This window comes from Panthera pardus, unplaced genomic scaffold, assembly GCF_024362965.1.
Source record: "Panthera pardus isolate Hobbes unplaced genomic scaffold, ASM2436296v1 HiC_scaffold_1, whole genome shotgun sequence".
In the NCBI taxonomy this organism is placed as follows: domain Eukaryota; kingdom Metazoa; phylum Chordata; class Mammalia; order Carnivora; family Felidae; genus Panthera; species Panthera pardus.
Genome location: NW_026526654.1, coordinates 72,813,568 through 72,957,746, shown reverse-complemented (window position 1 = coordinate 72,957,746; position 144,179 = coordinate 72,813,568). Strand labels below are relative to the sequence as shown.

The 144,179-nt window shown below is 45.2% G+C and overlaps 2 long non-coding RNA genes across 4 annotated transcripts; one reads left to right on the top strand and one right to left on the bottom strand.

The window, feature by feature from the left end:
• Positions 1 to 30,749: 30,749 nt before the first annotated feature.
• On the bottom strand, positions 30,750 to 127,228 carry LOC109266010 (uncharacterized). 3 transcript variants are annotated; one of them, XR_008421206.1, is made up of 5 exons: positions 126,278 to 127,228; positions 117,518 to 117,734; positions 54,575 to 54,683; positions 43,504 to 50,712; positions 30,750 to 32,065 (listed from the first exon to the last, which is right to left on the bottom strand). It is a non-coding gene; the product is annotated as an uncharacterized LOC109266010 (long non-coding RNA). The 3 variants fall into 3 exon arrangements; XR_008421205.1 differs by lacking the exon at positions 30,750 to 32,065 and adding an exon at positions 39,953 to 41,531; XR_002079476.2 differs by lacking the exon at positions 30,750 to 32,065 and having other exon boundaries at positions 43,855 to 44,052; positions 49,115 to 50,712; positions 126,278 to 127,223.
• Positions 108,478 to 109,609, top strand: LOC109266011 (uncharacterized). The gene is made up of 2 exons (XR_002079477.2): positions 108,478 to 108,592; positions 109,308 to 109,609. It is a non-coding gene; the product is annotated as an uncharacterized LOC109266011 (long non-coding RNA).
• Positions 127,229 to 144,179: the final 16,951 nt, after the last annotated feature.

Genomic DNA, 144,179 nt, shown 5'->3' with positions numbered 1-144,179 from the left:
GTTGGAGGATGGAACCTAGCTGTGTTCACGAAGAAGAGGAATCACAGGTGAGCCCTAGACGTGTCTGCTCCAGAGCCTGATTGCTGACGACTGCTCTCATCCATGGAGGGATTACTTTGTGCCCATTACACTCCGTTTAAAATCGAATGCCACGCAGGAAGGCCATGATCTCTTTGAGGAATGACCATCTGCGTCAGAGACCAAGTTGAACAAACACGTTTGGTCTTTCAATGCAACTGATCATAAAGGGAGAAAGTTTACTTTGGAGCTGCTGAGTAAGCCAGGAGGAAAAGAATAATAACCTCCTGATGGGCGATGACAATCAATAATTGTGATGTCATTCACACGGCCTGGTCACTTGCTTCCTTTCTTGTTAAGTCAGGATCGACGAGGGTGCCACTGTGCTTCAGTGAGAGGCCCCCGCTAAAATTACTCGCAACCTAAGGTTTGCTGTTTCTTGCTTGTGCTTCACGCCCAACACACTTGGCAGAGGTCTCTGCTGATTACAGTCGCTCACAGACCCAGGATCCCCCTCCACACATGCTGCCATAATTACTAGGACAGCAAGGGTCACAGCTGATATCTGGAAGGAGCAGACATCACTTCTGCTCACGGCCCATTGGCCAAAAAGTTCACGTGGGTGGGTGTCCTAACTTCAAAGGAGGCGGAACGTGGTCCAGTAAGAGAAAAGAATTGATACATGGGTCAATGCGTCTCCCTCACACGCTTTCTCCTTATTCCTTGTGGGGAGAAAAAGCAAGTGAATGAGGACAGGGCAAATGGAGAAGAAGAGCAGAAAGCTGTTGTCCAGCGATTTGGAGGTACTTCAAACTTTGTGGGTAGAAAAAATAATCTGTATCGTCAAACGAAGCTTACAAGTACTGTTCATGTCATATGGACCTTGAATGCCAGAGCCAAAGCTGTATACAGCCCGAAAGCTATTTTAAACAGCAGCGTGGATGAATCTCAAAAGATTTATGTTAACTGAAAGAAGCCAGAAACAAAAGACTACATACTGCGTGATGCCATTTAAAGGACGTTCTAGAAAAGGCAAAAGTATAGCGTCGGGAAGAAGCTGAATGGCTGCCAAGGACCAGTGTGTGGGTGGAGAAGATGGGCTACAAAGAGACGTGAGGACCCTTTTTAAGGTGATGGGAACACGATTGCGGTGGTGGTTAGCTCACTGTCGTCCGCCCTCATCTGAGGTTTTGCCTTCTGGGGTCTCAGGTATCCTCGGTCAACAGCGGTGTGGAAGCAGAGTATCCTCCCTGATGTACCCTCACAAGGTCATTAGTAGCCTAAGGCTACGTCACAATGTCTACGTCCTACACCTCATTTCATCCCATCACGCGGGCATTTGATCATCTCACGTCGACACGAGAAGGGTGAATACTGGGGCGCCTGGGTGGCTCAATTGGTTAAGCGTCTGACTTCGGCTCGGGTCATGATCTCACGGTCTGTGAGTTGAGGCCCTGCATCAGGCTCTGTGCTGACAGCTCGGAGCCTGGAGCCTGCTTCAGTTTCTGTGTCTCCCCCTCTCTCGCTCCGCCCCTCCCCTGCTCATGCTCTGTCTCTCTCTGTCTCAAAAATAAGTAAACATTAAAAAAGATACAACAGGTATCTTGTATTGTACAAAAAGTATTGTATTGGGGTGCCTGGATGGCTCAGCCGCTCGGGTCATGATCTCACGGTTTGTGGGTTGGAGCCCCGCATCGGGCTCTGTGCTGACAGCTCAGAACCTGGAGCCTGCTTGAGATTCTGAGTCTCCCTCTCTCTCTGCCCCTCCCCCTCTTGTACTCTGTCTCTCTCTCCCTCAAAAATAAACATTTAAAACAAAAATTTTAAGTGTTGTACAAAAAGTACAATAAGATATTTTGAGCAAGAGACCACATTCACATAACTTGTATATACACAAAATATATTGCTGTAATTGTTCCATTTTATTGATGATGTTCCTAATCTCTTACTGTGCCTAAGTTATAAATTAAATTTTATCATTGATCTGTATGTATAGGAAAAAGCATAGAATATATAGGGTTTGGTACTCTACACAGTTTCAGGCATCTACTGGGGGTCTTGGGACCATATCTCCAGTAGATTAAGAGGGAACTACCATATGCATTCATGAAACTCATCGGATTGTACTCTTAACATTGGTGAATAATTTTCTTGTACATATATTTTATTCCAATAAAAAGCCAGTGCTTTAGAGCCTTCAGTACGCATATTTTTGTAGACATTGTTTTAAACTTCGGTTTGTATTTGAACTGTTTTCTTGAAAACTTAACACTTAGCGTTTTAAAATGGAAAAGCTTCATCGGAGAGAAACATATTATTCTGTTTGTTTCAATTAACTGTGAGTACGAGGAATCTAGTTGTATCTGAAAGGCCCATGAAACTCTAATTGAACGCTCTACCTAGTGTTTCCTTCTACAACAAAATGATCAAAGGACTCGTTGATGTTGTTTTTGTTCACAGGCTGTCCTACTCGAAGGAGGGTGATTGCAATCCCAGCCGCGGTTGATATGCAAGAGCTCAGTCTCTGTCGTGGCCAGAGGTTTGCAGGTTCGGCCCGTGGCCCACGAGGTAGGATCTGACCAAAAGCTCTTCCCAAATACACCGCTCTAGGTTAGAGAACAAAACAAACCCGCGAGATCCCTTCCTGGGAGAGCAGAAAATACATAGAGCCCAAGTCCAAAGGGAGAGAGCAGGCCCCCTAAGTTCACTCCCCGAAAAGATGCACCTCTTCAACTTTTCATCAAGGCTATCAAGAGCATGACCGGAAAGACAAGAGGGAGCCATGGGCAAGAGAAAGAAGCAAGAGGAAAGGAGTCAAAGTTCAATCTCTTCTCTAGGCTTGCCCGCCCCCAGGGGGCAGCACAGGCCCTGCCCTCCCTCACCCAAACCCGACCCTCGTGTGGGCTCCCCCCTTCCCCCACAACACCATGGCTTCCGCTCAGCTCTGAGGAGCCCCCAGCAGGAGAGGGGAGGCAGCAGGCACCTGCCGGGCGCCAGCCGAAGCCCTGTGGGTGCCGGGGTTTCTTGGTCATCCTCCACAACACCGGTCTTTGGGGGCCCCGCGTGCGGGCGCTCAGACACCCCGTGCACTCCACGTGCAGCCACCACGGTGGGCGTCCTCTCTTCGTTCCTCCAGCTCTTGCCCACCGGCATTCGTTCTTGTTCTTCCAGCTTTTGTCTTGTTTCTTCTCGAGCTCAGGCCTCCCTGTCTGTGGCTTGCCTTCCACGCCTAACACAGCAAGCCAAGAGCCCTGGAGCTGTATCTTCTGTGCCAACCAGCTCACTGGCGACCCGATGGCAGCATCCTGCAACTTTGCTGCCCCGGCCCATCACGGTCAGCACCGACTGGACACATCCCGCTTGCCAGTCCCTTCCGTCTCTCTCGTGCATCTCCGGAACTCTATTTGCGGCAGAGTTCTCTGCTCTTCTTACCTCTTTTATACCCAGATGGCCCTGCACGCGTGACACCGTAGGCGTGAAATACAGAATTGTGGCTTTCACTTAATGTTTCTTGAAGTGACAGAGATTTGGAATTCTCTGTCAAGTCAGTCTGTCTAGAAACCAATGGTATCTCTAGGTTCCCCTAGAGGCCATCACTACAAGTAAGTTATTTTTTATGTTGATATTCAGTATTTCAACAAATTCCCACCGACTTGCCTGATAGACACCCCAAGGTCCCTTCCAGCACCTCAAAGGAGGTTCCAGCATTAAAAAAAAAAAAAAGGATTAGTTTTAATTGATTGAATGTTAGAGCAAGATGGAATGTTAAGGATAAGCGTGTTCAACTCTTCAGTATTACAATTTTTTTAATGTTTTATATATTTTTGAGAAAGAGACAGAGTGCGAGTAGGGGAGAGGCAGAGAGAGAGGGAGACACAGAATCTGAAGCAGGCTCCAGGCTCCAGGTTCCGAGCTGTCAGCACAGAGCCTAATGTGGGGCTTGAACTCAGGAACTGAGAGATCATGACCTGAGCCAAAGTTGGACACATAGCCACCGACTGAGCCACCCTGGCGCCCCATCTTTAATATTATAAAGGAGGAAACTGGTCCAAAGGATCTTAATGATTTTGCCTAAAGCCCTAACAGCCAGCTAGTGGCAGAAGTGAGTCTAAAACCAAGATCTACTGATGTTTAGGCTTACCTGTTTATACAGGGGCCCCTTCTGTATTAATTTTTTTAATGTTTATTTTACTTATTTTGAGAGAGAGAGAGAAAGAGAGAGAGAGAACAAGCAGGGGCAGGGGAGGGGCAGAGAGAGAAGGATAGAGGGAATCCCAAGCAATCCCCAATCCGATGTGAGGCTTGAACTCACAAACTGTGAGATCATGACCCGAGCCCAAATCAAGATTTGGACACTTATCCGACTAAGCCACCCAGGCGCCCCTGTATTAAATTTTATAATAAAAGAAATGCATAGACATTTTAAGAGGGGGGTGGTCTTGTTGAGAAACCAATGACGACTTGGCACAGTGGTTCTCAGGTAGGATTTTCCTGAGCATCACTGGTGGGATCTGTAAAGAAACTAATGCCCAAGTCCTCCTTTACTCTACAGAAGAAAAGTAGCCAAGGTAGGCCCCAAAATGTGTGATTTTTAAAAATTGCTACCCTTGATTCTGATGCACCTTCTAGTGAAGAATCACTGAAAGTAGAAAAAAAACTGGGCTTTAATTCCATGGCTCTAGAATGGAATCAAAGATCTTCCATGTACTGTGTGATCTTGAGCCAGTTGCTTAACCTCTCTGGGCTTCAAATCCATCATCTGGGGAAAAAAAGGAGATAATAATAGTAATTCTGCAGAAACAACGATAGGAAGCACCTAACATGGTTGCTGGCACAAAATGCACACTCAATAAATGATTTTTTTTATTTTGCATCCTTGAAAAGACTTAAAATTCTCATATTGTTCTCTAAGAGAACATATTTGTTCCCAGTAGTTGAAGCCAGGGGCTCCATAAGGAGAGAAACCCAAGTTCCAAGTTCAACTCTACCATTTGTTGCTTACATATCTTTGGCAAAATTACTCAAGGTTTTTGTTGTTGTTGTTGTTTTATGTCTGTTTTCTTCAATAGCGATAGCAATAGCATAGTACTTAGCATACAGTCAATATAAAACAATACCTATTGTGATTATAGATCCTGACTCTAATGTGCAGATTTTACCAGTTGGATCCTCCTCACTTTGGAACTAACTTCACTAAACAAACTAGTTACTCTTCAGGTGCTGGATAAGAATAAGATGTCATCATAAGAAACTGCTTTACTGGGCACCTGACTTTATTGACATCATTTACATACAATCGAATGCCTAGATGTTAACCGTACAGATAAATTAGTTCTGAAACATGCATACACTCATTTAATCCAATTCTCTGTCAAGATGGGGAACATTTCCATCACCGCAGAAAGTTCCCACCTGGCCTTTCCCAGTCAATCCCATTTTTCCGTGCCTGAAGGGACACTCACCATCCTGATTTCCATCATGATGGATTAGTCTGCCTCTTCTGGAATTTCAGGTAAGTGGAATCATACTCTTCTGCAGATGATTTTTTTCACGTAACATGATGCCTTTGAAATAGACCCAAGTTGTTGCATGTATTGGTAGTTTATTTCTTAATACACCTTTAATTGTTTAGTCAAAAGATTACTGACTGCACATTTTCCATAAGTCATAGGCCAAAGAAATAGCTTACACTAATAACTGTTTAAAAAGAAATAATAGGGGTGCCTGGGTGGCTTGGTTGAGCGTCCGACTTCGGCTCAGTTCGTGAACTCACGGTTCATGGGTTTGAGCCTTGCGTCAGGCTCTGTGCCGTCAGCTCGGAGCCTGGAGCCTGCTTCGGATTCTGTGTCTCCCTCTCTCTCTGCCCTTCCCCACTCGCGCCCTGTCTCGCTCTGTCTCGAAAATACATAAACATTAAAAAATTTTTTTTTCAATAAATAAAAAAATAAAAAGAAATAATAGTGATTATAGACACAGCAATGCTGAGGAAGAACTATTATTAGCTGGTGACAGGGATAAGAATAAAACATGAGGGGGCGCCTGGGTGGCTCAGTCGGTTGAACGTCCGACTTCGGCTCAGGTCATGATCTCACAGTCTGTGAGTTCAAGCCCCGCATCGGGCTCTGTGCTGATGGCTCAGAGCCTGGAGCCTGCTTCTGATTCTGTGTCTCCCTCTCTCTCTGCCCCTTCCCTGCTCATGCTCTGTCTCTCTCTGTCTCAAAAATAAATAAAAACATTAAGAAAAAAAAACTAAAAAAAAAAAAAGAATAAAACATGAGGACAGTAAAATGTGGCATTTGGCTACACTGTCACCTCAGTAGAGAAAAGCAAGACTGGTCCTGACTTGGTAGCTTTATCCTAGTCTGATACTTTGACGCAGATGTCTGAAAATTAAAATCTCACGTTACCAGCGTCATTAAGTGTGTTTTCAAAATCAAGAGGAACTCCTATTTGAAAAATTCCTAGAGCGGTGGTGCCCAATGTGCATGCCTCACACAAATGATTATAAAGCCATATAGTAGATCTTTTCTCTTTATCCCCCCCGCAATTAAGAAAGATCCTGAGCTTTATTACCGTTCATGATACGGATTGGCATAGCTCCTTGAGTCAATAAGCAGAAGGCAGGTGAGGGAGGAGGTCTGCAACCCAGAAACACAGCCGCTTCCATGTTTCTGTCACTTTCAATATTACAGCATATGGCATTTACGTGTGCCTTTATTGAAAAAGTGTATGGATTATATGATCTAGTGTTCATTAAATCAGCCATCACGGAACACTGGCTTGAAAGTAACCCCTCAAAGAGCCCCCGATGAAAGATAACCCAGTGATGTAAGCCGGAGGAAGGAAGACAGCAGAGCTGACCCTTCTCCTTCTCTTAGTACAGGCTCTTTGCCCACCTCACCGTGAGCAAGATGCTGAGGGGCTCATCACACCTGAGAAGATCTGGGCAGAAAGCATTTGGCATTATCCACAGGACTATTTGAAATACGGATTTCTTTCATTATCGTTAAAGGTGAACCTTGGCCAAAGCTTAGGTTGAGCCTTGAGCTGTTAGCTAATGAGAAAACGAAGCCATCATGGTTAGCAAGGCATTCAGAAATATTGCCAATTTTAGGGGCGCCTGAGATGGCCAGTTAAGCATCCGACATCAGCTCGGGTCATAATCTCACTCTCAGCTCGTGAGTTCGAGACGTGCATCAGGCTCTGTGCGGACAACTCAGAGCCCGGAGACTGCTTCAGATTCTGTGTCTCTCTCTCTCTCTCTCTCTCTCCCTCCCCTACTCATTCTCTGTTTCTCTCTCTCTCTCTCTCTCTCTCTCTCACTCTCTCTCTCTCAAAAATAAAAAAGACTAAAAATGTATTTATAGAAAATATTGCCTATTTTATCCTTAAGCCGTTCTTTAAAATGATCTATTTTGGGGCGCCTGGGTGGCGCAGTCGGTTAAGCGTCCGACTTCAGCCAGGTCACGATCTCGCGGTCCATGAGTTCGAGCCCCGTGTCAGGCTCTGGGCTGATGGCTCGGAGCCTGGAGCCTGTTTCCGATTCTGTGTCTCCCTCTCTCTCTGCCCCTCCCCCATTCATGCTCTGTCTCTCTCTGTCCCAAAAATAAATAAAAAAGCGTTGAAAAAAAAATAAAAAAAAAATAATAAAATGCTCTATTTTTAGAAATTTCTGTTTTATTTCTGTATGTTTTAATTTGCATGCTATTTCATATGTCAAGTAATTTATAAATTATTCAAGGAACAAAGTATTTGCAGAGAAATATATTTTGTGTGCTCATATCACAGACAGGACATTCCCAATACACATGCTTGCGACCTTCTCATTAATGTTCTTGAAATGTACTTATTCTGTATATCTGTTGGAGGTCCTCAACCATTTCACCACAGGGGCGAACAGTCTAGCATCATGCAACACTAAGGTATTTCTGTGTGTAGTCTCCACCATGAAGTACTTCTCCTTTTTTAATTTTTAATTTTGTTTTTAATTTTTGAAAGAGAGAGACAGAATGCCAGCAGGGGAGGGGCAGAAAGAGGGAGACACAGAATCCGAAGCAGGCTCCAGGCTCCGAGCTGGCAGCACAGAGTCCGATGTGGGGATCAAACCCACAAACCGTGAGATCATGACCTGAACCAATGTTGGATGCTTAACTGACTGAGCCGCTTAGGCCCCCCTAAGTACTTCTTATTTCTGACTTGCAAAGTGAAGAGCAATGGGCTTAGGAGACATTTCTACCATGAGATCAAGGTCACTGGGTCCTAATACATGTGTAGTTTGGTCTCAAGAAGCAGCCGTGTCTTGTGACTATGCTTCTGGAACTTGGCCACATGTCACGTGCATTGCATTTAAACGAATATACAGTATAATATAATGAAAACACCTTTTTGGAATATTCTTCTAGACTTTTGCACATTCCCTTACTATCTCAGTATGTTGGACACTTCATAAAAGTTTCTCTAATGTCCACAACTGTGTAGATGCACATCAATATGGTTTTTTCTTGTGAATCTTGACTTGAACCCCCATGGACTTGTTCATCACTTTACTGGAAGGTTCAATGAGTAGGGAGAGGAAGAAAGAGAAAGAATAGAAGCTTTAGACATCAAAAGTGAAAGTGGGGTTATTTTTAGACGAATAATAGTAGTACCTGCTCCATAATATCTCCTGCTTTGTGCAGTGCATTTCTTCCAAAGGATTTATAGACAACTTAAGACCACGTGGTGAGTCAGCATGGAAACAGAAGTTACCTCCCGTTAGTTAAGTGGTTAGTTTTTTATTGATAATTGCCTTTAGGACTTCTACCTGAGGTTAAGGTTTAATTACTCATGCAAGAAATGAGAGGGAAAGCTTTAATGGGAAAAGGAAAAAAATAAAAAGGAGAGAAATATACAGAACAGCAGAAAGATTAGAAGCAACCATCGCAGGTCTTTTCCAGTTAACTTTACTTCCTTTATCACTTGCCACCTCTACAAAATTTAATTGGTTTTTATCAGGTGGTGTCCAGATTCCAGTTTGGTGATTACCTTCTGCCTGTTCAGAGTGTTCCTAGGAGTTTCTGTTGTCTCTATTTTTTTTTTTAAGTTGCTGTTTTAAGTTGCCCCTTGGTGGAACTGTGTTTATGCAAGGAACAAAGTATTTGCTGAGAAATATATTTTGCATGCTCACATTACAGACTAAATAGTCCCACTACGTGTGCTTGAGACCTTCTCATAAGTATTCTCCAAAGGTACTTATTCTATAAGGTGTGTATGTGCATACCCTTTTCTGAGACTATGTAAAAATGCTTTCTAGTGTTCAGGTATGTACTGATTTCCTCCTGTATAACAAACATTTTTTTTAAAGTTTATTTATTTATTTGGGAAGGTGGGGGGAAGGAACAGAGAGAGAAGGAGAGAGAGACAGAGACAGAGACAGAGAGACAGAGAGAATCCCAAGCAGGTTCACACTGTCAGTGCAGAGCCCAATGTGGGGCTGGAACTCACAAACCATGAGATCGTGACCTGAGCCAAAACCAAGTCAGGTTCGTAACCGACTGAGCCATCCAGGCGTCCCATGACAAACACTTTCTGATAAAGCTCCTTGACTTACCACTTTTTGAAACCAGCCTTTGCTGGATTTAACGGTTGATGTTGACATATTATTCTGTGGATCTAGTCTATTTTTTTTTCATGTATTATATGTTTAGTCTCCCCAGTTAGTTTGCAATCTCTCAAGGGCAGAGAGTCCTTGTTGTTTTCTTTGGTGGTATTCACTTGGGGGAAACACTTCTTAACTCTTGTGATTACAGGCCAAAGTCCCCACCCCTTTCCAGAAGGCAAGCCGAGCCTCCCATACACAGCACGTTCAGATGGCAGTGTAGACCTGATGCTCATGATTCATTCACTTAATATTTTTGATCCCCTACGACTTGCCAGAAGCTATTTTAAACTCAACAGTAAACAGACAAAAATTCCTGTCCTCGTGTGGCTTGGATTTGAGTGAAGGCAGAACAGATTAGAAACACAATAAATGAGGAAAATACTGACTGAGTTAGCTGGTGCTAAGTACCAAAGGGAACAAAGCACCTGAAGATAGCCTCTGAATAAAGACCAAGAAAATGAGCGAGCGAACCGTGGAACGATCGGGAAGGAAACGTTCCTTACAATAGTTGCTCAAAATTATATATGCCACATATCTGTGTATAAACTTACGTGTTATGGCTATTCTATGCACTTACACACAAACCTTTGGAGTTGCACGGCTCCATAGAAGGTGAGGTATGATGCATCTTTGTGGGTACAGCTGTTTGTTGGTGGAAGGAGAAGCAGTGATGGCAAACGAAGATCGGAGACTCGCTAGCTGTTTGTCCTGGGGCCTGCGATTTAATCCACGTACGTCTCAGCTCCTGGCCTCTGAGATGGATATTAAAATCTCTGCCTTAAAGGCCTAAAATAAGGAAGTGAAAGGGTTATCAGACTTCTGCCATGTGGTAGAACCTCGGTGCCCTTCTTCTGAGTGATAGAAGTCAAGCCCCCACATCCATCTATTCATTTGTCAGTTTCAAAGTTGCCAGTCAATGCATTCCAAAGGTGCTTTTCTGAACCTATGTAATTGAAAAGGTTTCAAAATAGCCACAATTTAAAGAAGCTGTGCCCTTCATCATGTGATCAAAACGTGGGGCCTGATCTTGGTAGTCTGAGCATCGTAGCTATACAATAATCTAGCACGGTCCCACTACTGATAAAATAAGCAGATCAGCCTCTTACTACTGCTGTGAGTAATATAATCTTCGGTCTCTGATTCAGGTGTCTCATGTCCTTTACCAGCATCCATGAGACTGTTACAGACTGGCTTCTTAGTTTGCAAGGGGGGTAAAACCTCAGACCTTTCAGTTTTGACACTGATAATGTATCGGAAGGGTAGTGTGTGTATGTGTGTGTGCGTGACTTTCCACGTAAATGATGTGAGGTGGTTTGAAACTTCTGATAAACTAGCAAAATTACTAAAATGTTTACAAAGGCTGTCTCCATAACTTACATTTCAAAGCTGGTGATTATCCACCAGATTATAGATTCTTAACCGGAAAGAACTATGCCTTCATTTCTGAAGTCATGGCACCTTGTTCTGTGCCTGACACATAGTAGGTGTTCAAACGATATTTGTGGAGCCAAAGTTGAATGAAACGTACCCCAATAGAGTGGCTTTTTATTGAACAGTCTCTTCTAATAATTTCATTTGAGGCTTATTAGGCCTTAATATTATATAGTGATACTAGTAATATTTTGAGTACCAATAAAATTGTGCATTTTACTATAATTTTATCAAAAGCTATAGTTTTTCCTCAAAGGCTGATTATCAAGCTGTGCTACATCTCCAAATGTGTTTTGATTACATCCAACCTCATGGAATAGAGCAGAGTTGGCAAGTTAAGATATTTTTCTTCTCTGTTAGGTTTCTTTGCCTCTAAAATAAAAGCAATTAGACAAAAAGGAGGTTTAAAATCATTTCAACTTAAAGACTCTGTGATTCTGTGGTTCTGATTTCCTATTTATTTTTCTCCTGTGAATTTTTTTTTTTTTTAAGTTGATTTAGAGAGAGAGAGAGAACAAGCGGGGCCAGAGAGAGAGAGAGAGAGAATCTCACTCAGGGATTTCCCTCCCCTATGAATCTAAAGAGCACTGATATTCACCTAAAAGTAATTCTCTTTAACTCACATGTTCTGGGATTCACTTTGTCTCTTCAGGAAGGCACACCTGTTTTTGCTGGGAATGGAAAAATAGAAACCAAAAGTAATCCACCGCGAGGGAGAAGTTGTGCCAATCCCACGTTTTATGGTTCTTTGTACATTCGAGGCTGGCATTCTCTGTCACAGTGCATTCCAGACATTTTATCTGGGCCCGGAAATGTCAGCTGCTCTGTGGGTCTGGGCCGGATGGAGGTCAGAGCTGGAGCTGAAGTCTGAGAATGGTCCTTCCGGAGTTCCCATCGATGTTCTGCTTCACCCGGATATCTTTGGAATAGAGGACTGAAGAAATAAATACTCAAAATAACTATATTTTGAGGCCCCTGGGGGCCTCAGTCGGTTAAGCCTCTGACTCTTGGTTTCTGCGTAGGTCATGATCTCACGGCTCGTGGGTTCGAGCCCCTTGTTGGGCTCTCCACTGCCAGTGCGAAGCCTGCTTGGGATTTTCTGTGTGTGTGTGTGTGTGTGTGTGTGTGTGTCTACCCCTCCCCTGCTCATGCGCGCGCTCTCTCTCTCTCCAAATAAATAAATAAACTTAAAATATTGTTGTGAATGAAAATTTCAGTTTAATGGTTGAAAGCATGCGTCTTAAAGGCAGGCAGATCTTACGTCCTAGCCTGGGAATTAAACCTATGTCCCGGGGCTAAGCAAGGAGTAATGGCATCTGCTGTGGCCCCAGCACTGTGACTGTCCTATAGAAAAGGTTCAGGGATCTTAATTGTCGCTATTGCTATCTCGTGTATTATTTGTGTGCCAGAGAGGCATGGCCAGAAAGAAACGCATTTGCCCTCTCAGTGGCTTGAGGTAGGGTGGGAATGAGGTTGGGTGTGGGGTCCAGAAAGGGGCTGGGGCAAAAGAAAAAATAACAGCTGTGAGCGGTAGATAGACTGTTAGAAATAAGACTGTTAGAGAAGGTTCTGACTCAAGTAACGTCTCCACATCTGGAGGGCCTGGGGTGGGGGGGGGGGGCGGGGAGGGTTCGGTGTTTTCATTCTTGTTACATGTGCTTGGGAGACGAGAGTCTCATAAAGATTAACCACTCCGCAGGTGTTTTGAATAAAAAAAATGATGAAGCCTGGGACCTGTATTCTGGCCTCAGAATTCCTTTCCGCCTGTCCGAGGGTCGTTCGTAAACTATATTGTGAAGTAAGGGATCGTTGCACTAATTCCCTTAGAACTTAATGCCTCTTTTCTAAGAAAAGCGTATGTACCTTTTCTGGCTGAAATCTCCCTGAATGGGCTGCCAAACCTTTTCCACAACAAACCGGCACGTAGCAATCGGTCGGTAGTACTGAAATTCCACAGAGGAGGAGAGAGGTACACAGTGTAGGGAAGGACTGGCTCGTCCCTACCTCGACTTGTTAACCTCCGACGTGAAGATGGTCAGCTTCAGAGATGTTTCAGTCCACAAACGCTGTGTGCACTACTCCTTGCAACTTGGGACGTGCAGGAGGGAAAAGGCATGTGCATATCTGTCGTTGTACACGCACACGCGTTCACGCTCGCGCGTATGCGTGTGTGCGCACCTTTGGGTAAAAGATTGTGAAGGGGACATCAAAGAGGAAACCCGAAAGGGGAGGGAATCGTTACCGAAGCTTGATGTTAAAAGGAATACTGAGTCAATGTTATTCTGGGCAGCACACACAGATTTCAACTTAGAAACTGGCAAGTTGGTTATGTGTTTCAGATGAGCAAAGTGCATACTTTCAGAATGATGGAAGAATATTTCAACATGAATTTTAACAAGTTTTTTTTTTTTTTTTTACCAATGAAAAGTGCCAGGCTCAACCAGACTGAGCTGAGCCACCACCATTTGACCTGGGGCCACACTTTCTCAAGGTAGCAGGATACTCCCTGGTGAGCCAGGCCGTGCTTTGGGGAAGAGCTGTGTGTGTGTGTGTGTGTGTGTGTGTGTGTGTAAGAAATGATATAGCATGAGCCATGGGCCTACTTCATTTTCTGCCTGGATTCGCTGCAGATTATCTGGACAAGCTTCCCCACCCCTCTCTGAAAGTCAAGGAGCCTCCACAGCTAGCCAGCCCTTGCTGTGCAAGAGACAAATATTTAACATTGCAAAGCCTGAGTCAGGAGCCAGCGACTCAGGTTTCAAATTGACATAAGCAATTTACTGACAACCCTTTGCCTTCATTTTCCTATCTGTAAAACAGTTGTGCTCACCGTGCTAAATTTAAGAAGATGTTGAGGGAACGAATATGACAGCTATAACATCTATGAGTCACTCTGAGCTCCTTCCTAGAATGACAACTCTTGGGAGCTGCTTGAAGGGCAATTGCCTAGCTCAAATCACCCTCCTCACAGAATCACCTCTCCCACCCCTGGACCTGGCCCCAGCAGATCGATCGTTCGACATGCCATTGAGCTCCTGGCCAGGGTTCGTTAAACCAAAGGTGAAAAGGGAGAGCCAATCTCTAGGTAAGCTGAAACTGTTAGTGTTTCTTTCTCCGAAATCTGGAAGGTGGACCTATAACCTGGATCGGTCAGTTGAGAGCCCTGAGACTGGGAAGTGATGTGGAACAAGGGTCCAGAAACGCAGGAAGAGCCAGTCTATAAAGGCAGACATGATACCGATCCACAGAGAGAAGCAGATGGCCCACAGAGGCTCCTCAGGGAAGATGCTTGTTCCCGATTCTGCTCCAATTCCTTGTTCCAGGCCTTCATGCACCCTGGATCCTCTTTCTGCCCCGATCTCCAAGTGATAATCTCATCTCCTTCCAACAAATTTCACATTCCAGCTTACGCAAGTTGGAGTGAGTCTGTAACCTGGAACCGAATGATTCCTACTCTGAATTTCTTATCTCAGAGCAGCTAGCAATGTCATTGACATATAAGGATCCTCAACAAGATTTTTATAAGACAAGCAGATTCCTTCAAAACCCTTCAGAAGAAAATACTAGCTCCCTGTTTGTTCCTGGGCGTTCTCGTCTGTCAAGGCAACTGAGTACAACTCTAAACCAAGTCTAGAACGCAGCCATTTGTGGAGTTTTTATTTTTATTAGAGCACTGAAAGATGACCAGTCTTAAGCCACTCCACAGCCAAGCTGAGTTTTGACTCCTATACGACACACAGTGAATTTATCCACACACAGGTAGAACTCTGGCTTTACCAGGCAGCCATGGCTGCCCCATGTCAACTGGTGAGATGTGGATGCTGTTCACAGCACATATGGTCAATCTGAAATATGCTCTCAAGAATATCAAATGGGCCAGAAAAATTTGGAACTGAGACCAGAAGCCATCTACCATTTACTGTCCAGCCTTCACCGGAGGTGTGAGAAGTCAAGTTGTTTCTGTTCACAGGGAATTTGGGTGAATCATGACCATTTCTGTCAGCCTGAGGTTGAAAGTGAAACCCTATTCAACCATCAAGATTTGCTCAACTGGAGGCTGGTTATGGTGGGAAGCAAAGCACAGCATTTACTCATAAGTAGTCCCAGACCTGTAGGTGGAGAGCTCTCCTTTCTGATACCCGGCTCATCACATCATCAAAGAGTTCGTCTCCCCCCAACCCTACCCCCTTTCATAGAAAGGCCAATGCATTGTTTTTAAAAGATCATAGATAAAGAGCTGAATACTAGTTCTAACACCTGCTATGTGTCCTGGAGCAAATTAGTGGCTTCCTCGAGCCTCAATTTCCCTGTATTTAAAGCGTGAGGGTTAGACCACATCACCTTTAAGGTTTCTTTAAGGTCTAAAAATGAACGGCCCTTTTCCTTATGCTAGGAACTCTTTGGAGCAGAGACTGTATTTTCAACTTCCATCATCCCCTCCACAGTGACTGACTTTCCTACACATGGGTGAACGCCCCATGAAAATTGAAGAGCCAATCAAACTTTCTCTAAAAGGCATACTCTTAGGTGTCATAAACCCTGGTACTTAAACCACGAATTGGACCAACAACAAAGCTCCCCTTTCCCTCCAGTGACTCCGTCACAATGAGAGATTATTATCAAGAATGATGTTCCATCTTGCAATTTCTCCAGAGAGATGAAACTTCCAAATTGATACCTATAAGCCCCATTTTTCTGTAGATGCCAACAGCTACTCATATTTACCGACAGAAGAAGGGGGGTTCCTAGGAAAATAAAAATGTAACTTAACTCCCCTTCGGTGGAACTTATGGGTAAACCTAGGAGATTCGCATTGCCCGTTCTCCCAATGGCTCTAGCTGAGAATATCGTGACATCAGGGCACACCCATCACCCAAAAGCAGCCACATAGAGGGCAGTGCATTTCCCTGGCCTCCCAGACTGTTCTCCCGCTGCCTCCTGCTTCGTTAATCAGATGGGAGGTGTTCCCTCATCGAGCTAGCAGAGGGCACTCTCGTGAGAAAAATGCCAAGAACCGTGCCTCCTCTAGAAATGTCACCAACACCCCCTTGTGAAACAATAAGGAGACATTCATGTAACACCCCGGCGTTTGATTGGTGCCGGACGGTGTTCACTTACTCTAGTGGTGCCAGAGACCCTGATCACCTTCTCAGCCATTATGAGCAAGACATCGTGAACAGGAACTTCCTGTTTGATGCAGAAACGTTTGACCCAAAATGCATCCATCTTGGAGGATCAGCGAACGTGCACCATGAACAACTCACTCTTGGAAATCTAGTAAGACAGTTCTCTCGAAAATGAGTGTGTAAAGGGCCGAATGTAACAGAAATTCTAGCGCCTTCTGCAGGCTGCTCAGTGTCTGTTCCTTCCATTCATGGACGAATGAATATTATTTTGAGCTGAAGTGACTTTGCATACACATGAATATGTCCTTTTTTCTTCAATTTTATTAAAAAGGAAGAAAGGAAATATACTAGCAGCAAATGAATGAATACTTTGCTAACTTTTAAAAAATTATCCATAGCATGACGCATTGAACACTTACATGATGTATAACTTCATAAGATATTTTAGCATGGGCCTTTGGATCATTTCTTTTATAATCATCGCCACAGTGATTTTTATGGACAAATCACATTTTCATGGTAGTCCCTGAGATCTCTGTTCCCCACACAGTACAGGCTCATTTGTCCCCTCTCTTGTCCCCTCTCCTCCTTTAAAGAGGCAGGTATTATCCTGTATTGTCATCCCTGGCTTGTGAATGTATCTCCCTCGACAGGCCAGGGATCCCTTGAAACAAAGGAGTCTCATTCCTTTCTGTCTGAATTACTGGTACTTAGCAATTGGTATATGTTAGATACATAATAAAGAATTTTTGTCAAAGAAACAAGTAAATTTGCCAATGCCCAACCATATTATAGAATGTAAAAAAAAAAAAAAATGAAGTCTAAAGTTTAATGGGCAAAAAGCAAAACAAAACAAAACTTAATTTGTAGTACTTTCCTGTTTGACTGCCATCACTTTTTCTCCAATAAGCAATTGGTACGTTAAAGGTAAATGTTAAACCCTCACTAATAACAGTGCATCATACAGAAGGAATATCAAGCAAGAAAAAAAAATGCGTTTTTGGTCAACTTGAGTTTTCTCCCAAATATTTAAAAGTTGAGATTGTTCAACAGAAGGAATTTAATTCATATCCAGAGTAGTTCAGTGAGTCTTTTTTGGAAGAGATCTCTGTCAAGATGGAATGACACAGTCTGTTTGAGCTCAGTCCAAGCATTTTAGAACATGTTGCCTTCACTTTTGAAAGTCCAAAATAGTGGATCTAAAAAAAAAAAATCCATGAAGATTTTTTTCCTGAATGGAACATTCCATTTTGGTGCAGTTTGTTGCTTTTCTTCCATCTTGTTCTTATTACTGTTTTTACCAAGTCCTTGCCGTTATTATTTCTCTCCAAGCCCATACATCCATACCCGGTAACCCAAGGTTATTTTGATGGAGCATGTTGGCCATGGTCAAGGTCAAAGGAAATAAGCACCTGGGCTTCATCACAAAGTTTAAAAATTTGTTGTTTGTGGAACCATATCAGATTATTTTTCTCATTCAAAATCTTACTGAAAGAAAAAACTTAACACACTCTGGGGTAGCTTCGTGTTGGGGACACTCTGCATAATGGACTCTATTGTTTCTTCACTCTTCATGGGGCAAAGCAGGCACTGAGCCCCCAACAAGGTCACATGATTACGATTACCCCATTTTTGTTTTCTGCTTCAAGGTCTCTGGACTAGGAGAAATCTGGTGACCTGCAAAGCTGGGTAGAAAATGGCAATTTGATAATATTCCTTATCTAGGAAAGAGCTTCAGGGAACATGACATTCTGGATTTAGCTCTGGATTACGCTTTGTGGAAGCCTCTCTCACCAAAAATAAAACACTAGTGGCACTATTGGAGACTTACCTTGAACTTTTGTTACTGATACGACTTTTTTCTCAAAGGAAGAGGGAATAGATTGAGGAGGGGGCGGCGGTGGTTAGATGTTTCTTCCTTCCATGTCTGACTTGAACATCATCCATTTATACGTACTTGGTCCCAGCATCTGTTAATGGAGTGGAATATGGGAATGTAAGGTGAGAATAGAAAGCAATCACACAAAAGAACCTCAGCCTAAGAAAGGACTTTGAAGTATTTCTATTCTACCCAGTTATCTGCAGTTGAAATTACTCTATAATGTCTCTGCCAAGCTGTTACCTGGTGTCTAGTTATAATAAAAAGTGAGTAAGACAGCACACTCTGAGTGTGGTTATCACTGCCCTCAGAAGGATGCAATTTACTCAGAGCCACCTTTTGGAAACCTAAATGTTTTGGCAATAGGTGATGACTTTCTGACCTCAGGCATTTTGGGTCGATGATCTGATTAGATCATTGGTCAGAATGCTGAGTTACACCTTCCCTCTTTAGGTCTAGGAAGACTTATTGACTTGCCAGGTTATCTGGCAAGAAGGAGAGCTCCAGATGAGGTGGGAAAAAAGCCCAATGTTCTGCAAGTCCCTTGGCTGTCCAAACATCTGTGGCCACCCCTTAGCTGGCCCTGTTGAAAGGGCCTAGAAGGGTCTCTTTCCCTCCACCATATGTCACCTTATCTCGCCATCCAAGGGCAGGCTGCTTTGTGCTCTGATCTGTGGCCTGACCTCTCCCAAGGAATTGTTTGTCCCACCAGATGTCTCAAGAGTCTGGTTCAGGCCACAGATTCAGACTCCAGGATTTCCCTTCTTTATACCAATTCTGTCATTGCCACTCATGGACATCACTACTCACCGAAGCTCCATTTCTTCCTCTTCCTTTTAACTCATAAAGCTTGCCAGTATGAGAGTGAAAAATGGACATATTCGTGTATTCTTTGTTTTTAAACAATTAGCCGAAAATTAAGCAAATCATTGCTTTCTTTTAAGGAGCTGAGAACCTTCACTCAATACCTATTTACTGAGCACTTGCTATGTACCAGGCATTGTTTCCCCTTAGAAGTCCAGCTGGTAGGTTTTTTTCAAATCCCTCCATTGTTCTGAAATACATATTTTAAAATTAACTCTGAAATGGACAGATCTTTTTTTGTTTGTTTTTAAACATCATTTTAATGGCTTGTTTACAGGACTCTCCAGCTCCCCCCAAGCACCATCATCTTTCTGGAATTTTCTACTCCAAGAGATGGAGGGGTGGAGTTCTGTTCTACACCAAGGAGATAGCTGGCACTCAGCTAATAAGTGATATGGTACATGAGGGGAACTGTCAGAAAATATAATTATTAAATCAGAGATGAGTGGTAGGGCTTTCTGCAACAGAACTGCTTGAAGCTCCTTCTTAAAAAAAGAGCTAGAGTTTCTTGTCTTCCTTTCCCTTTAGCAACCAGACTTCCCCTTGTGGCTCTTAAAACCAACCAAAGCTCCTTTTGGCTCCATAGCTTGCCAATGACTAAACACAGTCTCAGTGTACCTTTTCAGCTCTAAGTAACACTGGAGATGCCAAAATTCAGCAAGGTAGTAAATCACATGGAATATTAGTATTGGAGCCAATAGTCTTCTACCTGTTAGTACTACCTGCTATAATAACAGAGTCCAAGGGATCAACCTGAAAATAGACCCCCAAAAGACTCCTTTATCATTTGCTGACAAAGAATTCTGGACAGAGGCTCAATGTATTTTCTACCACTCCTTTTTTTCTCCTCCCCCGTGATGCAGGACCGCTGTAACCTGAAGGAAATATTACTTCAACCCTGAAGTTAGAGTGGCAGATGGTCAGTTCCCTTCCTTCAGGGATCACGATGCCTGAGTTCTCATGTGATGTGAGACCCACTGAGATGACTGTAGCTACTGTCCCATGAGGCCAATGGCTGCTTCTCAGAAGATCCAGAAAAAGGAGGGACAGTGGGATATCAAAGGAACAGCTGTGGAAGTGGTCCTTCTGAATGCAGGTAATAAAGGGGTACGGGATTTGTAGAGAATTTACAAGCAGCGATAAAATCAGGTACAAGTCTCTGTTTTTTATTATCTCCATGTGCTGGCACTTCTAAAAATGTCAGTGATAAAACATGCCTTCCTAAAAAAAATCTTTTTTCATCTCTAATGTTTAGAATAATGGCTGAAGATTTTATTGATTTTACACATAAAAGTATTATATCAAATTAGCATGCTTTGATTATGCGTTCTTTACTAAGCACGGTGTTTTACTTAGAACTTAATGAAGAGAATCCCCCTTTCCCCACCGGCCCCCACCCATGCCAACTGAGCAGCACATTTTCTTTCAAGAGTCTGTGGCTAGCGATTTGAAATTGTTCAAGCTTGTTTCAGTGACAGTGTACTTTTCATTTTCTATGGTACTACACATTCCTGCAATTACATAATAGATACAAAATAAACAATAAAAAACAATCATGGGATATTAGTCAGCTTGGGCTGCATAACAAAATAGCACAGACTAGGGAGCTTAAACATAATTTTCTCGCAGTTCTGAAGGCTAGATGTACAAGATCAAAGTGCTAGCAAAACTGATTTCTCTTGAGGCCTCTCTCTTCCACTTGTAGATGGCCATCTTCTCACGAAGTCCTCAAATGGCCTCTCTTCTGTGCACACCCAGAGACAGATTTCCAGTGTCTTTCTCTTCTTATTACGTCAGCAATCCTACAAGGTCAGGGCCTACCTTCATGACTTTGCTTATCCTTAATTACCTCCATAAAGGCCCCATCTCCAAATACAATCACATTGGGGATTAGAACTTCAACATATGGATTTGGTGGGAGGGGATATAATTCCGTCCATAACACATAGTGAGTGGAAAGAATAAGAAACAGATTTCAGTCATTTCAATTCTGTCATTCATTGTAACTATGCAGCACTTTCATTCGTGTTTAAAATTTAAAACAGAGAAATAAGGTGCAAATTGCAAACCATACTATTTTTGTTTGGTAAACACCAATCTTAGTTTATACGTGAAATATTTGACTTTTAGTGTCAAAATTTTTAAATTATTACTCATGTAATTTTGATGTACTTGCTATTAGACTGAAAGGTATGCTCATGATTGCAACAAATATGTAGATATGCTTCCCCTCTTTTTCAAAAACTACTTTATTTATAAAGTTTTCACCCATTACTTGCATAATTGCTCATACTGTAAAACTTTATTTTAATTTTCAACTGGCTTGATTATATGTATACGATGACCAGGAAAAAAAAATCTTCACTATGTTTCTTTACTAGGCATTTTTATATTTCATTTTGTTTCATTACTACAGTTGAAAATAAGTTTGTCATTGAATGTCAGATAACCACGGAAGGCCACCAAGGAGAGCTTCTTGGTCATGACTAGAAAGGAGATTGGAAAGGAGCTAAATACATCGTCCTGTTGAGATCCTGAGGCCTCAGATTAACCTACATAAGGTTTTCTCAGCAGAAATGTGGCCAGGTCCTTTCCTAATGATGTGGGGCTGGGGAAAGTGAATAAATAGATCCACCTGCCTCCACCCGGGGCTCACTCCCAGTTCTCTCCTGCTTATATTCCATCTACCTCACCAAAGACATAGAGCACATACTTATGGCTACCCCAACCCAAGATCTGAGTCATAGCCACTCCAACAATCAGCCTTTGGCCACCACCTTGGGCCTAGAGTATGTACCCCAGCAATAAACTCTGCCCTCAGGAGGATGGACCTCAGAAAAAGACAGCAAGGACCTTGGAAATGACTTCCAGTTGTTTGAGGTGAGGGTGTGTGTACTGGGGACCCCATACCCCAACCTTCGTGACAGGGATTCTGATGGGCTCTTCCCCCTGGCCCTATGGACTCTTCACCCCACAGGGAGAGGCACAGCAAAAAGAGGGTTCTAGGCTGGCCACCCTGGCTCTCTAGGTCTAAGGGAGGCACTATTGTGGGCAATCATGTCCACTGGTGGGTGAGACTTACCTTTGAATGTAGGCTACAGTTGTGCATTTTACAAACGTTTCTGCTCACTAGCTCCTTGGTTGCTCCATAGTCCATAGATTTTAGGTCTCAGGTCCCTTAGTCAGGATCCCCAGGCTGCTGTAAGAGAGCCATGGAAAGTCTTCCTGCCTTGTGATTCTCCGTCTAAAAGCAACACTTTGATAGGTTGTTTCTGGGTTCTAAGACAGCTAGTTGGGAACCCTAGAGACCAAAAAGTTGAACTTTTATATAGTTTCCTGATATTTAAATGTAGCATTCTTTCCCCCTTCTTATGGCATTTAAACCAAGGTTACTTGATGATCAGCAAAGACTATTCTTTAAGTACCTTTTTTTTTAAAAAAAATTATCTGCATCTATACTCGCATGGATACTCATCGGTGAATGAATGTGCGTATGTGCGTATGTGTGCATTTATGCATGTGTGTGTGCGCACCTGTGTTTGTGTCTTTGGCTCCCAGAAGTCCCATTGAGAGCGATTTGTTTTGAATACTGACGCCCATTCGGGATGAGATTTTTTTTTTTTTTTTTTTTTTTTGCTCTTAAAGGTGTCAGCAGAAGCTGTGAAAAGGTACAGATCAGAGAATATAACATCCCCTAAGGGACTTCTCGGAGGCTCACACTTCATGTGCCAGACTCCCTTGTTTCAGGATAAGTATTTGACATGCTTTGTTACCTGATTAAACCTGCATGTGTTTCGTTCTGGCTTATTACTGTCTGAGGCACTGTGTTGTGAAATGAAAATTACTGGCATTTGCCTGCCAAATGCAGTGATTCAGAGAATTGTGAATTAGGATTCTTTAATTACAAAGATCTGCACCTGATAGGGTAATTTCAAAAGCAAAGTTAACCACACGTGCTCTACTTATTTTCAAACTAATTCTATTGAATTACATTTCATTTAAAAGGCTTTATTGGTCCCCTATTAATAAACAGGGAACAATAAACAGAATGCTTTGTTAAGACCCAATCTCATTTCACCTGGGTTGAAGAAGGGGGGGTGGTAATTACATTTTCATGAAATAGAATACAAATACCATGATTTTATGGGGCATTTCTTTAAGAGTGCTATCACTGGGAATTATCTGTACTTTGCTTATATTACATTTAAGTTGAAAAGTTTCATGCATTAGATGAATTTGAGGACACATGAAAACAAGGTGACTTGTGGGGGAAAAGATAAGCCCCATTATTTTCTCTCTTTCGTTGGTTTTTAGATTTTAAGGAAATTGCTATAAGTATCTCATTTTTATTTTATAGAGCATTTTGGTACAGTTAATAGATGTTTAATGGAAACAACAGCAACAATTTAGTGCTACACAGACTACGAAGGCAGCGTCTTTAAAAGATTCAACACATTGAGTCATAGCCTGAGGACCTGAAATCCAAGCTGCTTATTTTTAAAGGGTGTACCCATTAGAGTTACTTTAAGGTTTTCTTCCTTGACTAAAAGCAAGGCATGCATATAATAGTATTTTTTAAAAGCTCCAGACATAGAGCCCAAAATAAAAAGTTTAAGTCTCCCTCTGTCTTCATTACCCAGAGGCACAGACTGTTAACAACGTCAGAATTTTTTTCCTCTAGGACTGGTCTTCTATTTTGTGTGTGATGCCTCTATAGTTTTCAAGAACTGTGATGTTCTGTTTCGTTTAGTATATGCCCCTGTGTTATGTCAACCTTCAATTTCCTGGGATCTTCCCCAGGAGAAACCCATCCTGGGTGCCTCTCCTGCACGTTCCCATCTCTATCTTACTTATCTAGGCTCTTGTTTAAATGACTTTCAAGTGGAAGAAAGCTCAAAAATACTAACAGCGTCCGCATTTAACCAAAATGTAAATGTAAGCATGGAAATAACGTAAGTCAAGTGCAAGCTGCTTTCCCTTTAGAAACTCATTTTCTGGAATCCTGAAGGATGACATTCCCTTGGAAAACCCTTCAGGACTGGTGTTGTTCCCCTGGCCGCCTCTGTCCGTGGGCCTTACTGTCCTTTATACACAATGCATGCAGTCCTTGTCCCCAGAATTACTTACACACACAGGGAGCTATGGCTGCCCCAGCATGGGTGGGACAACCACAGGGACCCCCTGTGGTTCTCTGCCCTGACAGCCTCTGCAGGTAAACTCACCTTACACCAAGATCCGGTAGGATTAAATTCACTTACTTCATTTCTTAGTGTGCCTTCCAAGATAAATTCTCCTTATACCAAACCCTGACTATCAAAATAAAATTCAAGAGTTTGGAAGGTACTTTTCAAACTGTTTCACTTCTTGCGTAAAATGGCCACCACATGAAGTTTTCTGGGCTTTCACGCACCGTGAATTTTGGTGGCCCTTCCCAAGAACTCAGTGAGAAAAAATTATTAAAAGCCACTCCAAGGAATATATTAGTTTATATTTACTTTTGAAACATTCACTGTGTGTTCCTATTGATGACTTATAACCATTTGGTTTTTTTTAAATATGAAGTTTATTGTCAAATTGGTTTCCATACAACACCCAGTGCTCATCCCAACAGGTGCCCTCCTCAGTGCCCATCACCCACCCTCCCCACCCTCCCACCCCCCATCAACCCTCAGTTTGTTCTCAGTTTTTAAGAGTCTCTTATGAAATGACTTGTAACCATTTGATAACAACCTCCATCTTTATATTGAGGTCCCATTGTACCGAGCCTTCTAATAAGGGGATGTGTGGGGACCTATTCTGGGTTTCACATAAATTCTAAGATTCTCTGCTCTTCCCATGAATACTTCAGTAAACCAAGGTGAATAAGAGATACTTCTGAAGAAGATAATATGATGCTGCGACTTTTGTGTTCCTTCTTTTGGTGTTCATTTTAAAAACAGGATATAATGAAAAGCAACAGATTCTTCAAAAATTGTTTTGTGACAAATTTGTTTTGTGACTTTACCCCCATTTTAATAACCAGGTCAGGTGGATTGCACAGACGACTTCATTATAAAGGTGGATATTGGCTCATTAATGCTGTTTAAAAATATTTAGCTGCAGGGGCGCCTCGGGGCTCAGTCTGTTAAGCGTCCGACTCTTGATTTCAGCCCAGGTCATGATCTCAGGGTTGTGAGACTGAGTCCTGCGTCCAGCTCTGTGCTGATGGTGTGGAGCCTGCTTGGGATTCTCTCTGTCCCTCTCTCTGCCCCTTCCCTGCTCACTCTGTCTCAAAATAAATAAATAAACTTTAAAACAATTATTTCTCTTGGCATATATGCTCTCAATATATCCTAAGTATATCCAATATATCCAATATATCCTCAGCAGCAAATTCCTGAGTTTGGTGGCTTCAAACATTCAACCCATTCGTGTGAAAATAAATTGAAACTGGAAAGCTGTGCCTTTTGTGTGTCAGACTCTGCTCTCACTACCGAGAAGCCAGACACACAGAGACTCAATCATCACCGTGAAGAGGTTCACAGCGTCCTGGGGGAGGCAATGCGGGGACATCCAACCTGAGGTTGAGACCGGTATGAGGACGAGAGTGAGGAGAAGGTAACTCTGCCTGGACTCTTGGAGAAGGCTCCACAGAGAACATGATGTTTTACAGAAAGAGGGAGACTTTGAAAGTGAGGAAGGACATTTCAAGCTCAGGGGGCTGAGAGCACAGAGTCCTGACAGCACTTTGAGAACGAGTGGCGAGGCGAGGCTGGGCCAGAGAGGGAGAGGGCAGTTCATTTACTTAATTCCAGACTAAGGAATTACGCCGTGTGGGCTCTAAGGACTCAGTGAAGATTTTGCAACAGGAGAGCACAGGGGGGACGCTGTCCCTGCCAAGGCAAGAATCATAAAAGCAGCCTGTTACTACCCTGTGCACCCACCCGAGGGCATGCGGCACCCCAGGAGTCGCCCGGGCAGGAGAGCCACAGTGTTTCTCAAAGCAATGGGATATATTGATAGTATATATGCCAAGAGAAGACTTTCCACCTTGCCTGCTGCTCCCACCCCTCACTCCCACAGATCCCAGTCTCCAGCTTAGACTCATCCCCAGAGCTGTCCGCCCTCCTGGAGCTGGAAGACGAGGTGTTTCTAGAATCTCCCCGGGAGTCTTCTGGATCTCTCCCCATGAAACTATCCAAAGCGGGTCTCTGAATGAGGAGACTGCCACCCAGCCCTGGAGGCAGCAGGCCAGTCAGACACTGGCCCACAGGGCCTAAGGGAGGCAGAGCCGACCTCCTAGAAAGCGACGCTTCTTCTCCACCGCCATGTTTCTCATTTTCCCTTCATGTGCGTTTGTTCCTGCCCAGAGTTAATGGCAGGAGATCGAATGGATCCGTATACAGATCATTGTCATATTATGTATTGGGACAAGACCTCAAAAACAAGCCTCAACTTCTTAGAACAAGGAATTTGTTCAATAAACCATGGTACATCCATACAACGTTCTACTGTGTGGCCGCAATAAATGTCGGAGGAAAGAATATGTGAGATGATACAATGGTCTTCATTGCTGAGCGCTAAATTCTGCATGATTTCTTCTTCTTTTTCTTTTATGGAGCTCCCAAATTTCCCATAACGCATGTACATGTTTTAATAAAAACAGAACATTATTTTAAAATCAGCATAGTTTTTTTTCTCTACTTTGAGGCCAAACACTTTGGGATTCTATACCATTTAAAGCAACTATAAATTTAGCAAACGCTTAAAGCGTAGCTTCATGTATAATTTACCTAAGGAATCAAGTGTACATTTCTGAGCATTTCAAAGCTGTAATTCAGCCGTGGTCCTGGAGACCTGGTAAAGCCTTGAGAGCAAAATGTAAGATGTTTCATCATCCATCAAAACTCCCTGGCACACACAGATTTTATTCTTGCAAAATTTGGGCAGATACCATAGTTTTTATTACTGAACCTGAGGTTTTCTCTCTCTCAAGTCTGGGATTTAATAATTACAAATATAACGGCATAAGAAGGTAGATGTGTTTTACTTCCCACACAATTATTACTCATTGTTTATCATTTATGGTCTCTGACCCCAGCAATCCCTCTCCCAACACACACACACACACACACACACAGTATAGCAGTCCTGTTCAGGTTACCATTCTGAAAATAAACTTGATTTAAACGTCGTGTGGATCAACAACATGGAATGTATTTTGTACAAATGCAGTTGGAAAAGGCCTTTATAGAATTTCCTTTTTTCTTGCTCTGATAAGCTTGAGCAAAATCATGTTTTGCTCAGTTTTGTAATGAATGTTTCTCTTATGGTTTTTGATAGAGAGTCTTACTTGCTCCTCTGATGAGAGGTTCCCAAGTAAGTTTAAGTGTTCGTGGTGACTGAGTGGTTTCTCTGGAAATGGGGGGAATACACCTCTGGTACTTTTACCCACTTTTTTATTTACCCCCTTTTGTTTGCCTTCTTTTTCCACATGTTACGTTTTCTTTTTTCCCCTGGGCTTGTGGTATTTGTCGCCAAAAGACACGGGTTTCTGCTTAGTATTTGGGGGTAATCCAAGACTGCAAATTGCTATGATTTTCACAGACACTCACTCTACAAAAATCTCTGTAAAACTGCCTGAAGCTAGGGCTTGAGCTAGGGCACGAGCCTTGAACTTGAGGTAATATTTCTACCTAAAGAAGAAAACAAGGAATGGTAAAGCCAACTGAAGGACAGAGGACAGTTCTCTTCTGAGACCTCAACACGGAGGGGTCTTAACATAGGCGTGCACAGACACTTTCACTGTGTTCTCTTCACTGCCGAAAGGCAGGCTTAAAGAATGTTAGAGTGAGCTTCACAAAAACACTCTTTCTTATTGGAAAGGTAACATTCGTTTCCGATTGGCAACTGGAACCATTTTTTTTATTGTTTTCATGTTGGAGATGTCACACCCAGCTTCCTAAGTATTCTTTCTTGCTGGGAAGGGGCATTCCTATAAAACGGAAACTCTGGGGTGGCCTCACTGGAGATGCCCTATAAAAAAAATACAGAAAATCTTAAAACGATGAGCAGATCTCACCTTCCAAGTACCTTAGTTAATCCTTGGGACCCAGGGAGGCAGTTTTGAGGAAGTTGTGTTAACACTTAAAAGCCACCTGGGTACCATATAATACAAGGAAGTCGCAATTCACCAGAGCTAATGGTACTTTTGAAAAGCGTTTTACATCCTCCTGGGGCAGGGAGCTCGGGCACAAGGAAAATCTGGCTCAGGTATTTGTGGTTTTTATAGCTGCCGTATCCAAGAAAGTCAAAGTCAAGGGCCTTCTAGAAGAATCCGTTTTACATGCCAATATGCTTTATAGAGTCCTCACTGCAGATGGGGAAACCGAGCTCCCTGAGAACAGATTCATACTTGCCCAAAGACAGCACGATCGGCCATGAAGAACAACACTTCTACGTCAGAGAAAGACAAGGATTGTATGATATTACTTTTGTGTAGAATCTAAGCAAGTTTAAACACTAAAATACAAAGTAAAATAGTGGTTATCCGGGGATGGGAGGAGGATAAAAATGAACGGTGTTTAAGGCTATAAACTTGTGACTAGTAGTAAATAAGCTATACAGATCAAATGCCCAATATTACAAATACAGACAGTAATATTGTACTGTAATTATGTAACAGGATAAATATGGCCACATTGGCAATCATATTACAATACATAAATGTATCCAAGTAACAGCTGTCCACCTTAAATGTACACATTGCTACATGTCAAATTTATTCAATAAGAAACAAGACTTCACACAAATACATTAAAAAAAAAAAAAAAACCTTTGAAGTGTTTCTAGTTGTGTTTACATGTTCCAAATGCTGATTAATTCATTAACTCCAGATATTTGGACAACTTGACTTTTTGTGAACAGCACTTTGAAATTTAATGCAGAGCTCCCTTCTCAGAATTTTACAGTTTTGGCTCCTGAAATGACTAGTCTTTACAATCCCCTCCCATGTACTCCCTCACTGAAGTGTGAGGAACATCTTTTTCTCCGGCTCCTGGCCCGGATTCAGGTAGTAAAGATTTTCCAAACACCTGCATGAATATTAGCAAGATCCAAATCTGCTTAAGGGGCCTGTATGTTTTCATCTTGAAAGAAGTCATGTTTCCTCCACCAAGCGCTACCGAGTTCTGCTTCAGATATCATACACTCCTTCCGAAAAGGTCTTTTCCTTCTCCTCAGGAATGATTAGGAAAAGCTTGTGATGCTGAAAAGAAAGAAGGTATTGGCTAGCCCAGTTTTGTGGGAGAGGAGAGGAAAGGAAATCTTCGGAATCTTTCGCAAGAGTGGAGTGATCTAACTTAACCTGCGTGGGAATGACTGGGGATAGGGTTCAACCCTTCGGACTTTCTCGTGGAGCTAAAACACCAAAGAGAATGGAGTTAGGGGTCCGAAGGTTAGCTAGAGACATCTGAAAAGCCCCGAATCTTTTCTCTTAGAGCGGTGCGATATTCAAATCACTCATAAGTACTCTTGGACGTGCTTACAGTTCCATGAATATCTAATGTCACTTTGAATCTTCTGTTAAACCACATCCTTTTAAATATCGTAATGAACTTACTGTCGTTTTTTTTTCAGGACTCAGGGCTATTATTAGCTGGCCTGCACTCCACATGGCTTCTCCCACACGGCAAATCCTTTGCTCTCTCTCGTTTCACCCACTTATAACTGCCAATGGCCTGTCATTGCAAGGGAGAGCTGAGCACTTTGAAGGCAGACCTTACAGAGTGTGTGACCTTCAACAAAGTTACTTAACTGTCCCAAATTTCAGCCTCATGTATGACATAAGAGTAATTAATTACAGCGCCTACCTCATGGGTTTCTTGTAAATCTTACACAACATAATGCAGTAATAACGCATTTAGCCCAGTTCTGGCATGCAGTAAGGGTTTCGTTTTTTAAAATAAACTAGTAAGTAGCATTTATTAAGTGCTTATTATTTATGAGACAACGTCTTTATCACTTCATTCACATCAACCCATTTAATACTATTATTACCTCACTTTACAGATGAGGAAATGGAGCCACTTAATTGTTGAAAATTTAAAAGATCAATAAATAATATGACTTTCTTCCTTTCCCAGGTTGGAAAAGAATTGAGAGATAAACACAGGGCGAAGGCAGAGGAAGCTCTAAACGTTACTTTTATTACTGATGCAGTTAGAGAAGACGTCTCCAGACGTGCAACCTTGCTAATCTTTTTTCCCAGAAGACAATTTGCCCTCCCACTTACAGGCATCACTGGACAATCGCGAGTCTCCTGGGGAAGAGAAGCAGGTTACCACCTGCAGAGCAGAGAGCCTCTCATCAGGAAGCCAGATCTGAACTGAGGGAAGGAGAGACTGAACTGAGCATGCCTAGAACCTTCCCTCAACCCCGCTCTGAGGTTAAATAAATAACCTGTCAAGAGGAATAAATAAGAGGTAAGGTGGGAATCCAGACATTAGCCTAATAAAAACCCCACAATAGGAAAAATGGGAGCTAGGGTCTACAAAGCACTCCAAATACCATCACCATCATCATTAGATCCTTTATTTGGACTCATTTTTTTACATCTATTTTGGACTGTTTAGAGTTTTGTTTTTTGGGTTTTGGCTTTGCTTTTTTTTTTTTTTTAAGTCAGCTTTGGCAAGTAGTGGTTTTCTAGGAATTCATCTATTTCATATGTATTTTCAAGTTGGCTGACATAAAGATGTTTATTTATTTTTTTTTAAATGTCTGTAAGATATTAACAAAATTTTGTTTACTGCTGAGATGGATACTTAGACCATTGATTTTTTTTTCAGCCCTTCTTTTTTTTAACTGTATGCATTGATTTAAAAGTATAAAATGTCTCCCTACGAATGACTTCAGGGACACCTGAGTGGCTCATTCAGTTAAATATCTGACTTTGGCTCAGGTCATGATCTCATGGTCCATGGGTTTGGGCCCCCTGTCAGGTTCTGTGCTGACAGCTCAGAGCCTGGAGCCTGCTTCAGATTCTGTGTCTCCCTCTCTCTCTGCCCCTCCCCTGCTCATGCTCTCTCTCTCTCTCTCTCTCAAAAATAAATAAATATTAAAAAAAATAATGACTTCAGTTGCATATACAAGTTTTGACGAGTCTTCTCATTATCATTCAGTTCAAAATATTTTCTTTTCTTTTCTTTTTAATTTTAGAGGAGGGGAAGGGGTAGACAGCGAGAGAGAGACTATCAAGCAGGCTCCATGGCCAGTGCCAAAAATTAATCAATTCAAGGAAAATCAAGAGTGTCCATGTAAGTCAGACAAGGGAGGAGGCAGACATGATCTATGTAAAAATGAACCAAGATACATTCCCTGACTTCAAGTTTTCAGTCTATTGAGAAAGACATATTGATTTTGTTACCATCGGACAAAGGCTCTGGTAGGGGTGGTCACAGGGCCTTTGGGGAGCACATACATATTAGGTGCACTTGACCCATTTCTGGGGTAGGGTGGGGTTGCCGGGAAAGATTTCATGGAAGAACTGACATCTAAGGCTGAGACCTGGAGATGAGCAGGAGTTAAGTAGACCAGAGTGAACCGCCAGATGCTTGAAGATGCAGCAAGAGACAGTTGGAAGCCACAAACCAGGGCCACAGATGGAGAAAGGCATGCAGGCAAGGGGACTGCATGTACAAAGGTCCAGGGGCAGGACAGACCAGGCCCCATTTTGGTTATGTGTCACAGCAAGAGTTGCATTTCTAAAACACAGATCTTATCATGTCATTCTTCTGCTGAAAAGCCTCTAACAGTTCCCTGCTCCCTACAGAGAAATGTCCCAAGTCCTTAGCAGACATGCAGGGCCCCTCGCGACTCGGCCAGCTTACTTGTTCAATCTATTTCTACTACTCTGCCCACCTGAATAAACCAGCTGCCCCAGCCACATCCTTGCTCACGCTCTTCCCTCTGCTTCGATATACCTTCTCCCTCCTCTGTTCAATGACTTTCTACCTGTTTTTCAAAGCCCACTTACATGTCACTTCTTCCCTGGGCATCCAGATGAAATCAAATGTTTCCTTCTTCACCATCATTCTTCATTTCCATGGTATCTTTCTCTGTGCCTTAATGCTTAAAACACTGTATGATTAGTTTTTGTTTATCTGTTTCTTTTGTCTGATGGATGTTGAGCTCTTTGACATCTCATACATTTCTTTTGTGATCGAATTGACTTGACCTCTAGTTTTGCCAATCACTGGTTCGATATTTCTAATTTCATCCTTTCCCCTTAAATTATAGCTAAATTTATCACTATGTACGATTTCATTTTCAGGTCAAGAAATATAGCTCATATAATTTCTTTACAGATAAACATTTATAGAAATATTAAATTAAAGTAGGGTCAAGGTACAGCTGTAAGCTTTTCTAGAGTGTAATAACTACGGTAAAAATCCCAAGAAAAGCTTTGAAGGATAATAATTCGGCAGATATCCTACCCGTAGCTTTGATTCCTGGGCACCGCCACAAGAAGTGAAAGATCCCCACTGAGTTCCCTCTTTAGATTAAGGATTATTTGTGACCAATCTGCCACTTGGAGTCACAGGGAGTGAGGCCCAGGAATCTGCATTTATAACAATCCTAACCTTCAAAAGTACACTCCCTCACTCCCTGCTTTCTCCCAGGCAATCCTTAGGCACCCAAAGTTCCAGAACTACTGCCAATGACCTCCCCTGGTAAAACAATAAGTCACTTCTTTTCTGGCTAAGTTGCATTTTCCTAGGAGGTACAACCCAAACCACGTATTATTGAACACTATGAGCAATTCGCTCCTTGGTGTCTAGGTGAACTCAAACGCGATAAATACATAACAAGTGTCTGCACTAACTTCAACATGGCGATAATTATAAAGAGTTTGAACTTCTAGTCATTCCAAAGGTGAACAACTGTAGTTATGAGCCAGGGAATTTGAAAAGACATTTCCTACTAATTAGTTACGCAGTTCTGGGTAGGTAGATTTGTAGACGGTACTGTTTGAAAGTCATGATCCTGCTTTCCTCACCCATCCTTTTTTGCATGAACGTGAAACTTAGTAGTTAATAATAATCACCAGAAGTAATATAACACTAACGTTAAACATCTGCCTTCTCTAGGAAGATGGCGAATGTCACCATATGTTACACATGGTTATTATTATTCCAGATCCTATTAGTATTGCAAACTCATGTACCACGAGGTAAATCATGCTCACAAAATTGAAAATCAGCGTGCAGGAAAATACAAACATTTAAGGCGCATATATCACAGTCTCATTGTGTGGGCAGAGACAGTGAGAGTAATATTAAAGTGGTCTCCATTTGGCATATATTTAATAATACTAGTTTGTGGCAAGATGTTCAGATGGTAGTGTTTGGTGAATGTAATAACAATAATTATATACTGTGTGCCCCACCTGTGCCAGAGCTTTCTATGCATTGTCTCTAGTCTTTATAATAACCATCCGAGGAAAGTGTCACCCCAACCTTTTCAGCTGAATGAACTGCATAGGCAATTGTCTAAAATCACACAACTAGTTAGTGACAACACTCGTTTATTTTTTTTTAATTTTTTAAATGTTTTTATTCATTTCTGAGATAGAGAGACAGAGTGCGAGCGGAGGGGGTGCAGAGAGAGAGGGAGACACAGAATCCGAAGCAGGCTCCAGGCTCTGAGCTGTCAGCACAGAGCCCGAAGCGGGACTTGAACTCACGAGCTGTGAGATCATGACCTGAGCCGAAGTCGGACGCTCAACCAACTGAGCCACCCAGGTGCCCCAACAACCCTAGTTTCTGAACCCAGGATTGCCTGACCTCAGAGTCCGTGCTCTTTTTGTTGAGATTATAAACTGCATGAGGGCAGTTTTTATTATTTTTATTCCCTGCTTGATTCTCCGAGCTTTGAAGAGGCCGTGTTATAGCGTAGGTGCTCAATAAATAAAAGAATAATACCTTGCTGCCAGATCAAGAATTTCATCCTTGCCAGTGTCCCTCAAACAAATCCTTAATCCACAATTTGATAGTATCCTCACCCAAATAAAAGTAATACTCATCATGATAATAGGCAAAATTAGAATAATTAAAAAAATACTTGATTAATCCAAAAGAGAGCAAGAAACAAGTGGGAGAAAAAAGAGGTGGGGGGAACAGAAAAAGGTGGGACAAACAAAACAAATACTGAGACGGAAAATTTAAACTCAGTATGCCAGCGATTGAATTTAGGGTTTAGTAAACGAACTACTGCAATGAAAAGATAAAGATTATTAGACTTTAGTTCTACAATCATATCCATAATATTCACTTAGTTCTTTTATTATTTCTTCCTTTTTCATGTCTGTCTCGTAGATGAAAGATGAAGCCTTAAGGGAGTGAAGAAACTCGCCATGATGACTCAGCCCATAAGTAACAGAGTCAGGATATGGACCCCAATGGTCCAGCCCAGAACCCTCACTCATGGCCATTTAATACACCCTCGGCAAAGAGGAGGTGCTGTCCAGCTTGGCAAGAATGGTGTCCAGGCAAGGCTACAGGCAGAGCCAGACTGCAGCTGGCAATGGGGAATGGTCAAGTTCAGCCCCACCACAACGAGGAATATAAGCTCTTGGGGAATGAACAGGATTTCTGGAACAACTGATATTAGAGAACACAAATCTGTGGTAGAGCCAATATAGGGAAACGTATAAAGAGTAGAGAAAATGGATGGTTGATCGATCCTAGGTTGGGGTTTTGCTGGAAAGTGGCTGAAGACAAGATGGTCTGGGGAGAGACTGGTTTAAAAATTCCATCTTGGAATCTAGGCAGAATTGGGGGGGGGGGGTGCTGTGAGTCAGGGGGAAGGTGTAGCTAAAGACAGCAAGGGGTTGGGGGTCACGGGGACCAGGCATTTGCTTGAGGCTGAAGAGCAGAAAGCAAGAGAAGAGGCCTAGAAGAATATTAGCTTGCTGTCAGAGAGAGTAGGATGGGTGTCCAGACAACGTCTTACAAGGCATCCTAGAGGTAAATCAGAAACAAAGATAAAGTCAGTAAAATAGATTTATTCTTGAGATGCCCGGGTGGCTCAGTCGGCTAAGCGTCTGACTTTGGTTCAGCTCATGGTCTTATGGTCTGTGGGTTCAAGACCTGCATCCGGCCCTGCCCTGACAGCTCGGAGCCCGGAGCCTGCTTCAGATTCTGTGTCTCCCTCTCTCTCTGCCCCTCCCCTGCTTGCACTCGGTCTCTCTTTCTCTCTCTCAAAAAATAAACATTGAAAAAAAAGTTTAAAAAATAGCTTTATTCTCAATCGTTAAATTTCAAGGATAAAGACACAAGCTGGAAGCTACAAGTCACTTCTTGTTACCTGAACCACCATTTTCATGAGATTATTAAAAACTCTGATCACAGATCATTAAAAAATTCTAAATTGCTGCAGGTAACAGATTGCTTTCTCTGAATCACTCAATTTTTTTTTCTGAAATAAGGAGAAGAAAAATAGTTAAAATTAGCCACCTTTTTATAATGCACTTGCTGGAACTAATTAGTAATTATTTTTTAACATAAGCAGTTGGTATGAGAGTGGTGATAATATATTTACAATATAAACTTAGCATCATTAATGAGATTGTCATTTGTGGAGACAAGACTGTCAGAAGCTGTCCCCTTTATGACGGAGAGCCGCTCTTTCAGTTCCAGGGTGGAAGGTGGCAGTCAGAACACTCTTAAGAAAAAAATTCTGCAAGAATAATGTATGCCATGATATATATTTGAAGAGCTGTAATACGCACAGTTTTTGAAGGCTTTCTAAAAAACAAATGAACGGTTTTTAGCCTAACAGCTAAAGCTTGAGCGTCTTAAAGATTTATCAACATAAAAACGTGGCTTCTTTACAGCAAAGTATTCTCATGGATGGAAACTCTTTGATTCTCTGATAACAAATGTGTCTTTTTGTATTAATTCTTAAGTAGCCTAACATTAGCCTTTTCCCTTCTAAACTCCCATATTTGGATTCAGAGTGAGACTTTCTTTTCCCTTCTCATTTAATCAATGTTGGCACGAAGCTCCCCTCTGTCAGCTTGATATTCTGCTCTGGTCTGACCTAATTCTGCTCAGGCAATGAATTCACTTACTCCCCCTGGCTGGGCAAAAGGAAGAAGACATGGGAGAGAAGTGAGATACCAAAGTCTTTCTTGTGTTAGGCTGTTTTAGGGCATCGGCCTAATTCAAGTACTTGGATAACATTCCCCAGACAGTGTGAAGGGTTTTCTTAGTTCACATTGGGCCGTGCTTGAGCCTAACTTGACCTCACTCATCCCCATTCCAGCTATGCGGAGAGACCTCTTCTGGCAGAGAAGGATCGAGAATGCTTTTTCCACCCCCTCGAGTCGGTGATACCTAACCCCCGTGTGTAATTTCGGAGCGCCCTTCCAAGCGCTGGAGTGTCCGGTGGTGTTTGTGAGCCCTGCTTGCTGTTGTAGACACTTCCGTCATCATCATTTATGCTGTGGCAAAGCTCTTGTGTGTTTCAGTAAAAAGAAGATTGTGCTTGGGTTTTGTCTTCGCTTGACATGGCTTCTTCCCTCTGCTTGCTGATGTGGTATTTTCCAACGAACCACTGTCACCACAACAGCAGGAATCCTTAGTTGTAGCAAAAACTCATAACAGAGCTGAAATTTCCATAAGACAACTCAGACTGGGGAAAACATAGTTTAGCCTTTTTTTTTTTTTTTAACATTTATTTATTTTTGAGAGACACAGAGAGACAGCATGAGCAGGGAGGGGCAGAGAGAGAGAGGGAGACACAGAATCTGAAGCAGGTTCCAGGCCCCCAGCTGTCAGCACAGAGCTTGATGTGGGGCTCGGACTCACAAACCGCGAGATCATGACCTGAGCCGAAGTCGGACGCTTAACCGACTGAGCCACCCAGGCACCCCGAGTTTAGCCTTTTTTCTGTAACTGATTGTATTTTGTTCTAGGACTCCATTTCCAGTGATGGCCCCCAAAGCATAACTTGGATCTGCTGGACACAGTGAATGGCCTGTCTAAAGCCCATTCTCCCCTTCTCTACTAAAAATACTCCAATTTTATCCCAGTCACAAAACATCCAACCAAAATTTATGCTTCCCAGATTCCCTTGCAGCAAGGACGGACCTGTAGCTAGGTTCTGACAAATAGAGTCTAAACTGAACTACTGAGTGTAACTTCCAGAATAGCCCTTTAACGTAGGATAACTCAACCTAGAGTATACACTTCACGCTCCCCCACCTTTCTCCATTGCTGCCTAAAATGTTGGAGCTCTCCCATCACTTACTCACTGTCTTACTTGATTCTAATATATCATTTTGAATTGTGGTCTTTTTCTTTTGCCACTATATCTTGTTTCTTCAATAAGAAAACAGCAAAATCAACTTCAAGTCATGGGCTGCCTTTTCAAGCTGTGTCATGTGTGTGTGTATGTATGTGTGTGCATGTGTGTGTGCTTGCATGCATGCACACACTTTGGTGGTAGACGTAGAGTTATAAAAATAATAGAAGAAACAATCCCTGACATGAAGAAGTGTATCAGAAGGATGAGACTTACTCGGTGGGAATAATGGCAGAACATAAACAAGGTAGATACAGATAGACTGATACACAGAAAAATGGAGATCTGATATAGACATATTTCAATCTAGTTTCAAATAAGTATCTTACACGGGACTGTAAATTATCATTTTCCTCCCCTATACACCCAGAGTTTCTGCTATTCATGTGTTCAGAAATGAAATGCTCAGAAAGGATGAGATGGGGAAAGTCCCCTCACCTTTTGGAACTGTAAAGATTTGGTAATGCCCTGCTCCCACTATCTGCTTACAGAGGACCCCTCATGACCACATATGAACACATTCCAGGCGGACAGAAGATAGCCCCCTCTATTCTATGTCTGAGGACTTCTGCTACTGCTGCTGCTTAACAAGAACTACGGGGCAAATGATCAGGATGACAGCTCAAGACACAAAGGAAATCATTTAAAGATTCATTAAATGCAAACCCCTTTTTAATTTGAAGTGTCTTAAAAACACAGACACCACATTGATACGGATATGGGTCTTACTGTCTTTGTCACGTCTCTACAATATATATCAACCAAAGGAAGTGTCCATGATACCGTAATAAAGCATCCTGACAAACTTCAATTTACCATTAAAAAAATGCTAATTCTGAAAGTGATTAATACAGTAACATTTCCAGGCACCTAGGATCTAACAGAAAATGTTTCAAAATTAGAGCACCATAAAAAGAGTGGTATTCACAAGAAACATAATTTAGGTCACAAATTACAGTAAACTCACAGGTTCCCTTCTCAGTGGTTTGACCCTCGATGCCATGTGAGTGCTTCCTTGAAATGAGTGACTGATTGGAGAGTGGGACTCTCTCAAACAGTCTTTTGAAGTTCATTCGTTGTATCGTAATACGCGTGCAGGTGTGGCGAAGACAGCGGCTACCCGCGGAAGATTCAGGCTTCCCTTCTCCAGCGTAGAGTCATGGCTCGGAAGTGGCTGTCCTGGTATCTGCGTGGGTCCACGCTGGCTCGGTTCCAGGTCAGGAATGTAGGCGACAGTGATGTGTGACACTCGGGCCTGGCCCATGAACACCCGTGATCTTGCAAGTTCTCTGTCACCCTCCATCATCTGGCTGGCTCCGTGAAATACTGTGTTAGCGAAGGATTCCCTGAGACTGGTCTTTAAGCAAACAATGAATGTGGTGCTAAACCAGTGCAATTTGGGGACTTGCCTATTCTCACAGCACTGCTGTCACTGACGTGGCAGGTTGTGGTGTATCAGCCACAGCCAACCCCTCCCCTCTCAGGGCCGTCATTTTCCTTTCACTAACGATAAGTCTCTTTTCATGACTCCTTCCCCATTTTTTTGGTTCTTCACATTTCTGGTTGACATATTCCATGTAATACCTTTTTTTTTTTTTTGGCTTATAAACCACAGAAATCTATTTTTCACAGTTCTGGAGGCTGGAAGTCCAAGATCAAGGTGCCAGCATGGTTGGGTGAGGGTCCTCTTCTGATTGAAGACTTCTATTCTCACATAATGAAAGGAGTAGGACACCTCTTTTGAATCACCTGTCAGTCCATTCATTAGAGCTTGAGTCTTGGTTTTCTCCTTACAAAGGCTACTGCTGCCCACGGCTGAGGTCAGGAATCCGAGAAATGGTAGGAGAAGGAGGTGGTGGACACAGTCGCCTGATGGTGTGTTCTCCTTGTTTTCCCTTCCACACTGAGTCCTCTTTTCCATCCCAGGACTATGAGAATCACACTCCGAGCCCTGGCTGTCCGTGCCCTGCTGAGGTCAGGGGGGAGACTACATTGCAAGAGTGGCTTTTGGACTTTTTCTGGGAAGGACAGAGCCAGGGGCTTGTTGCATAATGAGCCCTGAGAACACCCAGGAAACCCAATCTCATTGTGTTTATGACAAGGTGGTGCCTGATAAAAAGCCTCAAGGGCTCTAACTTACAATTTTTTTTTTTATTCCCCTCATCGTCCCCGGGGCTATGCCAATGAATAATGACCATTTGAAATTCTTCCAAGGAGGACCAATCACTATACAAAATAGTAGCTGGCTCCTTCATGTAATATCCCTGGAACTTACATCATGGCAACGTTCTCGTTCCATTTCACAATAGGGAATTGCTTGAGAAACCACCACATTTTACCGCCTTTGCATCGTGTTCTTCAGTAGGTATAAGTTCAGGCCTCAGAAAGGGGGTAAGTCCACTCCAAAGTGGGCCTGGGAGCATACGTGTGCGTGCGTGTGTGAATGTGAGTGTAAGTACGTTCCTAGTTGCTTCAATGCCAAGTGGTCTAGACTGGTACCAGAAAACTGTTTCTCAGGGGTTGAAACCAAGTGGGTTATGGGTCCCAAGACGGATTTGACCTGAAAAGTCAGAAGTCTTTGTTCTTGTTACTGCTATTTATTCACAACCAGGACAACGTTGTGTTTACATGGTCATGATATGGTTGTGTCTACACGGTGACAGGGTGAATCCTAGCTCCAGCACTCACCAGCTGTGTAATCTGAGTATAGTCCTTAAACTCTCTACTCTTCTGTTTCCTCTTCTGAAATATGGGGATTATGATGACTCCTACTCCATAGGGGTCTGTGAGGATAACATGAGATAAATATAAAATTCTTAACATGGAGCTGTAATAGAAATCCTCCGTTTAAATTAGCTAATACCACTAATAATTTTAAAAAGAAGATTGCATCATCTACTGAGAAGATTACCGTGTTCACCACAATAGACTTTCCCACCCCGACTTCCGCCTTCCCTGGGTCCTCACAGGCTTTTCTACATGTTCCCATTACAGCACTTGTGACCCTTCATTGCACTGCTGTTTACGAATCCATTCTTGTTTCTTATTCTTCTATCCCCATTCCTAACACAGTACCTAGCACGGTGCATGTGGAACCATGTGAGATGTCTATTTTCAAAGATTAAAAGCTCAAATGTTGGAAGGTTTATGTGGTTCAATCTAGAGTGGGTGTTTAGTAATATCTGCTGATGAGGGAATGAATGAATGGGTATCCTCCCCCCCACTGGCCTACAACTAGTTGACAAGTATCATAAATGACACCATGATTTTCACAAACGCTGATTTGTCTCCTGGATACATGTTAATACCTTTCTCACTTTCTAGTAGAGTTTTGTTAAAGACATGTTGTATCTGTGAGTTATGTTTTTACATGAAATGATGCAGTTCATAATATTGTTCTCAAGAAAATAGAAGATTTAAGAATTATCTATGATGAGGGGCACCTGGGTGGCTCAGTTGGTTGAACATCTGACTCTTGATTTCAGCTCAGGTCATGGTCTCACGGTCATGGGATCGAGCCCCATGTCGAGCTCCACATTGACAGCTCAGAGCCTGCTTGGGATTGTCTCTCTCTCCCTCTCTCTCTGTCCCTCTCTGCTCATGCTCTCTCTTCCTCTCCCTCAAAATAAATAAATAAAAAAAAAGATGATCACACACACATGTTCACATATATACTCACATAAACACTTTGGAATGAACTTAGACCATTCTAAATTCTAAACTTGGGCATGCTCATCCCTGTTTCTCCCCTACTGAACCAGCTCAAAAACACTATAAGAAGTCCCATAATTAACCAGTGTATTATCTGGAAGCCCAACAATTTCCTACCCCCCAGTCCTACCCCCAGACCCAGCCATCTATTCTTCTAAAAAAGATTCTTGTGGTTACAAAACTGGCTGCATGAACAGTAGAACAAACAAGGCATATGAGATGTTTGTGTCTTGCATTTTATATCATCGAGGAATGACCAAAATCATCTGTTGATGAGTCCCTCTTTGGGGATCTTCTCTGATCAAAGAAGCAAAGCTGGAACATATGATAAACATTGGAGTTCCCAATCTCTCAGGGAATGTCACGTTTTGACCAACGCTGTGCTGAGGGCCAGCCCTCTGAGGTGGGACGTGAGTTGACAGGAGTCAAGAAACTCTATCCTTTCTGTGATGGTGCACAGACAGGAGCCTTAACCACCGGTATGTGTGACTGAATCAGCAAGCACAGATTTAAATGCCTGGAGAGGCAGGTAGATCATATAGGTAGGAAAAGGAGGTTAAATGTGAAGCAATAGAGAGTAGTGAGGAGTGTGACAAAGTATTCTGTAAAAAGGCAGCAACCATTTAGTTTCATGCGGGTCTATGAAGTCAGTGTTGCCAGATTTGATGATTTTTAAAAAGAAGTTCGAAATTTGGATGCTCATGAGAAGTTCCCCAGTTTTTGAGATACCGCATGGCTGAAGAGAAATCTGACCTGCGGTCACCACTTACAACCCCTACCTGAAACCATAACCCATGGCACCTTACACACACACGGCCTTCAGAAATTGAAAGAGAATTCTGTGGTCACGATGTTCAAAGAAAACTCTTAATTTCAAATACTTTCACTTATCATTCCTGAGAATATTCTGACACATGTCTCAATTTTCGATTTGGAAAATACAGCTTGAGTGTCTCTAGTTAGCCTTTTGGACCTCCTTAAGAGTGCATAGTGATCCCACCAGGCTCAGAAAGGGAGAAGAAACAGGCCTACATGCTAGAGGGTGAAAAGTGCCAGACAATGCGTTTATCTTAGGGAATGAAGAACAGTACACACGGCCTCAGTTTCCCAGCACTGGATGCACTTCTCCTCCCCTTTCACTTGCTCATGTCTCTCGACGTGCAAATGTTTTGGCTCTGTTATTAAGAAATTATATTTGAGGAGCCCCTCGGTGGCTCGGCTGGTTGAGCGCCTGACTCTTAATTTCGGCTCAGGTCGTGATCCCAGGGTTGTGGGATCAAGCCCCACGTCAGGCTCTGCGCTGAGCGAGGAGCTTGCTTAAGGTTCTCTCTCTTTCCCTCTGCCCCTTTCCTTCTCTCTCCCTCTCTAAAAAAAAATTATATATGAGTTATTCTCAGAAGCCCAGTCCATGATGAGAGTACCACATCCACTGACAATTACCACTCTTTTCTAAGTGTTTTGGTCCAACATCAGCAAAGCTTGCCTTCCAGCTTGAAATTCTTCCAGTCCACTAACCAACAGATGGCATTACTAACTTTCCTGAGATACGCACGCACACACACACACACACACACACCCCTTCCCCGTGACAGAACACGCAGTTTGGCTGTGGTGTTAGAAGCACAGTGAACTTATCAAGCAGCAAAGTGGGTGGCGGGGAGACAGAGGAATCGGAGGGAAAGCTTCATCCCCTCTTTGGCTCCCACCCCCAATTAAGGAGTCCAGGGCATTTAAGGTCTACCACATTTCCGTGTGGGGACAGAAGCATAATTCAACAAAATGTAGCCTTTGGACAGGAAATGGGAGGGTCGTCACTTTGGGCTGGCGCATATGCAGGATAATCATGACACTGTCTTTGCTGGTGTCAAACCTATATTTGTTAAATAGCTCCCAGAACAGTAACCGGGCACTGTCTTCAGACACTGCCTGCTATTGAGGAGAGGGAACAACAACATCAAAAATACCCTGTCGAGCCACCCAAGTCAGATAATTACACCGGCTGCAAAACATCCAGGCACGGAGCACTGGAGACCTTTTAGGGGGTCCTTTATCATGCCCTGCCTTTTCCAGAATGAGGCTAATTTGCTCCTCTTTCAGCCAGCTCCAGCACAGAGAGCAGCCGAAGGAGAGAGCGGAGAATGAACTGTCAGCGTTATTGAAAAGATTCATGATTAGTCACACTCGCTCACAGGCCAGGCCCTTGCCAGACACCACACCACTCATTAGCAGACCTGAGAACTGGAGTGCTTCCCACAGCTGAGCAACAGCTCTGGGCCTGGCAGGCCCCCAGGGACCCACAAAGCCCTGTGTTCTCCCACACCCTGCAATGAGAAAGGCCAGTTTGGGCAAGCCTGGGTGCCATTGGCTCCCCAGATGCTAAGTGAGTCTATCTGTCTGATGCTCCGTATTGCTTAAAATATTATTATTCAGGAACTCAGCTGGCGTGGATATCAAGGTCACATCTCTTCGTGTTACGCTGAAACAGTTACCTGACGGGGGCCGCCATTTTCTGCCCAGGTTCCCCTCGGAGCACCCAAGAGCTGGGCACGTCTGTGGTTTGTCATCCTCCCCCGTCTCGTGTTCAGCTACAGCTGTTAGCCCTGCTCTTCCCAGAACTGGAAATATTTCTTTTCCTCGTCTGAGTAATACCGGCAATTACAACTGAAATTTACAATGCTGGATATTGGAGGGCTCAGGGTGGTGAACGCTAATCCAGCTCATTTGCAGGAGACAGTGTGGGCCGTAGGATTGATTTCAGTTCCCATAGCAATGGGGAAATTGAGGCTGGGAGGGACCAGAACTCACTCAGAAGTGCAGAATAAGGAAGAAGAGCCAGGTGCCTGCTTTTCTGTTCGTCTTCACTCCATTTATTCCAGCTGCAATCCCATACAAGAAGACACCATTTCCAGTTTGGACAGTAAACCATTCTCCTCTTAATGAAAATACCACTGTCAGAGTTATAACTCCATGAAGCTCAATCAAAACTAACCAAAAAGATCTGGCTTCTATTAGCGTGTTCTGTATCCTCCACAGGGGATCTGAAAGCAGAGGGCATGGGGCCAAGACATCATAAGTGATCACAACAGGCACCAAATGCAGTGGTTCCTCATGCCATACGTCCGAGCAATGTGGAGCCATGACAGGCTCTGGTGGAGAGAGGAAATGATCGTCGTAAAGCCCGACTCCAGACCAGAGCTCACGTTATTTGGTACACACTGATATGTGTATTAGCTTAGATTTATAGTACCTGCAAAAGTGGCCCCGGCCCTAAAAGCAGCTCGAGTGGTGAAGAATGACCACGAACAACGTAAGTACGATTCGAAGCATCACGCTCCGTTTCTTCAGGCTGGAGACGCCCCCACCCTGGCTTCACAGAGATGTTGCCATGCCGACCCAAGCGAGTGTGGTAAGGCCTTGGGGAAATTCCTGTGAGTTTCTAGAATTTTCAAAACTCCCTGCAAAGCTCCGAGACAGTACTTCAAGTTGGCAAGCTCAGAAATTTTGTGTGAAGGCCATTTACCACGATGGACATTCAGCACCGTGCCTCCCTGGTCCGCTGGGGTAGAGGGCAGTGGGCCAGGAGGGAACGGAAAGGGGCATAGCCGGTGCCTGTCACTCAGTGTATGTGGGCGGGGGGAGCTACTGCCCCTTCCCTGTGTGAGTCCCCCAATCTCTCCCATTCACTGTGTTTCTGAGGAAAAAGGGGTAGAGCCTCAGACAAGGGATCAAGTCAGAGGAGCACCCTACTCGACCCCAAAAGAAACTTGCTTCAGAGTCGCTCCGGTCTCCTACAGCCGCCCCACCCCCACTAAGCCTGGGCTCGTCGGCCAAGATAACTACTCATGATCACCGGGCCCAGCAAAGGCTTGACTGATGTGGACGCTGCCAATATGTGCAGTCTACCTCTGGAAGTGTGCAGGTGTGCATACGGCAGATAACGGCTTTGCCTCCGATCTTTGCATTACTTGCTTCCAGAAGGGAAGTGATGCTAACGGCTGACAACTTTTGCATCTTTTCCCCGGGTACCATTTTAAGTGCGTTGACTCTGATAGCTCTTCCCACAACTCGATGAGGAAATAATGTTCCTCATTTATGCATGAGGAAACTGAGACCCAGAGACTGTCCGGTCACACAGCCAGGAAGCGGCAGGGCTGGGATTTGAACCCAGAGCTCAGTGTGTTAGTTAAGAAACAATGATATGATTCCATGTGGACGTGGGCTCTTGTGTATCCAATGTACTGAGCATGTGGTCAGACCTCTCTCTCTTCAGTGACCCGAGGACGTGCATAGAAAGGCAAGGAAGATTTGATGAAAGGAGGCCAAGGGGAAGTTTAGCATAATGGTCAAGAACAGGGGTTTTGAGATCAACAGATCCAACGGGGATCTACTGTCACTTACAGCTATGTGACCTTGGGCAGTTACTCAACTCTTGAAACCTCATTTTTCTCACCTACAAAATGGGAGTAATGAAAGCTTCTAGCTCACAGGGCTCTTGAGAGGTTAAAAGGAATGGGCCCACATAAACATCATTGACCATAACTGGCCAACAGGAAATGCACCATAAGGGCAAAATGAAAGTACTAGTTATTAAATATGGGGAGATCAATGGCAGTGAAGGGACGGAAATGTTTTTAAAAAAAGACTCAATGTCTACATTGTCTTCTTAGTTGTCAAATTTGCCATGGAGACTTAAGAATGATAAATAAGAAATTTCCCTTAAAACGGTAATTTTGGAAAATAGCTGCCGTTCTTCTTCTGGCTGCTGTCACTCGTGCTTCCCCCTTTCTCCCCGGGACCCGGTAAATAATTCATAGTTCTCGTGGAACAGCTGACTCCTCCACATTTCGATCCCAAGCCTGGGCAATAGATATGCCCCCATTACCCGGGGGTTTCTGTCAGAAAAGGGGCCTCTGGGCGATTGTGGCCGGACACGAACCCCACTTCCGACGCTCTGGAGCTGGTACGGTTCTCCCCATCCTCTCCAATCATCCTCTTCTGCGCCCTCACTGCCCCTCACAGCTTGGCAGCGTGTTGGCAGGTCGCTGGCCAGGAGCCTGTATTCCGCACACGGGTCCTGTCACTATAATAACCATATTTTCTCTTGCGGTGAAGAGTAATTGAATTAAATTGGGCAGCATTTGATCCTGCCCATACTAATTGCCTGATCCAATTGAGGCCTCTGTGAGGTCATGGGCAGAAACGAGTGGAGCAATCAGACAGATGTCCTTGTCCCGCAGGCCTGGCCGTCATGTTGTTCTTATTCCTGTGCACACCCTGGAGACCCTTCGCCTTCACGTGGAACCCTCTGGAGGGTGATGGGGCTCATTGGGCTGGGGAGCAGACCAGGAGAAGCCCCGGGCATGTGGGGAACACAGTTGAGCTGGCAGGGAGCAAAGTTTGACTGATGTCCCAACATATGGGCATGCAGATGTTTAAACAGGAGTGGACAGAGGCACAGGCTCTTGGTGACATCTATAAATATGGGCTCAACAAACACTGTGTGTGTGTGAGAGAGAAGGGGGTGGTGGGGGCAGGTGGGGATTGGCCAGTAGGAATTACAAGTTTTGCTCTGGTAACATCTCAAACTGTTCGCCGTTTAAAAGTCACTTGTCTTTGGCAAACGAGCAGTTCCTGTAGTCTTTATCAAGAGTAAATTATGTGGGTATGTTGCTTATCTAAAAGTAAATAAGAAACACAGATGACTGCCTTTAAATGTCTGATGAGCTCTATTTTGCCTTCTTTCTGCAGATAAAATTAAATATCAGCATCAACATCGAAATTTACCAGCAGGATGCACAAAGGGATGGCCGGAGGGGGAAATGGGAGTGAGTCCGGGGGGTGGGGGTTATGCCTTTAAAAAGGTCTGTCTCCAGGAGCACCTGGGTGGTTCAGTCCGTTAAGCATCTGACTCTTGATTTCTGCTCAGGGCGCGATCTCGCAGTTCATGAACTCGAGCCCCACGTCAGGCTCTGCGCTGACAGCATGGATCCCATGGATTCTCTGTCTCCCTCTCTCTCTGCCTCTCCCCTGCTCTCTCTCTCTCTCTCTTTCTCTCAAAAATGAATAGACATTTAAAAAATATTAAAAGAAATGTCTGTCTCTGTCATCCTTCCCCTGTCCTCACTGGCCACTTGATCCTGACATCACCGCTCACCTTTCAGACATGAAACTGAGTGACCTTTGCAAACACCTGACCCCGTCTCTCCCTCCATCTCATAACCCTTGACAGCAAACGCGGAAACAGAACAGGGGCTCACGTGTGGAGGCGCCTAGAAATCCAGGTCTGCTTCTAAAACACTGATAAGGTTGACTTCCATCCCCAGAGGCGTGACCTCTGTCACTTCACTGAGCAGTCTCCCTTGTGGGTTGACCCCTGGTGAACCGGACAGCCGAGCGGGGAGGAGTACTTCATTTTGACTCGTCACCCAGGGCCCGCCAGAAGGAAAAGGTGCTGAGATCTTGAGAACGATGAGCAGCAGTCACGCATAGGACTTAGGACGGCAAAAATTATTGTCCTGTTCAGAAGCCCAGAGTAGACGCTCCCTGATTAGGTCTGTGCTCATCTTATTCCTCCAACAGGAGCTGACGGAGGGTCCCCTCCTTCATCGATACTCTGAGGGTTCGGTCTGTGTGTGAGGATAAGGATCTGTGGGCCGAGTGAGAAAGGAAGTCCCAAACACCCAATAATTTCTAAATTATGGGTTATGACACATTAATGACTCCCGGGATGGGGAAAGTTTCCATTGGGGTGTATGATTCAGCCTCCTAAGAGAGCCCAGTGCCTTCAGTATGCACCGACTTGGTTCTCGACCCACTAATCCTCTAGAGTCCAACCAACTCCTTCCAAGAGAGAGGTCCTCCCAAAATGTATGATGAATCACCGTTACATTTTACATTGCTGTTAAAGCAAATGAAAAGTTGGTTACATGGGAGCGAAGTCGAGTAGGTACATGATGTGGCCAAGGAGTTCTCACGGCACACACTGGCGTCGCATAATCAGATCACCGGGGCCGCCAACTGGCACTTTCTCCGTCTCCTTCACGTGCTTCCCTACCTGTCTTCCCACTCCATACACCGTGCTCCCCGGGCTTATTAACCGCTGTGGAGGGTCTCGGTTACCATACGCGCACCCTGGAAATGTCCGAATCCAGATGTTTGCTCGCTACTCGACAAACATCAATAGAGAACCTACTGTGTGGCAGGCTCGGGGCTGGGTGCCGGGCGGAGGGAAATGCGTAAAACGTGGTGTCGGCTGTTGGGTCTCACATATACTTTGGCATCCAGATACTTGCGGAATTTGTCACTGAAATTGACAGTAATAATAATAGTAATAATGATTTTTATTTTATTTATTTTTAAGTGTTTGTTTACTTTTGAGACAGAGAGAGAGAGCTTAAGCATGAGTCGGGGAGAAGCAGAGGGAGACAGAGAATCCCAAGCAGTCTCCACGCTGTCAGCGCGGAGCCCAATGTGGGGCTCCATCCCATGAACCGTGAGATCACGACCTGAGCCAAGATCGAGAGTCGGACGCTTAACCGACTGAGCCACCCAGGCGCCCCAATAATTAAAAAAAAAATCTGCTCATATTTTTTGCGAAGCCACCAGCCTACTTCATGGCAACTGCTCAGTACAAGACATTTCCCGGCTCACCAGGGTGCACACGCATGGCCTTGCTCACTCGTGTGCCCGGTGAGGCTCAGGTGCGTGTTCTCATCCCAGTCTGACAGCCAAGCAGCGACAAGTGGACACGGACCAGGTCGCACATGCTACTGTGTTTTACAGCATTTTAGTCCCGATCCTAGGGTCGCGCTGCTTTCCATCTGACTTTTATGGTAAGAAACGTAAGATGTTGGGAGATAATAATTTAGATTTGAACTAAAAATGTCTTACTGCCTCTCGAGCTTCCAAATTAGTAGAGGACCCCAAGATTGCAAATTGAGTTCTTTTTTTATAGAAAAGCTACCTTTTGCAACTAGTTCCGTGAGCGAATCCGTTTTCTCAGTACCGTACAATTAGAACAAATATGTGTATATTCCCTCCTCAGCCTTATACCCTTTCCTACTCGCCTCCCACACACCGGCACCCGACGTGCGAATTCACCTGCTCTTCCTCCATTTGGGTCTTTGCTTAAACATGCTGTGCCCTCCATTGGAATGCCCTTTCCCTCTTCACCTTCTGTGGAACCTCACTTCGGGCGGCCATCCTGACTCCTTCCAGGGCGAGGTAGGAGGCTGCACGTTCCCGTCTCCGTGTTCCCGCAGAAATGCTCTCCCAGCACCTCCCTCGTCGCGGCAGATTTTTTGTTTACACGTCTGAGCTCCTACTGGCGAAGAGCGGTAGTTTATTTATATTTGTTTGCCTGGTGGCCACCCGCTGCTGGCTCATAATATGGACTTAGTGAATGTGTGTTGAACGAATGAATGGACAGATGAGCAATTTAAATAAGAAGTCAGATTTAGTCCTTTCGGGAGGTAAGCGTCTACCTCTCTGAAGCGTCTATGCTTCCTAAGTCATGCCTCCTAAGCGTCAGGTACAGCTTTAACTATTTCTACGAATTGCCTCATTGAATCCTCCGGAACCAGCTCCATGAGGTAGGCGGAATAATTATGTTAATTTTGCAGATGAGGAAACAGAGGCGCGATGAGGTGATGTAACATGGCTAAGTTCCCACAGCCAGTGAAAGGCAAAGCTACGCCTGGATCCCCTGAACCTGTATCCCCCCCAGGATTCTTTCTCCCTACTCTTTACCCCGAGAAAGTCGACGCATTTGGACATATTGATGCAAATCAATGACGACTATCCTCTAAAATAGACGCATTTGGGAACCGAGGAAGCCATTTTCCTCTATACTGGATCATCCCAGGGTGCGGCAAATTTTCAATACTGATTCCATGCTGTCTCCCGCCCTTGTCCTGTCATTGTGCTGCCATGAAGGCTTGCTTCTCGGCGTGCCTCTCTTTGGAAAGGCGAGGGGGAGAAAAGGAAGAGACATGAGCTCTGAGGCCAGAACCCTGAATGTGAAGACAGACTTGATCACTTACTGGCTGACCTTCTCTGAACCTGTTTCATCATCCTTAAAATTGAGTCCGTAACCAGTATCGCATTGGTTGCTACTGGTGTTTGTTAAGACTAAAATAAATATGTAGTGTGTTCGCTGGCTTTCTTCGCGTGCTAATTCCTTGATTCTAACGTGCTATAGGGTTTGAAAACTAAGCTTGTTAGAATCGGGCCTTAAAACAGCACGAATGAGGTCCCGATGCGGCGTTCTCCGAATAAAAAGCGCATTCGGCTTTAGGACGCGTCTTTTCCTAACGGTTACTTTGGCGGCACTGGCGTCTTCTTCACTTTCCTCCTCTTCCTGTCCACCTTCCCCAGGGACCAGGCTGGGCTCCCGATAAGTGAGGGCTCTTGGCAGCCATCAGGCTTACGTGGCTCACCGCTTGGTGGCAGCAGACCACACCTCCTTCGGCCCTCCTCTTTTATGTAAGCGGAGCTCTTCTTAGGGGCCGGTCTCCACTTCTCAATCTCCTGCATTGCTTTTGCCGTAAATGCGCGGTTACACTTTTTAGGTAGTAGCAAATATTGTTTGTGCGTGTTTCTGTGCCCTCGTTTAGGACGACGAGGAGCTCGGCCAAAGCCAAACTAAGCACATTTCATCAGACCATTTTCACTGGGAGGTTTTCCTTACACAAAATTATCTGCAATTAAAAACGTAGAGAAATTTTCTCAGTGTGACACAGCCTTTTAAAAGATAGGGACAAAACCCTTATGGAAAAAAGCAATTTGTAATGCCAGTAATTTTCTACCTCTGTCCTGCTATTATTAAGGAGAGCGGTTTTAAAAGGAACTCTTTGCTCCCGTCTCTCCGCTCAGGCTGCGGGCTCACATAATGGCCTGTGTCTAACTTCGGTCCATTGCCATGGGAGTAATTACACCACACACTCAAAAGGGCGATTTGCTACAGAATCAAAGAAGCAGCAGTTGGGTTCAAAATGAAAAACAATCTCTATACACGTGAGGGGAAGGAGCGTGATGAGGTAGAGAGCATCCAGGGAGCACTGCTTTATGTGGGAGAGTGCCGTGAACAAAAGTTTTGACATAGGACATCAGAGTAAGACAAGAGCATACGTGAAATCCGTGAAATCCTTTTCCCGACGCCCCCTCTCCTTCTCCCACATTTTTCTATCACAGCACGTGGTTGGATGGTCCCAAATAAATAGCTCTTTACAGCTGTTGGGATATTTCCTGTACCAAGCATTCCATGCTTCGTAAACTCTTGGGAAAGAATCACAGACTCCACGGTTGTGCGTGTGACCTGGGAGTTCATCTTGTCCCATTCCTCCGTCATCACGAAGGTCCAAAACGAAACTTTCCCAAGGAGATCAAAATCTACACTGGAAATACCATGAAATTATTTTTCTGAGGCCAAGGACCAAGGACAGGGCCAAGGACAAAGGACAAGGCCCAAGTTCCCTTAGTTCCCTTAGTGTAAAGGGTCATAGTTCTCGTCAAGGAAGGGACGTGGGACCCAGAGGTGGCAGACCCTGGTGAAAAGTCTGGGGTCTGGACTTACCAATTCCACGAGCTGGACAAGTCACGTGATGCCTCTATGCTTGGGTTGCTTCAAAGACAGAGAACATAATCTATGTCCAGTGATCAAGTGACAAAATGGATGGGAGAGCGCTTTGTGAACCGGACAGTGTTTTTCAAATGTCACTTATTAGAGTTTTGCTCACTCTGTTTCTCCTTCAGTGAGTTAAGAATCCAATCCTCTACCACTGAAATGCAAAAGAACTGACCTCTGCAGGGAAGGGGTACACTTCTAAGTACACGCACACACACCACCAGGCTCAGCAGCCTGGAAGGAAGTGTGACCTGAGGACGAAGAGGGAACATAAAACCCATAAATAAGTGGCAACTTCCTGCTTCCTTCCAAGAAGTGGCTCTGTGTATTTGCCAGGGCCCAGCCTCGATCTAGGGCTATAGTTGTTGGGGGGGGAGGGGGGCAGTGACAGGGGACTTGGATTCGGCCACCGTCTTGCAGGGCAACTCTAGGTTATTTATTCACTTGTCTCGTTATTCATTCAAAATAAATAGTGACTAGAGATACAGGGTCTTGAGCCAGGCAGCCCGGGTTCAAATCTTGGTTCCGCCAACGACTTGAGAGGTTACTTTGGGATAAATACAAATACCAGCCAGTATTTATTGAGCGTTCAGGTACGCTAGCATTATTGTATGTGTATCACCTCAGGTGATCTTTGCAACAACACCATGAGGTTACCCTGTTATTATTCCTTATATTCCAGGTGATAAAACCAGGGCCAAGGTGCCCTTGGTCACTCAGCTGGCGAGTGGCAGGCTCACACGCTCATCAGTTATGCCTAACTCCCCTTAAAGAAATGTGTCCATGTATGTGGAGTGCTTAAAGTAGTATCTGCCACCCAGTAAAAGCACTCAATGATAGCTATTATTTATTGTGTATTTCCTATGTATTGTTTATACACCAGCCACCCTGCTAGATGCACGCAGGATACACAGTCTCCCCAGCCCCACCCTGTAAAGATCACAAATAATAATACCTGCTCTATTTACCGCCCCCCCCCCCCCACCGCGATTATTCTGAGGACCAAGTCATAAAGGCAGTGTATGAAGATGTAGGCGTGCTTCTGAAAGTGAAAAGCAGGTACATTTGGAAGGCAGACTTAGCCTTAGTTTAGTTTAGCCGACTCTGACATAGCGTCCTCGTAAAAGGAAAAACTTAATCCAAGAGATGCATTATAATAATCTTCTTGTGGGAATAAACATCATCTGGTGCTATGGCAAGTGTCTAGAACTCCATTTGCCAAAATAACTGATGTGATTTTGTAGTTCCTAGAGTGTCACGTTGACTCCAGCCCTGTTGTCCTCACTCTGTGCTTGTTTATTTTCCTCCAGAGTAGGACACTTAAAGCCATCTGAAATGCCTGTTTTCTTTTCCGGGACTGGTTGGCCCTCTACCAGAATATCGGAGAACTGATCTTTCTAAACCCTCAGTCAACATACGCTTATTGAACGTGTACTCTTCGTAAAGCACGATACTAAGGACTCTATCTGTTAATGCTTTCCTCAATTTTGTCTATAGTTCTGGGTTAATCCTGTTGTAATTTTTGTATTACAAGGATCAGAGAAACCAACCGGAGAAACAAATGCAACAGGGGCTCATTTTCCTTCCGTGTCTCATGGCAGAAAATTGAGCCTAATGCAATTTGGGAAAACGTGAAAGAGCACCAGGCTTCTTTTTGCCCAAAAGGCAAATTCTTCTCAGGAAGATGGAATCACATACGTGATGTTAATCTCATTTTAACAGAAATTTCTTGACCACCTACTCTGATCGAAGTTCCAGGATATAATACTTACCGGCTGTGTTACCTTGCACAAGTTACTTAACCTTTCTGGACCTCAGCATATTTATCTATAAAATGGGGGCGGGGGGAGGACTCCTCATGAAGCACTTGGAAAGTATTTATTCCTTCATTTAATCCTCTCAAAAATCCCGTGAAAGTAGATGTTGCTGATCCTTGTCACATGTGATAAAACCGAAGCTTAGCGTCCTGAACAAAGCAGAATGCCTAAGTTCTCACAGTTGGGGGACAGCAGTGAAAAGACTCAAATACACATTCTTTATTTCCAGATCCTGTGCTCTTTTCCCTGGACCAAAGGGCCGAGCCAAGGAAGGCTTGTCATCGGAGAATTCGAAAGCCTAAACAATCGGTGCCAGATTTTATTACTATTCAACTCAATTGTCCTTATCCCAGTTATTTGGACACTCTGGCCCCAGAATTTCTTGGTATCTGTGTTTGCAGTTCAGTACTCAGAGAACTTCTCATAAACAGTTTCAAAATACAAATGCTCTATTTCAAAGGTAAGCAAAGCCAAGTTGACTTTAAAGTCAGAGAGTTCCGTTCTCCCTGCTCCATGACCCGCTTTGCATGTTAGAGGTCAAGTTTTCCCAGTGATAAGGGGGACTTAACTAGGAAGTTCTCAAAGCAGGAAAGCTGAGCCTGAGTGCCCCAGAGGTCATCGGTGGGGAGACGGCCTTGAGGGGAGGGCTTTATCTATGTGGACTTGCTACCCGGAGTCGGGCAGGAGCAAATACGTGCTATTGCTGCCAAAGGTTACGGTGCCTAGAGGAGCAGCTGACATCATCGGGAGCGCCTCTGATGACGGCACACGCAGTGAAGAAATGATACCGATGTCTAGGTAGTGAGTGACATGGAGACACTCCCTTTGGGAAGTGCGTGGGTTTTAGTGCCTTAAGGTTCAGGATATAGTCTTCTGCGGCTACAATATTCTCTCCATCTCCTTCTCCTTCCCCCCTTCCTCCATATTACCCATTCTCTCATTGAACAGTAATCAGCCCACTTAATTCAATGCACTGAACTTATAAAGCCCATTCTGTCCTATGGTGTCATGTTTTTTTATTTCACTAGAACCTTGCAAGACGGGCCTCACACCAAGCCCTACCGGGTTCCACTCAAGGTGATGTGCACATGTTTTTCTACCCCTGCTTACTATACTCACTCTTAGAAATGGAATTCTTCGGTCCTGTTCTTTGTGCCTGTCCCAGCGAGAGGCTCCAGGTAGGTAAGCGCATTGGAAGGGCCTCGGGAGACGAATCTGGGATCGATACCTAATGAAGTTAGAATAAATCATCATATTCAATGGCAAGAGGCATTTGTTAGAGTCCCTAAAAGAAAATTATCCCAACACAGTAAATCAGGGCACTCGTGTTTGTTTTATTTTTAAAAACCATGAAGCGTCCACCCCACCCTCACCCCCACTCCCCAGCAGAATGAAACAGGAAACATAGCAAAATGATGGTTCTCGCTCCAGTCACTTTCCAGTCTTCCTTCTAGGGCCCCTCCTGAGAGGAAGGAGGCCAGTCTGGAGTCAGAAGTACAGGGTCTGCTCCTAAGCCCAGCTCCTCCCGAGCCCAGCCAGGCACTCCCGGACCCCTCTCCTGCCCTCAGGAAGAAAGTGTCAGCCTGTCCCCGGGGCTGCTGGCCTCCCCTCTGAAGAGGAAGGACACTTCATTGTCCACATGCTCGTGTTATGTTAACAGGTTTCCCAGAAGCTAAGGTGAAGGTCTGGGTCTGGAGGCCCAGCCCACCTCCTTCTGTGCTCAGAGACGACAGGCCATAATTCCCTGTATGACAGTGTGGTGTAAACTTGGTGGCCATTACCGTATCCGCCCTCTGCCTCCTTGGCTAAATGACTGCAATTCTTAGAGCCTTACCTGAGAGCCTTCTTTGCTAATCTCCGTGGCTCACCTCTGAGTACCCCCCAGGGAATTTTCTCTTCTGTGCTGATGCAGGTCAGGTTTGCAGAACCCAAATTCAGCGAAGGATTAAGTAATTTTCCACATTGGCTGCCTTTTGTGCTTAAATTCAGCCCAAAATTGCTTAATTCTCTGCTCTACTCTGACCACATAGATTTTAGCCTAAAATTCCTGAAATCATAAAAGAATCCCCAGGATCCCTTAACTTCATTCCATCCACCCTCAGCGTTAGTGCAGTGCTGTATCTGCAACTAGAAAGAGAAAAGGATCCGCTTATATAACTGGGGGGGGTGGGGGGAGAGAGAGAGAAGCTTTCATGACTGCAGCAAAGTATAAACTGTATTATGCCATCACTGGATTTAGTATGCGAAGCTAGTGTCATTTTATAAAAAGAGCTCAGAACTGACAGACAGGAAGCCTGGATTCTAGTGTTGTTCCTGCCACTTGAGAAGTAAAGGATTCTTAGCCTTTTCTTTCTTTCTTTTTTTTTTTTTTTCCCCTTCGTGGATCCCTTTGAAGACCTGCTCAGTGCTTTGGAACCTTAACCATGTACGTACGGAATTTGAGGGAACAGATAACAGAGCCTGCCTCTCAGGGTAATACATCCTCCCCAGTCTATTTCTGCAGACTTTTCCGGCACTCACACCCACAGAGTCCGCTGATCCTGCCTGAGGACGGAAACAATCTAGCAGGTTATATTTTTAATGTTCAGAATGCTAATTGTTCCATGCAGCCTGGAGAGTGAAAACAGAAGAGCGCTGAGAAGTTTCAAGAAGTGGTAGGGTAGCTCTGTCTTGTCCTCGGTTTTCATAAAATGCTAAAATTATCCCTAGCTCTTCAGAGCGTTGTTCACGGTTCCATATGGTTTATATCGTAGCAATCTAGCAATTCATCAATCTGTTTACATACTGATGTTATACTTAGATTGATATTTAACTCTCCTCAAAATCGCTGCCTGGTGAAAGATTTATAAATGACTGCTTTGCAGTAATAGAATAGATATGCACTAAATGGAAAATAGTAATCATTTGGTTGCAAATCATGGTCTTTTTTTATTTACACATACGTAACCGCACATTTATACACACGCGCGGAGAGCTGGCTATGTCAGAGCCCCCGACATTGTAAGTGTGCCAAATACTGAATGTCGATTTGTGATGCAGCAGCTAAATTTCTGGATATAAATAGCCTCAGATAAAAAATGCATCTAAAGTAAATATAGAGCTACTGGCACGCACATAAAAAGTGTGCAGTTAACTTAACCACTCCCTTTTTCAACTTGTTTTTATTTCATGGTATATGTCACAGTGGTATTTAAAATCTGTCTGGAGACCACAACAGTGCATGAAATAAATAGCCTTTTTTCCCCCTACTTCTGGAGTATCATAGACTCTTACGGTTGGAAAGGATGTAAAGGCTGTTCACCCTGGCCTCTAACCCAATACAGGCAACGCCTCTTTTATAACCTTGACAGATGGTTATATAAGCCTCTGCTTGAATACTCCTAGTGATGGAGAGCTCACTTCTGCATAGATTAAAATATCAGGAAGATCTTCTTTATATCAAGGCAGAGTAGTTCCAGGTAATTTCCATGGCAGATCTAACACCAAATGTGTCTTCCTTCCTCCTCAAACTGGCTCATTCTTTGATGTTTCCCATTCTAATTAATAGAACCACTGATCAACCGCTTAGAAACTAGGCCCCATACACCCCCCTTTCTTCCCATTCAGTTGGCTACCAAACCCAAATGAATCTGTCTTTGTAAAATAGCCTCTTGGGTCTGCTGCCTTCCCTCCATCCTGAGGATTTTATCACCCGTTCTTGGATTACTGCAGTAGCCAATAACGGATTTCCCTGCCTTTAATCTCACATTTATGGTCATCATCAAAATGGAATCAAGACTTCCCTCTGTAAAACCCTACAGTCAAGCCCTATAACAACACTAGAGGGGAGCAGGCTCTGGCTTTGCTCCCCAGTTGCATGCATGCATGTATGCATGTATCTGTGTGCATGTGTTTATGTATGTATGTATGTGCGTGCACATGTATGCGTATATGTGTGTGTATGCACACGTGTGTGTCTGTATGTCTTCATCTCCACTTAACCCACCCACTCCAAGTCTCAGACCTTTGGAACCACTCACGGTGCTAAATTCGTTCCTATTCTCTCAGCTATGGTGCTCCGAAAAAGTTAGCTCCTCTCACTATTATTGCCATTGTTATTAGTATTTTTCATATTGTTAAGGCCTCAGTGCTAGTGAGCGGTACTGACAGAACTCAGGGCTCAGACGGTGGGGTGCCTCCCAACGTGGACACTAACGAACCCCAAACCAGCAGTTCCGTAAATCAGCCGTCGACAGATCTAACTCTTCAAATTGTTTGTAGGCTGTGTCTGAAGTTCTGTTCACAAGTTAGTTGTTCAGAACTCCAAACACACTTCCTCAGTGAAATAACGTTTCAGAGAGGGCTGGCCCACAGGGGTAAGCTGAGATGCCCCACACGCGTAATCAAAAGGCGGAACACGAGACTGTCGTACTTGCGTAACGCCATATATTAGGTAGGCAAAACTCTTATTTTTCTACTTAACTAAAACATTTGTTTATTTACATCTTAGTTTAGCTATTTCAGCTATCTCTTCTTTCGCCTTTGCTGCTCGTGAAAAAAATTGTCCGGAGACGATTGGAGCACTACCAGCATTGAAACTCATTCACACTGAAGGCTACGTGAGAGAGGCATGATTGTTCTCTAAGTGCAGTCATCTTTGGGAGCTCCCGACTCATCCAAGGGCTTGACAGAAGCAAGCGCACAGTAAATGTCTCCTGAGTGGATACAAATACTTAATGGTAAGGGGTCAGAGGACACAGGAGCCCCAGGGTGAAAAAGTACGACGGCAGGAGAGATTTGATGAGACTCCAGGGTTAGCTGAACTTTCTTACTGGTATGGCTGGTTCTCCTCCCTGACTCCTATTTTTGTGATGGGTACAGGGAGAAATCAGGTAGAATTGATGCTATGCCTGAAACTCTCAGTGGGGGTTGATAATTACCCTGGTGTCGTGTGCACAGTAGAGATTCCAATATAACTATTTCAACTAAGAACCACGGTTTCCCCCCTACATTAGCCAAAAAGAGAGTTTATTTAACCTGAACGACCCTGGAGAGTTTGTTAGTAAACAATCTGCCAACAGGCGCTTTATTCTTCTCTACATATTAAAGAACAGTTACCAGTGATTTGAAAAAGAATTCACCCAGTACATGAAGGTGACCTATGCCGGGAATTGCCAAAACCCGTGGAAATATTACTTTAATCGCCTAGACAACCTTGGACCCACTAAATTGATGGTTGCCATCATGTACTTATATTCTTCCCCTGGGGCTCAGAAAAATAATGTTACTTTTCATTTCTATTCTACAAGTGTCCTCGGTGGAAATAATAACAGCCTCTTGCTACAACTAGTCCCTGTTTAACTGGCAGGTCTGGGCCTGACTGAATGTTGAAGGAAATATACTCTCTCCTCTCCCCAGGGGTCTCCCAAATCTCTCAGTCTCTGATTGTTCATCTGGAATGAAACTTACATACATCTCTTAAAAGCAAAGGTCTAATGAAAATGTATGTACATATGAAACACCTTACAAAAGTGCTTACAGCATTATTTATAATCACCAAGAAATGGAAACATCTCCCTGTCCTTCAACTGTTGAACGGATACAGTGCATGCGTTGGACTGCTTATTACTATTAAGCAATAAAAAGGAACAAACTATGAATACACACAGCAACACGGATGAATCTCAAATGCATTATGCTAAGTGAAAGCAGCCAGACCCCAAAACCACATACTCTATGACTGCATTCGTAAGACATTCTGGAAAAGGCAAAACTATGGAGACGGAAAACCAATCAATGGTTGCCAGGACCTGGAGTAAGAAGAGGTTGACCTCGAAAAGGGGCATTTTGGGAGATGATGGAATCGATCTAGATAAGGATCACAGTGGTGGTCACACAGACCATGTGTTTTCAAAACTCATAAAACTGTACAATAAAAAGAGCGAATTTTATAGTATGCAAATTATGCCTCAATAAACTTGACCAAAAACACTTTTAATATAAAATGTCTTCTAAAAAGAAAAAAAAAAAACGGTAGTGCGATTATACTACTCTAACCCAGGTAGATGTTTTTTGGTTGAGAATGGTTAAAATGATAGCTAACTAAGGTCAGCATTGAGCAATATTCACCCAGCAGGGCAAGCTGATGGCTGTTTTTCTGGAAGACCAGAGAGGGCCCTTGTGGGAACAGAATCTCAAATTTGTTGACTTCTAGAGCTTGTGGACAGTGTAGATTGGGATGGCAAAGGGATGGCTAGAGTAAAAGCCCAGCTTGGGGCCTGTGGGTGCATGCCTGTCCGTGGTCCTTCTCCAGAGCAAAGGCCGAACGCCTGAATGATCAATGGGCCAAAACATAATGCAGTGCACGTGTTATTTCCAAGTACTTCCAAACTGCGTCTCATTGAATCCTGCAAGAAGTCTGCAGAACGAGGGTTATCATCCCTGTTGTATAAGTGAATAAGCTGAGGCTGGAGCTCATGACCTGGCCAGATCACAGCAAGGTTGCGGACTGCAGGGCTGGGCCCTGGGGCTTTTGATTTCATGCTTTCTTTCTTTTGCGGTTGGTCGGTGACTGTTGTTATTGATGGTGGTGGTTTGAGTGGTTAAACTCTTCATCTTTGAGGTGAGCCCCTCATCAAAATAAGAAGACCGACTGGTGAAGACAGATAGAAGCTGTTCTTTCACTGCAAAGATAGAAATTAGGGTAACTGTCCGAAAAAAGAGACAAAGTACATGTCAGGATTTTGTCCAGAATAGTCAGACGACACTGCATGAAACCAAGCATCTGATTTATAATTGTGTAGTTCAGGGCGGCGCTCGGGTGTTTTGAAAACACCCGGATACTGGAGTTTTGAGATGAACCGTCTGACATTTTCCATATGGACGAGATGTCTGGGAGCATTTGTCTTATCCTAAGGGACCCGGCAGAGGCACAGGGCAGTTGGGTGTCTGGATGAGCATTTCAGTGTCTCACAGGGCTCTGTTGCATTCTCTGAAATCACTAGCCTCCACACAAAAGAATGAGAAATAAACCACACCTTTGACACATCTTCCTGGTAACATAGATCCCACTGCTACACTGCACAAGAAACACGGATCGTGTGATGTTTTTGGTTGGCATAGGAACAGCCTTGGAAATTTTCAAACCAGAAGGGTCGGAATGTTAGGAAGTTTGTAGCAGGGGAAAATTCGTGCAGTGGCAGCTGATAAGCTAAATATCCTGACTAGACTCTCTCCTCTCTTTCTGGCACACGGCCTAACTGAAAAACAGTCCCGTGTGATTCCGGAACAGTCGCACTAAGCGGATGGCACCCTCGCACGGCACCCCTGCTTACAGACTGTCTGAGGTTCTGCCGTGCCCGTATAGGAAACTGAGGCCCAGAAACATTGAACACGGGGTCAGTGTGAGAGGAAACTAGGGACGGGATGTGACGAGTGCTGTGTGGGCACTCTTACACATCACACTGAATCCCCCTCCCAGGCAGGGTATGTCTAAGAAAGAAGAAAGATTCCACAGGAGGTTTAAACCCACCCTGTTGCTACCCTCTGGTCCGGAGCTTGGAATTTTTCCCCTCTCTTTGCTTTCCATTTCTCAGTTTCGCTCATCACCTTCTGGCTGCAAGCCCATACCTTCCGAATAAAGCCGAGAACATTGCAGAGGTCTCTCTTCTTTTGCTCCTCTTGTTTTCATCTTGTTCATCCCATGGAGGGAAGAGCGAGGTGGGAGAGAGAGGGAGACGGAGGGGCACTCCCGAGGCGGCACGAGGGAGGAAAAGCTGAAGTCCCCAAGCACGAGTGCCTTAGAGGACTCCGAACTTATTAATAATGATTAATGATTACCCATCTCCATGCCACCTGCAACCAAACTCGAACAGTTCTCATGCACCTTGCGTGGAGCAAATCTAGCCGGTGGAAATCTGGATTTTCACAGAAGCGGGACTATGAATTAATATTCCATTAGCAAAGACGAGACTTTGAAAGTAAGTATTCATGAAAACCTCTCTCAAATGGCCAGTTTTTGGAGTGCATTTTAAATATGACTAGACTTCTAAAAATGTGATTTTCACATAGCTCTTTGGGACCACTCCTACTGGGGTGAAGTGAGTCCCACCTGCAATAAAGTCCAAGTTTCCAGAGGAGAACATTCTCCATTTCTTTCACCATTTGCCTTATACTCTGGTGAGATGAAGGCAGAAAAAGTGAAGGTCAGCATTAGGCTGGGCTGAGCACAGACCTCTGTCCCAGGCCCCAACAGTACCATTTTGAACATTATTCCCAGCCAGGTTTCCAGGTTGATAATAAATGCTTCTCCGGGCCAGAGTCAGCCCGTCTGTCCCACAGCAGAGCAGAAGGCAGCTTTCCAACTTACACGGGAAAGGGGGAGGGGGAAATATGGTGGCAAGAGGGATGAGCTTCCCGATCGTTTCACTTTCCATAGCTCTGGGTTTTATGGGACCACTGGGAACGAAGCAAGTGTATGAACTATGAGTGAAATAAAGCGAACCAATTGCCTTTTCAACCTCATGCTTTTAATCCCGTCTCTTGGTCAATTTGACCTTTGAGGATGTCTGTGCCCAGACTGTATGTTACAAGGGAGGAACATAAAACATCTCTGGACTTGGCCCCAATCCTGTTTACCGTATTAAAATAAATACCACAAATTCTGTAGAAACGATCAGCAGGAGTCGTGTTTAGAACCCCCGAAACGGCTTCAAGTATAACGGCCAGTGTTCAATCACCAAATGTTTATTGAGCACATACTGGATGCCAAGCACTGCATGAGGTAGCAAGGCGCCCACTAGCAATATATCCTGTATCCTGGCCTCCGAGTCTTACAGTCAAAGGTAAAGACAAATACACACGCAAACAACCCCAAGGCTACGTAAGAAGAGCTAAAACAGGGGCACCAAATAATTGCAAAACAGGCCGGGAGGTGGGGAGGGGCCGGGCTAGGGAAGGATACTCCCAGAAAATGGTGCTTCGGCGCAGCCTCGCAAGATGAGCGGAAAATGACAGAATCAGGAGACCCCTCCTTCAAGGCAGTTTTGCTCCTGGGGAATTCTCAACTCGGAGAGCACTGAATTTTCCATCAAGAGAGCCGCTGATTTAATTTTTCCATGAAAATATATACGTGCACATACATACCCTTGTCCTTGGTCTTGTCAGGTTGCGAGCAATTATTTTTTTGTTCTATCTGCCCAGATCATCGATGCATTTAGACCTAAATTCCAAAGGTGAACAGAGAGCAAATGTACCTCAGTTCTGTGATTTCAAGCACTCTAGGGAAAGATCTAGGGTAGTAAGTGAATAACAGTTAACAATATTTTCCCATCTGATTGGCAGATCGTATGGTGTTTGCTTTTTAGAATTCATTTAGCTTTCTAGTAAGGTTATCTTGCACACTTTCCAGGGTCCCCTGATATAAATAGACTAAGCCGTAAGGAGGAAATCAAAACAAGTGTGCATTTGTCTGGAACATGGCGACAACTGTGTGGAGAGGAGGAAGACAAAGAAATATAAGAAAACAGCAAGTAACAGAAAGCTGTAGGACACAGCTGGTCACAGCAACCTCTTCACCAGATCAACTGGCTGGTCATAAAAGGCTAGAAATTCAGATCGAGGAAATAAAAAAAGAAAACCTCCTCACTATTAATCAATAATGAAAAATGGGCCCAGTCCCAATGTTGCCTAGGGCAAGTATTTGCCAATGGCAAGTTGGGGACCGTGAGTGAATATTTATCAATCTAAATACCTTACTTCCCTCCTTTTTCTTGGCAGGGTCTGGCAAAAATGCTCATAGTCTGACAATATTTACCTTGGCTTTTTGCGGGGTTTTTTGTTTTGTGTTTTTGTAGATCTGAATTAACAATATGCCCTTCTTGATGTAGATTCTGCTTAACCAAAAGGGAGGGAGGGTGATCAGGGCCCCCATTTGCCCATAACCCTAAGTTTTAGCACTGGGAAAGCTCAGGGCTGAACAGACCGAGAGGGCTGGTCACCCTAAGGGAAAATGAATTCCCAAATACAAGTAGCCATATTCCAACTAAAGGATTTCGGGGGACAGGAGGGGCTATTTGTCTATAGGGCAAAGCACCGTATCTGCCCAACCGCTGTTCGGTGCTTTGTATCTTCTTCCTTTACACATCACATGTGAGCGTGTGATGGGAAGGTGAAAAAGGAGAATTCCCTTCTTTTCCCGCTTGAGGTGTCAGGGTCAGTGCCTCTTTGCCATGGTCAACTCAGTTACCAGCAGCCAGACGCAGCTAATCAAGTGTTCAGTAAATGGCAATCTCATTGCCCTGTAGACAAGGAGATTGCCATTTCCAAGAGGCTTTAAGAAAGTTCCCTCAGTCCGGGGCGGGGGGGGGGGGGGGGGGGTGAGCATCACCTGGGAACTTGTTAGGCATGCAAAGCCTCAGACCTCACCCACAGCAGACTCAATCAGAACTGCGGGAGGGCCCGGCCAAGGAGGGTTTTAAGAAGTCCTTCAGGCGATTCCGACGCGGTCTCAAGTTTGAGAACCATCGCTCTGGAGACTGATCTCAAAAAGGTCAGCTATGATGCGTGTACTCGATATACCCATCACAGGAGAAAAGAATAACGTGCGAGTATAGGACGTGTGTTTAAAGAATTTTTACTGCAATTAGAAAAGGAGACGCTAAACATAATTTTCTTTCCCAATTCATTTAAATCCCCATGAGGTAGCCTGTTTTACCATTAGGTTGAACACAGGTCCAGATTAACTGTTTTCTCATTCCCGAAATCGCCAAAAAAAGAGAAAAAAAAAAAAAAAAGCCCAGGGGGACAACTACGACCTGAATTTGGGAAAGACAATAAAACAATTACCATTTCACGTGGAAAGGCTGCCTAGCAAATATTGATCCATGGGCCAACCATGCACCGGGATGGAAGTTAAGTCATCCTTCAGGATAAAAGCATTAACAGATTCACAAAGAGTGTGATCAGATGTCACCTTCTTCCTCCTCTTTGTTCCCACACCCTGTCCTCACCACACCCACCCTTCCTTCCCCCTAGAAACAGAAGTCTGGTCCCAGAGAGGCACAGGTGTCCCTCCAATGCCGACCCGGTTAGATCAGGCACGCTCCGCGAGGCCGGCTGGTCTCTGCCCTCCAGGATATACCCCGTTCAGGGTTGCCCAGCAGCCTGACTTTCTGGCCTTTAGAAATGGTGATGGATTCATTTAGAATCAGGGGCTACCGAGCTAGGAGCTCAGGTGCTGCAGAAATGGCAGGTGGTTGGAGCTGACTTGACAGCAATTAAATGTACAAATCTTTGATTAGGCTCCCGGGAACGGAGTCATTAGCAACCCAGAACGGACCAGCTTGCTTTCCACCGCCTCATTAGCTGCTCCACCGATGTTACTTTCAAAAGCCGAAGGGAGGGGGAAAGAAACCTCTCCAACACAGAAGTAGGAAAGTTGAGTGACAAAGGTGGGGAAGGAGGGAGAAGAAGCCAGGGTAAGCGTTTCTAGTCGAACAAACAGGTCCCCTGCCTTTTTCTGTGGGGTGGCTGACATGAGAGTGCTTGTCTGCCAGACTGTGAAATAGCCCCATGCCTGCCTGATTAATCTGCCCCGAAGGGTTGTTTTTTCTCTTTTAGTCCACTTTTTCAAAATCCCCAGTTGATTCACTCCTCGTAGCCAAAGCCCCAGGGTGGTGGGAGCCTTCCTCTGGGATGCAGAGTCAGATTGACCAGATTTTGTGGAGAGCTTCTGCAGGGTTCTGTACACCTTCCCTCGTGGCAGGGCTGGGGCCCACATCCACCCTTTGGGGGCCACAGAACCTCAGTGTCAAAATTCTCCCCTCGTGTGGTCCCGGACCCTCCGTGATCCGGGTTGAGATCTACGTTGTGGGCATCCCCCACATCGTTAGTGAGCCAGAGTCTGGCTAACACCATCCATGCAAGTTAAGTAATCTTTCTGACCGGAAAGGGAAATGTTCTCACAACCTTAATGTAAGATCCTGTGTGACCGTTTATTTGACGGGAGCCTAATTCATTGTATAATTTATTATTTTTATTGCTCTCAATCTGGCAGTCCCTGGATTAATAGTTACAAAGCATGCTCCACAGACATTTATTGGTCACCTATTATAAACCCCATATTAATTGCTGTGGGAAACCTCTGGGTGAAAAGACATTCTATCTTTGACTTTGGGATCTATTAGGAAGAAACATCATATACACCTTTTCTTATTTATTCATTCATTCAGCAAACACCTGCTGTGTGCCTGTGTACTGTAATCATTGTTCTTGTCAATAAAAATACAAAGGACAATGAAGTACAGTAATTATAATTGCTCACTGTCTGATAGGCATTTTACATGTTAAAACTCATTTAATCCTTGCAGCAACTCTATGAGGTAGCTACTATTATTTTTTTCATTTTTAGAGATTGGAAAACTAAGGCACAGAGAAGTTAAGTCATTTGCCTAAAGTCACATTGCTAGCAGTGTTAGAATTTAAACCCAGACAGTCTGGCAGCTTAACCACTATGCTATGCTCCTTCAAGTTGCTTACAGCTTAAAAAAGAAGATAAATATCAAAACCAACCATCTCAACATAATGTGATAAGCGCATCTGTGCGGAGCATGTAAAAAGTACATGGTAGGCAGAGAAGGGAATTAAGTGTGTGGAAAAGAATTCACACTGGAAGTCATGTTTGATCTGGGGTTTGAATTAAGAAGAAGAAAGCCAGGGCTTTCAAGAAGTTAAAATCTAATATGTTACTTCAGTAAATGTCTGACACCATTATGACATAGTTGTTGAAACAAAGGTATCACATATATTGGGAACCTTGGAAAGGAAGAGATCACATCCGAATGTATTAGCAAGAATGATTATTTTTAATTTTTTTAAATGTTTATATTTGAGAGAGAGAGAGAGAGAGAGAGAGAGAGAGAGAGAGAGAGCACGATTGGGGGAGGGGCAGAGAGAGAGGGAGACACAGAATCCGAAGCAGGCTCCAGGCTCTGAGCTGTCAGCACAGAGCCCAACGCGAGGCTCAGACTCATGAACCGTGAGATCATGATCTGAGCTGAAGTCGGACGCTCAACTGACCGAGCCATTCAGGTGCCCTGGCAAGAATGATTTTTTTAAGGAGACGGTGTTTAAGCGAAGCCTTTAAAAAGCTGTTAAATGTTAGGACAGAGCCTTGTGAAGAGCAGAAGAGTCAGGAGAAGAGGAAGGCAAGGACAGGATCGGAGGCAGAAGGAGAACAAAGAAATATATTTCCAAGGAGGTGAAGTGAGGAGATAGCATTGGAAGAACAACTTGTCTAAGCATCAATGAGAGCTTTTAATTCCAGAAATCTATGGAAGTTTTAGGAGGGAAGGGAGTGAGATAAAAGTGACTTAGAAATACAAGGAAAGAAATGAAATACAATTAAATTAGTATAATAAAAAAGTATATTTTCAAGCTAAGAAATGTAACGGATTGTTCTTATTCAGAATAACAACCTACTACTAAGAGTCTTTGAGAGGCTCAGATATGGTAACAAGAATGATTCCACTGTAGGGCGCCTGGGTGGCTCAGTCGGTTGAGCATCTGACTTCAGATCAGGTCATGATCTCACAGTCTGTGAGTTCGAGCCCCACGTCGGGCTCTGTGCTGACAGCTCAGAGCCTGGAGCCTGTTTCAGATTCTGTGTCTCCCTCTCTCTCTGCCCCTCCCCTGCTCATGCTTTGTCTCTCTCTGTCTCAAAAATAAATAAACGTTAAAAAAAATTTTTTTTTTAAAAAGAGTGATTCCATTGTAAACCATTATGTGCTGTACCAATTGTCATTCCTACTTTTAACAGTGTATTTCTATGGTCTTTAATTCAGTTCTCTTCTGTCCAAAGTCAGAATGACACCCAAGCCATCTGCATCCTCTCGGTGGCTAATGAATGGAAGAGACCGTGTCAGGAAACTTTTTATCTTAGAGCTGATGAGTATGAAGGGCCTTTCCAAATATCTGCCAGACGTGTCAGAATGCACGTGTTCCGAGCATCTTGGCCTCCCAAGGAGCCGGCCGTGACACATCCACAGTGGTGTCAGCTCTTTCTCGAGCCACTCTGCTGAGGGAGTGTTCTGGAACCAGGGAGAGGAAATCACTTTTGCTCTTGCACTGCCACCGCCCCCAAGAACCAAAAGAAAGGTGGCTCTGATTAAATTAAGGTAGTGCCACAACCTCGTTTGCTATGTCCTTAATTTTCCCATCCAACCAATTGACTTCTATTAGACCACAGCCCAGCCTATTTGTTTTTTTACTCTCTTTACCTCTCGTGCCGTATTCTTATTTGGGAGGGGCGGGAGGAGGGATAGCTGGGTTCGTGTTCTACCACATGTTCCAAATGTTTGTTTAGGTGACTCCCTGGTCTTTCTTTTGTCACATCTATCTAGAGCTGGATGACCTCCCCTCAAGCAGGTCTGGGTAGATGCCCCCTCCCTTGCGAAAAGTGCACAAAGACCATGATATCCCCCAGGTGGCTGAGGAAACTCTGATCTCCCTGGGAGATCATTCAATGGTTCTGGAGTTTCCAAAACCTGAAGCTGAAGCGTAACACCAGGACAAGGACAAGGAGACATCTGAAGTTAAATATATTGTTTTTCATGATTGTGAATTGGAACAAAAATGAAAACGGGATCTAATCTATCAAAGAATAATGATTATAAGATATGCATAATTGCTCCTGAGGTCACTTCTTTCCCTTGAGCTTCAACGGGATAAACAAGAAGACAGAAGAACTACTGTTAGCTTCCTGAGCCTGTTTTAAGCTTGTGGCTTGCAACTACTCTGTCACCAGGACCCCCAGTGGCCTTGCATCCCTGGACTTTCACCGTATCTAAGTGGCAAAACTCCAGCCTTGAGTCAATACTGCATTTCTCCTCCTAGACTCAGCTCATTAAAAGAGGGAAGAAAAACAGCACCCAGCAGTTCAGATGGGTACTGCTACAGAATCGTGGTCTCCCTCGACTGAGCTTCAGGACAGAGGGTCCGTCTTTTTCTTCTCCTTGCTCAGCATCCTTTTAGTGGAAATCCCACTTCTTTGCAACCCTCCAGCAAGGTTTCATCATCCTTATCACCCCCTGTTCCCCTCACTTCCAGTATATGGCCTCCACTTCTCCATCTTTTAAAAACCTGAGACTGTTATGTGCAAAGTTGAAGCTTGCTACACACACACACACACACACACAACTTCATCCCCTCACCTTGCCTAGAGTCTCACAAAAGATGGACAAAATGGTGTTTTCGTTTGTCTGTTTCGTTCCTATTCCATTCTAGACCAACTTCATTCCTCTTGAGCTCTTGGTATCACGTCCACCCATCTCCTTTTGGACTGTGATCCATCAAATATCTTGTTTTTCTCTTGCCTTTACAACTTCTTCTCTATAAATTCTTTTCTATGAGATGCAAACTTTCTTCAATATCTCCCACCAGAAGGGGAAAAAATGAAGCATCCTCTAACTCTGTTTTCCCTTCCTTCTTCTGGCTACTTCTCTTTCCTCTTTTCTCAACAAAATATCTCAAAGAGGCAACGTTCTGTCTCTTCTTCCTCATCTCACACCCCTTTCTCCCCTTCTTTCCCTCCTATTTACCCATCGGTCAGCCCTTCTCTGTCCTGCTTTGGTGGGCTTCCGTGTGGCGCTCAAGAGAGTCCATCTCTCCCTTCTTTCTCATGCTCTCTGCTCTCCTAATGTCCATCACACTGCCTCTTGTTTCTCTGGCAACCACTCTGATCAGTTCTTTCTTGGCTTTATAGGCTGCTCTTCCAATCATGCTCCTTAAATAGTGGTATTTCCCCGGATTTTGTCCTTGACCCTCTTCTTTTCTCATCCTGCATTGTTTTCCTGGGCAATCTCATCTGCTCTCATGGTTCTATAACCACTATTATATTGGCTGGCTACATGTAAATCTGTATTTCTAGCTGGGGCCTTCCCATAAGCTTCCCTGTTAAGTAAACAACAGTCTACTGGACCTCTCCAAGGTTATCTGCAGATTCCTCCCACTCAGCTCTTCTGAATGATCTTATCTTTGTTGTTCCTACACAAGCTTCTTTTTTATGGTCCCCCTCTCAGTGGATGAATCACTCTTCATCCAGTCTCCCGGTTGGAAGAACTGAGAACATCCTCAGCTCTTTCTTCTTTTTTTACCAACTCCCATCATGTTTACCACCTCAAGTTCTCAAATATGCCTCTTCCTTTGAATCCCTACTGTGATGCCCCTGGATTAGGTAAGTGCTTCTCATCTCTCACCTGAACTACTGTAATATCACTAACAGATCTTCCTGCCCCTGGTCTTGTCCTCCTCAAATCAGTTGATGACAGATAGCCCTGAAGAATCCATCTAAATTGCAAAGCTGCTCATGTTATTCCAAGCTGAAAACCCTCTAAAAAGTCCCATTGACCTGTAGAATAAAAAATCAATAGTAAGATTTTTTTTTTTTATCAACACCTATGTCTCTGGCCTCATTGCCTACCATGTCTTATGTTCCATTGCATTTCCAATAACATTGAACCACTGGTGGTCGCCATCGTCACGATCATTGTTGTTATTCAGTGAGTGTTTACCATGCCCTGGACACCATGCTGATCTCTTCATATGTGGTGTATCGTGTATTCCTCACAATAACCCTATCTGATAGATGCTATCCTTTTTCTCACTTATACACAAAAAAACTGAGTCAGAGAGAGGATACGTAACTTGTCAAAACTTGGCAAAGCTTGCAGGGGACAGAGATAGAATTTCAACCCAGGTACTTGGACTCTAGAACTCACTCTTAATTTTGTCACCCATTTTGTGGCTTTGCTTATGTTCTCCCTTCTGCCTGGAATGCCCTCTCCTTCCCTTCTTTGCTCTTGCCTGCCATCTTCTGCTTACCTGCAAAGACTTGGCTTAGACCAGAGCAGCTCCAAATAACCTTCCCTGAACCCTGGGGCTGGTGCCTGAGGAGCCTGAGGTTCCAGGCTACGTGCTTCCTCCCACACCCCCTTCGTGCAAGCAGCAATCCCTGCACTGAGACATTTTCCTGTAAGTATCTCTTAATCATGTGTCTCCAGTGCCTACCACGGTGCTCGACATGTACAAATTGCTCGGTACCTTTGAAGGTGTAAGTGGTAAAAATAAAGTGACATATTCAAGTGGCAGGGAGATGATGACTAATCCATTTCAGAGATCTGTGATTGGAAGGATTCTTCTCTGCGGCCAAGGGCACTGCCGTCCTGAACCATTCACGATCCTGCACCATGACTACACCTTCCCTAACTGGCCTAAACCTCTGTCCTGCAGGTAACTGTTGGAAGACCAAGTCAAAAGCCAAGGATAAAAGCCCCATGGCCAGTGAAGAGGCTCAATGTATTTGCATACTTTACATAACGTGCCTCATTTGACACTATAGTACATTCCCTAGCCTTCATGCAGGCCCTTCGTGTTGCTCTCCCTCCATAGCTTTACGTCCAGCCACTCGCCCCTTAGGACTCCCCTTGGCAACAGTCGCCCTGCCTCTGGCCTTTGGGCCTCCATGTTCTGGCTCCCGCCTGCAGGCCTTCCCTCTCCACCTTTGCAATTCCTGCCAATGCTTCCAAAGCAGCTCCGATGGCATTTCTTGTCTACAGCCTCCTCTGTCCCCGCCCCTAGCCTGACATGACCTTCCAATGGTTATTGCCTACAGAAACCATTTGGAAAGTAATCACACACCAGTATTAATGCTCTCCTGTCATGCAACATCCTTCTTCATGGCCCAGACTGGTCTCTGAATCAGTTGTCTTATCATTCTTGTTTTTGTATATTTGTGTCTTCTTTCCCCCAGGGAAAGTGTAAGCCCTTTGAGAGCAGAAACATCTTTCATACATTTCTCCCATGGTGCTGAATAGATAAAGACTGGTGGTTTCTCTTCTCTTTAAATCCCTGATTTTTCCCAACCTTTTCATGACACTTGTCTCCCTCTCATTCCAGACTCAAAGAGGGGATTTCTTTCAATTTCTCATTTACCCTAGATCCAGACTGTCCCCGATCCACCTGATCCCTTCTCAGCGACATCTGACCGATCGACTTCTCTGTCTGCAGCTCTGTAGCCCTGGCCCAGCCCATCTGCACGATCCCGTGCTGCATAGAGGATCAAAGCGGAACCTTCAAACCCCTCCTCCTCTACCTTCTCCAGTTCTCCAAAATCACCTGGGCCGTGCTGCGTGGCCACTGGTTAAGCAAATCCCCAAATCTCACGTTCCTTGCCTACTTTTAATAGCACTGAAAGGGGAGGAGCTAACTAACAGACGACACATTTACAGAACGCCTATGACTCTGAGATAGTCGGAAAACTCCCAGAACAATGTGAGATATAAATAGTAGCTGCCTTTACTAAAGCCCTACTGCAATTTTGAATCTGGAGTCAAGTCGCATGGAACAATTTTGTTCCATGCACCTTTGCAAGAGTGTGATGAAACCAGCTTATTTGTGGCTTAATTTTCCATTCAGTATGCCACTCTGTTTCATGAGCCATATAACTTTGTGGAGCAATGATGGCTAATGTACAGACTCAGGCAGGTGGCAGAAACCCGTGAGTCGGTAACAAAGGACTGTCACATGGGTGGGTCGCCAGCACAGAGGATCAGGGGGTCGTGGGACTCAGATAGGAGGAAAGGGGAGAGGTCATGGGTAAGGAGCTGATGACTGAGACCATAGCTGTTGAAAATACTCATTTGGAAATTCTGATTAGTGTGCGAAGTGGTCATTTTCTGGTCAAAATTTCGTATTATTTCATTACGGAAGAAAATCATAGGTACCACGGTCACTCCATTACCTCTGCTCCAGGTAACGGCCTCGCACAATGTTAAGCTGTGGTAGAGTAGAATAATAATTTTTCTGAGCGCTCACTGGGTGCCTGTGCTGTTTGTTTTCAGGGCTTTGTAATAGAACTCATTTAAACCTCTCAACAACCCCCTGATATGGTCACCATTATCCTCTTCATACAAACGAGGACCTGAGTCTGAGAGGATTTGAGCGTCTAGCCCAAGGTCACACAAGTCACGGTGCCAGGATTTGGACTCTGGCAGCCGCTGCCGGCCGGCATGGCTTTTCTCTCCGGTATCTGACCACGTGTGTAGAGCTTTCCAGGTTCCGCGTACCGTTCTGAGAGCTTTATGCGTGCTAACTGGTAAGCCTCACAACGACCCTATGAAACGTGAACTATTTTTGTTCCCAAGACACAGAGGAGGAAACTGAGGCCCAGACAACTTCTGTGACCTGCCTGAGGCCACGTGGCTGGAGATGGCTCAGATAGAAGGGCAGGCCCTGTGGTCCCGAGGCCACCCTCTCGAGCACTATGTTGTAGGACCCGACTCACCACTCACAAGCGGCAGAGGAAGGGCCACTGTGCTGAGCGGCCAGGAGATAATGGGTCTAAGGCCTTAGTACAGAGTCTGGCACAGGGGGGTGTCCCACCCTATAAACATGCCCCCATGCCTCTTTGAAGACTTCTGCCTCAAGTTGGCTCTCCCCCCTTCATGGGTGTGAGGCATCTCGGGGCCCTTCCTCTGCTGCTGTCTTGGGGCAGACCAGGCTGGCACCCTAGCTTCCTGGGGCCGGGTTTTGTCTCCAGCACTCCATGGAAGCTGAGCTAGGATCACATGGCTCCGGGGTGTGATTTTGTTCGAAAGGGACTCAGCAGAGCTGAGGTCCCGGGGTGTCTCCTGATGCCTTCATCTGCGGCCAGCCGTGCCCATTCTAGCACCTCTCCCATGCTGCTAAAATTGTCTGTGAATCCCTGTTTTTATCCTGGCACCTCTGATCTGCTCCCTTGTTGGCTTGCTTGCTCTCAGTTAATGACGTAGAATTGATTTGGCAACTTCACAAATAAGGAGAGTCTCAGTCCTGTTTGAAAACTGGGGTGTGGTAAGGTGGAGGGTAGACCGGGGCCGTGGATGCCCTGTTTCCACCGATTGTCTAGGGAAGCTTAGTGGAAAGAGGTAGTTGGGAGAAGGGTGAACAACGTTTGGCCTGAAATCTCAAAGTCCCGGGCCCCCTGCTCTTTCAGGACAAATGTCGCAGAATTACCAAATAATAATTCTAAATGGTTTGCATTTGGTAGAAGGAAACAAGAAGAGATTAGCATAGTCCTGTGATCAAAGGATGGGGAACATAGTGTTTTCAGATTATGCCGTGCCTCATAAATTTAGTGGGGGGAAGAACTGAGGAAGTCAAGTTCAGGACCGGAGGGGGCCTTTGGAGTTGGTCACCTGGGTCCTTGTCCCAGCTCCACCACTAACCAGCAGCCCTGAGGCGTCAGACGAGAAACGCACATCTCTGCACTTAGCACCCAGCTCTGCCAGATGGGGCAGTGGTAACTCTGCCCTCCCCCCGGGGTGGCCAGAAGAATGACATGCATTATGATCTGTGAGGCACAAAGCACTGGGCCTCACGGTAAGCTGCCAGTAAGGACTGGTGACTGTGGTTACCTGTGAAGGACCTAGCTGGGGCCTGTCCTCCGGTGGGGAGTAGCAGAAAAGGAATTGCAGAAAGACTCTGGAGGGGATACAAGTTTTTTTCTTTTTAATTTTTTTCATGTTGACTTATTTTTGACAGAGAGAGAGAGAGAGAGAGAGCATGAGCAGGGGAGGGCAGAGAGAGAGGGAGACACAGAATCTGAAGTAGGTTCCAGGCCCTTGAGCTGTCAGCACAGAGCCCGACGTGGGACTCAAACCCACAAACTGTGAGAGCATGACCTGAGCCGAAGTCAGACACTTAACTGACTGAGCCACCCAGGTGCCCCTGGAGGGGATGCAAGCTTTGCTGGCTCCTGCCAAAGCCTCTCCCTGTGCTTTTCATATTGCCTGGCTATTCCCCTGATCTTCCCTGTTCACCTGCAGGAACAGTCTATGATTCGAGGGAGTTTGTCATATTATTCTTTACCTTTTATGAATGTTTGTTTCATAATAAAATGTCTTTAAAATACTAGCGTTTTGTCATGGGTTGTTTTTTTGTTTGAGATGTATTATCCTCTTCCTAGAAGGTGTTTTTTTTGTTTTTTTGTTTTTTGTTTTTTTTTACGTATTAAGATTAACAAACTAGAAGTCAAAGCAGAGCAACAGGATCAAGAAGAAAGTAGAGGGGGGCTTGGGTGGCTCCGTCGGTTAAGCATATGACTTCGGCTCAGGTCATGATCTCGCAGTTTGTGAGTTTGAGCCCCGTGTCGGGCTCTGTGCTGACAGCTCAGAGCCTGGAGCCTGCTTTGGATTCTGTGTCTCCCTCTCTCTCTCTGCCTCTCCCCCGCTCACTCTCTGTCTCAAAAATAAATTAAAAAAAAACATTTAAAAAAATTTTAAGAAGAAAGTAGAAACAGTTAACCCTGCCTTATGTAAAGTCTTTAGAGCAAGACCAGCCTGGTCCAAATCCCAGCTAGACCATCCACGGGTTTGATGTCTTTGGGCAATTTACTGGCTCTTATGTTACTTGTTTCTTCTCTTCATTAAGTGAGATGAGAGGTCCCTGGTGCAGGATTGCAATGAGGGTTTAAATGAGATAATACACATCGCCCTCCCTACCAGCCACACGGTAGGCCCCCAACAAACGCTAACCCTTTTCTTCTGGCAATAGTGGCAGGTGGAGGTGGCCGTAAGTGGAGTGGGGGCTGGGCAAAGCAGGAAGAAACTCCAAGGCTGAAAATCAGAGTTTTGTGGGTTTGGCGAGAGATTAGTCCTGCATTCTCTGCTGAAAAGGGCTCAGAGCAAAATTGTGAAGTAGGTGTTAGTAAGAGGCTGGACTGCTTTTCTTCCGTGGACGGTGGCCTCAGGCCCTCCCTAACAGGAGGACCCTTGAGTGAATGACTCATTCATTCACGGGGATAGACAAATGTCAGCCTTTAAATATGACTTCTAAGAAAATTTGCACTTTACTGAAAAGCCTTAAATCAAAAGAACAAAATGCCAATGGTGACATGTGAGCAGGCAACACAGAGGAGAGATTTCGTTTTGGTTTCCGATTATTAGCGGGGGGGGGCGTGAGTAGAGGAAAGTCCTTTCCGGTGTCCCTGAATCACAACACAGAATGCCAGTCTCCAGTTTCTTCCAGCAAAGTCTACGGGGCGAGTGAAGGGGAAACGGTAAATTCTCTTTCAGCACTGCTCGCTCTCAGGGGCAGACTCTGGGGACCACAGGGGATACTGAACTGTCACGGCCCAGCAGGAAACAGAGCAGGAGCCAAATCTACAAGCCCTGTGTACAGAAGGACAGTGGCACCAGAGACCTGAAGACAGAGGACAAAGGGAAACAGTGTAAACGTGACGGTAACATAGGAGCTTCGACAACATTAAAGAGGAAGGTACTAATATCTCTCTTGTACACACGGTAACCAAGGCTCAGTGTAGGCCAGGTCACGTGCCCCACACCAGGCAGCGAACCACCGGCGGGGCTGGGTTTCGAACCTAAGTCTACCCGGGACTAAAGCGCCACACTCGGCTACGTATCTGGAAGCTAAGGGCACAACCTCCCGGTTTGTGCCCTTGGCACAACCTCCCAAGTCTCCCTCCGTCTCCATGACGACCGGATCAACCTAGGAGAACACAATGAGCGGTGCATGTGTCCTGTGTGGCCACCTGCCCCTGTGAGTGCAGGCCGCCCACGGAGCAGGCTTGTTCTGGCTCTGTGCTCTTCCTGGTCCCTGTGTCTGGGGACGCAGAGGGCAGGGACCAGCACCGTTACTCTTGCTGCCATCCTTCCTTCAGAAAGCCATTTTCAAACAATTGACTCTGACCGCCTCGGCGGACCCGTCTCCCTGGGAGGCCACGTTCTGGCATATTCTGGCCTACCGCCGGCAGCCGGCCCGGCCTCGCCAGCCGTCTGCAGGAAGGCCCATGTTTCACGTCCTTCCTGCCGGCTCTCCCCGCCTCCCTCCTCCCGGCTCTGTGGGGCCCACCATCACGCGTGCTGTGCCTGCTGGCCCATTGTCTGCCTCCCTCCCCAGAGCCTGGTTTTTCTCTCTAGGTAAGAACACAGAAGGTAGCTTCCTACAGACGCGTGTAGGCCACTGTTCTTGGGCGACTAGAGGAGGAGGCGGAGGAGGAGAAACGTACACGCAGGCCAAGCAGCCCAACACATGCCTTGGGAAACGCCCCAGTGAGCAACTTTTTCTTTTTAGGGTTGTCGGCTGGGGCTTTGGAATAAATATCTCACTAACAGTCTGAATCAACAAGTGATGAGAATGGGAGGAAGGAGCCACGTCCCCAACTCCGAGCTCTGGGTGCCTGCAGTTACGAGCTGTGGGGAAGCCTGATAGGAGAGGGGAGGGTCGGGCTGAAGGGGCAAGCCCCTGGGAGGTAGGTTAGGAGGCAGAAGAGGCATCTAAGTTTTATTTTTCTCCCCATGGGAAATGGTAGCAGCTTCAGAAGCTTGGGAGTTTCCAGGCTCATCAGAAGATAGCGGCCCCTGGGATCACATCTGGGTTTAGGTTAATGGGGTGACTCGGGGGTCCACTAGGTCAGTTCAGAAAGGAGGCCGGCCATGCCCAAAAGATCAATCACGTGACTAGAGGTTGGAGCTTTGAGCCCTGAGATATCAACACGCTGGCCTCCAAGGAGGGGAGGGAGGCTGCCGATTGAATTCAAACAAGTGGCCAGTGACTCAATCGTAACTACATAGTAACCCCCCAAGGAAAACTCTGGACGCAGAGGCTCAGGTGCGCTTCCAGCTGGAGCGCACATCAGTGTGCCGGGAGGGCGATACATCCTGAATCTAGGAGGAAAGGACGTGGCTGCTCTGTATTTGAGGTCCTTCCAGACCTTGCCCGGTGGGTCTTTTCTCTCGGCTGGTCCTGATTTGCAGCCTTTATAATAATACTACAAGTGCCTTCCTGAGGTCTTTGAGTCATTCTAATGAACCATCAGATCTACGGGGGTTGTGGACAGCCCCAAGTTTGTAGCCATTTGTTCACAAGTAGGGGTGGCTGTGGCTGGTGAACAAAATGGAGTCTTTGGAGGACACATGCCCTTGACCTGTGAAGTCTGGGCTACCTCTGAGCAGTCTGTGTCAGAATTGCTTTACAGCATGTTCTTGACAAATAGATGAGTCTCCTACAGTCCAGGGAGGGAGGTCAAGGCAAACTGCCTTTCACCTCCTTGCGCTACACCCTCCGAGAGGAAGCCAAGTGGCGTTCGTGTCAGCTGTCTCTTTGGGCAAAGCAGTGACCGAAGTTCCGGTTCTGGAGCTCATTCTCACATGAAAGTTGGGGGTATGTTTACATGGTGCCCCTGAATTGACATTTTTGGAGTCACATCAGCTATTTTGGCTGATACAACATGCTAGTGCTGAGGAGCGAATTGATTACTGAATAATCAAACTCATTTGGTGTTTTTAAAAAGGAGATAATTTCACAGAGTTCAGACACAGCCCAATTATTTTGTTGTTAAGAAAAATGAATTGGCTTGGCCCTTTGCAATTCAATCGGTTGCTTGGCAATCAACTTGCCAATAGTTTTTGCCTCCCCATTTTTCTCTCTGATTTTAATTGTGGCATTGGAATAAAAGGATAGTCCACCCATCTGCTGCCTTGGATTTTGATGCTTAATTTAAAAAGTCAATCCTTAGCCTGCTTTTTTATTTTTTTTTTAATTCCCAGATGAAAAGAATCCAACTATCATTTCACGTTCCTCGTAAATTCTTTCCTTTTCCCTTGCATCCCCCAATCTTCTCTAGTATCTTTTTCTTTTCCTTTCTTCTTTTATCAAAAAAACATGAAAACAAAACTAAATGTAATAAGGAGTCAGCCAATGCTGAGAAGAATACAAGAGATTCTATTGGCTCCTATATTTCATATTCTAACTCAACATTATTGACATATTCAGTGATGCTTGTGTTCCACCGGGACCTCCAGATCTTTGTATCTCATGCTTGCTTGGATTTCCAAGCCTCTCTTCTCCCCATCTCTCCCCTTGCCTGCCATTTTTGCATCTGTGTGCAATTCAATGTATCCCTAAATTTAGTGTTTGGTTCCATCAACATTATATTTTAGCCTGTGTATAGTTTATCAAGGCCACTTCAAACTTCTCTCCATATTTTAAGGGCCTAGTAACAATACTTGAGTTTATGGAATTTGCCGGAGATTGGAACTGTTGCTTTTCCCTTTATTTGGGAGACCTTTATCTGCTTGTAGTAAAACATGGTTAGATCACATCCACAGCCTTTTCTAAGAGATACTGTCCTCTCCAACCCCGCTGAAATGGCAGCCCTATATATGTCCCCATTACCCCGTCCTCATGTGACTGGACTGGAAGCAGCTACTTGTCTCAAGGCTGCCTATCCAGGCTTATTACATGACCTATTGTAAAGAGCTGAGTTCACACAGGGGTCCACTGGGACAATCAGATATTCACTCACAGGACTTTGAATTGGGAGGCACACAGAGACACAGGCTGTTTGCCATGGGGGCTGAGCCACACCAAGTAAGCATACGAGGAGCCTTGAGCCAGCTGACGTTAAGAACAAGCCGAAATTGTGAGGAAGTAAAAACTATGATTAAACAGAAGAGACAACGTAGAAGGGTCTTATTGAGTCAAGGGTGCTGGGAGGAAAGCTAAAGTATGCAGAGACAGAGCAACAGAAACCTAAGAGCTGGCCACACTGCTTTAGTGGAAGGGCATGAAGATCCACCATCCCCAAGTGCTAAGGCCCCAAGAGCTATCTTGCCTCCAGCTCTAACCTCTGCATAGACTAACCATCCTGTGGGTTCTTATGAGAGAACTTCTTCATTTCCCCTTGTTTCTTGCAGTTCGGTGGGCTTCTCTCTTCACATGACCCGGCTATCATGGTGGCTCCTCTCCTTGTAACTCAAGGTGCCCTCATCCGCTGCTCCAACCTGTGCTTAGGCAGTAGAGAAGCTGACAAGGAGCATTGTCAGAGGGTCATATTACTAAACTATTGCTATAGTTCAACCTCAGTGCCCACTTCTCCCCACTATGCCCCTTCAACATGGGCAGGCTTCTTAGTCAAGAAGCTCCTCTCCCAAGACTGGCTGTCCAACAAGAATGCCTGAAGAATTCAAGGCAAAAACAAATAAAGACACATAGATCTTGGGACTTGTAATCCTTTGTCTCTGTGGACGGGCAGGATTGATCTAGCTGCATCTGTTCATTGACTTCCACGAGATCTTTTTGCTCGACATGAAATCCACCCTTTGCTCTGTGACTCCTGGTTTCTAAATGATTGCTGAACATGAAGTAGGAGACATACTCTCCAATTCTGAGACAAAGTGATGCCAGAAAAATCTGAGTGACACAGTATGCCTCCTATTACTCCTCAGCCTCTGGTTTTCCTGCAAGACTGCAAGGCTTTGGGTGAGAAGAAGGTGAATATTTATGAACTTGGCACCACCCTGGGCATCTTCAGGACAAGAGAGGCCAATATTTCACCTCCAGAGGGTCAAGAACAAAGAGCACCTGAACAAAATGCAGATGTATGTATCCATAGTGGGACTGGGAGGCAGCCCCACAGTCACTGGGTTATTCTCATTGCTTCCACGCAGGACCGCCCCAAGTCCTCCACCACAGGGGGTCTGTCCAATGCCTAAATATAGGAAGGGATTTAGCTCCCCACCTTTGTATCAGGCTGGTGAATAACTGCCCAAGGGTACATCCAGCTAATTTGTAGTCTTCTTAGAGCTAATGCCTTAGTAGCAAGTGTAATTTAGTCACTGGGAGTTGGTCATCCTGGACCATTTGACCCCACAATTCCATGGCTTGACCACACCCCCAACACATACACCATGGCTGATTCTGGGAGAACAGTATAATTTCCATCTCTTTTACTGGTGGAAGTGGTTATGCAGTCGTCCAAGTCAAGACAACTCCCTACCACCCATAAAGGCCAACTCTGGTCCAGAAGGAGTGGGTTATTCGGTCAGCCCAGCACAGCGAGGTGACAGCTGTGCCCCTGAATCATCACCAAGCACATCAAGGACTCCACTCTACAACTCTCTGCAGGCCTGACTCATGTGGCAGCTTCCCCAGAGAACGCCCACGGTTCCAGGTACTGCTCCCAAGCTGGTGGCTGCCTCCATGTAAACACATAAACAAAGCCCGTCGTTAGGCTTGCAGAGCTCTACTTAAAGATACGGGGCCTTGGGGATGCCTGGGTAGCTCAGTTGGTTAAGCATCTGACTCTTGATTTCAGCTCAGATTCTCATAGTTCATGAGTTCAAGCCCCACATCAGGCTCTGTGTGACAGTGTAGACCCTGCCTCTCTCTCTCTGCCTTTCCCCTGCTTGTGTGCTCTCTCTCTCTCTCTCTTCTTCTCTCAAAATAAAAAAACATTAAAAAAAGATACAGGGCCTATACACACCTCTCTCCTCCGGGTTTCTGGTTTCTGCTGTGACGATGTGGTGTAGTGAACCGACCTAGGATTCATTTCACATAAAACTGGGGCCAGTCTTAGAAAATGCAGTGCCTGATGTGAGAGAAAAGGGGGAGGAGGCAAAACAGCATTCTCCACCCCTGACCCGGGGTTCCTGGCCCCAGAGATTCTGTTTCAGGGGGTCTGATAGCATCCTGTGCTACTGTAGTTTTTAAAAGACATGCCAGATGATTCTGACAGGTATGGCAACCATTCTTGAGGATGCATGTGCTCCTACGTGCATGCACACACACACACACACACACACACACGCACGCACACGCACACGCATGCACACACACACACATGTATACATAAATATTCTGGGCTGGAAAGGGTCTTGTGTTGGAAATCAGGAGATCTGACATTAGCTAATGAAATGATTCTAGGTAAATCATCTCTCTTCCCCAAGCCTCATCTGGAATATAAAGATTTTGGATTAATCTCTCTCCCAAGATCTTTCCAGCTCCAAAAAACACTGATGCCGTGAACACTACAAATCTCTCACTGACCTCAGATTTTAATTTGCCCTTCGATAAGTAGTTGTTAGTTGAAAAGAACTAAACAATTGGGCCAACCTAGGAAGACATTTTTAATATCTTCCTTCCATATATTTACAAGCACAGGTAAAGAGAGCAGGTAGTGGGAGTACAAATTAAAGACAACAAGCCAGCTGAGGTGTAATTGAAACCTTCCCCATCAAGTAAATATAATGAACCCCACAGCAAATTGTAAACAGAGAAACTCCACAGCTGTGTGTTGTGGGAGTTCGCCGTAGGGGAGGGAGTCAATGCCGGGAGAAGTAGCTGACTAGCAAGACGTGGGCGGAGAAATATCAGTGTTGGGAGTAGAAACAAGATGGTGGCCACCAATGAAGAGAACCAAGTCTTCTTCCCGTGTTGACCTCAGAAGGGAGTTCAGGCATTCTTTTGCTTCAGGTAGAGCTCAAGCTAGAGAGGCAAAAATTACCTGATAACTTACAGCTTTCAACAAAGCAGGAAGCAAAGAGCCTGAGGCCACAGAAGAGATGGCCTTCCAAGTGAGTGAATCGGAAAGAATTTTCTTAGCCTCTGTCAGGAGCCGGACGTGGCTTTGTGAGAAGGGCTAGCCCTGATAAATCATTAAAATTTTATTCAACAGCGGATATCTCTAGTCTGGGAGCTTGAGGAAGACGGAAGTGGGTGCATTTAGTAGGACTCCTAGGGAGGCAAGGAAGGGGAACGCAAAGCGAGTTTATCTCGAGGTCTTAATGAAATGAAGTCTGAGCAGTTGTGGGTTTGAGGCACGTGGAGTTTGCAAACAGAAATCACAATTCTCAGTGATATATGCAGATATGCCAAATAGTATTGAATAGCTATTATATAGCATTTTTGATAAGTCAAATTCATCCATGTAAATTTGCAGTATTTATTTTATAGGAGATATTCTCAAAAGCACTGAGAAAAACAAAACAGGCCACAGGGTAATATGCAGGGGAAGAAAAAAAAAAAAAACCCTGTGATGGCAACATGTTTTTTTCAGAGGCAGCATTGCTTTCAATTGTGAATCAAAACTTTTTCAGATACCTTTCATTTTGAGAGAAAAATGAAAACACGGATTGACAAAGTGCCATAGGAGCTCACAAATCTCGTAGGGGATGGACGACCTCTCTCCAGCCCTGGAGCGCCAACCTTCCCCACGTAGTAATCAGGACCATCCTTACTTCCTTATATATATTCCTCATAGATATATGTCACCTCTCTTTTGGACAATATCCGTTTGCCCCTCGTATCTTAGGCTTCACTTTTGTTTGAGGCTTTCATGAGTCTCTGAAATTCTGAAGACATTATCAACAGCCACTATCATGCATTTCCAAAACAGTCCTCTCTTCTGTGTTTCATGACTCAGTTCTTAGAATTTCCAATTTCTGACATGACCATCATCAGCTTCTTTACCCTAGTGCCATCTGCCTTTCGGGCTCATGAAAACCATCAATGATCCCTCCCTCACACCCAATGACACTGCCGGGGTCTCATCCTTAGCATCTCTCCCTGACAGCCTCTCCTGTATGCACCCCTTCCTTAATCTCTTTCCTGTCTTGGCTTAAGAAACAACTTGTAGTTCTCCTCATTCATTTGCTCCCTCCTTCTGGCTGTCGGTGAGCACAAAGTCCGATGAATACAGAGGTAGGATAGGCACATAAGTGACAGGGCGGGCCAGGGATGAATGAGAGCTGGAGCTAAGGGTGTGACTATCTAAGGTAGGGGGGTGACTATTACTCAGTTCTGGCCAACGGGTGTTCACAGTTTTGAAGAGCATCTAAAAATCTAGATTTTTATGGGGAATCTCCTTCTTTTTACACATTCAAATCTCCTTCTTTTTACACATTCACTCGAAATTCTATCTTACAAATATTTGTGAGCCAAACCGGGCGCTTAGAAAGGTTGGGATCAGGGGCGCCTGGCTGGTTGGTTAAGCATCTGACTTTCAGGTCAGGTCATGATCTCGCAGTTGGTGGGTTCCAGCCCCGCACTGGGCTCTACACTGCTGGTGCAGAGCCTTCTTTGGATTCTCTCTCTCTTCTCTCTGCCCCTCCCCAACTCGTTTTCTATAAATAAGTAAGTAAGTAAGTAAATAAATAAATAAATCTAACAAAGTAAAAGAAGGGCTGGGACCAGCCTGCAAGCTGTGTGTTTGCCACCTCTGTTCCACACTGCTTCCTCCATTCCACCACACAGATTACATGCAACCTTGTGGCCAGCAAGGTCATATGTGAAGTGGGGAGGGAACCAAGACCATGGATATAGTTGCTTGATGTAGAAGAGATACGTGCATTGGGGGCACCTGGGTGGCTCAGCCGGTTAAGCATCTGACTCCGTTTCGGCTCAGGTCGTGATCTCACAATTTGTGGGTTTGAGCTCCGTGTTGGGCTCTGCCCTGGGCATGGAGGCTGCTCTCCCTCTACCACTCATGCTAGCTCTCTCTCTCTCTCTCTCTCTCTCTCTCTCTCTCTCTCTCTCTCTTTCAAATAAAAATAAAATCTGTGTAGAAAGATCTCAGTGTGCAAAAATTACCTTATTTCGAGGACAGAGGCTCCCTGACAATTTTTATTAAGTAGAACATTTCAAGTTATAAAGCCAGAAACTCTGATTATAAAGAACACCATTGAGGGGCACCTGGGTGGCTCAGTCAGTTAAGCATCCAACTCTTGGTTTCAGCTCAGGTCATGATCTCACGGTTCCTGAGACCCAGCCCCATGTCTGGCTCTGTGTTAACGGCATGGGCCCTGCTTGGGATTCTCTCATTCTCTCTCTCCGTCTCTGTTCCTCCCCCAGCTCTTTCTCTCATAATAAATACATTAAATTAACTTGAAAAAAGAAAAAGGATAGATAAATGCTCTTGTTTTGTGCTGAGGGATACCATGTAGAAAATTCCTCAAGGGGCCTGGAGAAAACAAGGGAAATTCAGGAGAGAGAAATGGGAGCATCCTGAATTTTGAGTCTTTGCTGGGCTTTTGTGGCTGTGAAAGAAGAGAGTACCCAGACTCCGACTAGTATTGTAGGTGGAGCACAGTGCACTAGGGTTCCAAGACAGTTCTAGCAACCTGGTTTCCCATCCAGCAGCAGGATCTTGGTGACCTCTCTCTGGTGTTCCTCCCTTACCAAGATTCAGTTATTATCAGATTCCAGCTTCTTTATGCGCTTTCCTTCTTGGGTTCTCCTTCCAACTAGTGGACACTTGCCCACATCTCCAATTCAGCTCCCTCGGGGAAGAATTCTACTCAGCTTAGTTAATCATTTGCTGACCTTGTTACAACAGTGCTCTTGTGCCAGACTGCCTCACCGACTATACGCCAGGTAGAAATCTGATCCCCTTGCGTCTCTGCCCGTGGGTCAAGTGCCCCCAGCCCCCAGGTCTGCTCAGTTGCCAGGAGTGGGGGAGATTGTGTGGTAGGTTAGACGCGTTCTTAGACCCAATTCCAACAAGGAGGTGGGGGTGGCAGTTCCCCCACAGCAACAGATGATTCTCAAACACCGGCTGAGTGTCCCAATCAACTCAGTTCTGACACTATTTATGGAGAGCTAGCATCGGATTCCATAGGTTAAGGGTTCTGTCCTACAAGACTGTCCCCCACCCCCACCTTTCAGAGGCCAGTTGTTATGTACCCCAGGTTGTTACCTGTACATCTGACTGACTGGCTATAAATAAGAGGTTCCCATGAGCCCCTTCTTGGGTTCAGTTAAGTAGCTAGAAAGGTTCACAGAACTCAGAGAAACATTTTACTTACTAGGTCACTGGTATATCATAAAAGGATATAACTCCAGAACAGACAGACAGAGGGGACGCATAGGACAAGGCGTGAGGAAAAGGCAAGGAGCTCCCATGCTCTCTCAGGGGACCTCTACATATTCACCAACCCAGACGCCCCCCAAACCCTTTTTGGAGTTTTATGGAGAGTTCATTACATAGGCACGATAGATTGAATCATTGGCCATCGGCAGTTGATTCAAGCCTCGGGGCCCTCTCTCCCCTTCTCCCAAAAATGGAGGTGGCAGTGAGGGGTAGGACTGAAAATTTTCACCCTCTAACCCTGGGTTGGCTTCCCTGGTGGGGAGGCCCCATCCTTAGGTGGGGTTCAAAATTACCTCATGGACATCACAAGAGACACTTTTGTCACTCTCAACACTTTGGAAATTCCAAGAATTTCTTGGTAGAGGTGAGTCAGGAACCATGGTGGAAGGCCAAACATATATGAGAAATGTATTTTAGTCATCTCAATGAATTATAGCGCTTGATTAGGAGAGGAGTTTTGGAGGGGAAAAGGAACTCAGTTACAATTTATACCATAATTTGTAGAAAACAGAAAAAAAGTGTTCAGACCTATTCAGGGAACAAGGGCATGAATCACAACAGGGAAAGGGAAAATCTAAGAAGGCTGCTGTTTTTGTTAGGGTCCCAAATAACACCCAACTCATGGCATCTAGAGTATTAACCCGTGGCGATGAAATAAAGAGGTCGGGGAGATGGAAATCAAAATATACATTCAGAAATTTGGACGTACGCTTTGAAGGAAAAGCATCTTGTGCTATAAGAATGGTAAGAAGGATAAGTCACCTAGCATGGTGGTGGTTGGGTGTTCAGGACAGACTCCTATGAGGAAGGGTTTTGGGGCAAATATCTGAGGCAAAGCAAAGATGGAGAGAGAGAGAGAGAGACAGAGAGAGAGAGAGAGAGATCTCTAGGCAGAGGGAGTAGAGAGTATAAAGATTCCAGGGCGGAAAGGAGGATGACGGCTCAAAGAAACAGCTGGAGTGGAGCGGTGAACAATGGGTCCATGCTGGTCAGCTGGGTTCTGAAATAGCCCCTCTCCTCTCCAGAACTGCTAGGGAAATCCACACTGAAGGAAACACAGCAACCAACAAGGACTTTAGATATTCAGGCAGGCTAGCAGCCAAGGCACAACAACCATTTTTTAAAAATTACCAAAAAAAAAAAAAAAGGTGCTTTTGAAAAAGAAGGGAATCATTTCGAAAAGCGGGAGGTGATCATATGACCACAGCAGTAAACACTGCAAAGAGGCCCAAATGAGGTAAGAACTGAATACCAGCAGATATAGAGACAGGGTCACCATTGGACACATTGGTGTCAAACCATTTCAATGGACTGAGGGGGCCGAAGGCAGATCAGGGCTTAAAGACATGAAGGCAATGGGGCACCTGAGTGGCTCAGTCTTTTGAGTGTCTCACTTCAGCTCAGGTCATGATCTCGCAAGTTGGGAGTTTGAGCCCTGGGTCGGGTTCTGTGCTGTCAGCACAGAGCTCTCTTCAGGTCCTCCGTCCCTCTCTCTCTCTCTGTCCCTACCCCTCTCATGCTCCCTCTCTCAAAAATAAATAAAACATTAAAAAAAAAACATGAAAACAGCTGTTCAGCAGAGAAGAGAGATGGGGTGTGTAGCCAGAGGGGAAAGCAAATCGGGGAATTTTTAGATTCATGGAAAGTGCTTAGCAGTTTGGGGCCCGTTCAAATATTCAATTAAAAGCCTCTTTCCTTGTTTTCTTTTGTTTTTAAAAGCGTTAAGATCTCCTGAAATGTAGGAATGGAGTGAAGTCTCTGTCACGAGGCATCTTGGTGTCCTGGTTGCCAATAGAAATAGCTGTAGCCTTCAGCTGGACCCACAAAGTGGCTCACTCAGCAAAACTGTGTTTCGTTTCTACCCCTCTACACCCGCTTTGTGTGCGTGCTAACATTTCTAAACTCAAGGGGTACTTACAGCACTTTTATGGTGTGCCCGTCTATGATAGGTGTTGAAAGTGCAAGAATTAGTATAACGTAGGGCTTCAATTTGGGGAGGTCACAGAATGCCAGGAAAACACGCCTGAAAACAGGCATTTACGAAACGATGCCGTAAGCGTGTAATACAAGAAACAGTGTTAGTACAGAGGTCATGATATTTAATCTGGATCTTAAAGAATGAGTAGAAGCTTGACACAAAGGTGAGAAAGCATTCAGGACAGTGGAGCCTGCAGAAGGAGGATGGCTCTTTCTTGAACTCATCTCAACTTCAGCCCCTAATAGATATTTTTTTACACTCTGCAATCTCGTCCCTCCTTGAAACCAATAACATGAATTTGTAAGGAATTTGGCCACTGAACACAGAGAAGCCAAGTGACCAACATAAAGAAGAATCACATTTCCATACTCTTCTAGGCACCCTACTTATCAGCATTCAAGAGAACTTCTAGTACACTGAAATGGTAAAATGTTAAATTTAAAACACATAACCCCTCTGTGGTTCTCACATTTCGAAGACGAAAACACAAATGTAAACACTTAACATGATAAGTATCTAAATGGAAGCTCACTTTTAAAGAAAACGTTTTCTGTGTGTTGTCATTCCTTGCACTAAGTTTGGGAGGCTAGTGGGTGGGTTTATTAGAGAAGGGGCAAGAGTTGGAAGCAGAGTCTATGATGTGAAGACACACGATTATGGTTAATCAAGGCAATGCACTCCATGTGTCAAGGCATTTACTCAAGAAAGATTTAGGGGGCGGCTGGGTGGCTCAGTCGGTTGAGTCTCTGACTCTTGATTTTGGCTGAGGTCATGATCTCACAGTAATGTGACGAATAAACATAAAAAAAGAGGGAGGCGCCTGGGTGGCTCAGTCTGTTAAGCATCTGACTTCGGCTCAGGTCATGATCTCACGGTTCGTGGGTTCGAGCCCAGCATTGGGCTCTGTGCTTAGCTCAGAGCCTAAAGCCTGCTTTGGATTCTGTGTCTCCCTTTCTCTCTCCGCCCCTCCCCTGCTTGTGCTCTGTCTCTCTCTCAAAAATAAACATTTAAAAAATTAAAAAAAGAAAAGAAAGAAAGAAAAGAAAGGAAGGAAGATTTAGGCCTGGGGCACCTGGGTGGCTCAGTCAGTTAAGCGTGCAACTCTTGATTTTGGCTCAGATCATGATCTCATGGTCCGTGAGTTTGAGAGCCATGTGCTGCCAGTGCAGAGCCTATTTGGGATTCTCTCTCTCTCTCTCAAAATAAATAAATAAAATTTAAAAAAATAAATAAATTCGGAGCCTCATTCAGATAATTTTTTAAAAATAATAAAAAGAAAAAGATTTAGGCCTTCTGTGAGAACTTCTTTATAAATCTAAGCAATTTTTTCCTTACACAGTAAAACTTAAACATGGAAACATCGTTCAAAAATGAGCTCTAACGACCAAGTGACCTGGCTAAGTAAAACTTCCTACCCGGAAAAACTTAGAGACAGACCTCAAAAGTTGCCTTCATGAAACTTTGAGCATCACACCATGTTCTCGAATCACACCCAGGCTCTGCTGTGGAGTGTGAGAGTCTCCAGAGACAGCATCTTTGCCCCAAGGGCAAGGATGACCCCAGGTGAGGACAGGTAGGGCTGGAGAGCCGCCTAAGGATGTGCATGTACCCAGGGAGAGGGCCTACCCATTTCTGTCACCTCCTGAATCTTCTTTAATATTCCCAGGCACCTGGGAACATTTCCTTGAGGTATCCCCAGATGGTTCCATGTTTGCTCCTCCTTGCTCACTGGGAGGAAACGGATCCTTGGTCTGAAACACGAAGCAGTTCTTAATACCCAGTGAAAGGAACAAGTTCAGAGCTTGCAAAGATCCATTACCTTTCTGCTTTCAGAAGCACTGATGTTTATTCGAGTACGTTCAATGACCTCCTGCCAGGGCAAGGTCTACAATTCCTCCCAGTGCCATGGTTCTTAAACTTTTGTCATCTGAATCATCTGGAAAGCTTCTTAAAACCCAGATTGCTGGTCCCCACTCCCAGAATTTCTGATTCGACCAAAGTCAAAGGATTTGCTTCTCTGACAAATTCCCAATTCCTGGGAGCCCCACTTGGAGAAGCTGGGTCCCAGGAGATTCTTGACTCTCCTAAAATTCTATGCACGAACTGTGTCTACGTGCCTAAGTGGTTTTGTCCTAGACCTTGCTTCAGAGCTTTCATCAGAACCTCAAAGTGAGATAAACCACAAACAAACAAAAGCCAAGAGCCTTAAGAACATTTACTCAGGCAAAATACCTGGAGGGATGCTGATCCCGAGGAAAAGAGAACACGCCGTGGCACAGGAAGGATAAACTCACTGGATAGAGCAAAGCTAGTTCCACGGTAAAGGCTCAGAATTGCTGGCTATGAGCTGGGTAATGGTTGATAGGCTCAATCAGAATAAAGAGATTTAGATAGGAATTAATATTCTCACCCTACAGGAATTTACTTTTAATTATAGATAATTATGCTGAATTATAACAAGATGATTTGAAGCATTACGCTAATTCAGGAGTAATAAAGCATGAATTACTGATGCAATCTTTAAAAATGTAACCTATCAATCAACACTGGAACAGTAACAGACAGAGGCAACGATCTGACATTATTCTTTTATGGTATCATAGTTAACACTGGCCTTCAACTTACCCTTTAAGAGCCTCTTTAGGGTAATGAGATGCCAATACCTGTGGGTCCACACAGAGCCAAATGAAGATCTATATCCCCGCAGGCTGCCCTCACCATTGGCTGCTTCTCTTGGTTTTTAGAGGTGATGGAACACAACGATATAAGCACAGACTTGCGTCCAGTCAGACCTTGGCTCAAATCTCAGCTCTGACTTCTACCCGTTTTATGACCTTGAGCAAGTTACTTCTACCTCTCTGAGCCTCGGTTGCCTTATCTGTAAAGTGGGAGTGAGAGTCTAACACACAAGTCTCTTCTGATAATGGAATGGTATGATCCCAAAATCTCTGACACAGTACAAATTCAACCACTGGTAATGTCAGTCAGGTCTTGCCCCGTATTCATGTTGCTAGTAGAATCACATTTGGCCATCATACTTACAGAAACTAGCACCTAGCCTTCCAACAAGCCCTTCAGGACCCGGTGTCATCCAACAGGACATAGCAGGATGCCTAGCTTTCCTATAACTAACATTGTAGCTTGTAGGCTAAGGACGGTTCCCGAGCTTGAAGGTCAAGTAAGATCCCTTTGTCAGCGCTAGGAGAAAATTCTGGGCTTGCTGACTAAACATTTGCCCAATGTATATCCTTCCTCCCGAGTCTAAGAGACCACAGACCGAAGAAGACAAAGAAGAGGGAGGGGGAGGGGAGAAGAAGATAATAAATGTCTCCCACACAGTGACTGCTAATCTCTATAGCAGGAAAGCTGATGACTGGCTACCTTAGTCAAAGCGAAAATACTTCATGAGAAAGTGGGGAGAGAGAGACAGTACTGAGCACCCTCTGTGAGTCAGTTTTGCTTGCATATTATTACATAATGCACTTCTTATAAAGGAAAAAAAAAACAACAACAACAGAAAAATGTAGTCCAAATTCATGGCCAGCGAAAGGTGGAGTTGAGACTAAAACACAGATCTGCCTTACTCCAAACGTCACATGTTTTTAGTTTAAACCATACTGCCTTTCCCCAAATAATTGACTTCTCCTACTTCATAGCATTGCTCTTTCAAGTGGATGGAAGAAAAGATGGCGGGTATATAGAGAAGAAAAATCAAAATGCACCTAAATAATTGAAAGTGAACCAAGAAAGAAAGCAACTCCTCCCCGCCCCGTTCCCCCCACGCACAACCAGAACAAACATCAGTGACCAAACACACAAAATCCCTCAACACAAAATACGTGATGAATCTCAGACTCCAAGACTTATTTGTCTCATCTGGAACCCAGTTAATCAGAGTTGCCCATGAGGTCAAGGGCCTGGTGAGGGCAGCAGAGAGTTGGAACTTGGTGAACGCCTTTGGCCATCAAACTGAGAACAGAGACGCAAGCCAACAGAAAGCCTTGCACAGCAAGATGGTATTGATATTTGAGAACTGGGCTCTGGGCAAAAAGGGGGTCCTATGTCAGGGTACACCTGAAGACAGGAGTTTGCACTTGGGTCCAGCCAGACATTTCATTTGGGTCAGGGTGGCCAGAGGGTCTTAACCAGAGAACGCACTGCCACAGCAGTGAGTTAGATGACCACGGAGAGCTGGTGGCATTAGAGCCCCAGTGGGGCACACTGTGGGTTGCAAACATGCTGTAGTAATGGCTCTGAGCAGAACAGACCCCCTTGGCTTAGACCCCATATCACCTTGTGGCAAGAATACGGAGCTGGGTGGGCGCAGACCGACTTAGTTACTTGACTGGCCCTGGAAAGCAGCAGTTTGAGGCTTCCGGTGTCAATGGACATTACCCCAGGAGATAACTTTGAACTTGACAACCTCCATCGTTTAAATTTTAGGTGGCACAGACAGAAGTGGAATTCAGAGCCTGCACGATGGAATGGCCCCCCAAACAGAAGACCTGACACATAAAAAATAAAGACAACGTCCATGTTCTTGTCCGTACCTTAAATTTAAGGAGCGGCCAGCGCGGGTCGGACGTTATGCTCCATCTAGTGAATGCAAAGTGAACACAACATGACCACTGCCGTCCACAAGACTGAAGTGGTGTAACTCCTCTGGAAATGGGACCTGTACGTAAGATGGTGTGCAATGCTGTCTTGGCATCTGTTAAATGCCAAGTAAGAGGGCGAACAATAAGGCATAAAGGTGTTCTGAAGTTCATTGTGGCCTGAGATGATTTAGGCTGGCTTCACAAAGAAGGTAGAACATTAACTGGATCTTGGATAAAGGTTAGGTTTAGACGGTAGAACAATAGCAAGGAGGGTATTCCAAGAAAGGAAAATTGCATGAGCTAAAGGGAAGCAACTGGGAGGTGTGGGGCAAGGTTAGGGGCTGGTGAGTAGATCAGTCTGGCTGATGAGTTGTAAATTCATGTGGAAAGAGGAACATACACCCAGGCATTTTGAGAATAATCTCACACTGCAATTTGTAAGACCATATGTGATAGCATGGCCCCTAACCTTGAACTTGGGAAAATGTGATCTCTCTATGTCACCACCTACTAAACCCTGATGAACCCCTGAAGCCAGGAAAGTAAGTCCCCCCTTGTGATTCTATCACCATGTCCCCACCATAGCATGTGGAAATTAGTAGGCTAAATGAACCAATACGGTTTGTTCTCTCTACTTTGACAGTTCTGTTCCTGATAAACGCTTAGTTAGCGAAACTCATATTAGGGCCTTAGGGGCTACCTTTCTGGACGCACAATTATAAAGTTATTATTTTCCTCTCGGAATTAAAAAAATTATAAGGATCACATTTAAAAAACTAAACATCATTAAGCAAACCCATCCATCTCACTGAAGTGAGGCATTTCTTTTCTTCTCACCATGTAAGGGCAGATTTCTCCTATTTTCTTATCCGCCGATGTGCCAAGTAAATCACACAGCTTCTCCAGGCAGCTGTGCACAAGAGACTCCAGCATTTTTTTCCCCTTAAGGAGGTATGATTACTGAATGGTTTTAGAAGACAATGCTTTAGAACTATAAACAGCAGATGTAACCCGTTGTTCTTAATTAATTGATCCTATCACATGCAATTCTTGTTATAAAAGCTCTGTTGCACCAAAAAATGCCTATGTTTGGAACTGAATATGTGACCGACTGACTGAATGAATGAACATATGCACAAGAACTGTTGGTGACCGACCACACTTAAGATGTCTCTCAAAGTGTAGGCAGTGAACCCCCTGTATCAAAACCAGCCAGAAGGCTTATCTAAAATGCATAGTTCTTGGAGGTGAGGCTCAGAAATCTGAATTTTAGCAAGTTCCTGGGTAATCCTCACGGCTCTCAATGCGAGAGGATGCTCTCAATGCTGTGGATGGAGGAAAGCAGGAGGGAGGGAACAGACTCTGGAAGTCACCAAAGTGAAACTGGAAAGTATCTGTAGTGGACCCTGACCATAAGGCTGGAAGAGAGGCCAGCAGACAGAAGCCCAGTTATACTCCCTGAGGCTCCTGCAGGCAGAAGGGCCCTGAATGTAGGCTATGGAGGGGGGGAGGGTGTCATAAAACATAACTAGAAGATCATAAAAAATAAAAAAGAGTTTGGTGCGGGACACTGAGACCTGCCTCCTAGGACCCAGACAAGCAAGGTATCACACACCGGCACAGGTGATGACTGCTCCCAGGACAGTACTGCTGCCTTAGGTTTGCCACGGCCCTTAGCGCCCTTGCAAGAATGGACCAGCACAGGCTGGTGGAGTGTAAGAGTTTCCCGGAGCAAGACAGAGGCCCACAGAAGCCCGGTAGCCAAAGACTGGAGCCTTTGGGGAGAATAGGTGGCTTCAATAAGTTGTTTGGGCTTTTACGTTCAGGTAACAAGGTTCACAGGACATTTGGTTTTTAAGAGGAGGGCTGATATATCCATCAGGGCCCCTGAGAAGGTGAATCTGAGAACTACGTGCAGATTGGCTTGGGGAGGGCGCAAATCATAGGCAGGGAATCAATCCTCCTGTAAGGAGACTACCCTTAGGGTTTCCCTACTGGAGTCTGCCCTGTTGTTCTGACAGCTTTAACATTTCCTGCCAGTGCTGACTATTTCAGACTGACTTCCTAAAGTGTAGAGACTATGTCTTCTCGCTCTTTGTGTTCCCTGCTATGTATAACACTGAACTGCACGGAGCAAGCTCGGTCTGGGTATGCCCCCTCCTAGTCCAGAGAATGTATTTGATTTTTAATTCAATGCAAATCATATATACCGTCTTTTGTAAGTTTCTCCTTCATTCAACAAATGTTTATTGGATGCCTGTTTCGTGCTGGACACTGGACTAAATACTAGGAAGAAAATAGCGAGCGGAAGAGACACAGCGCCTGCTCTGATGGGGACTGCTGGCTAGTGGGGGACAGATACAAAAGGCAGAGAGTATCCAAGGCTGTTTCTGGCAGAAGAATAACACCAGCAAAGGAGCAGAAGCCCCAAGGAGAGCCATGTCCTGCAGGTAAAGTAAGGGTCACATGAGGTGGGACAGTGGGGGTGAAGGAAAAGCATGACCTTCGATGCCCTGCAAAAGAATGTGAAATTTAACCCACAGACACTAGGGAGCCGTTAAAGACTTTTAAGCAGGTGAGTTCACCGGCCAGACTGGGTTTTAGAAAATAAACTTTGTAACAAAGCACAACATGAACCAGAGCAGACCAGACTCTTGAGACAGTTATACTGTTATTACAAGAGTCCATGTGAAAGATAATGAAGACCTGAGTCAAGATTGTGGTCTCAAGAGGCCAAAAGGCCACAAAAGAGATAGAATCTATACACTAGGTCATTGGCTGAAAGAGGAGAAGAAGGCCGGAGGAGGAACTGAAAAATGTCCCTGTCCTGACGACCATATGGATGGGAGAACGTCCTTAATTAAAGTCTGCCGTAAGGGGGAGATTGCACGAAGCAAGCTGACACGTTCCGTTCTAATTCATCCTCCACATGGCAGTTCGAATACCCCACTGAGCTCACGGACGTGGCCACAGTTCTCCTCTGCTCTGAGCTCCCAGAGCATCACCGTTCGTTAACCTCCTCAGGTACAAACTCAGTACCTCCCAATCCAACCGATATTTGTGGCAGGTCTACTTTGTTAAAGTCTGGCAGTCATTTCACTGGGGGGGGGGGGGGGGGGGTGGATTAAAACTGGTGCATTAAGATGTAGCTCCTACCTTTACGAAACTCACAAGCTAAGAGTCACTGAAGCATTCATTCTTCGCATAAGACAGGTCATGCGCTGAGCACTTGATATACCAGATAAATAGGTTACGGGGCCAGTAAATCCACATCCAGAAACGAATTAGTGCTGACGATGCTCTAATTCTAACACTGATTCCTGTAACTCACAATTTCAAATCTTAGCTCATTAAGACAATATTATTGTTCTCGTTATTTTTAGAAAGGAGAAATTTATCATTTTAAACATAGAATATTGCCCTTAGCTATTTTATGTGCATAGATTAGATTATCTATAAATATCTCCTTTGGGGGAAAAAAAAAATCGACTCTTCCAAAGTGAAACATAGCTTGGCAGTTTAAAAACACGGGACTAAAACCCGGAGCTTCCCCCATCACCCTAGACATCCACGGAGCACTGATATGTCCTGTGCTGCTTTGACAGTCACGGCACAATTTCCATATAATTCTGTGACCCAAGCCCAGCTTTGGACAAGTTTTTCTAGATCTAATATGAGTGCCCATAGGATGCAAACACAGCTGCTTAATTCGATGTTAAAAATTCAATCACCCACATTTATTTTTTCCTCCAAAACACCAGCCAAGTGTTTGGACTGATTTTTTTCCAGGGAATTTATTGGTTCACATCACACAGACAAGAACTCTATGTCCAAAGAACTTGGAGTTTCAAAGCGACACGATGACGCAATGCAGCATTTTGACCAAATTCCATCCTGGATTTGATGAATCCACCCAAATGGGGAGGAGTGGCTGCTTCTGGTTCAAACTAGTTCTCAAGGCAGCGGAGCCTGGTGTGAACACCACCGGCTGGTGTGCTCATCCTCCCTCTGTCACTAACTAGCTACAAGACCTGGGCTAACACACACACACACACACACACACACACACACACACACGTTTGCTCAGGTGTTAGTGAACTATCTGAGCAAGTTGATATCCAAAGGTCCATCCAGCTCTGCAAATCAGACAACCCCAAGAACGTCTCTTAAAGAACCGTTCTCCAACTTTGTCATTCTGAGTAAACATGATCTGGTCACGCTGAAATTTCCTGTTCTTGGTAATTACAATTAATTAGCAGAAGCCTATGGCATAAAAAATTAATCACAGTGCAACAAGGATTATAAAAGCTAGCCAGATGGTGATGAGATGAACTAAGAGAAGAAACTTCTTTTTCATTTCCAAAACCCTGTTTTGAGCATTTTGTAGGCTTCTCGGACTTGGGTGGTTACCAGCAAGTCATTACTAGGTTCTTGCGAGCAGGGCCCAGCCTGGGCTCGACCCAACTTTGAAAGACTTCACTCCGGTCTAAAGTTTCATCTGGAGCCTGGGCAGAAATGTGCTGTTGATGGTAGCGAGATCTACCTCTTTCTGTATCTGAGGACAAAGAGCCTTCTGACAAGCGTAGGAAGAAGGCTTCCCAATCCAGACGGAGCCAGTCGGGTCCAGAGTGTCTGTCCTGTTTGCTGTAAAGCAAAGAAGGAGGATATTAAAAAAAAAAAAAAAAAAAAAAAAAAAAAAAGGTAAAAAAAAGCAAGACTTGCTGAAGACCCTCCTGCGGTCTGACTGTGCCTCACCCTGGCTAGGAAGTAGGAGGGTATTATTAAGCTATTGCCTTCATGTCTGCATATCTTAGGAGTGACTTTTGACTCAGAAACTTTGGTTCGAATGTACTTTGTAAGCAGATCTGGGTTTTTGAACTCCTGATGGAGTCTGGTCTCTGTCCTTCCTGTGTTTATCCTTAAATCCTCACTGCCCTCCCTTCTCTTGTTATTTGATGTTGTGGACTCAGGTCAATGGCTCATTATGGAATTATTTCAAACTTTGCTACTCAGCCACAAAAAGGAAGGAAATCTTACCATGTGTGATATGGATGGACCTTCAGGGCATCATGCTAAGTGAAATAAGTCACAGAGAGAAAGACAAAGGCCATATGATTTCACTTATATGTGGAATCTAAAAATCAAAACAAATGAACAAGCAAAACAAAACAAAACAAAACTCATAGATACAGAGAAAGGAATGGTGGTTGCCGGCAGTGGGGGGGGGGGGTGCTGTTTTGTAAAACCAGTGAAGGAGGTCAAGAGGTATAAACTCCCCGTCATAAAATAAGTATTTCATGGGGGTGTAATGCACAGCATGGTGACTATGGGCAATAATATTGTATTACGTCTTTGCAGGTTGCTAAGAGAATGAACTTCAGAAATTCTCATCCCAAGAAAAAACAATTCTTTGTAACTTTGTGTGGGGACAGACATGAGACTAATTGCAGTGGTCATTTCACAGTGTATACAAGTCCATTATAACATATGCCCGAAACTAATATGATGTTATATGTCAGTTATACCTCAATAGAACAAAGAACTTAAAAAAGAGGCTTCACAGTAATTTCAGAGTAGAAATAGGACCTTCAAGGTGAGTTTGCTTGTGTGAAAAGTGACACATTCTGTTCTCCAGCTTCCAGATATTTAGGAGTTTGTTTTACAAGCTGGATTCATTCATTCTGGCCTCTCATGCCAGTGTGCTGGCCCTCTCGGGAAAAGGACAGGGACCTTATATCACCCACACCTACATTTCTTCATCAAAGGTTTGGCCGGACAAAACCGTAGGAAAAGGCCCAATAGAGCACGTGAGTGTTTAACCTTAACTCAAACAAATGATTAACTAAAATGTGAGGAGAAAAACAATAACAGGAACCAACAATGGTACGAACACGGATGAATCATCTGTCAGCCTTTGCTGATTGACGTCAGACTGGCTACAAATGGTGTTTTACAAGTTAAGGGCAAGGTGACCTCCAGGGTCATATGCTCATGCTTCTTTAGATTATTTGCCTTCTCCAGGTACATCTCTAAAGGTGTGCAAATGCATGTCAAGGGAGCTAACAGGAAGTTAGAGTCCAAATTTTGGAATTGCTGCCCTAATGGGATTTAGATGATCTGCATTTATCCTATGAGAAAAAAGAAACTTTAATAATTCCAAAACGTGAAAACAAAAATTTACATTTCTCCTCTGACCACCTTTATAAACCTTTTTTAAAAAATTTTTTAATGTTTATTTATTTTTGAGACAGAGAGAGACAGAGCATGAGTGGGGATGGGTAGAGAGAGAGGGAGACACAAAATCTGAAGCAGGCTCCAGGCTCCGAGCCATCAGCACGGAACCCAACGCGGGGCTCGAACTCACGGAGTGTGAGATCATGACCTGAGCTGAAGTCGGACGCTTAACCAACTGAGCCACCCAGGCGCCCCCACCTTTATAAATGTTTTAAATAATGCTTCCTGCTCTGTTTCTATCACTATTGTTTTTCCCTATTTATTTTTTTCCCTTATGGCACTTATTACCTGACAAACAGATTTGCCTATTGTCCATCCCCCACCCCACTAGAATGTAAGCTTTTTGGGAATAGGGATATTTTATGTTCACTGCTGTACCCCCAGCATATGGGTCACTGCCCAGCTCAGAGAAGGTATCAATAAATGAATGGATCTAACCAAACATCTATCTAAGGTGATTCACTAAACGTTTCTAGGTGCATTAGTAAGTAAAGGGATAACTAAGGCTCAAAAGAAAGAGGCACATTAATTTACCACCTATAATAGGACTTCAATAAATGTTAACTGACAATATCATCATCTTTATTATTACATGTCCATGATTTTAGATAACCTATGACCTCGGAGACATATCCTGGAGCTTCCTCTTGGCCATGGGACAAAATCCTGACTTTGACTCTCTCCCACCAAGACTATATACACATTCACTGTTGGTTTAGATAGGAAAGGCGAAAAAACCTGTTGAAAAGGAAAGTGAAGGCAGTCATAGGAAGATAGAAGCTTTACTAACAGCAGGATTCCCGATCATGAAGCAGCAAAAAGGTGGGGACTGATTAACCAATTTGTTTCAGAGAACATTTTGAGATTTTAGTTTCCTTCAGTAAAGCACATTACATATCTCTCTGATGTGAAATGGCTCACTAGGCGTTCCTTTAAGAAAAAAATGCAGGTTCCAAAAAGTATTGCAAAGTTTCAGTGTTAAACTCATTACTGATGCTTATTATAAATTCTTTAGTTCAGCTAAGTTCTCAGATTTAATAAGGTCAAATGGGAATGTTATTTAAAAATATTTCTTTAGGGAAATGTGATTTTATTATATGGTGGCAACTCATATACGCATGATCCAGTTTTCAAGTGAAATCTAACTGTACATGATCACTTGAGCGCCTGATCCCAGCAGACCTCGGGTCCATAATAATAGCCCCAGACCTCATGGGGCAAGGTTGTGCAGGAGGGGTCCTGAGAAAGCGAGGATGGGGTGGAGGAGTGTCATACTGGATGCACGGGGACACACAGAGCCCTTTTGCTCTGATGACCCTGGCAGCACGTGATGCTAACCTGAGGTTCCCCCTGCTGGGGGAGAGGGAGGCAGACGCTTGTGGGGTTTTCTCTCTCTCTCCACCCATACAAAAGTGTCAAGTGACCCCTGGGAAAATATGGACGATTCGTAAATACAAATCGTGGACTCTCAAGATGACTGGGCAGGGAGAGTCTTGGGCCAGATAACTCACACTCTTGGGTTTTTTAGTGGGTGTGACTCAAAACACTGGAATTATATAAGTGGGTAAGAACCCTGAAAAATCCGGGGCTTAACTCACCTCTTGGACCTTATTTAGATTTGGGTAAGAAGGGGTGGATGTCAGAAATGCTTGGAAAACACAACTTCTATTGACATGGGGTGGGGGAAGGTCTTTCTCTTCATCATGAAGACTCTTATACCGAGTGAAATGTTACAGGGGGTACTTTTCTCATTTTTAGTGAACCAGTACTGTATATAATGCCTATAATTCAAAGAGAACATGAGCTCTGTGTCTCAGAGCTGGCTCAGCTACGGCCACAGTGAACACCCTTCAAGTAGGCAGACTTTCGGAGCTTCCACATCTCTGCAAAATGAATGAAGGACCAGATGGTTCTAATACTCCGTGATGATAGTTCTAGTTTTCTGGTAAGGCAAGTGATCAGAATGACTCAGACTTTTCCAGAGGCCTACATAGTCAGGACAGGACAGGAATATTACCAACAAGTATTCAAAGGAATCTGCAAATGTATACAAATATAACAGAGCCATTATAATAAAGATTAAACTAGTAGGCGAGCCATGAAGGGGAAATGGAGGGAGGAGAAGAGTTATAGCATGATCTAGGTAAAGACACGTATTGCCGTTGAACTTCCTGCTGGTCAAAGGAATCGCAAGAAAATGATTCTAATTCTCAGAAGCTAATAAAAGGATGCCTAACAAGTTACCAAAGGAGAGGTAGTGTAAAACAGCTTCAAAATCTAAATAGGATGTATTGTCTGGTTTGGAGAAACGGTAAAAACCCAAGTGACAGGATCATCCAGGATAAGATTTCCAAAACTCCAAGAATGCCTTTCATCAGCTTTTCGTTTCTTGAAGACACCTCAATAATGGCACTAATGATGACAAGGGTAATAATGATGAACCGAGGGACCTGAAATAAATAACACGGCTATATTGCTTTCTGGTGATCTAATTTACAAAGGGCTAGATCTTTGACGGCCAGTGCTCTCCTCAGACAACTCTTCTCAAATATCAAACACCTCAGACTGATTTTTGACGTGATATAGACCATTGTTGGGCAAGACCTGTATCGATCCAATGAAGAAACATTATAAATAAAGAGTGCCGTTATCGCGGGACTGTTTCAGTTTATATGCAGCAGTCATTAAGTAGAATGATTTTACATTTAAACAGATGGCTTGCTGGAGACCCCATGCCAATATACAATCCAAGTGGTCACAGCTTCTTCAGGAAGAGGTTTGGCATTTTCAAGAGGCTGCCAAATTTTGAGGCTAATCATGGTTTCTCTGGAGGAGAAAAGATGGGTTGGTGTTATATACATATATATATTTGTCATTATTTAGAACCATCTGAGAGAAGTCAATATGCTCAGGGTTCACACAGCTGAAACAGAGTTTTTATGAGCTCCTGAGGTTTTTTGTGACTTTCCTGGTTTAAGATTGGATAGATCATGTGCCATATGTTTCCATAAGGAAAATGCATGTTATTGCACCACATATGGAAATATAAAGCAATTATGCAATGTAAAAGCTTTGATTTTGCTTGACAATGATAATTTTATAGACAACCCCAGAATTTCAATAATACAGTATTTTGGTAAGTGTTAAAGGAGATAAAATCTAATTGGCAGTTTCCTTAAACGAAATGAAACTCCTCAGAGAGACACATTCTCCACTTGCACGGAAATGTTCATCCCAGCATCTTTGACAATTAAGAAAATTTGGAAATACCCAAACAACGAAATGGAAATAGAGAATTATGGCTATCTCAGTCAGCTATTGCTGCACAGTAAGCCACTCCAAAACTCTTTGGCTTAAAACAATATGCATTTGCTCTTTCACACTGAACTACAGATCAGGAGAAGGTTTCTTCTGATCTCAGCCAGACTGCTTCATGAAACTGGTCAGCTGATAGGTCAACCAGAAGCCGACGGGCACAGGAAGGGCTTAGCTCTGACAGCTGGGACGACTGGTACCCCTCCACGTGGTTTTGCCACCTCTAGTAGGCTAGCTGGGGACTGTTCTCATGTTGATAGTCTACAGCAGGGTTCCAAGAAGGAAAGCGGAAGTACAAAAATCTTCAGGCACAAGCTTGGAATCTGCACACAGTCGCTTCTGCTACATCCTGTCGGCCAGAGCAAGTCATAAGACCAGCCCATATTCCAGGAGTGGAAAATAAACTTCACCTCGATGGAAGGAGCTGCAAAAATCACGTGGCAAAGGACGTAGAAACAGAGAGAGATGAAGAGGCAGTTTTGTCAACTGCCACAATGGTGGACTCATTTGATGGATTATTATCCAGTCATTCAAAATAAAGCCTATGGAACAAGTTTAGAGCGTTAAAAGAAGAAAACAAAAAATGCGTGTTAACTTTTATTACAACATATCAATGGACATACAAAAGGTTAGAGGAGAAATACAGATAATGATAGTTGCATACGGATGACAGAAATGTGTTTTTAACTATGTTTCTAAAAATATTCTGACAGCTTTAGTGGACAACCCAAATCTCCTATCACGTCTGCATGCAGCATAAGCCATATTTCAGTCCGTCAGTAGGACTGGGCTGAAGTACCCAGTGAATGAACAAAAGAATTATGGAGAGAAAAAGCAAATGATCTACTCTTTTTCTTTTTTAGACAAAATGATTCAACCCCAAAATTCCATGTCAGACAATTCAGCTGAATTTAATGTGACAGTATGCTTGCAATTTCTAGGGAAATGGAGTTAGAGCCTTTAGAGTACAAAGCAGAAAGCCTTTGCCTGTTAAAGTATTTTGCACAGGAGTGAAACCTTTCATTGTATGACTAAATCAATGGAGATTATCTCCTCAGTCGGAATTTCCTTTTGTCTGCACGTGTACTCTGAGGGCATCCGTTCTCGCATTCGGTTCAGTAACTGGGTTCGCAAATGAATGACTCCATTCAAGGTGATGCTAAGTATCGTATTGAAGTTACTATGTAGATATTGATTTCATGGCCTTTGACTCTCTCTGAGGTCAGTCATTGACCGGCACATTGAACCCAATCTCATGGGTTGACGTTAGCCACTGGTGGTATTTTCCTCACTAGTTTTGATTTAGTGATGCTGTGGTTCTAATACGAACCTTCTCTAGAGTACAATTTCTGCAGGATTGCTTTCAACAGGACTCACCTGTGACCTGACAGGCAAACAAACCGTGGAGTATCATGTGAAGTCAAATGCAGGTTTACACTAGTGTTGACCCCTCACGTGTGGCCCAAAGTCACCGTTGTCATGGGATGGCAAAAGAAACCAGAATTACAGAAATTCAGAGGTGGAAGGCAATTTAGCGTCCAAGGAAAATTAGGTCCACAGGCAGCATACTATTTACATGTGTTCCGGTCCTAAAATTCGTTGCAGTGAGGTTGCTCCAGACCTCCTGTTCACCGTTCTGTTGCCCCTGAGGACTTTTTGTCCTCCTATGGATGCAGACGGCTGGGAGCACCAATCCTCCCAAGACAACGTGTGGAAGCAAGATGATCACCCCACTGAGAGAGGGCCATGGCACTCCCTATCTCACCCTACCCCGTGCTCACTTTCAGAACTTCTGGTCCAGGGAGATTTGTGAGCCATCCGTCCTTTGTCCAGCCCCACCCCCTCTCTCACCTCTCCCAGATTCTTGGTTTAACCCTCTGGCCCAGCCTAGAACCTCTATGCCCCCAGGCCCTCTCCTCTCTGTTCCCAGCAAAATGTACAATCGGTGACGTATAATTTATTTAAATCTCAAAGTGCAATTCCTGTTTGAGGGATTTGCATGTTCACAAGGATTGAATCTCATAGAACTGAAACTCTTAAAAGGTATGAGCCGTGGGAGGAGCACAGACTAATGCCTTTGAGCACCTGGCAGGCAGCTGGGAGTGAAGCAAGCCAGGGGGCAGGAATGAGTCTCTTCCTTGAGGCTTCTTTGCACCAAGGGTCTCCTGGTGACTCATTAACTTGATGGTCCTGGGCCGGTTCGAAGAGGCTTGAGGGGACATCTCTCACCTTGCTCCTGAGACTCTCCAGAGTACAGAATCAGGGTGTCGCCCTTTTCACTTCCTGACCAGACTCTTCACCCTCTGGTATAAGAATGAGGTCATCCTCCTAGGGGGATATTCTGCTCATATTTTCCTCTTTGTTGTTTTTTTCAAAAGAAGCTGGAAATCTGGGTTTTATGTGAAATCTTCTGATTTTTATATGCTGGGAATTAATACCAATTGTGGAAAACCTTTTTGGGGTGGGGGGCAGGACAAGTGACATCATCTGTGGGCTGAATCTGGCCCTCACGGTGCCCTTTTAATGCCTCTGCTGAGGGTGGATGTTTGGGGAAGCGCAGGACAAGGTGGGAAGAGAAGATACTCTTCAAATCACAAAGCAGGGAAGGGGCGTCAGGGGATATGATGGGGGTTTCTTAGCGTCTCCCAGGGTGGAGCGAACCCAGGAAGTACAGGATTTTTGTTCTGGGTTTTTCAAAGGGGAGACATGATTTTTAAAGGCTGTTAAAACCGTGCCTTAGTGAATGGGGCCCCCCAAGTGGGACCATGGGGGTCATGAACAGCGAGGTCAAGCAGCCTGAGGGTGAAAGCCGCAGTCACCATACTACCGTGCTGCCCCGTCTGTGCCCACCTTTTGCCTGTGGCCTGGGTGTGGAGCAGGGAACGTTCTCACAGAGACGGCGAGCAATACACAATCATGGAATCTCAGTGCTCTAAGCCACCTTAACAGTCATCTATCTGTTCAACCCTGTCATTTTGCACAAACTGAGCACAGAGGAGGAGGGACTTCTTGCTCTCAAGCTCCCACGGCTGCTTTATGGAGGAACTGAGACTACCACGCAGAGACGCCCCCCCCCCTTCCCGACGCACAGCTTATCCTTCCGATCCCTAACCTCCACCCTCACTCCAAGAGGAGTTGTCATCAAGGTAGTTGTGAAATGAAAAATCAAACGCAGCTTCGTTTTGGTACCTCTGAAAGACTTCATACCAAAATTTCACCAGCCAAGGAAAAAAAGGCTTTCTCAAATCACGGACCCCTATTTAGGGCTTAGAAAAGAGAGACACCAAGTCATTTTATGCTTTGCTTTGACTCTGATGAAAAGCTTAGGAAGTGAGCATGCCTGACATTCCACCGAGCACTTTATAGACACTCCCGCACTAAATCTTCATTACTAGCCTCATTTGACAGTTGGGGGGAACTGAGGCTTTAAGAAGCTAAGAAGTCTTCCCCCCACAAGGCTCTCACAATTAGCAAGTGACAGAGCCAGGATTTGAACCTCTGGAGTCCAACCCAGAATCCTAACGTAATATAAACATGGTCCCCATAGCTGACTTCACCCCTCACTCAACTCCCAAGAGATAACTAGCTTTCAAAGACCCAGTTCCCAGAAAACTTCCCACTGTCCTGGCATTTAGGGAGCTGCCCCAGCCTCTTATGCTAAACACTACTCTGAAACCCGCTTCATCGCACGTTTGGTTTTTTTTTTTTTTTTTTTTTTTTCTTTCCAGGCTCCAAAAATGTGGTCTTCCCTCATTACACCAATTAGGCAGGAACAGATGGTCCTCTACTCAATAGTTAACCATTCAACATTTATGGAAGAAAATCCTGGAAGGTTTATTTCAAATACGAGAAGTGTCAACCCAAAGGAAAAATTTGAAAATAATTCTCTGGAGGGGAAGGGTTCTAGAGAAAAGACTTTGCTGCAACTTTAACCAAAATGTCATGGAATGTGTACGCTATCATGGCAGAATGTCTTGATCCCAGAAGAATCCACACAAACAGAGGAGGTAATTGGATTCATCATTTTGACACCTGAAAGGCTGACAAGAAACCTTTAACCCGCCGATAATCAGCGGAGGGTGCTGTCATTGTGTGTCGTTCAACCAGACTATGGGATATCACATTAGCAAGCTGGCTGCCCTATTAGAGGCATGTAAGTCTTTCATATACTTAGTGTGGAAGTGGATAGGATTCAAAACAGCTACTTTCTCTCTGACATGCATCCAAATTTTTAATAGCAGCTAAGTACCTTACTAAGCGATTGAATAAAATAATGCATTCAAGCCCCCCAAAAACCTTTTCAGACCTCTTTTTATCTCTACGTTTTGCTGATGGAAAATGGATTGTAATTCAAATTTATATACTGGGCACACGGCAGGCAATAGATTTTTTTTTTTTTCTTTGTAAAACTCAAGCATTCCAAACTATTGGAGGAGTTAAGCAATTTTGATCATTTTGAAACTAGCTGTCAGATTTAATCTGTGCGAAAGAGACAGAGGGCAAATGTATTCTGAAGCTTGTTATATAATTTACAGATTATTTTTGCAATTTATATTCCATCAAATAGGGTATATTAGGCTCTCAGAAAGCACGTAATGATCAATTAATTTCAGCAGAGCAATCCTCGTGGCACTTAAGGGACAGAAATGATTAGACCCTTTTCTAGCTGAGTCCCAAGGTCCAGTCATCAAATATGACTGATTATATTTTCTAATGGTTTCTCTATGCCCATTAAAGAGCACTCAACTATTCAGACTCTCCTCTGATCATGACATTCAAAATTTGCTCGGATGGCTCCTGACAAGCAAAAATGTATTCTCTAATCTTTAACCACATAAACAATAGCTAACCACTTGTAATTGAGTTTAAATTGATTTCAGGTGGCTTCAGAGAAAAGCAATTTCTACAACAGATTAACCTCTTAATTAAAGTATATTAAGAATACTGTCAGGTGTAGAAATTCTGCTACAGCAGAAAATTATACCTCATTGACATTCATTTATGAAAGAATTGCTGCTCTGTTCCCAGGTAACAGGTTACTTATTTGTGGTTCTTGCTTCACTAGGTCAGCTCAAGCCTGGTTCACTCTGTGGAACATCAGTCTTTCCTATGGGACAGGGTGAGGAGAAGGACAGCGTGTGATGTGAGACAGACACTGTTTATGCTGTCCTTGCACTCAGGTCTTCAGAAAGCCATTTTTCTCAAGGAAGGGGACGCTTCGGCAAAAACCATAGACTCCCTTGATCTGAGAAAAGAGGGAAAGCAGGTGTCAACCTCCTCATCAATAGCGACTCCACGGGTCTCCGCGGGGTGTTGTCCTCCGGTGCATTTGAGGTAGACACCCCCTTGTCTCTAAGTCCTTGCTACTGAAAAGTGGCCCTCAGATGAGCATCGCATGGTGGACCGTGAAGAATGCAGACTCTCGGGCCCCTCCATTCCCCCCGCCCCGCACACCAGATGAATTAGGATCTCCCAAGTTCACAAGATCCCCTGGGAATTCATTTGCACTATTTAAAGAGCGCTGCTCCGAGAGACTATTTTGTCTGGATTCTCATTATCCCGGGGATCTGTACAACGTCAGAAACATTAGGTCAGTTTGGTGCAGACAAAAACAAAAACAATGCAACTGGTTGTTGAGCATTATGGAAGCCAGGCGATTTCCTCTCCACGTTTTACTTTTCAAGACCCTGCTACCTTCCTCTTTATCATGTCCCGGGTGGGAAAACCCCGGGTGAACACAGTCCCACTCACCCAGTGCTGGCCCAGGACATGGAGTTCCTGCCTTGAGCCGCAGTTGGTTCTGGAATGAAGCTTTATCCCTGTGCTGGCTCCAGGGGCCTGGGATGATCTGACCCTGGTAGTTTGCTCTCTCGGCACTGAAATCCTTGGCTCGTACTCCTGAATTGGTTCCGGCCCCTGTCATCCTCAGCTGGGGATTGTTTGCTGCCCTCAGAAATTGCATTTTTTTAAATCTTGCCCACCTGGTCCTGAGGTAACCTACTTCCTATTGTTACCTGTCTAAACTTAGGGTTGTGGAGTGGACTTCTACCCCATAGGTGGCAGCCTCCAACCCTCCTTAGCATGGCTTGTGGTTATGAAAAGGAAGTCACACCAAAATGCAGCTGTGCTTAGCACCCAGGTGTTGTTAAGAAACATTGGTTTATAACAGCAAATCTCAGGCTTGACTACACATTACAATGCCCTGAGGAGATTCAAATTTTCCAATGCCAAGGGTCCCATCCCAGATCAGTATTAGTTACAAAAAACTCCCAGGGATTGTATCACACAGCCGGAGTTAGGAAACGCCAGTTGAGAGAATCTTCCCTGACCCAGCCATGGCCAACACACTCCATCCTCTATGCTCGAGTGACAATTTGCTTCTTATACTCTACTTAGTCTTCCTCTCCCCACCACCGGAGCACTGAGGAAATTGTGAATGAAGGGCAAAGAGCACCTGTATGTCTCAATGGACGGGGAATAGAAGGGAGGGGAAGGGGAAGAAGAACGCCCCTGCATTACCAGTCGTGTTGCCAAGACCGTGCAAGGGATGGAGAGCCAAGGGGCCACCCAACTTCTTCCAGTTTACGGTGCACAACCAGTGCAGAAGCCTCACAGAACATGAGAAAAACGGAACCGGCTAATCACAACCACTTGCAAACCTTGAAGAAAGGCAGACAAAGACGAGGGAAGCGATTCAGCGTGATACAGAAGGTGTTTTCCTAGTTGCAAATATCCCAAGAGAGAAAAATGCTCCCAAACCGTCTGTGTCCATAGATGGTAGATCTAACCTGTCCCGAGCATCCTCAAGTCGTGGAGGTAAAGCAGAGAGGGCACCAGACGCCCCGGGCCGGCCCCTGTCCACGATTACAAAGAGAAGAAGGCAGTCCCAGCACCGCCCACACCAGGGCTCCTAGCCTGGTATCAGGGGTGGGGGTGGGGGTGGGGGTGGGCGGTCTGAGCCTGTGGCAGCACCAAGTCAGAGCACCTGCTTCGGGTGAGGGGGATGCCGGGACACTCGGACATGTTTCCTCTGCCTACCATTTCTTTCACGGGCCAGGAATTCAGAGAGACTGCCCCAGGGTGCTCGGTTGGCTAAGTGTCCCCCGCAGACCAGCAGACGAGCTGCACCTGGGAACTTGTTAGACATGCAAATGCCCTGGGCGAGGGCCCCACCCTGAACTTACTGAATCAGAAACTTGAGAGTGGGGCCCAGAGAGCTGTGGCTTCAGAAGCGCCCCAGGTGATCCCGATGACACCCAAGTGGGAGCCCCACTGCTTTGTTTTGCACTTACTTAGAGCTCGCTTCTGTGTCTCTTCGGTCAGCTGGTCTGGTAAGAGGGGGTGACGCTGAAAAGGCCTGTTCTTCCCTTGGGCTGCCTGCACCCCGGGCCTGCTGGGGTTCCTGACCAGGGCTTCGGCAGCCCCCTTTCTGAACCTCGGCGCCTCTGTTTTCCAGGTTCCCGGCTGTGGTTCCTGATCCCTGAAGTCTGGTTCCATGGGCATAATCTTTGCCCATTGAACCTGAGGGAACTGCCTTGTCAGTTTCCCTCCCAGGCTCCGGGCCCTGCTCCTCCACCCCGTCCTCCCCACTCTGCTTCCTTCTCTCATAGCAGTTGAGGCTTAACCTCATCCTGTAAGCAACAGAGACCCCGGGTCTGTTTGCCCCCTCCGGACCTGCTACATTGAGTTAGTATCCAGTATGCTGCTATCAAATACTTTTGAATGAAAGGATTAAGCAGTTTTTAGTTTCCAAAATTCTTCTCCCCATATTATCTCATCAGATCATTGTGACAGTCAAAGACAGAGCTCAAGGGTTAACCATATTTAACAGTCAACAACACCGGGGCCAACCCAGGTTATAGGACAGTCAGCAGTAGAGCAAAGTCTGGAATTCAAGTCTCTTAAATCCTGATACAGTAGCCCGTTCCACTGAGCGGCATTTTCTGCACTCTTCATCTAGCCAGTGGTATTTCCCACTCTCCCCGTAGCACATCATTAGCATTTCCTGCAAGGCCCAGATTTGAAATCAACACTCACTTCTCGCAGGTACTGGTTTAAACTGGACAAACCGCAGACGATGTCCTTTACCTTGTTGCACAGGTGCACACCAAAAGATTTAGTAGAAGACAGGAGACTGGATGTTGGGCCGTGCAGAGAAGGTCGCGTGCACCTGCGGTGATGGGTTCATGGGGTCAAATGAGTCTCTGGCGATTGACAGAGTTGATTAATGGGTTGGAGAATCCTGCAGTGGTTGAGACATCACGTGATTTTTAACTCGCCCCTCTTACTAGTTTGCATTTGTCCCTCATGTCTTAGGAAAATCAAGAATAAAGTTGGAGTGGGAGAGAGCCAAAGCGTAAGAGACTCTTAAAAACTGAGGACAAACTGAGGGTTGATGGGGGGTGGGAGGGAGGGGAGGGTGGGTGATGGGTATTGAGGAAGGCACGGATGAGCACTGGGTGTTGTATGGAAACCAATTTGACAATAAATTTCATATATGGGGAAAAAAAAAAAAGAATAAAGTTGGGCATTTGAGAGCTAATGAGATTCCCTTTAGAACCCTCTGCTGCAAGCTCCAGCTTCTGAAGGCCAGCGCATTGCCTGGAGGGAAAAGCACCTGTCTGCTAGCCCGAGTCTGCCCAGGGGTTGGGGGTAAAGGCCCTGAGCCGGGGCACCCGCAGTGTGTGGTGGGAGGTTGGACGGCCCACTCACCCATCCGATTCTGAACCGATGCCTCGGCCTCTCGGTGCAAGTCCTGTACCTGCCTGCTTCGACTGCAGCGTTGAAACCAGACAGGTGCCTATTGCCGCAGCCTTCCCCACCGGACCCCCACCTTCACCACATCCCTGCCTATGCTTGCTGCCCTGTGTGGACCTCTGAGTTCCAACCTTGTCCAGCCTGTGGAGAGGGCAGACCACAGCAATACCCTGAATCCCATCCGTATGTCTGTGCCTCCTCACAAGACATCCAAATTCTCAGTTGTTATGAGACAGCCCTGTACTTTCCTGAGCAAATGACAGTGAAGAGGACGGCAATGAGAGGATGGAAGAAAAATAGAAAAAAGAAATGAGTGTTTAAAACATAGCTTTTAAGGAGCGCTAACTATGTGCTAAGCACGCTGCTAAATACTCAGCACACAGCACGCTCAACCCTGGCAACAATCTTACATCATGGTGACACTGTCCCAATTTAACAGATGACAAAACTGGACCGCAACCAGAATGTGGTTCTTGACCTACGCTCTTAACCACCTTGTTAAGCCCCTTCCCCCACAGGCACTGGATTCTGTGCTCTTAGTCATAGCTCCCTCCTTCATTTTGGCCTCAAGAAGTGGTACTTGGTTGGTCAACCCCCATCGTTGCCATATGTGATGTTTTTACCAACAGCACACTCTGTGATGCTGGGTAGCTTCGATATAATCCCTTGAAACATTGAAAAATTAAATTGACTAACTAGGCCAGGTAATTTCAACTCACAGGACCTGGGAAGACACTGAACTTGGGTCTTGACCCTGGCCATATGACCTTGAACGGGACAGGCATCTCTAAATGCCATCTAGCATTCTACACCTCTATAGTGCTGTTCAAAATCAAATGAGCTATTGACGTAGGTAGGGGCGCTCTAAAAACTGGAAGGTACAACCAAAAATAAAAATTATTATGTCAAAAAGTGGTTCATCTCTTTTTTTCCCCCTGGATTCACTACCTAAGAGTCAGGGAGGGAGACAACATCTTTTATGGCTGGGTTCATTCCAACAACAATCCTTTCCGCAAACATCCATTAAGGTCTTAGCATGAGCCAGGCACTTTTATAGGTATTTTTTTTTCAGAGACAAGAGACAAGACATTTATGGCCAAGTTACTTCTTCTGCATCTTGTCATATTTTGGCAGGTATCACACCTGCCGCGGACCAAACACCTACAGCTGGACCTGGATGGATAGGTCAGTTAATTGAGATTCAGCCACCATGGTTTGATTCTACAAGGACCAAACTGTCCTCATCTTACCTTGGCATCTTGCCACACGCACATCTGTGTGGCCTGTGGGGCAAGGTCAAGTTGCTTTTTCATGGAGGCCATTTTGTCACATGGATTCCCCACAAGAGTGTGTGGGTGAATCACTGTAGATCCATCATTGTATAACAAACAGCTCAAAATGCCTGCCCCGTGGAGCATGAGTCAGGTTCAGTGTAGACTTATAGGCAGTCTCCTTTCCAGCTTTCTACTTTTTTCCGTCTAGCTTCTCTTCCTGACTTTGTTTTGCCTTTAACTTTTTTTGTGTTTTACTCTGTACTGATATTTTGATACTTTTGTCTAAATGCCCTGGCTAAGAAAGAGGCAGTGCTGTTTTTGAGAAATGCATTCAATATAAACATGATAGACTGAGTATCTCTCAATTTCTTTTAAGAAAGCAGACATCAGAAACTTATTTTTGACAGATAATCTTTATTGAGATGGAATTCCAATACTTTACAATTCACGCACTCGAAGTATGCAATTCGATGGTTCTCAGTATGTTCACAGAGTTACAAAACCACCACCAGAATCGACACTGGAATATGCGTATCACCGCAAAAAGGAACTCCATACCCATCAGTGGTCACGCTCCAGTCCCCCTAGGCCTCCCAGCCCTGGGCCACCAACGAACCACTTTCTGTCTGTATAGATTTGCCTGTTCCAGATACTCCATATGAATGTTATCATCCAGTATGTGATCTTTGTGATTGCCTTCTTTCACTTAGTGTAATGTTTTCAAGGTTCATCCATGTTGCAGTTCCCGGAAACTTTTGCCTCTCCTCAGTCAGGAACTCAGACTTACGTTCTTTCTTCTCATGGAGACTTGGATTGTCTTTGCCTCACTTGGGGCGATAATAACAAATAACAATAAAAGTACCCTTTAGTGGGGGCTTGTACACATACTGTCTCGTCCTCACTGCAACTTAGAAGGGAGTGATGGTCACTATTTTCCAAGTTAAGAAACCGAGAAAAGTCACAGTGCTCGATAAGTGATAGAGCTAACATTGTAACTCAGGTCTCTGAGTCTAACTCTGCCTCCTCTCTCCCACATAGTAGGTCTGTCTTGGAAGATGAGGTCATAGTCATCTGCAGCAGCATCATAAACGCCTTTATCGTGTTTCTCAGCAGCTCAGCACTGGCCTACGGCTGTGGCTTTGATGCGTGCCAGAGGACGAGTAAAGAAAATCTCCTTCAACACGAGATCCTCAGACATAGCCTAGACAGGAAATGAGGCGGGATGCACGGAGGTCAGGACTGCGGGACTCCAGAATGCAAAAGACCTGGCTTCAAATTCCAGATCTTCCAACTTTTAGTTGGGTGCGCTTTGAGCAGTTACTTTCTCATTTCTTATTCTCCCACATGGAAAATGGGGAGGATGGTTCCTACCTTGTAGGGTTATTAAGGGAATGAAACAAATAAGACGAGGGCTTAGCACAGTGCCTAGCACCCAGAAAGTAATCAAGACTATTCGCTACCATTAAGGAATATAGTCATTGATACTATAAAAGTGACGTATGGTGACAGATGGGAGCTACACTTGTGATGAGCACAGCACAATGTATACACTTGTCAAATCACTATGTGTACACTTGGAACCAATGTAACATTGTGTGTCACCTACGCTCAGAAAAAAAAGGGTATTTGCCATTGTCGATGACTATTCTGGCGTCAGACAAAGATGGAATGCCGTTTCATCAGTCATCCTGGAAGCACATCTTCATGGTCTCTACCTACACACATACACCAGTGGAGTTTGGCAAGGAAAACCCTCACTGGCCTTCTGTTATTGTGTCTGAGGTAACTACTAGAAGGGGAAAGAGTTCAAATGCAAAATGGAATAAAGAAGAAGTAAGGCCTATTCCACCGGGCAAGAGAACAGCCCAAGAAACTCAACAGCCTCCACAGAGCCCTGAACGACAAGGGCGAGAGGGATGAGTCAAGAGGGAGAGAGGCAGCCATGCTGTCATGGTTTTTCTGGAGAGTCAGCCTTCAGAAAGTTCACTGAATCTTGCAAAAACATGACTACCGTAGTAGGAAAACTTGCCAAATTATGCAATTTGGAGCCAAATGCTCCTTTCCGTCTCCCCCCACCCTCCCCACCAACCCCATGATGTTCAGCTTCTGGCTATGCCAAAAGCAGTTACTGGCAAGGAAATCATTAAAAAAAATTTTTGGCATAAGGCAAAAGGCAGGGAAATAGAAAAAGAACCCCAGAGGAGTTTCCCCCTAACCTTTTATTAAAATGATTTTCTGGATTTGGCAAAATGGCATTAATCAAAATACATAATTCAAAATGAAACTCATTTCAAAGCTTTTAACTAGGGGAATAACTTTTTGGAAAAGCCTTAAATAAAAAAATCTGTCCTACAGATACATGCTCACACACAAGGACAAAAATGTACAAGGACATTTAGTGTAGCATTTTTTAATACAGATCTTCCTGGATTTACAACGGAGTTACGCCTATCACGAGTCAAAAATGCATCTAACACACATCTAACACCAAACATCACAGTTTAGCCTCACTGACCTTAAACGTGCTCAGAACACTTACATTAGCTATAGTTGGGCAAAATCACTTAACACAAAGCCCATTTTATATAATAAAGTGTTGAATATCACATGCAATCGATTGACTATTATACTCAAAGTATGAAAACAGAACGGCCATATGGATACAGAGTGGTTGCCAGCCTATCGGCTGCTCACCCTTGTGATCATGTGGCCATCTGGGGGCTGCGGCCGCTACCCAGAGTCACATGGGAGGGTCCCACTGCATATTGCTAGTCCAGGAAAACATCAAAATGCAAGATTCAAAGATTCAGTTTCTACTGAATGGGTATCTCTTTCTCACCATCATAAAGTCAAAAAATCGTAAGCCAGAACCATCATAGGTCAGGGACCTTCTATAATCATGAGAAACAACTGGGAAGTCCCAAAACAGGACAACAGTTAAGCAAACCATGGTATCAGCATCTGACAGAATACCCCAGAATTCTTAAAATTGGTGGACACTCTCCAAGGGCAGAGGTTCTATCTGTTTTGTTCACCGCTGTATTCCTACTGCCTGCAGTAGTGTTGAACTTTGTAGAGTTCAAATGTCTGTCAGTTACCTCACTGAGTGAATGTTTGTGAAATGCATTTGTAATAAACAGTTCCATACACATGTCCACATATGTATACGTACGCCTCTGTGTATATATACATTTGTGGTGAGTCTATGTTGTACACATGTAAGACTTGTTGACATTGTGACAACTGTCAAACACAGGCAGGAAGACAGGGATGTTGACACCAGAGGAGGCTGTCCTGGACGGAGCACTCTTCTGACTTTCCTGTGACTCCTGTACCCCCGTCCTCTCACCTTTTCTTTTACCTTTCAAGTGGGCTGAATTTCCCTCCACTTTTTTTCCATAGTAATAGTTCTTCATGAGCACTCTGGTGTTTGTAAAATGTAAGAAGTTAATTAATAAAGACACGAGGCTACTTAAATATTTTAGGCTAGCGGTGATGGAGGGCAGCTGCTGTCTTGGCCTCAGAATCTATTGTGCTAAGACAATTTTGATTCGTAGTAGGTAAATATTTACATATAATAATGTTTCAATAACTAAGCCATCCGATGGGCTCAGAAAATGGTCCAGTTCAACTAAGATGCGAGACAAGCTTTCCCTCATAGTTCACATAACTTAAGTGGATGTGGCGGCACAAATTTATCGGAGTGAGTGCTATCGCCAGTGGATGAACTTTCGATACAAAAGAAATCCATGCGAGTGTTGTCAATCATAACTTCTTGATAGACAAAAAACTATTTCTGAGATAAAATTTGAACGAAACAGCTACAGGTTATGCGAGCCACAGCGGAGACGTGCGGAAGATGTTGAAAACCTTTGTCCTGGAAGCGTTTTGTCTTGGTGACCTGTTGTTACCTTTTCCCTGTTTGCAGTTTCACTAATTTCTTAGCCAGAGCCGAGACCTCGAAAGTACCCAACCCAACGTGTTATGCAAACTTTAGAATGAAAGTAAAATGAGGCGTTCAGCCTGGCATACGTTCCACGCTCCCTGCACATCCACATGTGTGCACGCGCACACACACACACGCACACACACCCCTTCCCAGGAAAGACTATGATGCTACGAGGCCAAGGGGTTGGGAGCCGTTTCTATCCTCCGCGTGGTTTCACGGGTTTGACTTGACGATGGACATTTAAGATGGAAATTGGCTATCTCCCTGCAGCCCACTGAACACTGCAAAAAGCATGGGGAGCTTCTGCCTCTGAATGTGGCTCGTATCCTCATCGAAGCCTTCCTCCTCACAGTACAGTCTCTGGACCTTCCATTGCAATCACTTTTTATGAATCCGGGCTAAATAACAGATCCTCCATAACATGGTTCAACAAGTGTCTTTGAAAAAATGCAAAACCCTTGCCTTGTTCCCTAAGGTTGGGCTCTTGTCTACTATCCTGTTTCACGGCATGCCTCACTGCCTCTTGCAAGCCTCCAACTTTTTCCCTGCCACATGGCCTCCACTCTTGCTGTTTGGGAATGTGCTTCCCTCAGCTACTTTCATCACGTACTTTCCTTTTAATTTTTTAAATTAATTCATTCATTTACTTTGAGAGAGAGAGAGAGCACGCGAGCTGGGGAAGGGCAGAGACAGAGGGAGAGAGAGGATCCCAAGCAGGCTCCACGCTGTCAGCGCAGAGCCCCGCACAGGGCTCCGTCCCATGAACTGTGAGATCCTGACCTGAGCCGAAATCCAGAGTCAGACGCTTAACCAACTGAGACACCCAGGTGCCCCTGCTTTCTATTTCAAATGACACATCCCCTGAGAGGTCATCCCACTACCACTGCATCTACCCCCCATCAGATTCTAACACATCGATCTTTTTTTTCTTGGCACATCTAAGTCTTTAAATAGCTTTCCTATTGACTTATTTGGGTATCATCAGTCTTCCTTCACTAAAACTTAAATTTTGTGATGTCAACGACTATGTCTTGCTTACCACTCTATTTCCAGTGCTTAGCACATAGTAGGTACTTAAGAAGAAGAAAGAAAGAAAGAAAGAAAGAAAGAAAGAAAGAAAGAAAGAAAGAAAAAGAAAGAGAATTTCCCCCAATGTTGACACAGTGTGGAGCACACAAAGGCATGGGCTTAGCACTAATAATTTAGAGCACAGAGTACGCACGGTGGTAAATGAGAGAAAACCTCAGAGTCGACACATGGAGACAGAGGCAATTTTGGAAACCGTAAATAATTAGAAGCAGGATTTTTTTTTCAGGCAATAATGAAAAAAGTAGCCCCTCTAAACAAATAATGGATCAATTTAGAGGCAGCTGCACCACAGAAGTTTTATAGCATGTGTTAAGTCCCCAGTCACTGAGCTTCAGTTCCAAAAAAAGGACTCAAATGTTTGGAGAAATATCAGTAAAAGAGGCAGGACCCTTAGCTATGGGCCTAACCATGAGTCTATGAGGACCAGGCCAAAGTCTTCATGGGAGAAAGATCAAGTAGAATCAAGAATTAAACCACAGTTCCTTTATATTATGAGATGTTTCTCATCTCTAATATACAAAGGTCAGTGCTTGGTGCTAAGGATCAGGATGGGCTGAGTCTATGGGAAGAGGACAGAGTGACAAGTCAGCTCCACTTAGGGAGGGGCTGGGAAACTGGGACCAAAACAAGGGAGCAGACGTTTGTCATCATGATGATGCAAAAAGCGCATCTGGAGTAGGAAATACAACCTCCCAAGGACACATGGTCCAGTGGCCTCCAACCCACAACAAGGCATTCTCCAGACCCCGCACATAGACACACTTTCCTGCTCTGACACCTTTGAATTTGCTGTTTCCTCTTCTTTGGAATGCCTTCTCCCACTTCTTATCTGGCAAACTCTCACTTGTTATTCAGAAGCCAACTCAAATGTCATCTCTATCGTGAGCTCACACGATGACGCTTCCCATGAGTGCCCCAAATCGAGCTGTGCCCCATGACATTCAGGTCTAGCTCATCGGCCTTGACGGTCCCGTAGAATGTGTTCTGGCACTCAACGATCATGGCACCTGTGCCTTACATGAGTCCTTGTGAGCAAGGGCAGCCGGGAGGATCTTGCCCGGGTCCTGTCTCTCTGAGTCCCCACTCTGGGCTCACAGGCTGGCATAGTGAGAAGCCAGAGCTGTCAGACCCACACTGTACTCATACCTTAGTCACTGACCTTCACGGTCAGAACGGACAATACTCACCACCTGATGTGAGGTCCCGGCCAGGCACCCAACATGTGACAGTCTTTTCCATTCTGGGCTCACATGGGTCATCAGCTGGTCTGTGGAAGCTGGCAATGGTGCTAAGTCTGCTACTCTTCCTGCCTGCCTCTGGGGCCTGTCTCTTTGACTCCCAAACAATGTTCTCCACTTCTGAGTGCTGGCCGTGGCCGTCTGCAAGTAGCTTCTCTCGGCCAGCCTGTCATGGAGACATGGGAGCTTACCATGGGAGTAGAACACGACACAGGTCGTGGGGGGACAGGATGGGAGGTTCCCGCTCTGCCAACCCATACCTGGGACTACTAACAACAGACCCAACCAATGGCCAGCAGAGACTCACCGCGTCAATGGGGCCACACAGAGGTGGGGGAGAGTAAATAAGCCAGACGATGATAAGACTGAGGTACAAAACTCTTCGAGTTAAAATACTACATAAATATTATGCATATTTCATTAAATATGAACATATTACAATAATCTTGAAATATTGCAAGGTTCTTCTTTCCCTCTGAGTTATGCTCTATGAAATACAGGAATATATGGTAGTCTCACCAAAAGCACACTTGTGTGGTACATATGTGACAGATGTAGTAGATATTTTAGACCTGTGAGGATTGCTGCTAGTGGGAAGTCCTTACATTTTACAGTCTGGGAGGTCTGGGTCTAAATCACGGTTCTGCGGCACTAATCATTCCGTATGACCTCAGACAAATCATTCCATCTCTCTGCCTGCGTTGTATCAGCTGTAAACTGAGTTTGTGGACAGGGTTGTTAGGAGAATCGAATCAAAGTGATTGGCACCTACCTGGCCTTTTGTAGACATCGGGAATACTGTTTCTCAAATGCACCCTATTGTATTTCCCATGTTGATTCCCAAGCAAGGGTGAAGTTCATTCCACCTAGACCAAAGAAAGTCATAGAACAGCAACACGTAAATTAATCAGCAGAAACCTTCCATCAAGTAGGAAAAGAGGGTGATCTGACATTAAGAGGAGCTCTTTCCACCCAGAAGGGAAGCAGGAGGAAGTAGGAAGAGAGGAGAGAACAGGCATGAGTCAGCCCAAGCAGGGTCCCCACTTCTCTTTGTCCATTACCCTTCAAACAAATCTTAAGAGAGGATAGGGAGAGGACATGAGACTCCTAGAAGCTCTCTACAGGTTTGAGAAACTACTGGCACACTCATTGAGGTCAGGGTCCTCCTTCCTTGGGCGCTGGCTGGAAAACCCGAAAGCCTTTCACAGAAAGCCTGCGTTGGGATCCAGCGCATCCGGCGTGGCATGGGAGCAGGCAGAGAAGCACAGACAGAAGGAAAGCATACGAGCAGCCTCCCAGGGCCTCGCGTGATGGAGGCAGGTGGAGAGAACGTGATTGAAATTTACCAGCCTCCAGGGACCTCAACGACACTAAAAAGACCAAAAGATGAGGAAGAAGACAGGAACAGGAGGCTACAGACCCAGGGAGCTCCAGGCAGAGGCAGAGGTGGAGGCCCGGTCCATAGGTGTCCGCGGGAGCCCTCAGCAGGCACACATGCAGGGTGCCCAGTAGCAGCGAGGAGGACACATAGCTCAGGCGAGGCCAGCAAGGACCCAGGGACACCCTTGAGGACCCCTTTCCCCTGCCCGTGCTGTTACACGAGCTTCCCTTAGACGGTGGCAGCATTAGATGAACAGAAAGAGAACAGAAACGGGAAGAAACCCCAAAGGACCACTATTTTCTCAAAATGAACCATGTTAACATAAAAGAGGCTGCTTGAAATCACAGGACCAGAATTGCATTAAATCAGGAAATTAAAACATGCTCTCCCTCCTTCACCCACCCTTCTGCTATCAAGTGAGAAATGAGACCTCCAAAGAAAATAAGAACACGTTCCAACCCTTTGCAGATCTGAGTACTAATGAGCAAGCTTCAATGCCCACTATTTGCTTAATTGCTAGCATTATTACTCTCACTCTATATTACTATATTTAGCCATCTTAACCTATAAAGATTGCAGTTTCCAATAGTTCAAACTAATAGATATAAATTGCTATTTTATACACCAACATGTCTGAAGGTAGGACCTCGGGCAGGTCTGAGAGACCCACAGGTTTTGGTGTCCTCTCTGCCCAGAACACTTTTCTCTCTGTGCCCATCCCCACCTCCCACCCTTTTTCCACCTGGATCACCCAGGTCAGGAATGAGGAAATCAAGCGGTGTGCTTACCAGCTTACAGTAGTTTCAGACAATTAAAAAGAAGCGCCTTTCGGGGCGCCTGGGTGGCGCAGTCGGTTAAGCGTCCGACTTCAGCCAGGTCACGATCTCGCGGTCCGTGAGTTCGAGCCCCGCGTCAGGCTCTGGGCTGATGGCTCGGAGCCTGGAGCCTGTTTCCGATTCTGTGTCTCCCTCTCTCTCTGCCCCTCCCCCGTTCATGCTCTGTCTCTCTCTGTCCCAAAAATAAATAAAAAACGTTGAAAAAAAAAAAAAAAAAAAGAAGCGCCTTTAAAATATATATATATATATATACAGAAGAGCCTTTCCTAACAATTGTGGTACTTTTAACTAAGAAATAGCTCAGGGTGGAAACTGTTTCAAAATATAAGGCAAGTCACTGCCAACCCCCCTCTGAGGCCAGCATTTCAGTGCTTCCCATTTGATTTTCCACAGGTTTGAGGTTTGTGAGACAGAGTGGACCCTATACCTATAGGCTCTTACTGGACCATAATGGCAAATCCACAGAATCTATCTGAACAGACGAGCCTGTGCCCTTCCTAGGCTCTGCGTCTCCCTTCAGCTGAGAACAAGCTGGCCTAAGACTCCCTAGCTCCTGAACCCTTGTGACATCTCAGGGTTGGAAGGGGATTTGGCAGTCATGCAGCCACATCTCTGCCCACACACCTCCCTTGAGTAATGACACCGTCTCAGCTTGAGCACCTCCGGCAACAGAGAGCTCACATATTCTCCTTCCATTATTTGAGAACGTTCTTCCTTGTGTCAAATCGCAAGGGGACAATGGGCATCAATTACTAGCATGTGTTTTGGAGCCAGCTATAGATAAAAGGTCTAACCCTAGCTCTCCGCATTGCTAGCTGCGTGACCGTGGGCAAAGGCCTAAGTTCTTGTGCCTGAGTTTATCTTTTCCAAGGGTAAAGGGCAAAGGAGGACATGTGTGTGACTTCCTTCAGAGGGCTGTGGTGAGGACTGATAAAGGGACTCCTCGTAGACTATACCAGGTCCTGGGACACAGGATCCGCTCAATTATTGCCATGCACCCGTGTGTCACCGCTATTTTTGGCGTCGTTCCGCCTTCCAGTTCTGCCTTCTGCCTTCCAGGGTGGCAAAGCACAAATCTAATGACTTCTTCCACTGTAAATAGTTGAAGACCGCTGTCATGGGCTTCTGAGTCTAACACACCAGCTCCTTCAGTTGCATTCAGAAATCTTAGAGCTCTGTGCTTTCACCGCCAGTCCTTCCAGAGGGCTCTCCGCCCCAGTCTGCCCACCCGGGTCTTGGGCAGGGCAGTTCTCCAGTGAATCAGAGACTATTTTGTTTGCTCCCTACGTCCTCAGAGTCCACTCCATTTTTCTTTGGGCTTCTCTCACCCGGTCCGTTCCAGTCCCTACTCTACTGTTAGCTAGGATGAGGCACCTCGTGCTTGATGGGTGGTATGCATACCTGTCCATGGGCACACCTGTGGAGGCGGTGTGGTGTGGACTGCAGCAGGTGCTCAGGAACTGACTTTAAAGAGTGGCCAGTAGAAGCCCATAGATGCCTGTGATGCCTGTGTATAGGTTCCCCCTGAATGAAACGGGGTAGATTCTTTTTTCTTTTTTCAAGATTTATTTATTTTTGAGAGAGAGAGAGAGAGACAGAGACAGACAGAGTGTGAGAGGGGGAGGGACAGACACATACACACACATACACACACACAGAATCCGAATCAGGCTTAGGCTCTGAGCTGTCAGCACAGAGCCCGACGCAGGGCTCGAACCCACAAACTGCAAGATCATGACCTGAGCCGAAGTTGGACACTTAACCAACTGAGCCACCCCCAGATGCCCCGAAACTGGGTAGATTCTTGAGATAACCTTCCCTTTCATCTTTGGACATGACCTCAGGTTCTGAAGGCAGGGCAAGTTTGTGAACAGCATCTGGGGCAGTTGGGTTCATTCTGGAAGAGGCCCGTGACTCCACGAGAAGACCCCACCCTCTACTTCTGACCTGGGACCACAGAGGGAGCCTAAGAGACCCCAAAACAATGCTCACCACGTGGCCACAGATGACTTCGGGCAATTTCATGATGAAACCCTTTGCTCTCCCCGTTCTGAGCAGAACAGAAGAGGACTAGCTTTGCACGAGCCAGAGGAGTTGTCCAAGAGCATCATCACACCCCTCCCTGATATTAGCAGCACCGTTAAAACGCAGACATATGCAGACATCTCTCTGTATATATGTGTATCCAAAGTGAACAAAGCTGTAAGATTTGGTCTCTGACTCAAGGCGATGTATCATTCACTGGAGCACAGTGTTGGTGCCTTTGATGACTGAAATACCAACTGTGACTGTGGTCAAATTTCACCAGGACTGAGGCTTGATTTAAGGAAATCCATCTAGGGCTTGTCTGAGTAAGTCTGCATTTTCCTCTTCCATCTCAGCCCTAAGACAAAGTACAACTGAAGAGAGTTCAGCCAAAGCCCATCAGGTGAAGGGGAAACTGGTATAGAATATCTGCTGGTGGTCCAGAAAGCAGACCAGAACTCACAAGAAGATCGTAGGGAAAGTTTTTAGTTAGTCATCCTTTACGGATTGACTTAAAAAAAATATGTGGGGGGGGGAGAGGTAGAAACCCTGAAGGTCTTATGAGATGTAGTCCCTGCCCACCTCCCTGACTTTACCTTGCATCCCCTCCCCATGCTCAGCACACCCAACCATGCTGGCCTTTGTCCTGTGCCTTTAACTCTCCAACTCTCCCCTGCCCCAGGGCCTTTGCAGTTGTCAGTCCCTTTCTAGAATGCTTTCCCCTTACCTCAACTTAACTTTCCCCTCCCCAGAAAGACTTTCCTTGACCAGCTTATACCAAGTCACCCTCACTTCCCCTCTTGTCTCTGTTCTTTCATCTGATTCCATTTTTCCACGGCACTTCTGAAACAAGATAAGCTGAAATTATCTTGTTTATTTGTTTGTTTATTGTCTGTCTTCCCTGACCAGAACACTATCCCAGGAAAGTGGCAACTTTGTCTCGTACCCCAGTGCCTTGCACATAGAAGGCACTCAATAAATATTAAATGAATGAATAATACTATCACAGTCTTTTAGCATTCTTAATGGGAACGGAAAAAAAAAAAAAAAGCCCTCCATGAATTCCAAGCATGGGGAGAAGAGGAAATAAAGCAGAAAATGGACGAATTGTTAACTGCCACATTAGCTTGAGATTGAAACAACTAGAAAAGCGAAAATCTGAATGCCTAATTATAAAATGCGAGCAAAGGCAGTTTTCAAATAGGAACAGGATTGTGTCCTCAGGAAGCAGATGGAGTCTAAAATGCCAAGGAAGGCTACTTCACACCCCCTCAAGACCTGTGCCCAGTTCCTTACTGGAAGGACAACGTGAGTTTTCAGCCCTTCCCAAGAACCCTTCGACCAGAAACACTTCAAATGGGAGTACAAAAGAATCAGAATCCTCGCCACGTACAGAAATAAGAACATCTGTTCTCAGCATGAACCCTATTAGCTCCATCATTTGGCTTTCAAGGAAAAAAATGCACAATTATGATACGTGGGCACGATCGGTGGCAAGGTGGGTAAGCAACTGGCACTCAGAGCGGGCTGTGTGCTCAGGGCAAGCGTGGCTGCTGGGGGAGCACCGCACGCCAAGGGACACGAACACGGCAGCAGCAACGGCTGGGCTACCTGAAGTCGGCAGCCCCAGCTTCGAGAGGCAGAGGCCACTGTGGGGACTGGAAGAAAGGGAGGAGAGGGGAGAAGGAGGTGGGAGGAAAGAGGAGACGAAGCAGGGAAGGAGGAGAGAAAGGAGGAGGAGGGATGGGGGGGGGGGGGTGCGAGAGAGTAGCCGCATAGACCTGAGCCAAACAGGAGGGCACAGGGTGAGTCAGGGGCACAGAGGGAGAGATAGGCTCCCCCTGTCTGGCAGGGGACAGGAGTGGCAACGTCCCCACACTAAACCAAGATGGCCCGTGGTCGGCACCGCAGCCACACCACTTCCCAGGGCTGTGGCTTCAGGCACGTCACCTGACCATTTTGTGCCGTGGTTTTCCCGGTCGGTAAGACGTAGAAGGCATGGACCTACGGCACAGGGTCAAAGTGAGGGTACGAGAGTTCCTGTGTGTGAAGGCCTCTGAGCAGCACCGGACGCAGAGCGAGCCCTCAGAGAAGGTCTGCTGCCATTAGCGTTAGGATTACTGTCACCGTCACCAGCATTTCGTAGGACTGCACTTAGGGCACAGTGAGCTCAGTGCTGGCATTACCCCCGAGTCATGGAGCACGTGCGTTCGGGTGAAGGGCTGGGCCTCAGCGCTGTCTCTAGAATGTGGGCTCCTCATCAACTCAGAGGCAGGACTCTGCTACCTCCCTAAGACCCCTCGAGCTCACTGCTGCTCTGGTGAAAACAAGCCAGAAGCGGCGGAGGCTCTAACCATGTCTTGCTTTGTTATGCGGAAGGCCAGGAGCGGACCCTTTTCCTAGGCCCAGTTATTACAGACGGCGCTACGCACACCTAAGGAAGCAGGATTGCAATTGGATAGACATGGGTCCAAATCCCAGCTCCACTCTCAAGAGCCGCGAGCTTATTACAGAGACAAATGGCCTCGTGGCTGAGCCAGTGCCCTCTGCTAGAAACCAAGCCCAAGATGCCCCTTGGACTGCATGAAGGACTAAACGGGATCGTGTAGAGACTTCACAGCGTCTGGCACTTGGCAAACAGAAGCTCTTTGCATCACAAAAGACAACGGGGGTGTCCAACTTTGGCTCAGGCCATGCTCTCACGGTCCGGGAGTTTGAACCCCCTGTCGGGCTCTGTGCTGACAGCTGAGAGCCTGGAGCCTGCTTCAGGTTCTGTGTCTCCCTCTCTCTCTGCCCCTCCCCCTCTCGTGCTCTGTCTCTCTCAAAAATAAATAAACATTTAAAAAATTAAAAAAAAAAAAAGACAACATGCTTCCTGTGGAAGCTGAGCCTTGAGGCGATGGGCAAGGAAGACGGGAAGATAAACACAGAGAGGAGACAGGGAAGTGTCCAGCAGACGGCAGACCTGGAAGCAGAGACCAGAGGTGGCGGAGAGGGGACGGAGGCCACAGGCAGTGCCAGAGCAAGGCCAGCTCCAGGGAGACCAAGAATCCCATTCACCCAAGCACCCCGAGAGCCTCTTGGAATGACAGTATGGATGCTCCTGGCAGCCAAATGGAGCTTCAATCAAAGGTTAAGTCATGTACAGAATAATCTCTGTAAGAGGCCAGGGATTCATGGGCTATCTTTTAAAAGGATTCCTTACCAAGTTGTTCAAGCTTTATAAGGAGTGTGTAAAGGGGACTATGTTTCTAATATCCAAAACAAACAAACAAAAAACACAACACACTATGCAGAAACATTCATATTTTCATATTCAATGGACTCTAATAAAACTGAGGAGTTGTGGTTTATATTTATGTGAGATCTCTCATCTTGGAAGATGCCCTCCTGATATTTTAGCCACGTGGGTGTTGGCCTACGAAAAGCTGTTTAATCTTGGGCAAGTGGCCTAACTTCTCTGAGCCTCAATTTTTGCATCTGCAAAGGAAATCTAGCAGTAGAACCTACCTCCTGGGTGGCTGTAAAAATTAAATGAGATAATACATGTGAAGAGGTCAGCATGATGCCTAGCACATAGAACTCAATGTGAGCTCAACTCTGCATTCTAAGAACTTCGGTCCTGCACTCTGCCCTGCCCTCGTCTGGTTTTTTTTCATCTCTCACAGGATAGACCTCAAGCAGCTGCAGGGACTTCCTCACAGGGGCCTGTTACGAATCCGCTTCTCCCCTCCCCCACGCAGAAGCTGCGTGGTGGCCCATCTTTGAAGTCTTCGCTCATAATGACATTTGATTCGTGCACATTGTTTCGCTCTACTGCATAGTACAACCACATCTGCTTTCATTTAAGAAACTCTTTTAAATCGCTTACCATTTGGTTAAACTGATATTCCCGAAACTTCCCAAAGCTTCTCCAGCAGCCTCCGTACCTAGCGCGCGATAAGGGCTCGGCAAATGGCGTGGTCTTGAACCACGGGTGTAGGAAAAAAAAATGCCTGGCTAAAAAAGCTGGGAATTCGTATGCAAACGTGTCAAGAATTGGCACATGAGGATGGTGAGATTATGGCTGTATTTTTGTCCCAGTCTCCCAAGTATAGGGACAAATATTTTCTCTGATCTCGATCATGAAAACGTAATGCTGAGACACAAAGGTGCGTGTGTGCGACCCTTGCCTAGACACCACAGGGCGGAGGATCCCTTGGTTGCTGCCTGTGAGCACTGTTTGCAAAGCCCTTGCGGTGCTGGATCAGTGTTTCTTCCCTGGGAGAGAACAGGTGCCCGAAGTGCGACACATCACGTGCCACCCGAGTGTAAGGCCTCCAAGAACAATGGCCTCTCAAGTCAGAAGAAGACGCAAGCCTGCCTGCCCCAGGATACGGCAAGAGCCACACCCCGCGTCCCCCACCTGAGCAGAAGGCGATGAGCGCAGGACGCGCCGTGGCCCTGGCCTGCCCGCTGGACACCTACCAGAACTTGTGCTCTCCCTGGCTTCCGCCTCAGTCACCGGAAGGGAGCCCGCCACGACCAACGTGCTCGGCGCAATGGCCTGGCTCATCAGTGCTTCTCTGGCAGTTTCCAAACACAAAATAGTATTCCCAGGACTTGCGGCCAAGAAGCGGCTTATCCCGTATCCCTTCTCGGCCACAGGTGAGGAAAGAGAGCGTCAGGTCGGTGGGGTCCAATGCCGCAAGCCGCGATGTATTGGCTCCTAGCGATCACGGCTTCAGCTTAGTGACATCTGTAAGCCGAACATCCTCACCAAGTGTGTGTTTCATTCAACTGTTCGCCCTTCGGGTGCCGTGGGCTGGGTTGGCTTCCTGCTCGAAGCTGACAGCTCGTGCCGCCTCCCCCAGCGGCCAAGAGGCCTCCGCATCAGCCACTCGCAGGCGCCGGCGGCACAGCCTGATCCGCAGCTGGCTTCTGTAGCCCTTCACCAGCAGGTAACAGCACCCCGCAAACCTTAGTCACCGCGCCCCTCCTCAGACCCCCACTGGCTAAAGGAAGATGTTGTCCCTTTTCTGTAAAGCACCGATTTCCTCTTTTTTCAGTTTTGTTTCCTGCTTGCATTAAAAGCCAACAAGGCAGATGGATGAGGAAAACAGCCTGGCAGACGGAGAGGATCCATCCCGGGCGTTCACTCCAGACAGCCAGCGGTGGGGCCGGGCCCGTGCAGACAACTGTGTGGCCTCGGCCCAAGCCCCTGGCACCTGGAAGCCAGCAACGCGTGGTGCATGTGGTGAGGCCCAGGTCCCAGCTGCCAGGAGCCATGGCTTTGGATGCAAGAGACACAAGGTCCTCTGAATTCTGGTAGACCCTTTTCAGGACCGAGGACCACAGGATTCTTCTTCAGGTCTCCACAATGAACAAAAAGAAAAGAAAAGAAAAGAAAAAACAAGCAATCCAGAAAAAAAGGTTGATTTAGGGGGAAGGCGCTGGAGTTACACGGATACACATGGATTTATATCCAGTTCTAGCTGAGGGGTCCTGGGAAACCTGCTTGACCTCTCTGAGCTTTAGTTTTCTCATCTGAAAAAAAGTAGGGATAACTTTACAGATCTCATAGAATTTATGATAAGAACTAAATGAGACAATTCATGTAAACTCATCATATCTGATACCTAGCAGGGGCTTAATAAATGTTAGGTGTCATTAGCATTGCATCATCATTTCAAACTTTTGAGTCAAGAAATGCACAAGGACAGGCCATATTTGAGATCACTTTTGTTGCCTCCCAACCTTTGCCTTATGCAATGACTTGCATGCAAAGAGTCCTTATCCCTTCCCCATCTTCCCTCCCCCACTCCCAACCCAATATCCCCATCCCCACCCTTGGTTCCCACAGCTGTCTGGACTAAGCTTAGAGAACATATATGTCCTTGTCTTTTGTTCTTCCCCAGACAGCTTCTGAAGGGCCGGGGCTGTGCTCTTCCTAGGTCAGCAGCACCTTGAATGCTTCCCACATACTAGGTCCTCAACACAGTGCGTGCTGAGCGGAATTCTGGCCTTCGCTCTGGCAACTCGAAACGTGACCTATTGACTTCACAGGCTGAGATCTTTGAAGATTTTCAAAGTCTCAGAACCACTTCCCAGTCAGAGAAGTTCAAAGAATGAATTTATCGACCGGCTTATTCTGCTCTCAAAAGTCATTTACACTTCAGTCGGGAGAAGCCAGGGGAAAGGCTGTTCACTGGGGAGCTTTTGCCTCTTCACAGACTGTCTGATATTGGAGGAGAGGATCTTACCTCGGCCTGCACTTCGGAACATATGAACACCGTGAGCATAAAACTGGCCCTTCCTACGGGCACGTGGTCTACTCAATTCTTGCTCCCTACAGCAAGGGACCATGTGGCACCAGAACAGCAAAGCTGGCCTGCACCACTGACTTCCATGCGGGAAAGCTTAGTGCCCCATCCTGGAGCCTCAGTCTCCTTTCTATACTGACGTTTAGAATACTGGTATACCTGGGAGCCAAAACTTGCAAAGCTTAAGCCGGTATTTCTAGGGAGGCCTCAATCCCTACACTCGCTGCCTCTTTCCAGATTCTCTTTTTCCTTAGGGAGCTAGTCATAATTTTAAAGTGGAATTGGTGATTCCTGAAGGATAAGTAATACTATTAATGTCAACGAATGATGGTGCAAAGTCCTAAGACCCGCGCATGCACGTATACGCGCACACACACACACACACACACACACACACTAAACAAATAAGAGTTAAGAAAACCCTGTAGGCAGCACATTAATTGAGAAAGCCACATTATGTACAGGCTTTTTGAAAGAAGCCATTTACTGCACAGACCTAAAATTCCATGGCCTGTTCGGGGCTTCCAGATCGGATCCACATGACAGCACTGTTGTGCCAAACCAGCCAGAAGACAGATAGGGAGATGAGAGAGTCATAGGTCAGAACCCATAGAGACAGAAATAGAAAACGCCAGAACGCCCACTTCTAGATTCTGATGGCATTGGTGACGGGCAGCCCACTGCAGACAGAGAAGCTGTCAATCACTTGTTGCTAAATGGGGAGGATCCAGCTCCCCCACCTTCCAGGCCACATAAAACTCTTAATTCTTTACCAGTTTTCCTGAGATTCACATAAAAACATTATCAAGTGACACTACAAAACTGAATACTTGCCGATCTTACAAACAAACTAGAAACTAGCCTCGGGGCTGCTCAGAAACGAGGACATTTGGGCAAGGCCAGGAGCGGCGGACTTAAGCAGGTGTGGGTCAGACCCCAGTACTGGAAATCAACAACTTGCCCCGGGGACTCTGCACTGGGAGGGACCCAAGTTCCCAGAAAGGGCAGTGCTGCTCCAGCCGGACAGCCCAGGCACTTTGCTCTCAATTATCCACCCTATGTGTAATTTCAGGAAAACTTCTTTTGTAAATTGCAGATTTTTTGACACTTAACTCAGGAAAAATGAGTTGTCCAACAGTGATTTCATGCCCAAGTAAACCTGTCATCTTCACTTGCAGCCTTTTTCTTCCCTACTTACAGAGAAAAAGGATCCAGACATTTTCCAAGAGAAAATAAACTCCCAAAGCTGAAAGATGGGAGTTTTCAAATTGCTTAAAATGCTGAACCTAAGAAGGGGGTTCTCAAGTTGGCAAAATGCTTCCCTCCCACATCTCTACTAAATCACCACCAACTCCAGAGGCTCTGACTCAAAGAATGTGTAAGCCTGAGCCTCATCTCATAAACACAGCATTTCCATGCCCCCTGTTCTAGATTCCTTGTTAGTGCGGTGCAACTCGGGGTCAGGGCAAATAAGGTAAGGAGACCATTCAAGTTCAACTTCTGAGGCTGTTTTTTTCTCTGCTGAAGTTTAGGTAGAGGCCAAGAGGGCCGTTTTCACTATTGTTTCAAACCAAACTGCTGACAAGTGAGAAGTATGAGCACTTGGCAGAATTTCAAACTTGAACAATAAGCAAACGGCACAGGGAGATTGTTTTGTGTTGCTTTTCTGTAGCTCTTCTTTTTTCTACCTTGTGATATTCCATAGAGCTATGGGTACTTTGCCTGTGCCCACGCTCAGGACTTCAGCGGCCACCCTGGTGGCCCTCATAGCAGCCTGCTCGGGCGGGTTAACTCAAGGGGTACAGAAGCACTCGATGTAGGGGAGCACTGGCAGCCCAGGGGGCATGCCCAGGAACAGGTGTCCTCCTTCCTTCGGGGTGGGTCCACTGCTCACCCAGAACTGGAACAGATTATCGAAACTGTCAAGGCAGCCAAAGATAACTGAAAATCTTGCCTCAGTGGAAAGCATCAAGCAGATTCCAGAAGGGTTATCGCCCCTCTCCTCTTTAACCCCCATGTGTCTCCCAGTGTTTCAGATTCATATGGTTTGCCTCCACCCGCATTCACTCATTCACTCGATACCACACCCTCTCCCACACCTCCCTGGTCTGTTTCCCCCATGATCCAGATCTTTCCCAGTCCCCTCTTCTATCAAAACCCCTAGTTGTGTGTACTCTTTCCTCTGAGCTCTGGCATCACTCATTTCTGTTCATGTGCCAAGACTCCTTGGGGATATATGCACTCATTGGGTTCTTTCTAGAGAAGATATATTAGCCTGAGAAGTGATTTTAAGTATGGAAGACCAGGAATTGGCATTTTGAGGGACACAATTTAATCAGAAGTCTTTCAATGACAAGTAGAAGAAGGCCAGCTGAAATGAATTTGAACAAAAGAAGGAGTTAATTGGCCTATGCGACAGGGAAGAGCAGGGGTGGAGTTGGCCTCAAGCCCAGCTGGAGAGGAACCTTGTCAGGACCTGCACTGACTCCCACCGCAGCTCTTGCCTGTGCATTGGCTCAGTTTTCATCTGATTCTCCACTTGGCAGGGGCCACGCTCATAGCTACAATCAAGAGAAAGGACTTCTTGGAATCTTGGGGGAAGGACTCTGATTGGCTCAGCTTGAATCACATGCCCATGTCTGGGCCAATCACTGTGGCCAGGATATTTGACCAGTGTTTCTATTTTCTGTAGCCACACCCAGTGGCTTAAAAAAGCACACGTGTATTAAGTTATGTTTCTGTAGCTCATAAGTCCGGCAGAGGTCCCACCAGACTAAAACCAAGGTGTTGGAAGGATACATTCCTTTCTGTGGGCTCTAGGGGAGAATCCATTTTCTTGCTCATTCAGTCTGTTGCTAGAAATTATTCCCTGTGCTTGTCGGATTACAATCCCTGTTTCCTGTTTCCTTCCTCATCTGTGGACCATTTTCAGCTTCCAGAGGCCACCTGTAAGGCCCATGTGGTTACACTGGACCCATCTAGATAATCCAGGATAATCTCAGCATCCTAAAGTCCACAACCCTAATTCTATCTGCAAAGTCCCTTTTGCCATGTAATAGCAATGTATATTAAAGAGCCTACTCATATGTAGATGACAACGAATACCCAAAACATACCCAGGTTCTGAGAACAGAGCATCACCATCTTTTGGAAAAGGTGGGGGCAGCATTATTTACCTACCGCAGCCAGGTTTTGACCATGTATCCACCTGTATAGCCAGATCATGTGTTGGTGTGATTGATGGCTCCAATAAAACCATGTGGAAGGGGAAGGAAGATTAAGTCCCCTAGTGAAGAACAGGATGCTATTAGCAGGGGAGGAATAGGGGGAGGAGAGAGAAATGTCTGCTAAAGGCAGAATGAGCCTTATTACACATTTAAGTCACTGCTCAAAGGTGCTGGTGGGATTTTTGGTATGAATTTTAGTATTTCTAATAGCAAGTACCTAAAACATGTTTTCATGAATAAATGAATGGATGAGAGGAGAGGCAGAGAATTAATCTCTCACCAAGTTTACCCACCCTGAAGTGCTAGAACTTTGTTGGGCTTAACTATGAGAGACACAGAGGAAACAGAAACTACTCCTAGGAATTTGGCCCAGAGAATCATGCTCACATATGGCAACAGAAGAAAGCCAAGAAGGAAGGGGGGACTGGGATCTGGTCCAAGACTCATGTGCTCAAGTAGACCAGGGGCTGGAGCAGAGGAGGATTAGCCAGAGAGGCTAAATACAGCATCCATGGGATGTAGGATTCCGGACTGTTAGTTGAGTCATATTGGCTATGGTTCAAATTCCTATAACCAGCCACACAACCTTGGGTAGTCTGACCTTGGGTCAGAGTCATCTCCAGTGAAAAAAAGAGAGTAGGACTATCAAGGATGTCAGTGAAGTTGATTGCCACCAGCCCCCATCCCACATCCACACCCGACATCCATAAGCAACCACAGCACTCTGCAAATGAGCCCTGGCCATCCTCAGGATCCTCAAGGCAGCTCTCCAACAGCCACCACTAACTAGTCCAATCACAACATGTATTAAAACTCCTTGGCCATTTTCGAGTTAGATAATTTCTAAAGTGCTCTCCAGCTCTGACATTTAATATTCTACGATTCTAATATAGATCAGTTGCTAAGGACCAAGGGAGATCTGGACTCCCCACTTCAAACTCCTAAGGCTGGAGAGGGACAAAACTACCTGGTGGAAAAGGCAGACAGAACTGAACCTTCATGACTTAATCCCAGTAATCAACAACAGTTTCACTAGGAATTCAAATCAGAAAAAAAGTAAATCTTCCCGCTCACCAGAAGTCCTGACAAACCACCTGAGCACATTACAGATGCTTCACTGGGTGTTTCATGATCCTTGATGTGTAGGTAATTGCCTTGAGATTACATAGGTAAGCAGTCTGGGATTGGGGCAGGAGGCAATGGTGCAGATAAACTGAGAAATGTTGTAGGTCTCTTCCCTAGAGTCCCTGAAATGAGGATTAGCAAACAGGAAATTTAGGAGGGTGTGGTCTCTGGGTTAATACCTGTTGGGGAGGAAGAAAGTAGGATTGGCTGGAGGGTAATACTGGACTGTGGACATGGCAAAGGTCTTAGCACGGTGAGCTCTGGAGCTGGGCTGGACTTTCAGAGATGTCCCCAGTTGGGACAAGGGGGGTCAGACTTTTATCTGCCTCCATTTATCTAGCAGTTATCTGATGGAAGCTGCCCCAGGCAGGGTACAGTCCTTGGGGGAGGAGGCAGTCTTCTAGAGGGCAGTTCCCAGAGAGGACTGACTGTGGAGCACACACAGAGCTGAGGGGATAGTTCAGCCTGGAATGAAGAGTTGCACGGAGCCTCACACATAAGAAAAGAAGCAAATCGGATCTCCTACCTGGATTGTCTCTTTAGGTAACCAGCAGTGCCCATCGATACTCCTTTATATTGTTGCATTCATATTTATTTATATTCATATTGGCACGGCAGAGACTGTCCTCTGTGCCTTATATAATCTGTAGCTTCTTCAAGCGTTGACCCATGGCCAACATTCTGCTTGCACTCAGCAAAATTATAAATAAATAAATAAATAAATAACCAAGAGTAGGACACATAACTGGTATGGAAGTTTCACTCTGGTAGAGAAATGTCATGAGTAAGTTTAATGTTAATTTTATAGAAAAAACATAGGTGGAAAAATTCTATTATCCATATAAGTTATGTAGACATAGTATATTAATTTTCTAGGGCTTCCATAACAAAATACCCCAGACTGATGTGGCTTAAAAACCAGATGTTTGCTTTCTCACAGTTGTGGAGTCTGGGAGTCCAAGGTCAAGGTGTTGGTAGTTTTGGTTTCCCCTGAGGTCTCTCTCCTTGATTTGCAGGTGGCCACCTTCTCACTGTGCCCTCTTGTTACTTTCCTTTGTGTGCGTTCATCTCTGACGTCCCTTCATCTTCTTAGAAGGACACCAGTTCTTATGGATTAGGATCCTACCCTTATAACCTCAGTTAACCTTAATTACCTCTTTAAAGGCCTCATCTCCAAATACAGTCACATAAGGGGGAAGGGCTTCACCGTATGAATTTGGGGAGAAAAAACTCAGTCCTTACATACAGTTTAGAAAAATCATTTTAACACACTCTGCCCATTAGTCAATGGATGAATGAATGGTAGAATGTAAAATTTATATAAAGAGGCCATTAAAAATACACTTTGAGATTTTTTGGTCTCCCTTTGTTTTTGCTTCATTGTAGGAATTCTATTGGTTGGATTCAGATTTGGAAAACATACAAAGTTCAAATTAAAAACAAAAAATCACCCACATTCCTATCTCCCATCAAAAAAATTAACATCTGACATATTTCCTTCCAGTCATTTTTCTCTGCTACACGAGAATTTCTTTTATGGATCCAATCATATTATATATACATCTTGTATCTATATTTTTCCTACATTTTATAATTTTATCACTCCTCAATTAAAAAAAATTTTAGTGTTTATTTATTTTTGAGAAAGAGACAGAGCATGAGGGGAGCAGGGGCAGAGAGAGAGGGAGACACAGAATCCGAAGCAGGTTCCAGGCTCTGAGCTGTCAGCACAGCCCAACATGGGGCCTGAACTCACGAACCATGAGACAGTGGCCTGAGCAGAAGTTGGATGCTTAACCGACTGAGCCACCTGGGCATCCCTATTGTTCCTCAATTTTAAAGGAAAGACAATACATCCACGGTCTAATTGTCTGATGCTTTATTTTATGAACTCCTACACCAACTATCTGCCTGTGAATATTTTCTTGAACATCTGGCTTCCTAAAACTTTTCCTTTTTATACCATTTCCTTCTCCTCCCTTGTCGTGCAAATTTTCAGCATTCTTTTAGGCCGATTTCAAGCCCCCTTGAGTAAAGGCTTCCCCAGCATGTCTGGGGCATAATAAGCTGGGCTTCCTTTGGATTAGTATCACATGCTTTCTATATTATTTGTTTAATCCTGTTCTTCTTATGGTAGATCTTGAACCACTGTCGTGCTGTGTTTTTTGTTTTAAGCCTTTACTTCCCAAATGACTGCAAGCCTCTTGAGTACAAGGACAGCATCTTATATGCCTCATATGCTATGGACACTTGTTCTCACTAATCGATTGGCTGGTTGATTGATTAGCTTGCTGCTTTTGGTTTGCTGTTTTCTGAAAAATGAAGACTCGAGGCCCAGTTGTCTGTGGAAATAACTTTTCCCCCTACTTATCCTTTGGAGGGTACTGGTTTGTGGCATTTCCGCAGCAGGACTAAATTGGATGTATTGTGTTCCTTTGTGCTATCCTGATTTTCCTGCTCTGTGTGCCTCGACAGCAGGATAGTTCTATTATGGTATATCTTATTGTGTTTTTATAATGGTTTAATTACTGTGTATGGGCTTCTAACTGAGAACTGGGGAGAGGGTAAATTCTCTAAATAAAATGTGCTATTATCAGTGACATTAATATGCTGCCAGGTTCAGCTGTGTCTCCATTGCAAAGACTCACATTAAAATTCAAAGTGTTGCCAAATATATGTTATAGGTAAAGAATCTATTTTAAATTCCTTTAGAGGGTGAATTAAGCTGTAGTCAAAACATGTCCCAGAAAGAGGAACTTTGATGTTCTGATGAGCTCTCTACTCTATGCCAGTCTATCCAAATATGTTTTCTGTCTGTGCAGTAGAAAACAGCACGGTTCAATGCCCAGAGACATCTAGAAAGAAGGTATTCTTTATGTTTAATCTGGCCAAAAAGCCCCATAGATTATCATTACTAAAACCAAACTTATCAGTATTTAAAATGTACACAAAGGTGTATTTGGCTCATTAGAATGGGTGTAATACATTGCTATAAATGGCTAACAGACCAACCCCAAATGACTTTCAATATTTATTTATTTTTAATGTTTACATATTTAGTTTTCAGAAAGAGAGACATAGAGCATGAGCAGGGGAGGGACAGAAAGAGAAGGAGACAGAGAATCCCAAGCAGGCTCCACACTGACAGCACACAGCCCGATGCGGGACCTGAACCCACAAACTGTGAGATCATGACCTGAACTGAAGTCAGATGCTTAACCAACTGAGCCACCCAGGTGCCCCACCAAAGGACTTTCAATATTTAAAACTGGGGTGGGGGAGAAAAGAGGGAAATGGGGGAAGGCAGGAGGAAAGCAGGCAGGCAGGCAGGCAGGCAGGCAGGAAGGCAGGAAGGCAGGAAGGCAGGAAGGCAGGCAGGCAGGCAGGAAGGAAGGGGCCCATATATATGCATATATCCATAATGTCAGAGAAATCTGCCATTTTGTTAGCTTTTCCTTTGAAACTTCATTAAATTTAAATTACAGGTCACATGAACCATAATAAGTACAATCAGCAAAGTGAAGGGCATCATTTTTTATATTGCTGCTTTGATACAACTATTATGGTGAAAGAATAATTTGTCATGTTTAAAAATCTTTCAGTTTTTATTTTATTTTTTTTATAATTTTTAAAAAAAATTTTTTAATGTTTTTATTTATTTTTGAGACAGAGAGAGACAGAGCATGAGCGGAGAAGGGGCAGAGAGAGACAGAGACACAGAATCCGAAGCAGGCTCCAGGCTCTGAGCTGTCAGCACAGAGCCCGACACGGGGCTCGAACTCACAGACTGTGAGATCGTGACCTGAGCTGAAGTCGGCCGTTTAACCAACTGAGCCACCCAGGCGCCCCTCAGCTTTTATTTTAAACAATGAACGGGAAAGCGAATAACCTCATCCCTCCCGACAGACCATCCATTCCATCACCTTTGAAACTCAGACTCCCACTCCCATTCAAAGACAGATGAGTTTCAGGAAGGGGATAAGTGGGGCACACGTTACTGGCTTTAAAAAAGGAGGCACCCGATGCCATCCTTTTGTGCAAGTCACGGTGGAATGCCATTTCTGGACCCTAGTCTGAATAGGAACGTTGAAATGATTGCTCTGATAATTTTGTGGAAAGAACAAAAAGTCATTTCACTTACCTGTATCCATGCTGAGAGTCATGTGTGCAGGAATTTTGCCAGTCAGTTGCTTCAGCCCTTTCCAGGTGCAGACATCAACCAGATGTTCCAGTGTTCCCATGGGGCAGGCCTACACGAGAGTGAGAGGAAGGTGACGATGCAGGGCAGCAGGAGTGAAGAAGAGAGAAAGCAGTGGCTTAGCAAGGGTGGCTGGGCCAGGGCCAGAGCAGCGTGTCTGTGCCTCCTCTCCCTAAACAGGAGCTGGAAGGAGGATAAACCCACAAGGAAAGAGGCCTGTGGTCCTGTCAGGGAGGGGTGATTAAAGTACTTGGCTGGGGTGCAAAATTTAAGGGGTGCCCCAAACTCAGCAATCGAGACAAACGTCTTTTTTTAGTAATGTTTTCTAGAAAAGCAAAATCAATGCAAAAACCCCGCAATAAACAGATTCTCAAACTTTTGGATGGATCCAGCCCTGCATTTATACTACCCTGCCTCATTGGTCTCATTCTAACTCCAGCCCTGGGTCTCCTGGTCCACCTTCAACAAATTTAAAGATAGTCTCTCAGTAAAGACATAAAATGAAAAACTCTGAAAGGTCATCTTTGCAGCGCTCACATAGACTGTCCTTGACTCTGTGCCTGAGGGAAAGGCCCCAGTGGCCAAGAAAAGAGGTAGAAACAGAGACAGAAGACCTCAGTAAGAGTTAGCAGGAGATGAGAGAATGGGTAGACCCAAGGACCTAAGCACAGTTTCAAATCTGACTTAGGAAACAGAATGGATTGGTGCTGAATTAAGACTCCAGAAGCAAGAATGTGCGTTGTGGGGGAACCCTAGTCTTCCAGACTCTTAGAATATATGCATCTCTTACTGGGCTCAGTCCATACCTCAAATCACCTAGCTATTTGGGATTTTGCTAATCCCCCATGTCCTAGACCATATGATCAACAAACCTTTCCTGGGGAAAAAGTAATAATGAAAGGAAAGAGAAAGAAAACGAGGACAGGTGGAAAGTAAGTGTGGCTGCCTGTCACCACCGACACTAACTAAATTAGGTAAGTAGTAAGTATTTAATACACAATGGATCAATATCAACAGCATTCAAAGCCAACCTTGAAGTGAAAATATATCTCAGGAGAGCAAGATTTAATTGTACCTCTAGTGTGTGTGAGTGTGTGTGTGTGTGTGTGTGTGTGTAGCTTATGAATGACAAACATTCTCTTCTTGACCAAACTGTCTCTACTCAGGCTCCTCTGAGTAATTTGGGCTGGGTCTGACTTTTGAGCTTCCGTGTTCCTCTGTGCATTGTCCAGTTTTAGCAGGAGTCCTGAGAAGTCAGTTTAACCGGAACCCCCCCCCACCCTCAATATCTGATCACCTCAATATCTGATTGTGTTCCTCATCGCCCACCGTTCCCCAGGTGACGTCTGATCATTTGGCCTGCCTTCAGCAAGAATCCTGTTAGGTCAGCCTACCCAGAAGCCCCCCTGACTGCTGATGTTCCCTCTTAGTAATTTTCCATCCTCCAACCCCCAGCCCAGTCTTTGACTATAAATTCCCACTTGCCAAGTTGAGTCCAATGTCTCTCCCCCAGTGCTAGAACCCATTTCAGTGGTCCCCACACCCATTGCAAACACCCCTCGGGTAAAGTCTTTAACAAGCATCATTGAATAATTTTTTCCTTTGCATGAACCTGGGCTGGTCTGTATGGAAAAGACAGCTTTGCTGGAGGGCATCGAAAGAGGGAACGTTATTTCTTTACAACCTGTCGCACAGTAAGCAGGTAGAAAGCACTCATGGATCTAAATGACAAGTCTGGGCAAATAAATAAAAAAAGTTTTGTTTAGGTGACTTATATCTTAGATTTCTATTGTTATAGTAATAGGATTTTTGAAAAAAGTTACAAATATGTCAATAATAAGAAGGCTTGGTCAGCAATGGAAGCATAGGAGAAGGAGGTTAACAGGCAAACACAGGTGCAACCAATAAGAAACAGTGTCTTAGTCATTCTTTCTGCATAATAAGTAAACTAACCCATAAAAAATAAACTAACCCAAAACTTAACGGCCTAAAACAACACCTATGTTATCATGCTCATGGATTCTTTTTTTTTTTTTAAGGTTTATTCATTTTTGAGAGAGAGCGCATGAATGGGGGACAGGCAGAGAGAGAGGGGGACAGAGGATCCAAAGGGGTCTCTGTGCTGACAGCAGCAAGCCCGACGCGGGGCTCAAACTCACAAACCGTAAGATCATGACCTGAGCTGAAGTCAGATGCTCAACGGGCTGAACCACCCAGGCACCCCACGCTCATGGATTGTGTGGGTCAAGTATTTGGACTGAGCACAACAGGGACAGCTTGTCTTTGCTCCATGAGGTGCGGGACATCAGCTGGGAAGACCTGAACGTCGGGGCTGCCTCCACGGTCGGGAACTGGAATCGTCTGGAGGCTCCTTCTCGTACACTTTGCCTATAAGGAGGGTGAGGGTGGTTACATTTCTCATTGTTCTTGAAGAAAATGGCTGTTCTAAGCATCATTCTCTCCAGAAGACTGTTAGCGTGCATCAGTGCGGTGCCCCTTCCCAGGCCTGAGCGTCACATCCATCCAGTCAAGGACACAAGGCTTAGGCCAACCCCTGGCCCAAGTCAATTTGCCACCATCAATATCTCCCTGTGGGGCTGGCTGGAGACACCAGCTGACCTACCCCAACCATAAGCCTTGACATTGCTGGACACCATGTGAGTGATTTTTTTTTTTTTTCCTTCTGAAACCAAGAATAAAGTGAAGGGGTAGAAATCAAAACAGAGGAGAGGAAGCCATGAATCAAAACTGAAACCTAAGGAAAAGGGACAGAGGCATTGCCTGGAAGAAAAAAGGCAGCAAAGAATAAACGAATAAAATGATGTCCCAGTGATGGGACAGCTCATGAAGTTTTTTCCGACACAGCCCATGGTGACCCACTCTGCACCACTGCTTTTAGCCTGTGGAACAGTCCCACCGCCAGCTGCCTCCATCGCACCTTCCTGACTTCAGACCGGAAGGTCCCAGCGAGGCGTGAACCTTGTGGATGGAGCACATCGCTCGTGCCATCAAACAACCCAGGAGCAGCCCCTGCAGGGTCTCCGGCCACTAGGTTTACCGCACAGCGACCCTTGCCCCGCTCCACAGGTGCATCATTTAGTTATCAAAGACGTACACAGGACTGACTCCATACTGGGCAGTGGCCTGAGTGCTTTGCGAATATTAGCTCAGTTAATCCTCGCAACCAGGCTGGGAGGAGGAGCATTATTGTTATTTGTATCTTCCAGATGAGGAAGCTGAGACAGATGAGATCATTTATTGTCCAGATGCACCCAGACAGGAGGCGGTAAGGCCAGGATTCAAACCCAAGCCAGCGGCTCCAGATTCCCTCCCTGCAGCCCACGGTCTGTCCTCCCCCTGCCCCACCCCAACCATCTGCCTCTTCTGTTCCTGCTTTTAAGTCCCAGAGCAGAACGCCCAGGGTCACTGTGGCAGTTTGCAAATCTTGCTAGGGGACTGGGAACTCTTTCTGCTGTGTTCTTAAGATTCCAGTCCTCATAGACGACCATGACCTCTGGTCGTGGGCATGTGGGTAAGATGGGGTGGGGGCAGGAGTAGGGCAGCCGGATAAAATACAGAATGCCTCGTTCAATTTGAATGACCAACAAATACCTTTCTTTAGTACAAGTTATGGGTCATGCAGTATTTGAAACATTCTTACACTAAAAAAAAAAAAAAAAAAAAGTTCATTATTTACATTCTGATTTAACTGGGCATTTTGTATTTTTCTTTTCTAAATCTGGCAATCCCAAATGTGGGCTCCTGCGAATCTCTAAAATGCTGGGTGAGGACACAACTAGGAGGGCAGGTGGGCTCAGCATTGGGATGCAGGTGGTGGCCAGCACTCTGGGGAACCTGGGGAGCTGACCCCTATGCTAAAAGAGTCAGTTTCCCCTGGCCCAGACAGAGGTGGTCCTCCGGCCACGACAGAGCACAGGACAAAAATCAAAGCGAACTCCCACGTCCCACCGTGCTGTTCCATAGGCTTGTGCCTTACCCTTTGCGAGCAGCTCCCGTGCCCCACAGCTGTGTATTTTGAAAAATGTCAGGCCTGCGGCAAAGTTGCCATAATAATACAACAGATATTCATTTTGTCACATCTCCACATACATGTGCACGCGTGTGCACAGAAGCACACGTGTGTGTTCATCTGTTTGAGGAACCATTTGAGAGTTTGTGGCAGATGTTGAGACAGTTCATCCCTAAATACTTCAGCGTGTACCTCCTAGGAACAAGGGCATTCTCCTACGTAGCCACAACACCATGACCACACTCAGGAAATGTACCATTAACACCATTCCATTAGCTTATATAAAGTCCACACTCAAATTCCTCCCATTGTCCCAATAACGTGTGTGTGTGTTTATACGTACACAACTATATGTACACAAATATACATATACATAATGTCACATTAATATATAATATGTCACATATATTTGTGTATTTCTACACTATATATTTGTGTATATGCATTGGTGTGTGTATATATATACACACATATGCATGACGTATAGGTACACGCAATTGGAGGAATTTGCATATGGACTTTGTATATGTATATATACATACATACACACCTTATTAATATATATTACTAATTTAACACAATAAAATTTTATTCATTTTTGTTTTTGATCCAAGATCAATCAAGGATCCCAAACCCACTTAACTGTGCATTCCTTGAGTTCCCTTTAATCCAGAACAACCTTTTCAGTGTGCCTACCTCATGCCAGACAGAGTGCAAGTGGCTTGGCATATCTTATCTAATTTCATCCCTGTGGAGTAGAGGGTTATCTCCTTTCACAAACAAGGAAACTGAAGCTTACTCATGTTAAGTAACTTAGCCAGGGTCACGTGGACAGTCAACGCCGTGGCCAGTATTTGAACCCAACCCCGACTCCAAAGGCCGCCCCCTGTTCTTTACGCTGCGCTGAGCTCTGTCTTCAGGAGGTGATACTGAAAGCGTGATACTGACATTGGAACCTGAGAACTATTCCAGGTGGTGAGAGAAAGTTCCACGGAATGCACAATACTTGAAGAGAGAAGCTGGTCAGCTTAGCTAGGGAGACAGTGTAGAGTCAAGTTCAGGAAGTCACATAGACCTGGGTTCAGGGGTGGATCCCTCTGTTTCCCAGCTACGTCGCCTTCACTTCCTAGAACCTCCTCCCCCACCCGTCACATGAGAGGGACCATAGTGACCTCATCGGATTCTTGTGGGACTCTATTAAATATTCACGTTAAGTTCCTAGCCCTTAGCTGACCCGGCACACGCCAGGCGCTCGATAAAGGGCAGTTACTACTCTTACAAGGTGAGGCATTGCCCGACGGCTGCCACCCACAGAAGCCCCAGCAAGGAGCAGCTGTGCCAGCAGCTAGGAGCCACCAAGACGAAGAGGAATGGGATTCACTGATTTTGAACATTCACGCGCGTGGGTTCCGCCACAGGAGGGGGACGGCTGTGGGGAATCGGGGGATTCAGTCCGCGTTGCTGGAAATGGTGAGATGAGCCCCCCGTTCCTGACTAGAGCTCCCTTCCGGAGGAGCAGACAGGGAGGGAGGTCAGGTGGGGACATCCTATCGCAGGAGGGCTCCTGCCCAGCCTCACTAGAGAGGCCGAGGGTCTCCTCATGTCTCCAGCATCCCCGGTGACCTCCCCAGAGTATGGAAGCCCAGTGTCTTTGGGGCAGGTGGGAGGGGGCTGAATTGTGCTCCCCTCAAAATTCACATGTTGAAGCCCTAGTCTCAGTACGTCAGAATGTGACTAAATTTGGACATGGAGCCTTTAAAGTGATAATTAGGTTAAAATGGGGCCTTTCGGAGGGGGGCCCTGACGCAGTCTGATCTGTGTCCTTACAAGAAGAGGTTAGCGCCCAGGGAAGGCCGCGTGAGCACATGGGGACAAGAAGGTCACCCACAAGCCGAGTGTGGGCGGGGGGGGGGGCCTCAGAAGAAACCACATCTGCCAGCACCTTGATCTGGCACTCCTGGGCCTCCAGGACTGTGACAAAACCCATTTTCACTGTTTAAGCACCCAGCCTGTGGTACTTTGTTATAGCAGGCCTGCCTAACTAATACACAGGTCCTCGTGTTCACAGAGGCAGGGGGGCCTAGTGACAGGAAGAGACAGCTAGACAGAGATTTGGGCATGGCCTTCAGGCAGGAACGCCCAGGGCTTCTCTGCTCTGCAGAGAGGTAGGGGGCATTGCACCAGGTCCCTGAGCCAAGACTCAAGAAGCGGAGGTTTTTACCTCTCTCGGCTACCCCCCCCCCCCCCAACCCTACCAGGCAGAAGCAAGGGGTAGGCCAGCTTGCAGACTGCCCGTAGGCAAGTCCTCAGCCTGGCTCAGGACTCCTCTGCGAAATGAGAGCATGCAAATCACCGATTCTTCAGGCTTGTCATCTGACATCCTAGGGTCCCTGCAGCTGGGAAGGGGAGTGAGCTGGTTGTCGTATGGACAAGGCGGTTCGGTAGTTTGAATGCGCCATCATTTCTGGGGAGAACCGGGCATGTGCCGTGTGAGAGCCAATGAACTGGACAATTGGAGCCAGGCTCCGCGCATGGCATTAGTCGGCTGTCTCTTTCTCCGAGGAAAAAGGTGCTTGACAAGTCAGGGCCGTACTGGGGCCAGCCGCGGGGTAGCTGTTCTCCTGGACGCTGGGCCCATCTGATTGTGTGACACTGGCAGTGTGGAGTGACCTCTTCTTTGTCACAGAGAGCCGCATGGCCTCAGGGGACACGGAGAGCCTAGCCTCTCCAGGGACGCTGCCAGGCCACCCAGGAAGCCAGAATGTTAAAAAGCTGCTACAAGAGACCAGGACAGCAGTGGCAGGGACAGCCACACACGCTTCAGCGCGAGCAGACACCGGCTCCCCGTCTCCCTTGAGGGGGCAGCAATGTTATATGGTCCCAGCCTCCTGCCCACACCCATTTCCTCAGGACGGAGGAGGCCCTCCCTCCACGATCACAGAGCACTTCCCGGCCTCACTCTGGCCCGTGCCGCCGCAGACGACGGGCTCAGGGTGGCAGGGCGGGCAGCTTCGCTGTGATTCTCTCGCAAGTAACTAATAGTTGCTTTTTATTTCAATAAAGCCCATTGTCAGGCTTCAAAAGACGCAGGAAACCCCACACGTGTAAGACCGTCTCTCCGATCTCTGGTTTACTATTAACCACTTATCTCTCTCACACCTCGGACCATCCTGTGTCAAGGGGGTGTGACCTGGGTAGAATTAGTCTCCCCGGAGAGTCAGGAAAATGAGTCACCGAACACTGATATGGTTTATCCAGTGACACAGGGCACAACCAAACCTAAGTAGGACTCAGATGGCATCTCCAAACCCGTGAGTCAAGGTTCCTGCTCCTCTAGGAGGTACGTGTTTGGCCTATTTTCTCCTGAAGTTTTTATCATATTATTGCATTTTTTAAAAAAATTTTTTAACATTTATTTTTATTTTTGAGACAGAGAGAGACAGAGCATGAGCAGGGGAGGGGCAGACAGAGAGGGAGACAGAGAATC